Source organism: Plectropomus leopardus, chromosome 10 (assembly GCF_026936395.1).
Source record: "Plectropomus leopardus strain MGB_pleo_1.0 chromosome 10, ASM2693639v1, whole genome shotgun sequence".
Taxonomy (NCBI): Eukaryota; Metazoa; Chordata; class Actinopteri; order Perciformes; family Serranidae; genus Plectropomus; species Plectropomus leopardus.
In genome coordinates, this window is record NC_142185.1 from 23377844 (window position 1) to 23487777 (window position 109934).

Consider the following 109934-nt stretch of genomic DNA (forward strand, 5'->3'; position numbering starts at 1 on the left):
TTTGGGACCTTTTTTGAACCTTTTTTCAACATGCTTTGTTATGGCGCGTCTCTGTGAGCTACAATGAATTTTTTTCAGCCATTTTTAGGACATGTCAAAATTTGACATTTTTCACCATACTATACTATGCGGTTTTTGGCGATTATTTCAACGTGCAATATTTTCACTTTTTGGCACCCTTTTGAACCTTTCTTCAACATGCTGTGCTATGGCGCATCTCTATGAGCTATAATAAGTGGTTTTTAACCATTTTTCATGATATGTCAAAATTTTTGATTTTTCGCCATACTATACTATGCGTTTTTTGGCAATTTTTTCGACGTGCTATATTTTAATTTTTTGGCATTTTTTTTGTCAATTTTTTCAAAATGTTATGCTATGGTGCGTCTATTATACTATAATATAATACTATCTACTATGCTATAATACTATAGCATTGATTGTTTGGCAATTTTTTCATGTTCTAAATTATTACGTTTTGGCAATTTTTGGACCCTTTTTTCAACATGCTATGCTATGCTGGTATCGTCCATTTTTTTTGACTTCTCAAAGTATGGTGTTTTTGCCCTTTTCTGGCATTTCTTTCTACCTGGTATACTATGACACACTTTTACAAGCTACTATATGTCACTTTCAAACATTTTTTTACATGTCAAAATTTGACATTTTTCAACATACTATACTATGTCATGTTTGGCTAGTTTTTGGATATTCTAAATTCTGATGTGTTTGGGTTTTTTTGGCTTTTCTTTCAGATGTTTTATACTATGACGCATCTTTGCAAGCTCAAATATGTTGTTTTCAGATATTTTTCTGACATGTCAAAATTTGACAATTTTCGACATACTATACTTTGTCATTTTTTGCCATTTTTTGCCATGCTAAATTATGATGTTTTTGGCCTTTTTTCGCTTCTTTCCACTTTGTATACTATGACGCATGTTTACAAGCTATCATATGTCATTTTCAGCCTTGTTTTTGATGTGTCAAAATTTGAAAATTTTCAACATACAATACTATGTCATTTTGGCCATTTTTTGACATGCTAAATATGATGTATTTGGTCTTCCCATATTGTATACTATGACGCAGAAAATTTCAAAATTTGATTCTAAATGAAATGTGATATGTCCAAAAAACAGCTGAAAACTAAATAAATAAAAAAACTAACTAAACTAAATAAATAAAATAACATGTCGAGACATGTCATTGTATAGCTTGTCGAAAAAACATCCAAATACATCATAATTTAGCATGTCAAAAAAGGAACTGAAAGTGCTATACTGTAGTATGGCAAAAAATGTCAAAATATGACATGTCCAAAAACAACTGAAAACCACACAAAATAGCATGTCCAAACATGTCATAGTATAGAATGTTGAAAGAAACAGCCAAAACCATTACAATATAGAATTTTGAAAAAGTAGTCGAAAACGTCATACTATAGAGTATGGTGAAAAATGTCAAAATATTACATGTCCAAAAAACAGATGAAAACCACATAAAACAGCATGTCGAGACACATCATAATATAGCATGTTGGCAAAACGATCGAAAACTGCATCATATAGTATGTCGAAAAATGAAAAATGAGAGTTCATACTGGGAGGAAATCAACAATGTGGAGTGGTGTACAGAGAACAACCTACTGCTCAACATCAGTAAAACCAAGATTGTTGATTTTAGAAAAGAGGAGGCAAAAACACACACTCGTGTCTACATCAGCAGAGCTGAGGTGGAGCAGGTGAACAGCTATAGGTTGCTTGGAATTTCTATCACTGAGTAACCTATCTTGGTCATCACCACCCAGGTTTAAAAAGCACAGAAAAGACTCTACTTCCTAAAGAAACCTATGACAGCTAAATTCCAGATCAAGATCCTGGTTAACCATACTGACTAGGAACATCACAAACTGGCATGGTTCGTGCACGGCCCAGGACAGGACGGCTCTACAGCAGGTGAGTAAAACGAACATCACTGGTTCCCATCTACAGAGCATCAGTGACCTCGGTGAAGTGAGGTGTCTGCAGCACCCCAGCCACAGTGCCCCCACCCTGCTGCCGTCTGGAAAAAGATACAGAAGTATCTGCTGCCGAACCACCAGACTACAGAGAAGCTTCTTTCCCCAGGCTGTGAGACTCCTCAACTCCTGCTTCGATGCCACAAAAAAATGTAGCAGGATTAAGGATCAACTTCAATTTCATTTCTTCTTAAGCCACATTTAAGAAAAATGACAATAACCTTCTACCTTGTACATTGTAATTCAACCTTTCTGTTGTTTTCTGTATGCTAAAATACAGCAAATTGCTTGTTGAATTAGAAAAAGGTAAAAAGATTATAGCTTATCAAAGAAACTTTTTCAAATATGATGGAATATGATGTCTCAGAGGTTGTGTTACCACAAACATTTTCCATCTTTGACAGATTTTTTTTTTTTTTAACAATTAAGAAAAACTCTGAAGGCTGTCCTTCGTTGTAACACATAAGGACACTGAAAGCATATACTGTAACCTCAAGTCATTCAGACCTTTCTAGTTGGTGGTGTGTGCATTTTAATTAGCCACTGTCTAGTCTTGTCTTTGGTCTCCTGTGCATGACCTCGTTAGCTGGCTTTAGCCTTCACGTTGGTAAGCGATATCACTACATATCATTGTAAAACGTCAAAGCAGCTGTATCCAAAGTTTCTTTGCATTCAGTGCAATTGTTGGGCAGAGCGCACCCAAATGACACCCCGCCACTTTTTTAAAATCCGGTTGAAAATCATATACATTTTTTAAGCACTCGGAAATCCACTCATTATCCAATCAGTCCATGATCACTGACTCGTGTTTAAACTTGCCACCACAGGAGCAGGGGTAATATAACCATTGAAAGGAGCCACAAATTCACAGAGGCCTTCAAGCATGCACATTTATTATAGATGTTCAATGATACTTAAACAAATAGCACTACACCCCTAAAATGCATAATCAGTGGGCTCGTTCTCTATATTAATCATGACCAAAAAGTATACTTGCAATAAGATCAATATTTCCCTAAAGGTTAGCAAATATTAAAAACTTACATTTTCAGACTGCACAGTAGAAACAGCCAAGTCTACTGCTTTAAACATATGAAACAATGTGTTGGCTTTTGCTTATGTAGGTTTTCCCACCTTGTACAGCGTCAACTATGCAGTACGTAATATGGCTGCAATCTCAGATGCCAGTTTTTGCGTTGAACACCATGGTGAAGCAAATTTGCATAATTTCAAACATGGCTCCTTTCAACAGAGAAATTTGGTGTCCTATGCTTAGAGATCTATAAGAGAAACACACCTCATAGTGAATATGTTTCAGTTGTGGAAGGCATCTGGAATGCATGTTTCAAAAGAAAAAGAAAAAATATATATATACTCTGAGGCACACATTGGTGAGGTCAGCCATGTGTGAAAGAGCAGTGAAAACACTGCCGTTTCTGACCTCTTGGTTCTCTTGTTTTTCACCAGAGAGAGTGGATGAGGAGGGCGAGAGGGAGGTGGAGATGGAGCAGAGGGAGTTTTCACACTGGTTTTACTCACTCGCAAAAGAACGTTTCTCAAGCGTCGTACAGACATGTCAAAACAATGATGAAGACAACGCCTCAAACCTCCTGGCAGTCATTCAAACACCCTATAACCACTAAAGCTATAAAACGCTGAGTCAAAGGAGTTGCGGTGGCCGCAGAGCAGCTCTTGAATGGTTTCCTCTTGTTGGAATGAAAGTTGTACTGGTGTGTAAAGCACCTTCCTCGTCTGGAATCTGATCCTCCTCACCAATACCTCCTCCTCAGACATGACCACTGCAAGGACACGAAGAATGTCTGCGTGTACTGTATGTCATCCATGGAAATTTAAATAATGAGCTCCTCACATAACATACGTGTTACTATTACTTTATGCAAAGATAAACACAAAGGGTGTGTGTTAAAATAATATGGGATCATTTGTTGCATCAGGATATTACTTACTTTCTTGGTGAAGGAGGTTATACATTTTTTATATTTTTTTTCGATTTCGTTATTAATTTGCAAAACGTGGTTATATTTTTTCTCAAATAAGAAACTAAAAATTTCACACAAATAAACAGATGAAAAAAAATAGAAAAAATATCCTGACAAAAGTCTGTTTGTATCCTGAAAAAGTTTGTACCCTGAAAAAGATTACTTTTCCCCAAAAATAATTTTCTTCCTTGCCTCTCAAGGTATGCGTTGAAAATTGACTATATGGGTATAAAATGCATTATCCTGATCTGATGATGGCATCACAGTGGAACCATCTTTTGTTTTAGAAATGTAGGGTCCTGTCCCTACAGCACATCTGAATAAGTGAGTCAATGAGAAATCTGGTGGCAACGCTCATGATTAGTTTGGCAGATGCATGCATGATACAAAGTAATCCAATAAAAACCAAACTGTGTTCCAGAAAATCTTCCTAAGTAACTAATAATCTGTAAATCTACCTTGATTATGAGTGTTAGTAAGTTACTTGATTTAGAGTTGATGTTGTTATATTTACTAAAAGTGAGAAGCATTTTGTCACCTCTCTCTTATATTACAGATGTCCCTGTTTGTTGTTATAAATGTCACAACCTGCAGTAGAAATTACAGACTGTGAGAGAAAAAACGAGTTAAACAACCTCACCTGAGAAGCCCTTGCAGCCTTCACACGTCACGGCATTTAAGTGGTAACCTTTGGCCAGATCTCCATACACACCGCAGGCTCTGGACTCCTCGTTTTCTGTCACCTTCCGTTCCTCATCCTCTTCTTCATCGTGGCTTGCGAGCGCTTGTAGGATGCTCTGCACTCCAGTGTCCTTATTCATTTTCACCTATAAGGGATAATTAGATAAATCAAGTCATTGGTAATTTTCTACTGATTCATTTCACACAGAACATTGATTTTGGAAGAAATGGGGTTGAAGTTACAGTGAGTAACAGCCATGATGTGTTTAAACATTCTTACCATCAAGTATAAGGACAAGACAACTATATATGCCTGAATCATTTTCGTTCATTATAAACTGTTTGAATAAAGGTGCAGTGATGCTTAACTGTGAATAAGGCTCAGTTAAGAAATTGACGTCAATTGAAAGTCATGTATTGTGATTCATTTCCTGTGGATAAACATTCACAGTGGCAAACCATTTCAAACTCCAACAAAGAATTTCAAATAATACTTACAGTGTTCAGAAATCGTCATCGGGGCAGTTCAGTTGAAAGTGTCCAGTTTTCAACAGGGGTACTGAATTGACTCTTATTACTTTCAATAATACTTATTTTTAAAATTACCTGATGCATGACACGACTGTAATTTTTAGTTATGTTTGCACAACACTATAATCAGGTTAAGAGACATGACAAATGGAAACATGCCAATGGGTTTAATATGGGTTTTGATCAGTGGCATTGTTGGGCCTTGGTGTCTGAGGCTTCATCCCTGATTGTTTAATAAATAGTCCAGGATATAAACATGTAGGAACATATGTAGAAACATATATTTCAAAAATGGGAAAAGGCCTAATAACTTAAAAGCCCTGGATGTAATAATCCGTCATTCAGTTCATACTTGTACTTAAATAAATGTACAGTTACTTTTCACCACTGTTACCATAAATCAATACATTTAACTATTTTTCCAAACCCGGTCAATTAATTTTTAATGATAGCAGTTGTTATGCATTCTGTTTTAGAAATTTAGATTTTTTTAAAGTATTTATTATTATTATTTTTATTATTATATTATTATTATTTTATACATTTACACTATTATTATTGCACCATGTAAAAAACATAAAATGACTAATAATAATAACAACACAGCATACAATGGAGGGAGAGGCAAAGAATGAGTGGGCTTATTTGAAGACTCCACCCAAAAAAAGGTTAAAATTTCAGCACATTATAAGAAACACAAACATAAACACACAGACATTGAAATGACAACATGAGATATTATATATTGCTATTAGTTTTATATAGAAACATGGTGTCAGAGTACATAAAACAGGAATAAAAAAAAAGCGTATTCATTTTTTTTTTTATCCTGGGGGATGATCCCCCTACAGAGGCCCAGGCTAAATCCCCAATGTACTCAGTTGGTGTAGTAATTTAGTATTGGTTCCAATCTTCAAGCCAAATAAATGCAACTGAACTGAGACAGACTTCAATAAAGTATTTTTTTAGGTCTATCTCAAAGTGATTTCAGATGTACAAACAGCTGTGTGCAGTACATGAGGTTTCTCCGTAATCCCTGTGGATTTTAAATTCAGTATACAATCAACAGGTGAGAGCGAGTATTGCATCAGCTCCTCCTGTTGGCCGTGTAGTTTGATGTTTTGATACTGGGCTAGTAGTACAAGTATTCCTGGCTGCAGCCCACAGGAATGGCCCGTCGCCAAGGCGGGGGTATCAGGGGTGCAGTGCCCGCCTGCCCACACATTACGCACCTCTCAAAATCTCCAAACTGACTTTCAAAAGAAAGTTGTTACTTTGGATGAACTTCTTGCCATTTTGGAGGGGTCATATCTATGTTTTTAAAAGAAATCAGGCCAATTTGCTCAGGTATCAAAGGGTTAAATATGTCTTTTTTTGGAAAACGTGATAAATGTATATCCCCAAAATAATTCCTCTCACTTTAAGTGAGCTATTGTAGGCTTATAACATAGAAAATTCCTACATTTAAAAAAAAGGTTCCCACGGCAGATATTTGCTTGATTAAATGCCACTGGCAGGAATATGAAACTACAATTTTTAAAGTCATTTTACGGTAAAGCTGTGAAAAAGGGGAAGTCACTTAGAAAGTCAAATGCATGTTAAAACACTGAGGTTTACTTAATATGCGCAAGGAAAAAGAAGCAGTCAGCCGTTTTCCCTTGCAGCTGAGCGATTTTATTTCAAAATCAGGGTATTTAAATGACATGTGATTTTAGCTCTGCAAGGGGAAAACAAACTCATAACAATATAGCATCAATAGTGCAATATGTAAAGCAAAGTGTTAAAGGAAATTACCTCACAGGACGCACACAGCGTGGCTGCTCTACAGAGAAATGAAAAAGGGGAGGAGGCAGCACAGCCTCTCATTAACCACAGTGAACGCATCTGAGGGAGGTGGATCCTTTCCTTCTTTTTCTTCTTCTGCTGGGTTTAACGGCGGTTGGCGTCCGTAAAGTCGCAACCGCCACCTATTGGATTCAACCTAAGGTCTCCACTAACCAAGGATTAACAACAATACCAATAATAATCATAATAATAATAATAATAATGATAATAATCACATTACTCCTTCCTACTTCTCGGCTGATTGAGAGCGCCTAAACGCGTCTCTCCACAGCTGCTGTACATCCTCTCCCGAAACATATCCAACATCCAGAAATCTCCTTGCCGCATTAATAATGACCTCTATTTTTTCCGTCTTTCTCTCAATACCAGCAGTGCAATATATGACCATCGCCTACCTCACTCTCTGCGGACAGGTAGCCTCCCATGCCGCATGATGGCCTTTACAAAGGACACACTCTGGTTCAGTCACACAGTCTCTGTCACAGTCATGTCCTCCACATTTACCACACCATTCAGTGTCACTTCTGCAGACAAATAAACTGTCTCCAAACTTCAAACTCCAAAAAGAAGCAGAAACAGATTTTGTCTCAACTTTTTCCTTAGTCTCCCTATCAGATCTTGTCATCCGGAAACAGTCTGCAACACCTTTGCCACCCTCTAGTGGTCAACAATCACCCAATGACTTGATCTCATCTTAAATGAAATGCAGAGCTTCCTTTACGCTTTAAAGCACATTTCTGTAAATAAGTCACTGAATGACTCAATTTATCAGTCTCTTTTGTAAAATATTTCGCTAAACAATCCTCAAGCCACTTTCTGTCAAATTAAAATGAAAAGTGCTTCAGAGCTGCTCAGAGTGGTAGAGGGAAAGAGTCAACTGGTTATGGTGAAGTGCAGGGCCACCAATAAAAACTGGGCTCCCTGAAACCAGCTGTGACCTAACAAATATTTTAACCCCCCCTCCCCATTCAGCGACCCTCCATACCCCCATTGTTACCCCACTGGCAGAGTCCCCTGATAGAAACAGAACATGTACTTCAACCCTGACAGAAAAGATGGGAATATATTATACAGTCTAGTTAAAAATATGTAAGACGTAATAATCAATAGGCTATAATTAACCCATAAACTCTCAATGATCATTAAGTTCCTAGTGTTAAATTGTAGGCAACTGGACTTGTATGAGTTTCTTAAATATGTGTCACCTCTCATCCAAAACTGAAAAAGCCTCTTGGATGAGAGATGAAATGTCTTCAAGAAACAAATCCAGCTGCCTACAATATAGCACTTGACCTGGATGATTTAGCAGAATGCTGATTGTTAAATATATATTTTAACAATATGACAACATACTGAGACATCGGACTTCATCTCAGAACACTTTTTGTATTTTTAGTCCTCTCTTTACTTATTTTGAATGTGTTGCTGCCTCCTGCTGTCCTTGGCTGATCGTGTCCTTGAGGACTCGGTTGGAGGCTCTCTCGGTGGGACAGGTCAACTGTGCGGCCCCCAGAGGACTAGGAAGGATCTCAGAATGCTCCGCAGTCCCCTGAATGATGCTCCGAGCTGCCTGCAAGTGTCTATGCTGCCTCTGGTGCACTGGGAGAGAGAAATCACAAGGTTACAAACAGGAAGTAAAACATCTGCCCTTTAGCTTTGTCATTGTCAATTGTTATTTTTGTTTGTTTCTATTAAGAAAAATGTATTATATGATAAAAATGTGTTGATGCAGTGCAAGCAGAAAAATCTCCCGTACCTCTTTGTCTGACCGTGATCTTCTCGACCTCTGGGATGAGAAAACTGTACACCAACTCTGACACTATCTCCTCCGACTGAAGATTGTTCCTGCTGCTCACACACACAAATGATTTTTGTTCAATACTGTTTTAATTTCTGAACACCAAACATCAGCAGACACATTGAGGTATCCATTACCTTTCCTCCATGGCATAAGCAATGTCGCTGACCTCCTTTGCTTTCCTGTGAATCTCTTCTCTGGCCTGCTGGTCAGATGTCTGCTCCAAGGTCCCGAGTATGATGTCCTCCAAATATAAATCCACAGTTTCCTGGTGAACCTGCACTACCTGTGACAGAGTGTAGAGGAAACAAACACATGCTAATCGTCTGACCCTTTGAAAACTGAAGTGACATCACTTCTCTTGTGCTACTTTCACCCCTTTCAACAAGTATTTAAACCTTTGAGCCCTGATACCTGTACTTTTTACTACTTTCTTGCTTAGTTTTTATTTCTTTCCCTCTTTATTTTGGAAATAAAACAAGCCAATTTTCTCAGGTTTCAAAGGGTTGAACATGTGCACCACACGCTCTCTCTTTGCACACTCAGATAAAAAAAACATGTCATATATACACGCACCTGTCTGAAGATCTCATCTTCTTCTCTGCGCCTGCGCTCCTCCACCTGTCTCCTCCCGCTCTCCTCAGCCTCTCGCAGGCGGCGGTCTCTCTCAGCCAGTAGTGTAAAGGCGTGGATCCTGCGCTCTTCCTGGAGATGAATAAGCTCCTTGGACAATGTGTCGTACAGGTGTTCAAGCTCTGCGCCGACCACTGCGGCCTGAGACGCCTCATCTTGAATTGTCTGCGAGGGGAGAGAGAAGGTATGACGAGATTGTTTGGAATTTGCAACATTTTGTGTGTCAGTGCGCCTCTGTGTTTCACCTTGTGTCTACATTTGTCTCTCTGTTTTTTAAGGCTCATTACGAGCTCTTTGTCAGATTTCTGCAGCTCTTGCTCCTCACTCTGCAGTGCGTGGACTGTCCTCAGTTCCTGAATGAGCTCCAGGTTGTTCTCTTTTCCTTTAAACATCTGTACAACATAGAAGTGAACACAGATGAAATAACTTAAAACTCATGCAACTATTTCTGTAGGTGCTTAAAAAAAGTCACAGAAATGCAGGTAAACACACACAAACACACGTGTGTGCAGGTATGTTCAGACCTCATGTTGGATACTTCTTCCTCTCAGTAGTTTCTGCAAGTGGATGACTGCGAGCTCCTTCTCCTCATCCCCCTTAATGAGGCACATATATGTTAATCTACATAATCAAAATGAAACATGTAGGATGAACAAGGTCAGTGTCAATTAGAGTCAGAAACATTAGCTGACCTCTGGTGGCTCCTCCACTCTGGGAGTGAAAGGTCGAGGAAGAGGCTTCTCCCTCTTGACAAGAAAACGCAAAGACTTCTTGCTCACTTTCTCTTTCTCCGCCTCCTTCAAAGCCTGTGGAGCCACAATTAACAATCCATGTGTATGCAGATTATAAAGAGATAGTTTGGATTTTTGGGATTTGGGTTGTATGGGGCTCCTATCCATAGTCATTATATTACATACAGTAGATGTCAGCTTTGAGAAGCAGGCTGGAGTCTGCTATGTACTACTGTTAGTAGGGGTCTGCCACAAAACAAAATTTAGCCACCTTCAAAAAGTCCCATCTAAAAAAATCAATACAATGCTTCATTAGGAGTATTTTTTCTTCCTTACCTTCCTTCCTTACGAGGAAGCCATTGATGGTTTCAGATTCCCATCCATGTTTTCCTCAAAGCTACCAGACTCCACTGACAAAAACATGTTTGCTCACTGAACATGGAAGCTGCTGGTCTAAGTGCTTCTTGATCAATTTGTTAGTTTGTGTCATTGTTTGATTTTGTGAAGCCTAACTAACCTTTTTAAATGCCAAAGTCACAGAAAATCACAATAAAAATAGCTTTCTGAGGCAGTGGTAGACCAGCAGCTCCTATGTTCAGAAATGTTAACTCACTGTTTTTCCCAATGTAGTCTTGTTTTGAAGAGAGCAATACACTTTAAAATACACTTTGTTGTTGACACAACACACAACACACAGCAGTACATTGCTTAGCTTCCATGTCAGACACCTGCCTGCTTCCCCAAACTGGGTGCGCACTGACTGGCATCTATTGTATGCAATATACAGTCAATGGACCTCATACAACTCCACTTAAAAAAACTAGAATATGTCTTTAAGTGATGTGCTTGACTGACATGTTTCTTTCTGCTTTACCTTGTATTTCTTCATCAGTTCTACCTCTCTGCTCTCAGGAGGCTTGATCACTGTCTTGATGATGCTGACTTTGGGTTTTTTGTCCCATGGCCTGAAGACTGCCTCTAGTTTCCGTAAGCCTATAATTGACAAAGAATTATCTTAACACAATAACAGACACTGGTGTTTCTGATGCTAGTATTAAAATGATCCACTCGACTCTACTTTTTACAAAAGCAGATTCAGACCTTCACTTGTGTCTAGGTAGTGGTTTTTTAACTTATTGTTGGAGGTGAGGGTTTCCCTGTGGCTCCGAGAATCTGCAAAGTTTTTGACGAGTTTCTCTCGTTTTCCCTCCACATTTCTGTGCTTAACTTCCAGTTTTCTCAGTGCTACAGACAAAAATGTTGAAGAAGAAGAGAGGGATGAGAAGGAATGAAACAAATCATTGAATAATATATTTATGATGAGAACGCTGTGCTAAAGCAGAGGCAGCGGTGGTCTTACACCTGATGTAGTCACTGTGAATCTTCTGCTGCTTGGTCTCTTTCTCTTTTAAGAGCTTAGAATATATCTGGTTCAGTCTCTCGTTTGTGACTTCTTTCTGGGCTTCGTCTCTTTGCCTCAAGAGGTCCTTCAGCACAGCAAGGCGAGCGTCTTGTAACCTGGCCACCACGTACAGAAACAGAGACCTCTGAAGAAGGGCAGGTTTTGCATGGTAAAAACAGCAAAAGGAGGGGTTTAACAAGACTGCTGAATAAGATGAATCAGTATTTGGTTAGACATATAAAGAGTGGTGCAGGAAGGAGTGCTTGAACCCGCAACTGAGTTCGCATCTTTGGACTTCCAGTTCCCTCGTCTTAAAGTCAATGGGTTTTCAAATGGGTTTTTGCTTAGATGCCTGAAATAAGGGCTGCGGTTTACACAAGCTTAAAAGATTTCCACGCTTTGTTCTACAATGTAAAATACATCAGTAAATACCCCACTGTGAACTTTAAAGCTTTTATGTGTCTTCATGCCATGTTGGTAGTGTAGTTTGTTTGTAGCTTAGAGTTAGCCCTTTACCTTGGCGATGCCATTTATGTTTAAATATCATAAAAGCAGTGTTCATTTGTGAAGATTCTATCTCGCTGAAAAAAGGTGCATCATAAACATTTGTTTACCAAAGAGATTATTCTCTGCAATCATCCAAAACCCAGTGGAAAATCCCACAGGCTTTTTGTCAAGGAAACCAGGTCAACATTAGCTTTCAGATTGGCCTACCAAAACACATAATCTGCACACAACTCTATTAGCTCCTGTCGTATGTGCTCATGGAATTTAAAAATGATAAAAAAAGATATGAAGGATAAACTACCTTTACAACGGTCTTCTTTTGAAACTTAGTGGCCTCTGAGTTAGTTGGCATATTTTAAAATTAGTGAACAAAACTATAGTGTTTTATCCTTCCACTATCCCTCCTGGTAAAGTCACTTAAACTGCACATCTAAGAATACACTCTCCAGGATTGTGTCAATGACAAGCAACATATCTGGCAAGCTGCAAAAGCCCTTGATGCAACTCTTCACAGACAGGACAAGATAGAAAGCGAGGGGTATCTTGGCAGATGGCTCCCAACCTCTTTTCAGTCAGTCTGAGGCGCTATAGAGTCTTTCTAGCAACTTAAAATGTGTGGAAGAAGTCCTTCATCCCAAGTGCCACCAATATTCTTAACTCAACAAAGTGACTGATGAGTTTCAAGTAGTACACCTCAGACAGATAATGATATGAACTGATTTCACAGGAATAGTGTAAAGTGTCAGTGTAAGTGTAACTGACCGTGTCTATATGTTTGTAACTGCTCGTCTGTTTTTTATTATGTTGTCTCCTGTGTCTGGTGGGCCAAAGACAAATTTCCAACTTGGTGGACAATAAAGATTCCCCCCACACACTTTTCTTTTCTTTTGTTGTCTTGTCTTTTCTATTCTAGTTTTTGTTCAAACCTGTGTCAGCAATTTCCAACTTTGGCGTCCCCAGTGGTAGAATCTAAAAAAATAGCAATGCACAGCTCTAAACAAGTTTAGGGTTTGTTTTTTTTTTATATGCTGTCTGACATTTATTATAGCAGATGTCTTAAAACATCTGACTACTTGGCAAGAGGTACAAGCTAACAGGTCAAATATTTGCCAATACTGCACAATAACATTTTAGGTCAGTAGTGATTTACTTTTCTATTAATCTCTTTTCCAGTTAGGGATAAAAAAAAAAAAAAATAGGTAAGGTGCATCACAACTTACTTCTGTATTTCTGCTTCTCTGAAAGCCCACTCTTGGGCCTCCATCTCCTCCATCATACGTCTCCTTTTGTCCAGCTGACTAAGGTCATTCAACGGAGGAAGGGAGGCCTCCCAAGCTCGTTTGACACGTGCCCGCTCAATCATTTCCACCTCTGCCAGGCCTGCAGGCAGACCACGACCTGAGGGGTATTGTCATCACAGTGGGTTTAAATGTAATTTTCAGAGGTAGTGAGACCTATTGGTAAGTCATTATAAAACACGATAAGTACAAGCACAATTCAGCTGGTAGATACAGATCGATTATTTAGCTGAAAGCACCAGCAGGAGCGCTGGATAGTTTTACAAATGGACATTATGGTGTATGTAATAACAATCTGAACAGTTGATCGTGTACCCCAAGTCAAAGCTGCCAGCTGCAGGAGCTCTGAGGGAGTCGTCCCAGGTTGCACCACATACTCAGGGCTGTACGGGTCTGTCTGTGTTTCACTTTCCCTGTAGTCGGTCTGGACCCCCACGGTGAAGTGGGTCGGCTGTTGCTCAGCATTCTTTCCTCCAGTGGCTACAAAGTCTCCTCTGCTGAGACGAACAGAGAGGATGTGACCTCTAACAGCAAAAAGGCACAACAGAGATGGCTGGAAAATAATAAAGTGTAAGGAGCTGTTAAACTTACTTCGGCAATGCAAAAATCACATCTGGGGGAGCGTGCCGTCCAGAGGGAATCAGAGGGCTAAAGAAAACAGAAAGGAACACCATGTCAGAAACTACAGTAGTATGTGATGTAGAAACTGCAGGATTATGGCAGTTATCTTTACTAAACTGTCAGGCTGAGATAACTGCTGTAAAATGAAATAATAAAAAAATAAAAAATAAATAAATAAAAAATAAAAATAAATAAAATAAAAGTTACTATGACTGTATTCCACTATATTCAAACCATCAGAGTATAAACACACATATCAAACCATTTAAAGTATTTCCAGCGATCAGCTCCGGTCACATGGTTCTCTTCCTTTTTTAGCCATGACTTAGCATTTGGAATAATCCTGTCAAGACAATAATGCCAAGTGACACAGTTTTTATTTGTAATGTTTAACAGAGTTCTCTGCTCATTTAAATTGTGTTAGCTGTTGTTACCCAGCCATCTGCTGCAGAGCCTCTCTGCGCTGCTCTGTGTGGCCTCGCCAACGACGATCAATAAAGGCTGGTACTGGGTCTGGAGGGTCCAGTTGAACAGTATACCGTGGGTGGTGGGACAGGTTACTGAACATAGACCCAAACTCAGGCATTCTCCTCTGATAAAGGCAGAGAGAAATGCAGTCAGCAAGTGCATGCATTCAGTTTGTTTTTCCCTCGTGTGTCAGGTTACTATTTATTATTAATAAGAGCACAGGAGCTGGTGCAAAATGAGAGAGGCACTCCAAATATTTTTTAAGCACTGGGGAGGGAGTTATGTCTTTGGCTTGGGGGAGGAACATTTAATGTTAAGTGTTCATATTTTGTATTTATTTTGAATACCCTCAGAACCCAACAACTCCAAAAAGATATGTCTGTTCTGTTCTTCAGAACTCTTCAAAATCAAATTTACCATATTATGACACATTTATTTATGCTATATATTTTTTTCAATAAATACTATTATCTTAGGATAACCTTATCCTGTAAACAAGTCAACACGTTATTATTTTTTGACAAATCTGTGCATTCTTAGGAGCAATACAAGCAACACAACATAAACTCACAAAACCGAATAACAAAGCATTGTAACCAAACATATCTTCTGTTTAATATAGTTAATAAGCCAACGTAACTTTTGCCTTTGATTTTGCTGTTGTGGTTATAGTTGTGGCAAAATAATAGGAGAAAAAATGCAAAAATGAAAAAATCTTCCCGAGTCTTAACCTGATTGTTAGTAGACGTTATGTGATGATATCACCCATCCTTATTGTTAGAAACAAAATAAAAACACAACTTACAAGTCTGTCCTGAGAGACGTAGGCCTTGAGGTTGGACCTGGCATGGTCTACCTCCGATGACACTGTGTAGACTGGATCTGCAGCAACAACAGTTCAGCCAAGTGAGTTAGCTAACCTAGCTAGCAGGTTTACAGATAGTATCAGCCAGTTTACTCACCGTATAAGTGGTCATAAAGCCGTTCCCGCAGAACAGCTTTTCTAGCATCATTATTCTTGAGAATAGTGTGAGTGACAGACACGCTCATTTTCTTATCTCCGTTAAATAAGAAAACGCTATTCAGACGGCGACATCAATAAAGTCTGTTGTTTTTAATAATCAGTGTGAAGGTGAGACAGATCATAGTTGCTGCACCTTTTGGTTTTAACAATGTTACCATGGAGACGGTAAACTGAGCGTTCGAAAGTGGGAGGAGTTGTTTAATTTTGTACATAAAACGTCAGGCGACAGTTGGAGCAGAAGACGACATTAGTCTTGAGACTCTACAAATAATGGACGTGTGCAGTCGCAATCGAGCTCACCGGTAACGGCAAGCCGGAGCTCGAAATATCGTTTTGTCGAAACTTAATAACACAATCAGTAGTTGGATTAAATCGGTCCGCGCCAAGCTTCTTTTTAAATGTTTTAAGCAGCAACGACTGAGGTTCTTTGCCCCAGCTGGTGCTGACTTCTTCTACTCCATAGCAACTGTAGCAGAGGCTTATGGGTATTGTAGTAGTGAAAGCCTGTCCTCTCCCTGTCCCTGTTCGATCATGGGAAGTTATGTACCCAAAGAATATGAATGTACCAAATAATTTGTGGCTTGATTTTAACTTTCTGTTTCCATGAACTGAATAAAAGTGAAAAAAAAAAGACGTTCGCCGTTTCAAACTGAAAAAAATAATAAATAAATTATCCAATGACCTTGTAATCATGACATAAAAATGTGTTTTAGATTTAAGGCAAACAAAAACCTAGGCTACAATGGGTAAATATACTTCCGGAACCAGAAAGTCATTACATTCAGTCTCTTTTCTGATTGGTGCATTTTGTTACAAATGTAGCTTTCCTTGAATAAAATGTTTATAAAAAATAATATAAAAATAAAATATGGCTTCAACCTACTCTTTAATGCAAGTTTTTTTTTTTTTTTTAAAGACTGAATTTCAATACTATAATACCATTACAAACCAAAACAATAACTGAAGAATATGTCAATTTTCAGCTGAAAGTTCACAAGAACGTCTGATTGACTGACACTGAAAGTAATGAAAATAATAGTAATAATGATATTAGCAGTAGTAGTATTAGTAGTAGTAGTAATAATAATAATAATAATAATAATGATAAAAATTATAATAGTTATTATTATTATTATTATCATTATTATTACTATTATTATTATTATTAAAAATATGCTTAATAAAATAGATATTTAAAGTGAACGCAAAATACTTGCTTGCAAAAAATACCTTTTTAAGACTTTCCAAAGCCGGACACCATTTTGATAATATTGCATTAACAATTTCCCCAACTGTTGCCTACAAGAAGGCCTACCCTGCTGCCTGGAGACAATGAAGATTGCATTAGACAAATATATATCAAATGTTAGACAACAGAGTGGTCCTTAAAATTAAATAGCTTTAAAATCATAAGCATTAAAGGTTAACACAGTATTAGGAACAGTACATAGTATAATATAGTAAAAGACATTCTTTTTTCTTGGCAGTCAGAGAGGGATCATCACAGACCATGTGCATGATGAGTTTAATGGTTTTGTCCCATTTCTGATTGGTGCAATTTGAGATATTACTGTTGTTTCTTTTTGCAATTGCCCCGGCCTTACTCTGAATCTGTAGCCTGTATGTTTTTGCTCTTAAATCAGGTTTTAAAGTAGTATGTTCTTTTGTTATATATATATATATATATATATATATATATATATATATATATATATATATATATATATATATATATATATATATATATATATATAACACACTCTTATGCAAGCTCCAATAAGGTTTTTGTAAATAATAAAACATTAATTTGAATTAAAGAGTTACTTCTGAGGCAACTTGAGAAAAGCTTAAGCCAATGCACCACTAGCTAAATACATCTGCATTTTGTTTAGCCTGTTATTAATTTTCAGCAGATGTTTCCCTTTTTTACCATTCAGAGCATATTTTGGGTTGGGTTGCCAAAAAGGTTGATTTTGACATCAACAGGAAGTCTGTGTTATCACAGGGAAACAGCGCACGCACGCACGCACACACGCACACACACATACACACACAGACACACACACAAACACATACACCAAATGTGGCACAAATGTTGATCCTTATCTACCAACTTTTAATTTGTTATTTTGTCTTCCTTTTTTCTTCTTTTTTTAATGATGATTTTAATGAGTAATTATTATTACGATTTTTTTAACCCCTGTTGGATTTGAGGAACACAGCTGGCCAAAGCAACATGACTTCACAGCTGGAGGGTTTTGCAATTTTGTGGAAAGGCTAGTTTTAGAGCCAAGTGCCAGCTCACAGTCAGCTGAAATTCTGCTCTTCGTATTAAATGAGCACTATCTAATATTAGATCCTAGAAAAAAGGAGAACAGACTTGGGCCTGTTAAACCATAGATTACTGCAAACATTACTTCCTTGCATTAGTGTCAGTCTACTGTTTTTGAAACCCTGTCAACTGTAGATTTTATGAGGACAAAACAAGTCAGGGTATAAGGGTAAGACAAAATGTTGCTTCTATCTGTGTTTAACCAGAAGATATGTACCCTTCAAAAGATGTGTATTTCCTTTAAATGTTCATTTTGACAGTTTTTAAGGGCAGAGTGAGAATGCACTCAGGAAAAGCTGTTTTCATTATTCAACCACCCTTTCTGGTTGTATATGGGGCAACTAATATCAAGTTGTCTCATTGCAAGATGTACTCACGAACCACAAAGTCCGCATAGAGCTTGCAGATTATAACCACAAACAAGTAATAACAACCAAATACGTTGTTGTCAGTTAACTCTGATCTGCAAACTGGGGATGGAGTCCTTAGAGACGCCTGCACCCACACTGACGCTCCATAAACAGCACATGTAAGCAGCTTTGCATTGTGTAACCTGAATAGAGCAAAATGTTCTGACACCAGCAGATAGGAGACCACAAAAAAATGACACTTACTCAGCATTAACGATTACCTCTCTAGAATAATTCTAAACTTAGTTCCCAGTTTATGATTAAAAAAAGAACAGCTAAAAATAATTCACATGGCAATAACTCTATTTATTTTAGGAAAGTTATAATGTTTGTCTTCTGATTAAACTTTTTTAGAGAAGTGTTGATTCAACTTAACTATGGTCATTTTAGAGGCTGTATAGTTTGTGCTGCTCTTATTGTGTCATCGTCAGAAATATTTCTGATATTTTTGCCCTTACCAGTTACATCAGTAAAAAGAGATACAGTGGAGAAGGACATATTCATATTCTTGTAAAAGTAAAAGTACTAATACCACACTACAAAAATACCCTTGTTCAAGTGAAAGTCCTGCTTTGCAAATGGTACTTAAGTAAAAGTAAGTAAGTATAATCGAAAACAAACATGTACTTAAAGTGACAAAAGAAAGAAAGAAAGAAAGAAAGAAAGAATTTATTCAAGAATTCAAAATAATTTTGAAAACTTATCAAAAATTATTTACCAATTATTATTTTTGTCCATCAGCTGAATGATTAATAAAAAAAAAATTCCCATCAACTAATATAACAATCAAAAATAATTATTTAATTTTTTTTTTATAAATAATTTTTTTTGTCAATATGCTAATTGATTAATCAACTAATTGTTTCAGCAGCACTTTACTCTTTAACTGTAACTGTAGTTAAATTTTTAACAAAACATCACATTTTTAATGCTTTTTGATGTTGTTACTGCAAAAGTTTTAATTCGTACAAGTGACTAATGCTTTCAGATTAGTGTAGAAAAGTAAAATGCACAATACATATATATATATATATATATATATATATATATATATTTATATATATATATATATATATATATATATATATATATAAAGTAAAGTACAAGTACCTAAATTTAGTGCTTAAGTACAGTACTAGGACAAATATAGTTAGTTAAAATGCAATACAACAACAATGTTAAGAATCAACAAATCTATCTTGGTTTGAACAAAACCTGAACATTACAAAATTAAAGAAGGTAAGAATTTAGTGCAGGGCTGCTGTATTACACACATAATTATTTTCAGCTATCATATGATCTGTACCAGACAGCAAGGCATTTATGTATAATACCTCAGTCAAAGCCATGCTGGATTTAATAACTGATTAATTATTGATACAATTACATCCTGTGTCTGCTTTATACTGTTGTTTAGCTTTGAGTGTAAACTGCTTTGAGAGAGGGTGATCATGTGACTTTGCAGGAAAGGAAACTGGTGTCTTGACTTGTCAGTCATCACCCTATGTGGGAGAAAAAGGCAGATGTTTGCGTGGAAAGCGGTTTGGAGAGCAGGGGGGAAAGAAGGAGGGAGGGATTTGTTAGTCACATGTCCTTTGTGTTTCTTTATCATGAAGAGTGTCAAGGATGTTCAGTTTGTCTGGATGCAGTAGAGAAGTTGCTTCACTCAACCCCTGAGCTTCCTAGACTTCAATAGAGAAAGTGAAATTAATTAATTATGGTAAATGGCTTGACAAACAGACAAAACACAGTTTGATGTTTGTGGAGTTTAGGGCTGAGGATTTAAGTGTTGTGGAGTTAAAGAATTGACGTGTTTCTTACTGGTGTAAGAGACGCTGCCAGTTTACAGAGGAACCCGAAGACGACTGGAGATGTGGGACATGATGTGGATTTTTGCAGCTAGTATCCTCTTGTTGTCTGAAGCATGGAGCCATGAGCCAGGTTTGAACATAAACACATTTTACTTGCATTTTGACATTTCTCATCCTTTGTTAGGTACAGCTTTATAAAATAGAGACATATTTTTTTTAGAAGTGCAGAAAACTTACAGAAAGATGACCTTGTAAGAAGTTGTCTTCAGATACTGAGCAACATTTTAAAGCTTTTTTTATACTGTATGAATATGTCATTTGTAGAACTCTTCACCACATGTATACAATATATTGTCTAAATGTATTATACAATATAATGCAACTCAAATGCCATGCAGGCAAAACGATATACAACATTGCTGTATAACCTATGAAATGTTGGTAATACTGTAAAGTAAAGTAAACTGTAAAGTGGTCTGCTGCTGCGAGATTTCTGCTTAATTGTCTGAGGTGTGACTCACAGTGTAGACAGGCAGTGGAAAGAACAGAGGTGGGGTAATGCAAAAGCCTACAAGTGAGGAAACATAACTCATATATGAGATCGTTGCTCCATTTTCTGAATGACACGTTGCCTCTTGCTTCTTCAGTGAAAACCATGATTTCAGATCAGGGTAGCACTATGATGCAGCTTTTCTCCACTCTGTGGTCTCTAAAAAGCGGAGGAGATGCTTCTTTTTCAGACCGTGATTTTGTCACCCCACCTCATGCGTGGCGATGTGCTACTGTCTGTCAGAAGTAAACAACTCTCAGACCCCCCCATGACACTCTGAAGTAAAGTCAGTCAGTGAACCCTGAATTTTGCGATTAATTTCTCTGAAGTGGCAATGCGTATATCATGAGTTTCTCACAACGTAGACAAGCAAACAGGGACGATTATGACAATAATAATTAGACAGTTTTGAGTGTTGAGTTTTTTCCTCCTCCAACTAAGTTTTTGTTTTTGTTTTACCAAAGCCCCATGACAGCAAATTTAATAAAATAAAAATGGTTTAGTGTCTTAACTTTTTGCACAAGAAAGGTAGAAATATGACTTGGTTTGCATGTGAAAAATCTGCTCCGGACAGGACTCATTAAAACACATGTACATTGAAACACAATAAAAGTTAATTAAGTAGATATAAAGTGCATAGACAAATAGTGCCATTTCTGTGTTCATTTCTGATTTAGTTTTGCTGGATGGTCATATCTGCCAGTTTTAATCAAGTCGCTTTACACCTTAACTAACTTAATAACAAATAAAAGCCACCCTGATTGTTGCTCTGCTGATTGAACACTTCATAATGAATCACTAACTCCTGCTTTTTGACTGAAAAGAAAAAGAAACAAATCTGTTTTACTAACTTTTTCCTAACATCCACCTCCACCTCTCTCAGGAACTAACCAAAACTTCAACTCTATGAACGCCAGCACCTCTCCTCCTAAAGTTTCTGGTAAACTCACTCCCCCCTTTCTCTCCAGCAGTTTTATAGAATGAGTAGTTACTTAGTGATAGTGTAGATGCAAGAAGTTGAACAAGACAATATACATTTAAATCTTTTTTTATTAATCCTTATTTCAAAAGAACCTTTTTTGTTAAAACAAATTGAAATAATTGGGGGTTTTTTTAAACAAGGGAAGACAGAAGACAAAAGGTGTAGTCAACCTTTTTTAGTTTAATTTGGAATATAATCATGAAATACTAAGAGGCTATAACAAATGTTTGCACATTTTTTAAAAGTAATCACAAAATTGGAAGAAATATTGAAAAGTTGTAGTTTTATTATTAGAAAATTAATTGAAATTATTATTATTCATTGTAAAGTTTAATAATTGTTAAGTAGGTTTTGTCAGTCAGTCATAAACATAAAGGAACTATATGATTTATTATAATTGCTTTTGTCCCATATAATGCTTAATGCCTACACTATGTGTGTTAAATGTTTATAGTTTTAATTTGATTTTGTTTTCATTTATTTATCATTCATTCATTTATGTTTTTGTCTTTGTACATGAATGTCCACGTAGATTTTTTTTTTATGTATATGAGGTATTTAAATAAATTAGGACATTTCTACTTTGTATGTTGTTTTAAAAAAAAATAAACCTAAATCATTTAATCAGCACAATCATTGCAACACTATTTATAAAAATAATGCAACCATTCTTCCTTCCATCCTTTTTTTTCCAGTGGTCATAAATTCAACTTTCAACATTGGGAGTGAAGTTAACCTGACATGCAGCAATAAGACATGGAATGAGATTATGTTTGTAACCTGGACTTACGTAGTAAATAACCAACATTGTAGAATAGCCTCAAACAGTGAAGGTGGAAGTGTTGACAACTGCAAGGATGGCAAATCACTCCGAAACACATCCACTGCTCAGTCATACCTGCACATCTCAAACTTCTCTAATGATGACGTGGGGGTCTACAAGTGTGAGTCAGTTTTCAGAGGAGGACTCGAATCTTACGATATCCACGTGGCTATCACAGGTAAGTCTTTTCTCCACACAAGGATGATTTTAAGAACCACATAAGCAATCAATTTAACTTCTTAAAGGGCTACATAAATCAAACCCACAATATTTAAAGGGATACTTTGCTGATTTTCGACCATCTTTTGTATCAGAACAATGTAGGCAGTTTGTGTAAATGAACTGCAGTAAACTTCCATCTCTAATCTAATATAATAATCTCTCACCACAAATTCAGATTTTTTTTCACAGGCTCTAGGGCTTTTGCTTGAACTACAGATCGTACTTTCATATTCCTGCCACAGTGGAAAAAACAGTATAGAAGCAAATCAGGAGAGACCTGCCCCTAGCTTTCTCTCAAACTCAGGTCAAACAGTAAAACCAGGCAGTGCTGATCAAATGTAAAACAAGATTATGTTACTGTTTTGCCCATTTCTCATGAAAAATGCCTTCAGAAACATATTTAAGTGCACTGTTTGGCTGTTATATGAGACTTTGTGAACCGTAATTGGGTGCTGCACTGTTTTCTTGTATTGTAAAAACTGAGTCTGAAAATTCTGAGATAAAACAACAAAACTACGCATGACTGATAAAATATAAAAAGTGCAAATATAAATACATTTCTGTGTGTGACTTGATTGAATTTACATCAAGATAAAGTATTCGCTGATTCTTATTTCTCCTATTTTATCTTTCCTGGCCTAGTTCCTCCGAAAATATTAGCCTGGTTAGAGCATAAGGACAACAAGATGGTGGCAGTGTGCAGAGCTGAAAGAGGAAAACCTGCTGCCAACATCAGCTGGAGTCATGGGGGAAACTCATCGTCTAAGACAATTGACTCACATGGATTTTATACAGTAGAAAGTCGCCTGGAGCTCCTCAAGGAAATGGACAGAGAAAACCTGACCTGTGCTATCAGGCACCAGTCCTGGAAAGGGGAAAAGATTTTAATACCAGAACTCCCAAAAGGTCAGAATCTTTGCAGGGTGGATTGATAAGAACAAAAAAAGGGTTTTGTGCAGAGTCATTAAGTTTAAATATTAAAAAAAAGATGCTAATCATTTTATTTGTACATGATAAACATTTAGGTGTTTTACATAATATTATAACTTTGTAAATATATGTAATACGCTGTATTAATGCCCAAAAATGTTAAACTCTTTTTCTTAACTCTCCCACTGCAGGTTATGTTCTCTGGCTGTGCATCCTAGTTGTAGTGGTAATCATTGTGTTTTTGGCAGGATTTTTATTTTTTGCACAAAAGAAACTAACAACATCAAGGTAAGGATTTTCACACATTAATAAGCAAATTACAGTGAATTGCAGCTTTTTTGTTGACCACGAGTTTGCGTATCCACCTTTTTAACAGGCAATGCCAACAGTCCGTAATCTCATCATCTAAATCTCCACCTGTGAGTAATCCTTCTGCATTAAGCAGTTCTGCATGTTTTTCTGCACATTGTTAAGCTCTATTCATGACATCTTTCTGGTTTTTACAGACAGAACACGTGGAGGAAGTGGAGCCCTACGCCAGCTATGTTCAACGCGTGAACTCTATCTATAACTCCTCTGCAGATTTGTTCACATAAGATCCTGCACATGCAACACACTCTAAATGCGCATGGCTCTGTGTGAGGGCTGTGAAAGTGAGAAACGATGAAATAGTAAAGAGAGAAAGGAAAGAGATGAAAGACTTCCGATAAGAAAGAGAAGCCTCTCAGTTTAATTCTGCCTGAACAAAGCTCTTGAGTGATGAAGCAGGGAATGTACCTAATGACACTCACTGGCTCCAGTGCACAGCGCTGCAGCCCACCACTCTGTGTGTGGGTGTCATAAAGAACATTAATAATAACTAAAATGCAGCGATAGATGGATTTTAAAGAACACCGCCTTCAGCTGGACTCAGCACACCAAGACTACAGAACCTTTGACAGGCTACAATTACAGTATATTCCTAAGAGAACACAGGTGCAAAATTGCTTCAAGATAATATGGACAATATTAAACAAAGTTTTCATGCCATGTCTTAATGTACAAGTTATTGAGTGTATTAAACATACATCTGTACATATTGGTTTCCTTGTAGCTAGCTCTACAAAATTAAAAGAACACTAAAAAAAGTACAAAAGAACAAGCAACTGAACTTTCCAATACTGATAACTGTATGACTGTATGACACAAAGTGTAAAAAACAGTCTGTGGTCTAGATCAAATCTTTTTTTCACACTGTGGTTAATATCTAAAAACATTAAATGTCAAGTTGACTTGAAAATCCTGTGTAGATATGCATCAAACTGTTTTTTTTTAATTCTGTCTCATGATTGATCAGAGACTTTCAACTTTGAAGGGGACTCGTATGGAACAGGGTTTTTATGTACTTATTTGTGCCTATTCTGCATTGATTTACTATAAATGTCTTTAATTTTATAAATAAAATAAGTAATAACAAGCAATACTATAAGGTCAATCAAACTAATTTCTGAAGAAACTAAAAGGAAAAGGGCCCTGCGATGGTCTGGCGAACTGTCCAGGGTGTACCCCGCCTTCCGCCCGATGACAGCTGGGATTGGCTCCAGCCCCCCTGCGACCCTTACGAGGACGAGCGGTTACAGAACATGACTGACTGACTGACTAAAAGGAAAAGTAAACTGGGAAAGGGGGGCTGTTCTGCCATCTACTGGTGGAGATCAGCACACAGTCCATCATGATTCTCATGCACAGTGTCAAAGTCTATTTTAAAATGAGTATTTTTTGAGTATTTTTCTATTTTAAAATGAGTAATGAATAATTTTCTACATTCTGGTGAAATTTTAAGGATGAAAGTGTTTTTCTTTTCTTTTCTTTTTTTCTGTACCATTTTACAGTGTAAATGTCTTTAATTTTGTCAAAATAAATATATTTAACATAAATAATATAAGTCTACTATTTTCCCCTGTCACCAAATTCTTGGCCCTATGCATAAGTGGTCCCTGTGGGGTGGCCCCCACCTTTCCTCTCCACCCTCCCATGTCTCTCATGCAGCTTTTGTTGTTGTTGTTGTTGTTGTTGTTGTTGTTGTTGTTGTTGTTGTTGTTGTTGTTGTTTTCAAATTCAGTTTGCTTTCCTTTTTGTTTTCAAACTCTGGCTTCCCTTATTCCTAGGGCAGACATGGACTAAACCATTTTGTGCCTTAAGGGGAGCTTTATTTTTTAATATACAGGCCTCAGCATTTTAACAGATTTATTCAGACAATTTCAACTGAATGAAAACCCTGTGAACCCTCTAAATCTACACCTACGGCTGATAATATGCAGTCTGTCACACTGATACAGCTTTTGGTTACTTGAACAGTTTCAGCTAATCAGTAATAGATGCCCTCCTAATGTTTTTCCAATGTCAGTGATTATAAGAAGAGAATCCACAGTCCCCTAATACACAAATAGGATTAAGACTTTGGCTTTAAATTCTGCTATTAAACCGTAAGGTGAAACAACTATAATTTGTCTCATCTTCACACTGATTATTAAGTTGAACAGAAAAAAAAGGAAACTCACAAACACACTTGAAAGGTTTTGTCACTCGCCCATTTCAGGTAAACACATTAACATGTTTTCCTCTCTGAAATGTAGCAAAGAACCTGACTTAGGGTTTGACCTTAAAAGAGATTAATGCCCTGACTTTTTGCTAATGCTTAGGGTTGTGTGGTTGATAAATACAACGGAATAATTAATAAATGTGGTAACTTTTAATCAATAAAGAGATCAATAAAGACCACAATAAAAGAAAGGTTATTTACAGTAGATTATACCACTCTATCATATGCAGTGAGTCAAACATATAAATAATCCCATAAGTAGACACAGACATAGACAAAATGTGTGCATTTTCTGCATGCAAATACAAAACATGAAAAATATAAATTCTTAAGCCTTAAATATCTATTTGTAGTATATTTTGGTGGTGTACAGTTCTTCATAGGAGCAATATTTTGCAAAATGAACATAAACTCTGGAAAGTAATTACAATAACATTACATTCCTCTGGCATTGATTGGATAACATGACCATAGCACATCGTTGCCATTTTATTATGCAAACAGTGGAGGTGCATTTTAAGTCTGGGCATAAATGTTGTAATGGCTGCTTGAGGCAGATTAGCGTGGGGTTTCTGCAACTGAAACTTTGGTTGAAGGAGGAGCAAAACTTCTCTGTTGCTGCTCTGTTTCAACAAAAACCTAAAGATCAAACGTATCTGCAGGAGGGAACCATAGTGACAGCAGATGTGCTCTAATAAGCCATTCTGACTATAAAGTCAGTGTTTACAGAGTGTCTGAAGGGTTACATTGCTGCTTTTCTCCCACTTTTGCAGCACACACACCACTTAAAAACTGAAAATAACACACTGAAGAAACCAATTTTGACCAAATTTTCTAAAAACAAAAACATATTAAAATAAATCCATATTCAAACAAAGTGACTTTAAGATTCTCAGTCATTCGGGTCATGTGGTAAGTGACGGTCGCTTGTCAGAAGCTACTGGGTTCACAATTTTGAGAATGTTCAAAACTGATTTTGCATGAGTGGAAAAAATGTCCAAGCCCAAACTTTAAAATTATTTTCAAAATTCATACAATATATCAGTTCTATACAGTACGTAGTAATTACCAATCATACTTCACCATTTTAGAACAGGATATTACACAATACAGGCAATGTCAGAAGTCAATCAAATAGTGACTTTGGAAAGATAGTTAGCCAAATTAACCTCACAGAGAGAAAGCAAAAATGTTTTTCTTAATACTTATTTGGAGCTTTTTCACCTCCGCCCACAATTTCCTTTAATCTTTTTTCAGTTGTGCACTGATCCTCTATTTCCTTTGTGCAATGCATTGTGGGAGAATAGGACCCATCAACAGCACATTTAAAAATAGAAAGCATTCACCCTGCTTTGAGTTGGCTAAATTTCTTTTGGGTTTTTTTGGTTTGAACCCAAGACATACTGCTTAGAACCTGTAGTATGAATATGGGAAAGTTCAGTTTTATTTGACTTGCTTCCAGATATGTTGCTGATGTCACAGTGTTTCAGGACTCTCAGGACACACATACACACACACAGCGAGGACACCATTTTTCTGGACTAATTTTTTTGTAAAAAAGTGCATATCCAGTGAAGAAAGTGTCAGCAGCCAGAATCGGGACAGTTTATTGGCCCAATTCTGGGGCATCATTCATCCTGAGTCTCAGCCTATTCTGGCAACCATATGCAGTCTGACTTATTTCAGGGTACCTCTGCATTTTCATAGAAAAAATTTCATGATTTTTCAAGAATCTATAGTTTTTTTTTCTTCCTTTGGCCTGGTGCTTTTCAAACATATCTAATTCAAACTCAACTTTCAAACAGCAGGCAAGGAAGAGTGTAACACGAGCAGAAAATGAAGAAATATACATAATGGTAAACAAAACATTGCACACAGACACATATTAGAGCTACAGTATCTCAACAGCTACAGAAAATAAATTTGCTGCATTTCATGGAAGGTAATCTGAAAAATATCGGTGAAATATCGGCTAATCTTATTCAGGGTATTTCATAGCATCTGAAAGTACTCTGATTGTACCCACGTAGCCAAAATGACCTGGCCCAGCATTGGTCCTGACCTGGCACACCAGAAGAAAAAAACTGGGTTCCCACAATTGTGGAAAAACCTGAAAAAAAATCATAGAATAGGTCATTTTGGCTACGTGGGTACAATCAGAGTACTTTCAGATGCTATGAAATATCCTGAATAAGATTAGCGGTTACAGATAATGGATGGGTAAATAGTGACTATGACACATAATGGCTTGAAGACAAATATCAATTGCAGTTTCTCACTTATTGATTCTGGATAATGTGCTAATGTCATGATGTTTCATATCAGACTGAAGAGCTACAGATCATCCTCCTGAAGTTGAGTCTTTTCTGTAAAGAGGTCAAGTGAGATACAGATTAGTCTTCTTGAGGAAGAAACACCACAGCTGTGATCAGGGTGGAGGTAACCTCAAAAGAGAGTGAAACATCTTTGGGGCTTGTTGTTACCGCAACCAGCTCCTGTTGACTGATGATTTCTTTTTCTTTTCTTTTTTTTCCATTTTGTCACAGTTTCTTCACTGAAGATCAAGAATTGATTGACAGACACTTCCTGTTTGTGATGTTATCTGTGTGCCCAAATGAACGTTCTCATTTCCGTTTACCCCATGAGTACATAATCATCTGCACATTCATCTTTAGATGAGCACTCAGACACAGTCTCGGGTTGAATTGCTGCTGGGACATTTACTGTTGCATAGTCACAATCATCATCAGTAGTAGCTCTGGCTCTAGTTGATCCTTTGGCAGTGCTGAGATCAATAGAGGCATACGTGACATCCTCATTAGGCTGTCAGAAAACAAAAAGAGTGAGATGGAGTTCCTTAACATATGTGACCAAAAAGTTTGTGTTTTTTTGCACTTGTTCATACAGCACTAATGCAACCTGTGTGTTTTTTTAAAAATGTGGTTTATGGTTATGACTTCCCTCAGATAAAACAAACAGCCTCACTGTTTCTTTTATAGTGGAGGCCTCACTCTAATGTTCACCCAGTATGCAAATGTATCAAGGTAGCACCTCTGAGTGGACTATCATTAAAGCACAGGAGCACACCCATGTTCCACGAAAAGCTGGAACTGATAAACATTTATGCTCAACAAAAGTGGACTTGATGTGGGCAGGTTTACCTTATTCTCTGTGCTTCTTTTTCCATCTGTTGAAGAATTCTCTGAAAGAGAAAATGCACATTTATGAAATGTAGCAAAACTGTATAACATAAATATATACCAAACACTATAAATACCATTATAAATGTGGTCTTACCTTTCCTTCTCTTCATTGGCCTGATAGTAGATCCAGTTAATCCAGAGCATTAAACAGAAGAGTAAAACTCATTAGTATATGATACATAAAATGACTGAAAATTTAATTTCTTTAACTTAGCAGGTAACAGTGTTTTTTTTTGTTTTTTTACATCACACAATATCATAAAACAACATATCAAACACCAAAAGATTTCTGCAGCAGCTTTTCAGAGGTGTACGTTTCACCCCACAACCGTGTTTCCTTGACAGCTTAACAGATAACAGCATGTGCTGAAACAGGAAACACTTTACATATGCATGCCACATCTGTCTATGACCAACTGTATATGAAAGTGACTTACAGCACTTGGAAGTCAAGGAACGTTATAAGCTAAAGTCAGCATCACACACTATGTTATATCAAACACAAAGTGTGATGTACGGTACTACACTGTCCATTCTTTAGGTTTGGCTGACACTAAGTCTGTTCCTAACCAGTAACCACTATTTCCTTGCTGAAACAAAAGCAGAAGCTGCTTGACACAGGGCAAAATTGCAATATTTTTCTAAACAGTCTTGCCCATATACTCTTCTATTTAATCCCTCTTGTTTTTCTGTATGCACAGAACTTTTAGGAAAGAGTGTTATTAAAACCTGCTGAACACTTCTGGCATGTGAGCTGTGCCCTCTACTACAGTAAATGTGCATCTAAGGATGGGTACTTACCCTGAAGTGCAGTTTCCCATGATGTGCCCACAGAATGTGGATGTCCACTCTGTAGCTGTCAGCGAGTGTCAGGTACCAGTGGTCACTGTCGCAACTCCAAGCTTGATACTGTAGTGATCTCACTGATCTCTCTGCTGCTAACTGAGTGAGCGAACACACAGGCCAGAGAGAGAGAGAGAGAGAGGCACACAACAGCCTGTTTGTGTGCCATTTTGATTTCCTGTGCATGTTTTTTTTCTGACACCTCACACTCATGCACGTACACACACACACACACACAAGAGCGTGCATTAAAGTTGTAGGAAAGAACCTTAAAATAGGTCAGATCATTAAAAGACACACACACACACACACAATGCACAAGCTGTTTGGTTGATGTCCTGATAAAAACTGTTGATGCCTGTGATGTTGAAAAGTCTTTGAATCTAGAAAGACACATTCATCCATGTGTTAAGTCTTAGTATCAGGTATCTTAAAAAAAACAACAACAAGACGACATGCATGTAAAACAAACTATCTGCATCACTGGATATGGATCTAAGAGAGATGGGGTGACACCTGTATAACTTTTTGCTGTATTGTCTCATTTGCATGATTGTGCAAATATTCTTGATGAAGAATATGAGGAAGTCACTGACCTTTTTTTATATCCGAAAGTCCAGTTTACTTTACATACTGTGTGTTTGTTGAAAGAGACAGACTGTCATGGATGCAATAATCATTCAGAGATATTTTCATAATATGCAAAATGCAGTAAAATCTGTCCCAGAAAGTTTATATAAAGCATTTTGGAAAAAGAAAGATTACCTGTACTCCGCTTTTTTCTATTTTTATCATTTCAGCTGTTTGAATATATTACATGTTTGAGGTTAGGTGAATTTTTATCTAATTTACACTCTATATTCACTAATTCCACACACAATCATGTATTCATATGCAGTAGATAACACTGTTATACACTGGAGGGAGCTGTTGGAGCTCTTCGAGTGATTCACATACCTCTGAGTAAGAATGTCAGTTAAGAGACACATCTTGCACCATTTACTGGTTGCATCTAAACAAACAAGAAATAATCACTTTTGCAAAGTACAGTATCACTCATCAATGATCCACACCTGTGATCAAAACAAGTCATTCACTTACATTTAATTTCTTATTTCATCCAAGGCCCCAGTCTGACTTTGAAGCTAGGATTTCACAACTTCCTGTTGAGCTCCTTAGCCACTTTCTGACGCCACCTCAGTGTTGTTGGTTGAGAAGAATCTGTGCATGTGATGTCCAGCCCCATGACAAGAAAAAACTCAATAACTTTGAAAACATTCTGTCTCAGGTTTTGCATTGAGGATGACATACATCTGTGTAAATAAATGTTTCTGCAATAGCAGAATTTTATGTCAAAGACAAGACACAGTCTGTGATCTTCACATGTGCACATCCTCTATTATGTCATCACATACTGAAGTACACACACATGCAGAGTGGTCTTACAATATATGTGGGAGGACAGGAAGTGGGGAGCTTGTCACAAGAGAAATGAGCCCAAGCAGAAGCTACAGCTTTAGACGATCTGTAAGGTCTCTGGTCATGAACAAATCAAGCCTGATGGATACATTAACATACACCTTTCTGCTCATATTTGGCTGTTTAAAGTTTGTCTGTGTTAATGGAAGAGGTCAAGGTAAGCCTAAACACTCTTATCTTGTAATATGACTTTCAAGAGAGCATGAGGGAACATTTGGCATAAATCATTAAGTGGTCAAGAGAAAACAGTTACACTTACAGTGTAAGTATTTAGTAAATATGAATTATAAATACAAAAGGCTAGGTATTGGATGGGTACCTATATGTAAGTATAACTGAAGAATATACATCAGGGAATAAGGCGGTCAAGTTTAAAAGGGACGTAAATGCATAACAGGAAGAAGACAAGAAAAAATGTGAAAAACAGTAAAGCAGTATTGATATGCAATTAACTTATTAATGTTATATACTGTATTTTTTCAGTTGTACAAAGTGTATAATTTAAAATACTATTAATATATTTTATTTTATATACATATTATTATTTTATTTTATAATGTAACATTTCTTGCATGTAAGGGATAATCAAACATACTGTAGCAGTTAACTTATTAATGTTATATACTGTATTTTTTCAGTTGTACAAAGTGTATAATTTTAAATACTATTAATATATTTTATTTTATATATATACTATTATTTTATTTTATAATGTAACATTTCTTGCATGTAAGGGATAATCAAACATACTGTAGCTAGATGTACATATTTGTCAGAATTTAATGAGGCAGAGGCACTGTTTAGAATCTGTGTGAGACGCACCAATCTTTCCACCAACAACATGTAAAACCATCTGCATAATTATTAGACATATAGAGCAACAGACATAGTTTAAAGAGCATAAAAGTCCACTTAGGGTGGGTGGGAGCGGACACAACGAGCGGACAAACACGACTTTGACCTCAGTGCTTGAAAGCAACAAACAACATTGGCTGCAGAATTTGTGTTGCTGAAGGAGGGTTTTTTTAGCAACATCTGCAATCTTTTTCTAACCAAAACCAAGTAGTTTTGTTGCCTGAATCTAACTGCCTACCCATTATTACTGCCAACCCCATTTGCATCAAGATACAAAGCAAAAGACTGCCCTCGGCATCATTTTAGTAACATCTGGAACTTCTGTCCAAGGGGGATACTGACAAATTTTTCTGTTATCTTGTATTAATTCCAAAAATTATAAACTTACATTTTTATTCCATATGTAGACCGATTTCCTCCATGTGAAGTTGAGGTGATGGTTCCCCAAGGCACGACGTGGAAAGCTGTCCCCCAACAGCGTCTGACAGTCAGCTGTCCCGTCAAACACTGTGGACAATCACAGGATGTTACCTGGTGTAAACTGCTCGACACACACATATGCAAACAGATCAATAATTATACAGAGAATGTTGAAATAGCACAGAGTGACACACACAAGGACGAACTGATCTCATATTTGACTTTCACACGGATTTCCATTCATGACGGCGGCCTGTACACATGTCAGTTTAAAGGATCCAAATATGAGGAGATCAGTCACATGATCAACATCTCAGTTTCAGGTAGGCAGTTTTTTGCTCCCTCAGAGCCAAAATATAGACAGAACTTGTCTAATTTCATTTTTAAAATTTTTTTTTTCTTACAATCGACAGATTTACACAAGGGTGTTGAATACTTTGGGAATAATGCAGGTGAAAACCTTTATTTATAAAATGATATACACACTTTTTAATAGATAAAATTCCAAGTGTTAATTGTATATATTTTCTATTAATCTACAGATTCAAGCTTTTGGATGAAACACTCTGACAGTAATGCAGGTGGGAAACTTTATTGCTAAATCATATACATACATACATGCAGCACAGCCTCTGATTAATGAACTGAGTGCATCTGAGGGAGGTGGAGTCTTTCCAGGCAGGTTTGTTGGGTTTATGCACCTTCCCACAGGTGGGTAAGGTGATCTTTTCTGGAGATCTTTTTGGGGACTTTTGACAGGATTACTGATCTGATTCTTCCTCTTTTGTAGATAAACTACCAGACGTTGCTGTTCAGGACAATGTGTCCTGGCTGCCCTACTTCATCATCTGTATTAGCATTGCTCTTGTGGTCATCATACTGACAGTGTTTACCCTCCTGAGTTTTTATGGCCCCAAACGTAAGGAAATTAATATGTATCCACAGTCTGAAAACTGCAACAAAATTTGTGGTTCGTACCACCTAACAGAGCCTTTGTTTTATGTCTTTGCAGAAATTCTGACCTACAACCATACCAAGGGAAAGGTAACTCCAAAAGATGTAGCAGGATTTAAGGACAAATTTTATTTTAAAAAAATGACCAATAAATCTACCATGTACCTTGTAATGCGATGCAGTTTTGCTCCTTCAAGAAATAGTTAGGTGGGGAAAACATGCCTGCTTTCTTGCTGAGAGTTAGATGTAAAGATTAATGCCACTCTCATGTCTGTACAATAAATATAAAGCTACAAGCAGCAGCGGGTTTGCTCAGCTTAGCATTTCTAAAGCTTTAAACGTGTTTAAAGGTCCAGAATGTAGGAGTTGGGGGGATATATAGGCAGAAATGTATTATAATATAATAAGTATGTTTTCTTAACTGCATCATCACCTGAAATCAAGAAGATCCAGTGGCAACTCCAGGAAGTTACTGCGCATCGTGTAAGCCCCCAGGAACATTTGACATAGTGGATAAACTGTTAAAATACAACTTCAGGGTCCATCATTTGGCCCCATAAGACTTCTTCCCATAAAATGTAAAAGTTAGCTGCCTGGCCAGTGAAGTCTCTAGCTTGACCTTTGGGTCCAAGATCCAAGGTAATTTCATATGTGCAAAGTCAAACTTTTTTGGCTTTGTGTAACCGAACAGCGCTGCTTCCAGTGCTCTTTATATCTTTACATTCATGGCCCAGCAAAGACATAGTCTGGTAGCCTGTAAAACCAAGTGTCATTTTTCTGGTTCTTTTTTTGTATTGACTAAACAAGCAATATATTATGTGTTAACCCTTAAATGCAACAATATTACCTAGTCTAATTTATTTCTTTCACTCAATAAGCGCTCTACTGGTACGCAGTTTTGATGCCTTTGGACAATGTCAGGCTTGCTCATTTCCAATTTTTTTGCTAAGCTAAGCTAACCAGTTGCTGGATTTTAGCTTCATGTTTAGCTTACAGACATGAGAGTGGTATCGATCTCATTGGTCTTAGCAAGAAATAATAATAAATAATTAAATTTCCCTAAATGACAATGTATTCCCTAAACCTAGCTGATACAAGTCATATTGGTCAAACAAAAGTATTTTTGTGGCTAATTTAATCTTGTTTTGGTGTCATAGGAAATGTCCATTCATATGATACCCAACCTCCCCAAGGGGAATCCTCCATCCCCTCATGTGTTGCAAGGCCATTTTTCCATTCTGAATGATGTCTACTCTTCAAGTACTGCAAACAGACCACCATCGCAGCCTCCACTGATGATCAGTGGAAACCAGCCTGCTGTGGAAAACACAGCAGATGAAAGTCAAGGGTCAGACCATGCAGTGTATGCTGTCATTAGCCACCAACGGCCTGGGATACCTGCTAAAGAACAGCATGTTGCAAACAAAAATTCACAATATGCTACCATCAATGTTCCCTGAGCATTTTAGCGTCGCCACAGACACATGCAGATGACAAAATGGATGGAAATATGTATGTGATGGTATCATGGAACAGGCAGAGAAGCTTTGCGATCAACACTTGGTAGGAGGTGAAAGGAGGCTTGTGGTCACGCAGATGCACAGCACAGTTATCTAAAATCAACCAGGCTAGACCAGAAGCAGCACTGACTCAACTCGATCACTTTTGAATTTGACTTTTTTTGACTTTGACTCTTGTACAGACTTACTGAAAATGTATTGTACATGCTGCCTGTTTGAAGACTGACATTTGGGAGACGTCTATATTTTTGTAATAAAGAATTTTAGCATTGCAGTATAATGCTTGGCTCATCTGTAACTGTTGAATTTTCTTTTCTTCAAAACCTCATACATATGTTTAATGCTTATTTTCGCATTCTTCTCAGTTGAGATTAGTATTTGAACATTTTAAACAAGGAACAGTTTGGCCAGCTTACCCTTTTGTTCTTTGCGGAAGAATACAACCTGAGAGATTGAGAGATGACAATTCTTTATGAGCACGCTTATTTACAACTCTGGTATTTTATCTCTCACATTTTATTTCCCACACAAAGCTCTTAATGTTTTTCACTGCCACTGGTGGAGAGAAAGTATCTGGTTCGTCGACCGCACCGCTGTGGTTTAATTTAAATGAGTAGAAAGTCAAACAGGAGGTTGAAATATTTCTTGACATAAATTGTGGTAGTAAGTCCCACCTCTGCTCAACCACATATAATTTACATGCTTAGATAGTTTGAGCAGTGGTCTTAGCATTATGGTGGTAAACTGAACGGGTTGTCAAGGGGATGGCCTGATGACCCACGAGCAGTGCCATTGAACATGAGCACACGGATGGGAACACAGTTGTCAATCATTGTCATCTTTTTATTATTTTTTTTATTAAATAACTCACTAAAACCAAACTTATCAGAAAAACAAACACTTAAACTGTTTGAGGAGTAAACTGGTTTTATGTTTAAAGGTGCAATTCAGTCTTAAACCTGAGAGGCAGTAATATGTTTAGCCTGATTTATGCTTGGTCTAATTATCTTTTAATATCACCTATAAAAATGGTTTTCAGTCTCTTGCTGTCAGCGCTGCGGTAGTCTGGTGACCTGTCTTGGGTGTGTCCCGCCTCGGCACTCGTACTGCATAAGCCAGTGGCACATGGACATGCCACTGGTTTAACTGTGTGATTTTACAACTTTTTTTCTCTTAAATTTACTCATTTAATCTCTTTTTAAAAAAAAAAAATAAAATAAAATATAGCTCTAATCCACCTTTTTACATTTTGGCATAGTTACCTGTGATGGTGTTTTTGTGATTTTTTAAAATATTAATATGTTTTGCTTCTTACGCTACCTAATTTGCAAGGATCAAAATTGTGTAGTTTATCACACACACTCCTGTGTAACATATGTCATCCATTAATTTATCTCAAAACTTCATCTTTATTTAAAACTTCAGGACATTTAATGTTAAATTATGGCTGTAAGGTTATTTGGTAGTTTTTTTTTTCTTTCACTAAAAACACAGGGCTCTCAGATACTTATATGGTCTCTGCTCCTTCTCAGTGCTCCACAGCGGAAATTTGTAAATTTGCAAGATGAACTTTGTGAATTTGGAAGACGAATGCAAATTTGACTCCCACACATTCATCACACGTTCATCACACACACTCCTGTATCGCATACCTCAGGTGGGGCTTAAACCCTCAGCTCTGTTGCCCTCTGCGTTGGTGGACGGCTTCCTTAACCACACGACCATCTTCAGCGCAGATGGAGCTAAAGAGGCACAAAGACAAAGACAAGATTGGAGCTGCAGAAAGTTCAACTTTATCAACCTGCAGAGAAACACAGTTTCCTGCACACTGAAAGCTGTTCTGGTGTTCTTTAAGATGTTCTAAAGATTCTTTAGGTTATTCTCACTCATTCACTCACAGTGGCAAACTTAAAATATATAATTGTTTGAGTAAGACACAGCAGAGCCTACAGAGCTCACAGAGGGACAATGCTTGACTCTCTGAAGGTTAAGGGTTCAAATCCTACCTGAACAGTTGGTGATATATATATATATATATATGTGTGTGTGTGTGTGTGTGTGTGTGTGTGTGTGTGTGTGTATGGTGCCTTAACACTCTTTCCCAGCTAAGTTACAATATGTTGCTCTCAAGTCAATTATTTATGTCAGTGTTCTCATTTTAGTCTGATAAAAGAACAAACTTTGACAAGCAAAATTGTTCTCCTCACCTTATTTAAACCCTAAAACTACAAATCACTCACTCCTGCCCATCATGCTGAATACAAACAGTGTGTCATACTGACAAATTGATAACTCGGTTTTATTTACATGATGTCCAGTGAGGCACAGTGCGCGTTGTGCTGTAATCCATTACCAAATGCTCACAAAAGCTCTTTTCACTAAGAAATGGCATGTGGAAAATGTCATGAAATGCTCCTGAATAATGTGACTTGGCATTTGCTGTAAATTTATTACAGTATTGGAATGTGCACTCAGGAGGGGAAGGTGAAAAGCTGAAATGGAGTCAACATGCTCTACGTGAGTCTTGAACTGCATGTGAACTTATTTTCTGTCTCTGAGTGGATATTATTCAGCCCTGACAACACTGTCTGGTAGATTCAAGCTCACACATAAGTTCTGCTCTTATAGTCTCTTTCTCTCTATGTCACATGCATATACACAAGAAAACAGACTGTATATAAAGATAGACAACATGACAGCTCCCCCAAAGTGCAGTTTTTCAGTCTTGATCGCCCCCTGTTGTCTGTCTGTCTGCAGTGTAGGTCATCATCTCCTCTGTGATGCCCTTCTTGCTGGACTACCAAAAGAAAGTATAGGACAACTCCAGCTCATCCAAAATGCTGCAGCCAGAGTACTTACTGGAACAAGAAAAACTGAACATTTTACTCCCATTCTCAGATCACCTCACTCGCTTCCCCTAAAGTGCAGAACTGACTTCAAATTATTGCTCATTGTTTTCAAATCACTGAATGGTTTAGCCACTAAATACATCTCTGACCTGCTCACTGCTCACAAACCCTCCAGAGCTCTCAGGTCATCAGACACTGGTCTCCTAACTGTACCCACGATAAGTAGCATATCTGGTGAGGGTGCATTAAGTTATTATGGTCCTACTCTCTGGAACAAACTCCCATATGACATAAGATTTAATACTACTGTATTGGCTTTAAAAAGCAAACTTAAGACCTACCTGTTCTGTCCGTCTCTCGTTACCGTCATCTCTCTCTGTATGTATGGGTGGGTACACTATGTTGGCGGATGGGTGGGGACTAAACAATTTGTAATCCTTTATTAATACGACTACTGCTTTTTTCTTTTTCTCTGTATTTGTATGTAAATATACATTTACACCCTTATTTATTTTATGTTGTGCATATATGTTGCGTGTGAAGCACATTGAGCCTACATGTGTGAAATGCACAATATAAATAAAGTTGACTTGACTTAAAGCCCACCACTCCATGTTAGTGAACGGGACATAGGCCAAACTAAAAACTCGTCAAATACATTTTTCTTAAAGATAGTTTCTGTCACTGATGATAGTTCTCACAACTCTGATGTTTGTTCAAGTGTTTGCTTTAATAATGAATTTGGTTTTAATGAGTTATTAAATTATACAAAAAGGGGATTTTCCGCCATGACAGCTGTACATGCCAATCCATGCACTCACATTCGATGAGGCTGCGCGCGATTGGTTGGATGGGTGTTTTGGCCAAGACTCCCCCACAGCGGATATCTCTACTGCACAGACGCCGGCTCTCAATGACATCATCAGTGCAAGATGTCAGCGCCAGTATCTGGGATATTTTAGCCGTCCTTCTTTATCTACAGTCTATGGGCAAAACTTTCAATTTGTTTCTTTCAAGTGCTTTGTTGGTAAGCAATGGCAGCACTTGCCATGGGTGATATAGGTGACGCCATCCTACGGGGGCGCCAAAATTTTGCCCAGAAAGAAAAGTTACTCATTTAGCTACTTGTTGACAACACACACACACACACACACACACACACACACACACACACACACACACACACACACACACACACACACACACACACACACAGTAATTGTGTTTTCTCTGTGGTGGACAAAGCCCTGGTTCAGGCAGCAGAGAGATGAAGAACGTGGAGGCTTGTGCAAAGGCGTCGTTTGAGACAAGCCTGATTAGATCAAGCGTGAGGTCACTCAGAATGAGTGTGGGCTCTGCAGCAGTGTGACTTAATAACCATCTGATAAGGTTTAGAGGAGTGCCAAATGCTTGTGATCCTACCTCAAATCTCCCAGCAGAAATACAAATTCTGCATTTGGAGTGTTATTAAATGAAAGTAAATCTGTCTATCTTAATAAAGTGATTTGAACTGACTGGTAACTAACTTTATATTTTGGGTTTTTAAGGTTTTGTGGTTTTGTTCAAGGACACAATAAGTAGAGCAGCTCCTCTGGTGGTTAAACCTGAAGCCCCGAGTGATATTTTTTTCAAATGTATTACTCACACTTAAGAGGGTTTGTTATTTACTCTCATAAAGCCACTAAGCCACTCCGCCTCAACACCTAACCACAGTTTGACAAGTACACTCACACCCTGTCCTCACTCAAATGAACTGACCTGGTTGTAAAATGCAGGCAAGTGATGAGAATTCAACACCTAACACATATGCAGACACACACATATTATGTAACATATACAAACAGGAAGGTGTGATTCCATTGTGTGTGGCCTCAATCTACAGCCCTATTTACGGTAAAAACATGGTTAGTATGAGTACCAAATACACGTGATGCTAGCCTTGATAGCAGAGTTGGTAATGTTTTCATCTTGTGAGTCTGCGCCTGCATTATCATGGCAAAATGTGTTTCTGGAGACATCTATTCTATTGCAGCAGGAACTACCACAGGGACAATTTTGGGTACTTTTCCATGTTATAGGTGTGAAAATTATAAAGTTTTATTAGATATTAGATATTTCAATGCAATAGTATCAAAACTTTGCAAGATGCACAGGGCACCAAATGTGCTAGGTCCAGCATCAAGTGTATTTAAAAATGACCAATAAATACTGTGTGTTATCCCAGAACTTATGAACACATCAGAACAGAAATGTACAACTGTGCAACACGTGTGTGTTTTTCTTGTTATGTGAGGTCCACAATAATCCGTCTGGCTTGAGATGAAAAGGGCCCTCAAAAAATGAGCATCTGGCAGCAAGATTTGGCACGTCAGAAAGGAATTTTATGTTTTTCTGAGAGGTACAAAGATGAGCTGGAAACGCTGAGAGAGTTACAAGATTTTAAATTGACAAGATTCAAAAACTTACAATTTTTAATATTTTTTATTATTCTGTTTGTTGCATTCATTACATTAACTCTACATAGCTGGTCATAAGGCATCTTTTCTTTTTTTCTTCTTTCATCAGACTGTCTGTACAAGGATGGATATTATGGTACTATTGTTTCAACTTTTTTAAACAAGTTCTGAAACTGAAACATATAGAACTGAACTGAAAAGCCTCTGAGCTCATAGTCAGTGTTGTATGCATATAGTTTAACTATAGAGAGTAATGTTGTCTAAAATCACCCGGTCATATCCTTTGATATAAAAGATTAAAACTTAGGTTTTTAAATGCTCCTGTACACATGCACACGTGATCTATCCCAAAACCCTGATAACATATTTTAGGCATTCAGGTGCCTCTTTGATCTAAATGAGAAGAGTATTAGTTTTTTTTTGTTCATGAACACCCACAGTCTAGCTCTCATGGGCATTTAACTATTATCAAACTACTAATCCAACTCACTACAGCCCAATCTGTACACTCACATCTTCACACACGGACTCTCCTGACTCGACAATGTCGACAGGCAGCAAGACACGCATTCCTGTCAGGGGTACCAAAAAGGTCTCCTCAGGGAATTGATTCAAGCTCTCTGACCATGGAATTTAACCTCTAACAAAAACACATATACACACACATGCATGCACACACGCACGCACGCACACACGCACACACGCACACACGCACACACACACACACACACACACAAACAGACTTTGAACACATGTAGAAAAGTTTGCAATAGATATTACACAAACAAGACATAAGTATGCAGCCGTCTTAGTTAAACGAATCAGGGACGTGCCCATCCCCAACCAGCTTTAACAATACACAGAAGTGATGGAGGCCTGCGTCTGAGGTACAAGAAGTAAATCCTTAAGTTTCAATTAGCTAATGTTATTGAAAGGAAAAGGCTGGCGATGTTTTGTATTTTTCCTATCGTCAAAAAAAATCCCATGCAAATACCAAAAAATATCAAAGTCTACGTCTACAGTACTTGTTTGACTGGGGACTGACAAAAGGTTGAAAAACAAGCCAAAAAAGCCACTCCTCGCCAACCCCAATATTGGCCGTGGTTAAGCGTGCAATACTTCACACCATTGTCCTATTTCCAGGCTCCCGCAGCAGCTCGACATGAGAAAAAGCACAACACAACTCCCTGTGTGGGACGTTGAAATGCAACGTTTATCCTTTTTCCACTTCATTGATACCAGTCAAAAGATGATAAAATGCCATGTGTGATTTGCCTATTGTAGTTGTTTAATTTTGATTGATAACTACCTATTCTGTGTGTGATCTTCTGCTGACACACTGCAAAACTTCCTATTTGTGCCAGGGGCAGTACTTGACATGCATCACGTGACCTGCAGCAGCAGCAGCAGCATTGCAATAGCAGTGTTTTTAACATCAGACATGACTTTAAAAACAGGGCAATAACATATTTCAACATTAAAAAGGCCAATTAAATTCCAGGCACTATAGTTTTTAACAAATTACCTAAAACCAAGGTAAAAAATGCATTTGTTGTGGACTATTCAGATGCAGATTAATATACAATAAACTACAGTTCCGGTCATGGTGCATCATGTGGCTTATAAATGTATTTTTGGACAACTCAGGATTATGTTGTCAGATAATAGTCGTTATTATCAGTTCATTGTTGGTTTTAGACTTTTCATGGGATTTGTTGAATAAGAAAAAGACAATATTACCAGACTTTTCCTTTAAGGAACAGGTAAACAACAAATACAAACAGGAAAGTATTTTCAAGACATGCAATATGCTATAACAGCAAAATAACTGTGCTTTAATTTGCCATACAGTGACTCTGCTGAGTGTGGCCATCGACTCAATCAATTACAGAGCCAAGGAGAAAAATCTGATCCGCTCAACATTTCCTTCATGTGAGGAGAGCCTGCAGATTATATAAGAGTCAGATGGCGAGGCAGAGGAGCAGGGATGAATGTCGTTGTACAGTTGGCATTCATAAATAGGATTGTAATTGACATCCTATAAAAGGTGTGTCAGAACATCTTCCCTTTGTACCAAGATGATGATGATGCAGGAATACAATTCTGCAAAGTTGGCTCTGAGAGGAGCTGCCTCTTGTTTTCAGCCTCTGGTCTCATCCGAGAGATTAATCAGCTGAAAAGAAATGCATAGAGAGTATTGACACAAGATAGAAGGGTGCATTATACATATTTTTTAAAACTTTGAGGTTTTCTCATATTTAAATTTTTTCACTAAAGGACAATGTGATGTCATAGCTTGGTGCAGCTACGGCACCAGATCTTGTCATTGCAAGTTCTGTCTCTGCTGTCTATCAAGGCACCAGTTTGAGCTCTGCATCAGCTGATGTGCAGATATCTTGTCATTCTGTACAATACATATTGCAACGTTAGCAGTGCCCTACAGATCCCTGGTTGATTTTCTTCATGCACAGACAGAAATCATTGATTGGACATGCAAATAAAGTGCAGATGGAGTGCAGGTAGCAAACATCATGTCACTAATCTCCTAAGCCCCTTTCTCAACAGTCTGTTGTGTGACTCCCTTTATATTTGTAGTAAATGAGACCAATCATAGATATTTGTAACCAACTGGATTTGATTGAAATATTAACTTTCTGTTAATATTTAGAACTTGGAGTATATCAAACTCCAACACTACACTTTGTTTGAATGCCTTAAGCAAATGTTTAAACAAAACCGAGACATTTAACATCATAAAAAGCAAGCTCCCTGCAATTTTGTTTTTAGTAGAATTAAGTGAAAATTTAAATAAAAACATTAAAAAAAAAAGCTCCCTGAGGTTTTACAAAGAAACATTTTCTCCCATGCAGATACTTTCTTTGCACTTTTTGAAGAATTAATTTTACCAGCAATCATTAAAATAAAATGCAGATAATCAGCCAAATGCCAAATATCGGCCCCAATAATTGGCAATGCTGTTGACCCCTACTGAAGACGTTTTCAACAACAAAGTTTAAAAAATGAGAGAAAGCATTAGAAAGTTTACTGATTAAGACAAAACCAAGTTGTGATTATGTAAGTCCCCTACTTTTTTAATGGGAGTGGTGGATGCTGACAAAGTAAATGTTTAACTTTGTTAAAACCACAAGAGTTGCACTTTCTTATAGCACCTGCTAAAGTGCTTGGGAATTTATACCGAATATATAACAAGTAAACCCCAGAAGCATGCTTATTTATTTTTTTTTTTTTAGAAAAACAGATGCAAGAATTGCTATAAGCAGCAAGTTACAGAAGAAAGTGGAACAGAGGCGATCCAATCAGTGCTGCAGCACAATCCAAATGCCCACTGTTCCTTTTCATTGTTTCTGCAGACACCTGGGCAGTTTGCCAAAACCCACAACAGGGAGGGAGCCCTAGAAATTAAGTTTTATTGACCTTCAAATGACTTCTGATAGAAATGCCGGTAGCTTGGATGTAAATTTGGAGAAACTTCCCAGATAAGCCAAGAGAGCAACATCAGGAAAGAAACAGTATTAAACTAGAATAACTTCACAGTTGCATTTTTCTGCAGACTGATCAAACTGCAGTTACGGTTTGCATCCATGTGTTTGGATATCAGTTGGCATAGGTGTGATTTGTTAATCGAGCCTTGACATTGGCAAACATGTTCTCACCTTCTTTGCGCAAGAAACACTTCCAAAGGCAGAAGCAGAGGGACATGACCAACAGGGCAGCCACCGTGGTGACTGAGATCAAGATGGTGAGAGCCGTCCCAACTAGGAGGGAGAAAGACAGAGAACTGATCAGCTGTTTAATTATCGTCCATGTTAACTACAGCATGTAAATCCCGGCCAGATTAAATGTCATGATACGTGTCGGTATGTGTGTCTGAGTACTGTGAGGCCTGCACTGGCTGGACACTGCTCCTCTTTTATGGACCATCTCTGATTAGATTTGAGATTTAATCTTTAGCGTTACCTGCTGATCTCTGTAATGTGTGCACTCCTGACTCATGAAGCCAAGGTCAGCTGAAGGTTATCAGCAAACTAAAGCCATGACAATATGAGCATATATGAGACTTGAGCAAATGCGTCCATGCCCAACACAAGCTGTATTAAAACTGATACAGATTCTTGTTTTAAACAAAATATGATTTAGCACTTCTGGCTTTCTTTTAAAGTCTAATACACTTACCTTATAGAAACATGATTTTCACATGATATAAAATTATTATAATTATAAATATAGTTTTCTGGACATTTATCCATTTGGATTATTTTATAATACCCTCTCCTCTATTTTTTTTTTTTTTTTTAATTTTTAGGTAAGAGTTCATGCAATTTTTGAGACATTTTGTGCCAAGTTGGTCAAGTTGGTCCTATGTTTTTAAAAAGTGAGCCCAAGAAAAGCTGTCGATCTAGGTTTTAAAGGGTTAGTATTTTTTACAAGCAGGCTTCTTTTTCCCCTCAAAAGATCTCAAGTGATGACATCAAGCACTTTTGGCAGGAAAAGACATAATGCTTTCACTGAAGCAAAGGTTTAAAGACCCCAACTCACTTTTAGTGTTCATGGATACAGCAATTGGTGACTCAAGCCCTTTGTGGTGCACCAAGCATTTGATGGACACGTCTTTCAGCAGCCCTGATTGGACAGTCAGCGTGCTGATGACCAGAGTGGTCCCGTCGCTCTGCGGGAGCTGCGTTGTCACAGGGGGGCCCATGGTGCGGTTATCCCTCTCCACGTTCCACACTATCTCTGTCGGGGGGCGCGACACTGAGGTGCAGTTGGCTTCGATCACACCTGGAGAGATGGTTTTGTAGCTCACCTGTGGTTTGGGCAGCACTGGGAGAAACAGACAGAAAAGGCATCAAAACACCGGCACACATTTACACACAAGACCCTGGACCCTATTTTCCCTTTTTTGTGAACCAGCATATTTTCACACTAACTGGATGAATTAGGGGTTTATTTCAACCAAACCAGGGCTGGTGATTGTTGAACAGACAGACCAAGCTATTTTTGCGAGTTTCATTTTGTTTCTGTTGATTTGGACACAAGTTTGTTTTACAATAATTAAATTACTGTTTATTTTAGAAAAGTCTGGTGGGTTTGGTAATAGCGTTTTTGGGGCTGAACAAAAATCTTACTCCAACAAAAGTGTCAACCACAACGTTGTGGAAATGAAAAGAACATGGAGTCTGTGAGCGGCAGAAACACACACTTTTGTTGGTCATGCATTGATGGTTAATTATTGCCAAGACCTAAATTGTAGCCTGTTTTGTGGCTGCCAGCTGCAGTCCTTTCGCTCAACAATGGATCAATTTCAAAAACTGTTTATCTCACTGGTCACTTAGACACAAAAACATGGAAAAATATGGCCAGGTTAAAAAAAAACAAAAAAAAAACAAAACATTTCTGTCAGAATTGAGTTACCCATATATTCTTATTCTGTTAAAACATATTTATATTGTGTGTTTGTTTTTTAAGTTACATGCATTTTATGACTTTTTAGAAAACAAAAATATCCATATGATTTTTGTTATTTGGAATACAAAACTTTGAAGCTCAACAACTCAAAACCACTTAAAATGCAGATACAACCTTATAATTTCTAAGGTGGCATTATGTATTATTCTTTACATTTTTTGAGCTGCTTTGTATGAAATATATGAATAAGAATGCTCCAGAAATTATACTACACAACTATCAAACACTTAAGGAGGTCTGGCATATGAAACATATTATTTTAAGGCAGAATTGGCCACAATTCACATCGTAGTTTAGCCTGTATTTGTATATCTTCACAGTGTCTTTGAGTAAATTGCTAAGATGAAACCTGGGAAAAAAACCTTGAAGCCTTTGGATCAGGTAAGGTATGTGAATTCCTGCACGCTTAAGATCCATAAGTAAATCTCTGGCTGTTTTCAATTCTCAGTTCTCGGGGCTGAGTGAGGAATGTGATGCACTGGAACGAGAACATTTGTGTTGGCAAGAGCACGTTCAGCCACAGATATTCAGCCGTCATAGTTTCTGCGTCTTCCCAGAGTTCTTCTGGGTGGTGAACCTCATCCAACATCGGTCTGGATCATATCAGATTTCGGGGTGGGTCAAACCACAACAGTTAAAAATGTCTATAACAATCCAAACCACAATGACCTGTGAGAAAGCACAGAGATTTTCCTCACTATATTTCTAAGCTCTGCAAAGCCAAAGGGAGCCCCAGATTCAGGTGCTCATTTTCTGTGAGATCATCAATGTCACTACTAGTGAGCCCCTTTCGCATTGTCCAACTGTCATTTTATACAGCTATTTATAAAAAAATATTGATTTTAGCTACCTGATGTAAAGGATCTGTATTCTTCTGCAGTCACTGACATCTAATGTGTTGATTTTGTCCCATGTAGTGATGTGATCTCAACCTGATTAGTGATATTTTGCTGCTTGGGCAGAAGCCCAAGGCACTACTATGATGACATTTTTTAAAAGGCACAAACTCTGCATGTGATATTCTTTGTTTGAATACTGACCTCTTGGGTCAAAGTCCGCTGTTTGTTCGACCCATCCACTTCCCCTCCCATCCATCATAAGAAGACCTGAAAACTCTTAAGCTACGTTCGTGACTCTGAGTGTCTAATAATGATGCGGATGAGTTTTCATCGGAATCGTCTTAAACAGACACTAAACAGAGATACAAGTCCAAGCAACATATTCTGGCGCTGCGGGATTGAGCCCAGGCCACACATAAAATTAAACCCACTGGAATTTGTGGCTTCAAAACTTTAACTTAAATTTCAGTATATATGCAATTTAGGGTTGCTGACTTCTTCTCTCTTATTGCTACTGCAATTTATGTATTTTAAGGTGTTGAACCTTTATTACATTTTCACAGTGGTACATCTACTCAAGCACTGTACTAAAGTACAAATTTGAGGTACTACTTTAATCTGAGTATTTTAATATTGTCCCACTTTTTATTTCTGCTTCACTACAATACAGAGGGAAATATTGTACCTCACTATTATTTTATAACTTAAGTTACTAGTTGCTTCACAAATTCAGATTTTTGCACATAAACCGTATGAAATATAAGTCCAGCTGAATCAATTAGTCAATTGATTGACAACAATTTTGATAATCGCAAGTCATTTTTTAATTAAAAAAAATAAATTCATGGTTCTAGCAGCTCAATTATGATAATTTTATGCTTTTCGTTTTATTTATTTATTTATTTTCTATATTAGTACTTACTTTTAAAGTATGAATAATTTACCTAATTGTACTTTTTACGTAAGCAACACTTTAATGCAGAGCTTTAATGTAGTACTTTTACAGTGCCGTATTAGTACTTTTTACTCAGGTAAAAGATCTGAATACTTCCTGCACCACTGCTTTTTATCAGTTAAATGATGTTTTGCAGCTTTCTAAAACAATTAAATTCTGCTGCATTTTAAGGACATACGTGATTGTTATGACTTAAGGTTGGAAATATTTGCACATGTGTGTTTTAGAAATCACAGTTTGTCACATGTCAGAGATGGGGAATAAAGGAGGAGGCATCACATCACCCGCGGTGGGATGATGAGGGTGGAAGACTGATGGCAGCAGTACACAGGAAGAAAAGAAAAACATTAATGCTAATCGTTCTTCACCACCAGAAACACCTACTGTACTGTACAGTTCAATTTCAAACAAAAGCACATCTGTTGGTTGAGATAACAGAGAAAGGGAGCGGGGGAAACTGAGCAAAGAGGGAGAGAGAGACAAAGCACAGAGGGAATCACTGTCTGCTGCAAACACTGACACAGTCATGCATCAGGACCTCACTCCCTGCCTCCATCATTCTTCCCAATGGTCCATTCTTCACATGGACACACTGCTCTGTGTTTGTGTGTTCACAAATCAACCGACAGCTTAGCCTTGCTATATCAGGAAAACATTCAGCAGCTACAATTGGGAAGAAAAGATCAACATTCCTGTCTAAATCCCCGGGGTATCTGTCTTTCCTACAGTCCAAGTCAAGTTTCTTTGCACTCGCACGCATGTCTGAATCCTTGATTTTCCCCTCAAGAACCTGCCTTCCCAGCACCTCCATCTACTGTAGGAAACATGCACTCACTACTACAGGCCAGCTTAAATGTGCATCTGAACAACTCATGCTTATTCCTCATACAGGATTCCTACAACTTAAGGCAAGTAGGAAGTAAGACTTTAGGACCTTTTAATGCCACTTTCAATGAAATTTAGGATCACAGTTACAGTAGCCAATATTGCAGGGGAAAAAAACATGTAGCTACTGACAATCACTCAAGGTAAGCAGATTTTATTTTATTTTTAATTTATTATCAGAATCAGAAATACTTTATTGATCCCAGAGGGGAAATTGTTTTATAACATAAAACATGAATATTTTGTCACTAATGTAAGATCATTTTTTCTTAAGTTGGCCATTATTTTGAGCTTTTCCAATGAAATGTCAAATTTTTTTTAAAAAAAATCCCACCTCCCATGTCTGTGCATTTATAAGACCTTCGAAATATTGATTTCAGACATTTTGATGCCCATTCATTGATTCAGTGCCTTTTAAGACTCTAAGGATCCTCAAAAACCCCACTCTTAAAAAAGGAATAATCTGTCAGTGGGGCTAAAACAAAAGTGACACTATGATGAAGCAAAGCAACAAAAGACTTATGATTGTCTGATGGAACAACAGTAACACTGGCAACAAATAAAGTAAAATTGTAGCCATTTTTTAAGCATTGCTCTAGCGATGAAAAAATGGGTCCGTATTTTTTGGGTCCAGAGTAACACATGTTATTTTGATGGAATCTGGTGTATAATTTCATACAGATTTCCATGGCCCCCACACTAAGACTTATAAAATCCCTGTATATTTCAAGTAGTGCTACTAACAAGTCACGATTTCCAATCACAGGACATCTCACAAACTAACAAATTAACTCCTATAAGCCTAAATTATATTTGTGATTAGAGGATGGGTTGCAGTCTTTTAAGAACAAAATTTCCTCTTCGTGTTTTCACAGACATTTCATTACACTGTATCCTTGCTGAGCCAAGGCAGAGGAATGCGTCGTAGAAGTCACATGCAGAGAATTTGAGGACAACTTGATTTGGAGAAATACAAATATTCCCTTTAACTGAACTTAAAGGATTAGTTTGACATCTTGGGATTTTTTTTTTCTCTAACTCTAAGCGAAATTTAGTCAGAAAGACTTTTGCATGCTTAGGTCAGTAATTTATTTCTAATACCATCTGCTATTCACTCTTTGCATTCATGGTCAGTCATCATTTTTTGATGTGTTAGTTGAAAGTTTTCAGACATCAGCTGCTCTATCAGCTGATCACAGTGACACACCTGCTCTGTTAGCCCTCCATCTCACTGCTCCGTGCTTTAAATATGATTACGCTCTCCACCTCCTCATCACTGCCTAGTCTTCGCAGATTCATCAGCATCATCGGCCATCAGTCTCAGAGTCATCAGCCACCACCACCAGTGTCTGGACTCCATCTTGCTGCTGCTCAGATACACCTCAATAACAAATCTCCCTCAGGAGTCCAAGAGCCAGCGATTTTCAGTCAAATCTTAATCATCACATCTGTTAATCAATAAACTTGTAATATGTATTAAACAGTTATCAGCGCTTCATTCACTTGTCTCTCTGGATTGTAATTTGTGCAAGATGGCTTTTCCTCTTTTATCCAGTCATTATGCTAAGACAAGATAACCAGCTGCAGGTGGTGCGCTCATATTTAATGCATGAACATGTGAGTGGTATTGATCGTCTTCTTTAACTCTCAACAAGAAAGCACATTTCCCCGCAAAAGTTCGGGCCTACTTTTTTAAGCGCTTTTGCACCAGACAAGGATGGTTCTCTTACACTGGAGTTACACTAGTGAAGGGATCATTTCACACTTTAATCCAGCCCTGCGGCATTATTCCTACACTAAACACAAATGTCACTCCTTATAACAACCAAAGCACTGACTGATAAATAGCTTTTCCACCAAATTAAAAATAACCTGCTCTTCCTAGATGAACACATTTGTTCTGTGTGGGCCATACTTCAATGAAGTGTAATCTAAAATAATCCACCACAACAGAGTCTGGGAAAAAGAAATTTACCATATGTGGCGAGGCAAACTGTGGAGCTCTTCTGTCCTTCGGGATGCATGTTGAACAGGCAGGTGTAGCAACCCTCATCCTGGATAGCGACAGGCTGGATGGTGAGCCGACTGTCGGACAGGGAGGCACTCAGCCAGACTCTCCCCTGGAACTGTGGCTCTATCATGGGGTCGCTCCGCTTTGCAAAGGAGGCCACCTCTGTGTGGTCTCCTTGTGCAGAAGTGTGTGTCCACGTGATTTGCTGCACCTTTTCGGGCAAACCATAGGAGCACGAGAGGGACGCCTTCTTGCCGCTCACTGCTGTCTTGTTTCTATCAACGGTGATATGCGCTGTGGGTAAAAAGAGCCCAATATCCAGACAGAGTGAAAGATGAGGAGAAAAGATATGAAAAAGAACAGGGAGACAGAAGAAATGGGACATTGTTAATTTTCAGAAATATGAAGCACCCAAACAGAAACCAGTCACTGGAATCTGCAACAGCTGTTTCTGCTTAGAAACTGAGCCCTCCTTCTCTCACTGCTCCACAGCTCTTTATTAACATGACTAGCTGAGCCTCAGCAGGCTCATCAACTTGTGTTTGGAGGTTAGGGACATCTATATTCACATATTTTCTCAGTAAATCCCCGTAGCAGATTGATATTGAGGTTGTTGGGAGGACTAACTGTCCTTGGAGTCTGCTGGAGAATTGTTTTTGTTTTACTTTAAAGGGCGGGCGCAAAGGGCAGGCATCCAAAATCAGTTATACCACGTTCATGTAACGTCCTTTGAAATTGAATTACGAGCAGCAGAGAGGGATGCTCTGTGTCAGCCTCCAACTTGTAATTAACACCGATAATATCCTTCACTGCAGAGATGTCAACAAACTGTTGGCTGCAAATCTAACGTGACAGATTCAGCTAATTTAATAGAAATGTAATTCTTCACTTAAATTGGTAGCAACTTTATATCACACAATTACTTTAAAAAAAATCTCACATTCAAACAGAAAACCCTATTAATGTCAGAACATCAGATTCAGTGTCTGATATCTGAGCTTCTCAGTTTATCTCTTCCTTTTAATGTGTCAACAAGTTGGATGTTTCTCCCACCTGGTTCACGACCTCCATTACTGTGTTACAATTGCAGAGTCACTTCCTGGCTTGTCAAATGAGTTAAAAAATGTTTAATCTGAATCTCTCCTGTCAGGGTTCAATGTCTGCCTGAGTAAACTGTCCCAACAAACTCACAACTGCAAAATTGTTCCATTCCTGCAATCTGTCTCCTTGAGGCAAACATATTGGTGCGTGTATGTGTGCATAGCTCGACTACCCTACCGCCAGCTAAACACACATTTGGTCTTTGCAAACAGAAAAGATGTCCGCATTTATGTGCATATAAAGGGGGGAAGTGTGATCCGACCACAAGTGGTCGCTCAACACATGTGGAGATGCATTCTTATACTGATCAGACGGATTTAAAGCTGTCCACTTGTGAATGGTAACACCAGGTATAAACAGGCTCTCAGAGACCAACATCTTGTTCTTTTTGCTTCATCATTGCATTTCTGGCACTCAAGCACACCTTGGCTTCTTAATTTTGCTTACATGCTGCAGTGGAGACACAAGAACCAAAGTTTATTTTCTTGATAATAGCAGCGAGATGACAGGAAATGAGGGGTCACTGTCTGTTGAAACTGTGTCTGTACATCACACTGCATTAGGCTGAAATCACAGTGATCTTATGAACTCTCAGGGTTTGAGATACAGTTTGTCTAAACTGTAACAAATTCTTATGTTACCAGACACTGCTTTCTCATTCGTAAAACCAAAGCTGTTTTCATTTACTCACAGGTAACAGTGAGGCAGGTCTGTCCCTGCTTCGAACCGGATGGATGCATGTCAAAGATGCAGGTGTAACAGCCTTCGTCACGGAAGCCCACCCTGCGGATGGTGATAGCCGAGGTGTCTTTTGGGGAGGGAGCGAGCTCCACGTACTGCTGTCCGCTCACACTGTCTCTGTTGCCGGGCTGGTAGCTCAGCAGGGTCTGGTTCTGGCCGTCCAGCCATCGCACCTGCCTCACAGTCTCACCTCGGTCCCTTGAAACACTGCAAGTCAGAGTGAAGGGCTTCTCCACAGGAGCTTCCAGACGCTCTGGTGCCGTTACCCTGCCTGAAACATCCACCGATATTTAAAAAATAAACATTATAATTTGATGTGACATGAGTTCTCTTCTCTTTTTTTCAGCATGGCAGACTCACCCTGTAGTCTTCCCACCATCAGTAAGAGAAAACACAGCTGCAGACCTTTCATGCAGGAGTTCTGGCTCATCATCATCTTCATCGCTCATTTAACAGGGAGGAGGAAGAGCAGTTCTGAGGTGAGGGGAAATTTCACAAGTTATCACAGTTAGCCCAACATAAACCCATACCCTCATAAAACTTGGACCATCCAACAGTAATACAAGGATTTTTCAGAATTGAGCAGAATTGTACATTAACTCTTTTTTCCACCTGCTAATGTAGCTGGTGAATTCCAAAATCTACTCAATAGAGCATCATTGTTATTTTTTTGGCTGGTAAATCAAGCAAATCTAGTATCCATTTGCATATTTTACCAGCATTTGCATGGTGGCTGGTGCTAATTTCCGACCTGCCCCAGAGTCAGTTCAACCCCTGTGGTCACAACATGCTGTCTAACATATTTAATTGCCGAGAAACGTTCAGAAAAAAAACAATTCAGTGGGATGAAATCCAAAAATGCCATGTTATAATATGAAATATTTAAAGATTTTAATAAGAGAAACAGACCAGTTATCCAGCGGTAGTATGGAAGTTATCAGAGCTGTTTAAACATTTGAATAGTTTTTTTTCCTCCATATTACTGACTAAACCGATTCTAGGAGGGTTTTAAGTCATACACTTGCAACTCACTTAAATCAGAAATACAAACCCATTCTAGCTAAATACATAAGAAAGATACATAGCAGTTATATCACAGTACCACTTTGTTTTTTAATTAAATCATCTGTTCAATCAAGAAAACTGAGAATTGAACAATCTGACACATTTTGCATTATCTTTAATATATAAATTGAGACTCTCACCTCTACTTCTCCTTATCCAGAAGCCAACCGTTTAAGATGTTCTACCTCTGCAACATCTCGCCCGTCCTTATGACCCAGCAGACTTTGGAAACATCACATCCAAACCGAGCGAGGAACTATTTTTACTCCTCCGTGTGTTTTCTATTCCGCGCAGCAGCAGCTGCACAATGAACACCAGCCGGCGGCAGCTCCGCACTTCAGCTCAGAGGACGCGCAGGAGCACCTCAGCGCCGGCGAGGAGGCGAAGTTTTCGGCTCAAGACGCCCTCGAGTGTCAATTCGTGTGTATTGCGTTGAGGGACGGTGGTGGAGATTTCGGAAAGAATGTTTGATTCATGTTTCTAAGCTTTAAAATGTGATGTAGAGTAATTGTCCCGTTTATTCTGCTGTTATTCTGTTTGCCATGTGGATGAATGGCTTCAGGAATTCAAATGCAGAATCATGTTGCAGTGAGAGATAAAATCAATAAAACAGGAGTTTAGTAGAAGTACTACTGCCCTGCAACTTTAGCGTTCAGAAGAAGAAATCTGTCATAGAAAAGAACATCAAATCTCCGAAAATAAATACAGGTAAGCACTGCAAAAAATTAGTTTTAAGTAAAATGAATGAACTAAAAATGTAAGTGAAATATTATTTCAGCAGGTATCTAAAATCAAACAAGTGGAGAAGAGCTCCCACTTGTCTAGTAGTGTAGTCTACAGATTTAAAAAAAAAAAAAAAAAAGTGAAATAACCAAAAGCTCTATTTGGTAGAAAATATCCATGACAGACTCCTGTGGTCATAAGTTTGTTATGTAAGTTTGTAGTTTATTATTAGTGTAACTACTGCTGCTGCTGCTGCTGCTGCTACTACTACTACTACTACTACTACTACTACTAATAATAATAATAATAATAATAACAATAATACATTTATTAGTTTCTTTTGACCTTATGACATGGCCCTATGACATTATGAATACAGACAGGAAATACATACAAGACAGAAATAAATAATAATGAGAGACAAAAAAAAAAGAAAAAAGAAAACATAGGTGCCCATTTAGGAATTAAGGTTTACAGATATTCATGAAGACAGGTCCTTTCCAATGTTTGAGCATTATAGTTATTTTGTTATTGTTTTTTTTTACTTATAAATGCAGTAAATATAGGTCTAGTTTTCATTAAACGACATCTGGGAATAAAGTAGATTTCAAAAATAATTATTGATCCCCAATTCTTCTTTTTTGTCCTCCAATTAGACACCAAACTTTATATTTTCATAATTTATTATTAGTCCTCGTTGTAGGAGAGCTGTTTTGGTGGTTTTGTCGTCCTCTGCAGGTACACATGGAAATTACAACCCCGCCAAAAATCTCACAACGTTAAATAAAAGCAACAAATTTCATGTTATATTTTTAAAAAATCGAATATACCGTTTCAAAAAGTTTCAAAGCATTATAAAATTTTATAAGTCTTGTTATTTCAGATTCAGTTTTGTATGACGTCATAGCTTTGCGACGGAAGTATGTTTGAAAGACTCATCCCTGTGATGTACCTACATGGCCAACCGTTGACAGCTGAACCACAAATGCTCCTAAAATGAGCTTTTTAGCAACATAACAAACATTGTAAACATTTCAAGACTGGTTGTTTTTTTTTTGCATCAGCATGAACTGAAACGGTCATCGACCCCGCGACACCTGCACGACCGGTTTACTCTGCGGACTAAAGGCTGTTTTATAGACATCATCATGTCGTTTCTGGTGGACTCTGTCATCATGTTCACCTCACAGGTAATCCAGAGTTGGTAAAGTCGACTAATCATAACGTTTATTTCATTAATTGCACAAAAATAACAGCGCAGTTTGTAAGCTGACGTGTTATTACAGGTTATCTTCGTAACAGTAACTGTTTGACTCCAGCGCATTTGTTATTGTGGATCCTGTAGAAGTTTTAATGTGCCCCTGTCCTAATTTTCAGAATTAAAAATGTCTTGAAAACAATCAACATGTCTTGTTTATACTGTTGATTACACCAAAAGTCTTCACACGTCAGCACAGCAGCAGTTTATGTGGATTAAACAATAACTTTGTGTCTTTATTTATTGGCCACACCTTTCTGTTGTTTTCCTACCAAAAAAAAAAAATCAACCACCAGCAACACTCTGTAATAACAGTTATTTTTGCACGTTTAATGCGATTTTAGAAGTTATGGCATTAACCTTTTAAAACCTGCTTGATTTCATTCAAATTATGGAAAGAAGGCAAATAGCAACTTCAGAAGAAATGACCCAAAAATTACTTTTAATTAAAAAAATTAAATAAGGAAATGAAAATGATAATTAGCATAGAGATACAAACTAAAAAAAAATAATTAAAATATGCTTTAAAAAAAATAGTTTTCTAAATATACTAATTTCTTACAATTTGCAGGACATGTCTAACCAAGTACTCTTTGCTTTTTTTCTGTATGTTTTCAAAAGAAAATCAAACCTACTAGCTTAAGTTAGTCAGAGGTTTAAATACTTGCGGAAGGTGTCTGAACACAACACAAGAAAAGTGATGTTGATGCAGGTTTTCAAAGGGTTAAGTTTAAAACCTAACATAACTTAATTAGGTTGGATATTTTCTTTTATGTTTTGCTCTACATGTAAACAAATAGATAAAGATAATTAAAACAGACCAACCAGACTGATTCTCAGTGTATCTTAAGGATGGACATGGAGGTGTGATATGGATGAGGCCAAATGCAGTTGAGAGGGCTCACTAGCATCACTATTCATTCGTAGTACTTGTTAGCCATCGTATACACATACAGTATCAGAATCAGAAATACTATTTTGATTCCCAGGAGGGAAATTATACAACGGCCCTGATGTAAAGCAAAGAAAAGTAGATTTAAGAAGCACAAGTACAAAATATATAAAAATATAAAAATATGTGCAATATGCAACAATGTTAACACTAGTATGTAAAATATTTAAAAATATAAACACGTATAATGCACTAGTATGTAAAGTGAGTAAAAAATGTGTTGTATGAACAGGTTTTGTTGCACTGGATGTTTACTTACTGCGTATGAAGCAAAGGAGATGCAGCCAGCAGGTGTTGAGTCAGAAGCAGAGCAGATTTATTCCAAAGTGGATTTCTGTCAGTATTATGAGCATAGGGGTGTGGTTTAAACTCTGCAATGAAAAAAACAAACATTAAAAAAAAATCAAATATTAAATGCAGCCACAAGGTTAATCAAATGGGGAAGAATCAGACTTACATGACACATGCATCATTTCTGCCATGCAACATGACAAACAAAGGAGGGAAGCGATGGCCTCTCATCAGAGGAAAGTTGTTGCACCTGAGGGAGGTGGCGCCTTCCCTGGCAGGAGCGCTTGATTCATCCACCTCGCCTCATGTGGGTCATGTAATGTCAGGGAGACTTTTAACAGGTTTGCTGTTATTTTCTTTTCATTATGAAAATATTCAGTGCAAAACAAGCAAGAATACAGTCAAATATAATCCAAAATTATAAATTTGTGGTCAATTTCTGTCGTTCCATACAGTTTAAAAGTGCCCTTCCTGTTTTGTAATGTGATGCTGAATTTTGTAAGAACATATTAAAGACTTTGATGATACTTATTGTACTGTTACCTGCTGTCAGTGCTTTAGCCCTTTGAAACCTGGCCAAAAAAGCAATGAGCGATGAAAGAACAAGTACAAGAAAATTAACCTTAAAAAAAAAAGTAAAAGAAAGTTTTAGGAAAAGTGCTTAAAAATATAATATTTTGTGACAAAATTTTAAATTTCCAATTATAATAATCATAAATATAGTTTTCATGATAGTTGACAGTGGGCCAGCATGCTCAATACTAGGAACCTGAAACTGAAGCAGCTAAATAGAATTAGGATTTTTTGAACCTGTGCTTTTCCTGCTGTGTTAAAATGTCTTCTGTGAAAAATGTCTGTTACTAAAACCTCGTAAGTCTTAATTCACTTTAGATTTAGATTTGAGATAAGATCCAGTTCAGATGTGGCTTCCCATATTTGCTCAAAATTGTCAGCATGATAAAAATGAGACAAGACAAATATAAAAATGTAATTTTCTCCTTCCACCAAATAATCCCCCTTTTAATCCAACACAGGTGCTGTTCTTTGGATTTGGCTGGTTATTCTTTATGCGGCAGCTGTTCAAAGATTATGAGGTACAGAAACACTGCAGAGCATAATGATTTGAATGAGAAAATCACAAAAGTGGATTTTCACTTGCTCTTTACCAACAGAGCTGTAGGCCTCATCAACCACCGGAGTTCCTCTGTGTGAACACTCTTGACTGTTTTTCGTGTTTGTCGACAGGTGCGCCAGTATGTCGTCCAGGTGGTTTTCTCCGTCACTTTTGCTTTTTCATGTACAATGTTTGAGCTCATCATCTTTGAGATTCTGGGTGCCTTAAGTAGCAGGTGAGTACATTTTCTCTGTAATACATCTGTGTTCTTATTGCAGATAAGGAATCTTAAATCACCTGTCTTCGCCACAGCTCTAGGTATTTTCACTGGAAGCTGAATCTGTATGTGATACTGCTGGTCCTAATCTTCGTGGTGCCTTTCTACATCGGTTACTTTGTTGTCAGCAACATACGCTTGTGTAAGTATAGTTGCTTAACTGGGTGTTAAAAATAAACCGCGTTAACTAACCACAAATGGAAGATGCTGTTTGATGGATGTTATTTATGGCATTGCGTCACAGCGAGCTGTTTTCTGTGTGTTTGTGTAGTGCAGAGACAGAGGCTTCTGTTTGCTTGTATGGTGTGGTTTACCTTCATGTATTTCTTCTGGAAGTTGGGAGACCCATTCCCCATCCTGAGTCCAAAACACGGTGAGTGTGCAGCCATCTCCTCTCTGGTCACCTCTGTGCCTCATTTATGCCTTTGTATCATAACAGGTGAGTTTCCTTCGTCTGTAAATGGAAGTGATACACAGTTTTCAGTCTGTTGCTGTCTTTTTTTTTTTAGGCATCCTGTCCATCGAGCAGCTAATCAGTCGTGTTGGTGTGATCGGAGTCACCCTCATGGCTCTGTTGTCTGGCTTTGGTGCGGTTAACTGTCCCTACACGTACATGTCCTATTTCCTCAGGTAAGCTCAGCTGTGGGTTTTCTCCGATGTTACCTTAAGTAGACGTATCACATGAACCGTGCAGCAGACGTTACTATCCTGAATTGCCTTTATGACACATTCTGCCGTTGCCTTAATGCGTCCTGCTTTGTTATTTTCACAGAAATGTAACCGACAGTGACATCCTGGCTCTGGAGAGGCGGCTGCTGCAGACTATGGACATGATTGTCAGCAAAAAGAAACGGTAAGTTAAAAGAAAATCAAATAAAATTAATAAAACAAATTATGTTGTCGCTACATTTGTTCTTTCTGTGTAGAATTGCCATGACCCGGAGGCAGATGTACCAACGCGGGGAAGACCAGAACAAACAGACAGGATTCTGGGGCATGATCAAGAGTGTTACCTCCACACAAACAGGCAGCGAAAGTATCCTTGATGCTTGTACTGAGTATGATTGCAAAAAGTCTTCATTGTTAGCTGTTACTAGATAATTATGCAGTAATATTCTGCAGTATTTGTAGTAGATACCAGCCTTGACACCTCCCCTCCAGACCTTTCTCTGATCCAGCAGGAGGTCGATGCTCTTGAGGAGCTGAGCCGGCAACTCTTTCTTGAGACTGTGGACCTGCAAGCCACCAAGGTGACACATGTGCATGTGCATATGAATACAGGCTTGTATCTTCATTTAAGTTTTGCAGGTAGAAATATGATAAAACCCATGGCTAACTTTCTGCAAGTTAAGATTGGAATAAGTACACATTTATGCCATATAATGCGCACTGCTTCAGATTCAAAAGACATGACTGACTGGCAGGTTTGCAACACCCCTTGTTGTTATGGAGAGTTGGTAAGTTTTAGCTCATCATCCAGCTGCCCAGCCTGCAGCTTTAAGCTCAAAAAAATGCATTGTATGCTACCTGCTCAGCACCAAACAGCAGACAGACACAGATACTGATTTGTTGGTAACATTCAGCAGCTGCAGAGCCAGATATTTCCATCAGGAGTTGGCAGAAACCAAAAACAGAGTGATCAGACATGATGTTTCCTGCCTCAATGACAGTTTACACATTTTCGCACTGCTAAATTTATTACATTGAAGAAATGCTGAGTGAAGCATGACACAGAATTAATCAGAAACCAGTAATATAACATCACATAATACAAATAACCTTAGGCATTTATTCCTATATAATATCAAAGAAGTAGCATAAGTCAGTGACACATTCTCCTTTTTGATGGCTAAACACAAATTTGAAGGTCTGCTCACTTCTTCACGGAATTTCAACAGGCAGGAGAAATATAATTTAGCTAAATCCATTGCAGTATCATAAAACTGTCTGTGACTAAAATTAAAAGTGATTTAAAGTCAAATCTTTAATAAAACAAAACAAAAAATTAAAATATGACTGAGGTGGATACAAACACGACTCCAAATGAATGATAATGTTGCTCTTTAACTGCTGGATGTGTAAAGAAATTTTATGACTCATGCAAACGCTTAGTTAAAGTATAATCTGTGGGGCAGTTTGTTTGACTACAGAGGATCGTCTGTCCTTGCTAAGAAACTGTCAACAAAGGCACATCTCTAAAAACAAAATCCTAGTGGCTGGATGTTATCAGTTGGGAGCTTTATCAGCTGTTATTTTGGGTAGAAAGTGTGGATGCTTGCTTGTGTTTTCCCTCAGTTGTCATGTACTTGAGTTCGTGTTTGTAGTTTGTCCCTCCTCCACCCACTTAGTTGATTATTACAGCTGAGGCCTTGTGGCCGGCGCTTCTCAGGGAGGCATGGGCCAGTCAAAGATTACAGAGCTAGTTAGCATACTTGAAGATAAAGACGTCATAACTGAAACACATCCTTTAAGTCCTTTTATCCCTGACAGAAGTGGGCGATGTCTCGCAATTTCTCCAGATCTTTATCCCAACCTTACAGCTGCCTTAAGACACACCTGAGTATAAAGTTGTTACGGTTCAAGTGTTGACACACACCTGAGTATGATCACACCTATAACACACAAATCAATAATAATGTGTCGTTGGAGTAGTCTTTCTGTGCACCTGATGGATGTAAGCCCAGTATTAACTGGACTTCTAGTTCTGGTTTTGTCTCCCCAAAGATCAGGGTAGCATACAGTCGGCCAATCAGCGCTTGTTTGTTGAAAGTGATCTGCTACAGTGGTTAACGAGAGCCACTAAGACTCAAACATACTGGGAAAGTGCTGTAAAACAATTAGTTAAGAGAGGCTATAAGGCTTTGTAGAGCTGTGGTTGTAATTCTCTGTTATTCGGGTCATTTTGGCTAATCTCTATAAGCAGATATCTGTGTGTGAATGCAGATAAGAACTTAGAAAAAGCTTTTCCTCTCCGGACGATCGTTGATGGGTTCAGAGATTGTATTTTGGCCGGTGCGCTCCACTTCTCCATGTGATATGTTTACCCGCCGCTCAAACATGATTAGCCAATAATACTTTGTCTCCAAATGAAAACCAGAATGCTTCTGATACCAAAATCTTGCACTGTTGCCCACAGATTCTGCATTCATATCCAGATATCTGTTTACAGAGATTACAGAGTAATGTGGTTAAATAGAAATATCTGTAGTATTGAATAATGCTGGTTCAACCACAACAAACCTAAGCTTTGCAATCTCATATCTAAACACAGCATTTTCCTTGCATATGCCTAAACACAAGCATATATAATACGATACCTGTCAGTTTCTATAAAAATGTCCTGACTTTCCCCTTCTGTAATGTGAACCAGGTTTATTGCCGCTATTGCCACATCACATGCAGTATAACATCACTGATCCTGATAAAATAAAAAGTATAATAGCATGCTGTCAGGTCTGCTCTTTACCAATCACGTTTCATACAGATCAGGTAAAAAAAGACCTCTGCTGCTGCTTTTATCATTTATATCAACTGTTTTCACTCAAATCAGCCTGGACTGATACCACTGACTGCCATTACAGACACACACCTGTGCCTATACAAACTACACCCAGTTTAATTACCCTTTTCTGCCAACATGCAATAAGTGATTTGCTCATTCTTCACCACTACCTTTCCTTAATTTTAGGAGCGAATTGAGTACTCAAAGACATTCCAGGGAAAATACTTCAACTTCCTCGGCTACTTCTTTTCCATCTATTGTGTTTGGAAAATCTTCATGGTGAGAACATTCACATTTCTGACATTGTGTCTTTCCCCCACACTCACGGTTACATAATCACATTCTGCTCTGTGTTTTTATTATTCAAGATGTATTGAAATGTATTCAGAATCCTTCCTCTGTCCATCACAGGCTACTATAAACATTGTGTTTGATCGAGTTGGAAAGACAGATCCAGTGACGAGGGGTATTGAGATTACAGTGAACTACTTGGGCATCCAGTTTGATGTAAGACACACACACACCTGCATAAATAGTCACATGTCACACAGCATGACCTCCTGTAAAGATAATTTTCGGCCCATTATCATCTCTCTGCCTGCTTTCTCTGCAGTGAAGGTCGTCATGGTGTCATTCAGTCTTTTCCCACATTGACATTTATGTGATTGTATTATAGCTCACTCACAGAGCATTAAAATGAAAACATGATTCAAGCAAACTGAAAGTCTCTTTTTCATATTCTCTTATTCTCTTTCTCCTTCTCTTAGGTAAAATTCTGGTCCCAACACATCTCTTTCATCTTGGTGGGAATAATAATAGTTACATCCATTCGTGGCTTATTAATCACTCTCACCAAGGTAAAACTATCACATGTTGAAATTGCTACAAATCTTAAGGCTAATAAAACTGTGGGATTGTTTTCGAATGATGCGTCTGTCTAACCAAAGATTTGATGCTTCTTGGGTTTTAGTTCTTCTATGCAATATCAAGCAGCAAGTCCTCCAATGTCATCGTGCTTGTCCTCGCTCAGATCATGGTGAGTGTCTTATAACACAGTGAGAGCACAGCCTACAAACAACAGTAGAGTAGTCACACTACTACAGTTTTGACTTTCATACCAGTACCATGTTTAGTATCAACACCTAATACCGAATACAAAATACATTTAGAATGAAATCCATTTTAATTCCATATATTCAGAGCAAATTGCTCATCTATAGTTATATAGTTATATATAGTTCACATTTTTTTTCCTTTTAAATGCATGTGTGTGTGTGTGTGTCCATGAACGCAGTGTAGGGGAAGCTCTCCATGAGCTCTTGTTTCCTCAGCAGCGGTTTGTCACTTGGGGGGTGAATAATTGATCAGACAGTCTGTTGAGAGCTGATCAAATCAATGGATGAGAGAATGACAACTACTAGACCGAGCTGAATGAACAGTTCAGTTACACTTTCAATATGCCTGGTATTCTACTGCTCCATCTGTGCCGAAAGTAAGCTCTACGCTCCGAGAGTAACGTGTAACAAATAACTGAACGGAAGAAATATGAACAGCGCCACAAATAAATTCACGTGTGAGGAAACTCTGTCACATTAAGCAAAGCACTGTTTTGTCAACCAGAAATGGTACATGGCATGATGTTATTATTTCTGAAGACGAAACACTATAGCTAAGGCAGAGGCATTTCTTCTGTCTCTCAATCAAAGCTGAGCTCACGCTTTATCAATGGGAATAAATGCACAGCCGCGTGTCCCCTGACTGTAGATCCTACAAGCGTCTGACTTGGCTATCTTGCTAGAACTGCTATCTACATTTAATCCTCTCAATCCCTAACACGGTAGACTCATTTGACCCACAGTAAGTGCGAACATTGGGAAATTCAAATACGGAACAGTTTTTAACAAAAAAAAAAGAGTTACATTTCATCATACTGTACAACACTAAATAACAGATAAACCAACGTGTTCTCTCTCCGTGTTTCACTCCACCAGGGGATGTATTTTGTGTCATCTGTGTTGCTGATGCGAATGAGCATGCCTCTGGAGTATCGCTCCATCGTGACAGAGGTTCTGGGAGAGCTGCAGTTCAACTTCTACCATCGTTGGTTTGACGTCATCTTCCTGGTCAGCGCCCTATCCAGCATCCTCTTCCTTTACCTCGCCCACAAGCAGGCACCAGAGAAGCACATGGCCCTCTGATCTCCTGCAACGCCTCTCACCTGCATGTGACTCCTGAGCACTGGGTGACTTTAAATCTGGATTTTAGGGATATCCAGAAATCAGGTATTTTTTTATATATGGGACATAATTGTTTGGACTGCCTGTTCCTGAATCAGGAATGGCTGCTGGACTCGGGTGGGAGACTAATGGAGCACATTGGAGAGGAAACGACTCTGAAAGTGGACTTTGTTGAATCTAAGTATTTAGAGAACAAATACTACTATTAGGAATTTGATTTCACTTGCAAATGCAAACACTTCATTCTTTGTGCTCTTTAATTTTTATTGTCTTTTTTTGGCCCAAATGATCTTTTCCTGTTTTTTGTTTGAGGACACTGGAGCTGTTCTGTTCACAGCGCACCCCCGCGTCACTCCTACTGAGGTGTAAATGGAATATATATGAGGGAAAGATCGATATGTCAAGATCACGCTGAAGCAAAATATGTCACTTGAATTGGAGCAAAACAAATAACCATAAAGGAAACTTAATTCAGATGGTATGTGTTCATTTATTTATGTTCATGGATTTTTTTTAGAACTGGGAACAACAAAGTTTAATTTTCAGAGCATTAAATAAAGGCAGCTGTCTTTTGCATTGAGCAAAATACATGAAAGTCCACAGTATTTACTGCAAACAATAGTGTTAGCTTAAGCACTGAAGACTGTAGGTATCTGGGTATAACATTGCTAATTTTAAATTTTGGAGACATGACACAATCGTCAGATTGTTGCAAAAGCTCATCTACAAGAAGGTCTACTTGTCTGCATCAAAGACAAAAGTATTCAGGAACATTTTTTATTCTCAGCCCTTAAATACATGCAACTCTCCTGCAGTGGTTGAGATATTGACAGTGAATTTCAAAAGTCTTTACTGACCTTTTTTTGTTTTGTTTTTCCTGCATCTCTTTGTCTCATGATATAATTGGATATGTGGAGCCCTTAGAGGTGATTGTTTAAAAAACAATGGATCAACATTAGATTTAAAACAGTTAAATCAGGGAGTGTATCCATTTGGCAGCTTCTCAGAATCTCTCATCCACACTGTCCTGAGATAAAGCTGATGTGGTCTAGAGGAGAGAGGCACAATAAAATCACAATTATTTCGTCAGACATTGAACATTTTATCTCTGTTGGATTTTGGTTGGATGATGATGCATGCAGTGATTTTGGCTCTTTGTAAAGATGCAGCAAGAACAAAGAGACCTATAAACAAGACAAAGAGTTCACAGCCGTGCAGGCGGCTCTGAGGCTGTACTTGTGACACACAGCAGTGCTTGAAGCTGACGTTCTCAGAGCGTACAAGAGCCGTATGATTAAATGATTTTATCCGCATTCTAGTTAGCAAAAGGCTAAACCCAAAGTTAGCTGTTTAGCTGACGGGAATCACTCGTGCACCTGCTCAATTGGACCCGATGATAGAAGAGCAGAACAGAGGATCTGGGTATTTTTACACAAATTAGGTTTTAAATGTTTTATTTAATGCTATAAAAGAGGCGTGGCATCATAATTGACAGCTATGTGTGCCAATCAGTGTGCTGGCAATGTGGTCAGCCTAATGGCACTGATGCATTATTATGAATACGGACTTCAGGAAGTCAAGCGTTATGACCTGATAATGGTGCTAAAGAAACATTTAGGGATCACCAAAGTTGTTCCAACTTATCCTGAAGGGGGGCATAAATGTCTATACATATATTTATATATTTCATGGCAATTTATCCAATGATTGGCAAGATGTTAAGCCCATGCCATGTCAGAGAATCACCAAAATCATCAGTATTCATTGTTTGAGGAAGATGAAATGTCATGCCATGCATTTATAGTTGTTGATTTATTTCCGTTAGTACCAAAGCCGTAGCCACACAGCTGGTGAAAACATTACTGTGATCATTTAAAAAAGCACCACTCACCCTCTCTCTTGCTGGTTCAGTCGGCGTCTCAGGTCTGGCCACCAGATCATATCTGTCTTCTTCTTCTGGAGTGGCTGCAGTGTGGACTTGAGCATAAGACGTTTCCCTGAGGAGCAGCCGTGTGATGGTCACTCCTTTAGCTTTGAGTTGGTCGTAGACTCTCTTTTCAGCCACCAGCATCTCCAGAGAGCTGCCACTGCTGCGGATCATGGCCACCACCTCCTCATGGCTGCTGTGCTCCACATTAACTCCGTTAACCTCCACCACAATATCGTCATCCTCCAGACCCGCACTGTCAGCCGCTCCACCCATCACCACCTGACACAAAGCCGTCTGTCACTGCTTTGTTTTGGAGATGTTAAATATTAAATGGCAGGTGTTCCCTGTCATACTAACCTCCTTGATATATTGTCCAGACACCCCCTGGATGCCGTTCAGGTGAAAGCCATAGCCAGCTGAGGTCCTCTCCATCTTACACAGTTTGGGCTTTAGGTCCTCCTTCCTCGCATGACCAGGTGCAGGTAAATTGATGGCCTCTGTGTAACTGGGTGGTGAGTTGGAATCCTTTATCTCCTCCAAGAAGAGCATAGGAGACACTCCCCCCTTCAAGAAACACAACAATGACATTATAAAGATTGTCTGTGGTTTAAATTAAAGTTTGGCTGTGGCAGTCCTAACTCACCTGCTTATACATTTGGTCGGTGTCTCTGTCCACCACTAGGAGGCAGCATTTGTTGCCACTCAGCCTGATCTTTTCCACCACCTGCTCGTGGGTGCAGTAGTCCACCTCCTGACCATCCACAGCTACGAGTCTGTCCATATCCTTTAGACCAGCTTTTTCTGCAGGGCTGCCTCGGTCTATGTCCTTAATGAAGTGGCCTAAATGGAGCGAATGAGCACAATATTAAAACACAGCAGTCTCACTGAGTTAAAATACCAAGTTATTTGTAATATTAAAGGGACAGTTTACTCCCAAATCAGAAATACATTCTGATTTACATTCTGATTCTGATCTGATTTTTTCTACATCTGGTGCTATTTTAGTGCTATTTTTCAATCTAGATTGTTTTAGTGAAAGTTGAAGAATATTGGAGATATCAGCCAAGGAGATGTTTGCCTTCTGTCTAATATACAGGGTTCCCACACATTTTATGGACAAAATTTCAGAACTTCTCTATGACTTTTTAAGGACTTTACTCTTTTGCCCAGCATTTTTCAAACAAATCAGATTTAAACTCTATTAAAACATAATTTTAGCTAAGTGCTATACATGATATAGGGAAAAAAAATTAAATGTACATTATGGCAAATTAAAGGTCACAAACAACAATATTACGTCAGCAGCTACAGAAAATACATTTGCAGTAGACATTATGCATGGAAAACTACTATAAACATTTCATAACACAACAAAATTCCATGACTTTTCCAGGTCTGGAACTGTGTTTGTGAAATTCCTTGACTTTTGACCAGGTTTTCCATGACTGTTGGGACCCCAAATGACACGTGGCTTGTGCCAAAAGTGACAAAGATATACTTTGGAAAAACTCAAGAGCAAGGTCTTTTTCCAGGAATCATGACCTGCTTATTCAAGATAATCCACAGACTTTGCTGTGAGCAGTTTCATGTTGCAACTTTTTTTTTCTACTGAATATACACCTGCCAACCGTATCACCTCGCAGGAAAAACCATGCATCTACTCAGAGGTTCACACTAGTTCCAGCGCAAGATTTCAACTTCTCCTCGGCTGAGCTGTAACATCAGTGGTGCAGGTTGAACTAGCATTAAATATGCACTTCCTTCTGCGAGGTAAAGCAGTTGGCAGGTGAAGTTCAGTAGAAAGTAAGTAGTTCACAACAAGGTTTGTGGATTATCTGGAATAACCAGGTCATGATTTCTGGAAAGAGACATTTTTGTTTAGTTTTTCCTTTTCTTGTTATTATTTTATTTTTTTAAATTTAATTTTGTTTTCAGCACCTTGAGCCACACAAGCTATGTGCCATGTAGTTCCATTATACTGGAAAGAAGTCAGACATCTCTGTGGCTGATATGTCCAACACTCACATCACAACAATCTAGCCTGTTGAGTTGCACTACAGATAAAAGAAAAAAATATGCATTTTTGATCTGGGGGTGAACAGTCCCTTTAACATATTGGTTATAGCCTTGCCTGTTTGGTTCTTCAGCTCCTTGAGTATGAAGCCATAGCCATCAGAGCCTTTGGTTATGTCGGCGATGAGAGGCTTGTGTGGGAGATGTTTGGTTGTGGCTAACCATGCTCCAATCTTCATATGCTTGCTCTTGTAGTGCCTGTCTGTTTCTTCGTCAACCAGCAGGAACATGATGCTGCTGCCAGCCTGCTTGATCTTCACCACTACCTGATCGTGTGTGGAATTTTCGACGTTTTCCCCGTTGATCTCCAGCAAACGGTCTTTGGCATTGACCCCCGCCCTGCTAGCCACACTTCCCTGGATTACCTCTGTCATAAACAAACCCTGCTCACCTAGAAAAGTCATTACAGAAGATATGAATAATAGGAAAAAATAGTAAATCTAAAAAACTTTTTTTTTTAATCAGCCTCATCCCACATGGATTGATTTATTAAGGTTTTGTGTTTTCTCAATTGTCCTAAATTGCCTGATCAGCTCACCTTTGACTGAGCGGAGAGAAAACCCATAGCCAGAGCTGGACTTCACCAGGTAGCACAGTTTGGGTTTTAGAGCCTGTCCAACCACACAATTGGCAACTGGTGTGCTCTGAGGGTCGGACAGGTTCACTCCCTGTGCTTTGACCTGCACATAGGAAGCTTCATCCAGGATGTGGAACGTGACTGACGGTCCACTGTTCCTCACCATGTCCACCACCTGTCCTCAGAGAATACATACACAACCGAAGGGTTTTAAGAAAGAAGCCCGTAGCTGCTTAATGCCATCCATGTAAGGAGCAACAAAACTGGGGAAAAAAGTAGTACAAGGTTCCCTTGTCACAAAGCCAATGGGTTTTTTGAATAGGTTTTTGGTGAGAAGGCTGAAAAAAGGTCTGTGGTTAACACAAGCTTTAAAGACTTTTACGTTTTGTTCCATAACATAAGATGCGTCAGTAAACACCCCACTCACTCGCGAACTTTGTAGTGTTTATGTGTCTTAATGCACTGTGGTAATTCCACATCACATATTTACCTCTGAATGCGAGAGTCCATCAACAAATGTTCCATTGACCCGCAGGATGCGGTCTCCATCTTTCATACCAGCCAGTTCAGCTGGACCTCCCATTTCCAGGCAGCGGATCAGGTGACCCTCCTCCGCATGCTCCGCCCTCAAGTAGAAGCCGAATGTATGACCCGGCCTCTTGGTTAGAGACATCACCCTCGGCTTGTACCCGGCCATGTCCTAACGTGGAGGAGGGGGTTAATAACAAACACATACAACAACAAATTATATGTTGCAATTGTCCTAATACAGTTTAGTATCTGTAGGCATTTTATTTATCTCCAAATGTTACAAAAGTTGTTTATGGGTCATTTTTCAGTTTTGGTCCATTTTGGTCTGGAAACTTTTAGAAAATCTGATGTGTATTTAAGGAAATATATTGATATAAATTGTTTGTAGTTTCAGTTCTGCAACCTCACAACAAGATGCCACTAAATCCTACATACTAGACCTTTAAAGGTCCCATATCATGTTTTTTTTTCAGGTTCATACATGTATTTAGTTTTGCTACTACAGCATGTTAACATGCTTTAATGTTCAAAAAACACATTATTTTTTCATACAGTCTTCTTGAAAGTGCCTTGATTCACTCTCTGTCTAAAACACTCTGGTTAAGTGGTGTCTGTCTCTTTAAATCCTGTTTCCCAAAAGCGCCCAGTCTGCTCTGATTGGTCAGCGTTTCTGAGTCTTCTGCATCTATGTTGTCCGTGTCTTTACAGCTCATTGCAGCCAGTGAACTGGACGACCAAAAGTTGGGAGAAATTGACAACTTCTGCATAAAAATGACATGTTTCCTTGATGTTTTGTTGTGGTAAATACTGCTACTTAAATGTCTCTTACATTTGTCTTTACAGGTGCATTTGCGAGGAATGACCTGCAGAGCCTGGTGAAGAAGAACGCACTAGTCGTGAGTCATAATTAAAATGCAGTAGTATATAAATGTGGCCTAAATGTGGGCCTGTTTTGCAACACTCGGGTTTAAGGTGTAGCTCTCAGTACATTATGTTACGCTCATATAGACCGTGGATTGTTTGAGGCTGTGATATAAAAAGATAAACAAGAGACAGACACACAGTAACATGCTATGTTCAATATGTTAATCCAGTCTTCCAGTGAAGGAGTAGCTGCAGTTATTGGATTTCTTTATAACCTTCAAAAATCCTTTTCCTGTCATGGCTGTCACTATTTAAATATCCTCATTTAATAGCAGATAACCCTGCACTTAAAGAAGCCATAGAAGTGCTGATAGCTTGAGATGAAAAGTTAATCTTCCATGTCAGCACTCTGGTGGCAGTTAATGGTTAATAGCAGGCACAGCTGACTGCGGTGACGACTCTCCTTTAAAAGACAGTCTGGACTTTGAATGCACCGTGAAGAATGTCACTGTAATCCTCTTATTAGACTGTTATTTCCATACAAGAAGGTCATGAAGGATTTGTATGTTGGTATGTGGACAGGTGTGTGTCCCCACTGACTGACATCGTTATTGTAGGATACTGTTTAGTGCTATACAGCTCTTCCTGTGTTGCTATCACCAGGAGTCCTGCAGGTCAAAATGACTCAGCAAATATAACATCCAAACAGTTTAGAGTCTTCTTTTTTTTTAACACCATTTTTCATCAACCTTGCAACTTCATGTCAAATGTGCATAATGGCACGACAGTCTGTGCCATACAAACCATGAAACCTTCAATCCTTGATTTCCTCAAAGACATGCTTCTCCTTAAATTAGTTTAGGATATTAAATGAGTACAGTAACGTAACACATACAGTAAAAATGTATGTCTACGTTCCCAACACTGAACTAAAACTAATAGATGCTTACATTGACTACAATAGTCAAACTCAAGACGGTTTTTATGACAGAAATGTAGATTCTATATGTAATCTTACACAAATTTTCCTGAAATTCGGCCATATTGGGTATTGGCATGTTTGGAAACTTTAGAATTTCTGCTAGAATTTGAAATAAAGTTTTGTGGGTTTAAACAGTGCTTAGCTGCACAATGTAAATCTGTAAAGACGCACCTACAAAAGGGCAAAGGAGGCAGATTATATGGTTAATAGAGACATTATCAGAATTACAAGATACTTGAGGTAATATGAACACACTTCAAATTGTCTGTATTGCCTTCATAAAACTTATCTACTATGTGCTTACTAGTTCCCAACCCTTTTTGGTTTGTGTTACACCTTAAAATGAAGCAATGTCTACTTGTGAAACTTTATCGCTGGTGGTGACCGTACCAACTAAAAACTTTTGCTTTACTTACAGAGGCCTAAAGTGATAAAATTGCTCAGTAATTTAAAAGAAAAAAACAAAAATTAGAAAATTCTGGAAAAATTATATATTTTACACAATATATTTTTTCTGGTCGCTTGTTTCATCATCATTTAGAGGTAACTAGAATTTTTTTAGCAATTTTAAATTTACTGGGATTATCTAATATGTGATCATACATCTCAAGAGAAAACTATATCCAGTATAGTTTTTTTCAAAATAAACTCACCAGCTCGTCTCTGCTCAGTGTCCCAGTCCAAAGGAGGAGCTACCTGTCACTGCTTGGCTGTTATCTAACGTGTCTTACAACCTGTCCTCGTCCTCCTCCCCCTTCTCCCTCTCTCTGCCGGGACTTTGACGGGCCAAAGGTGAACGTAAAGGCTGAGTTATTTAACAGTGTCTCGTGTCATGAATGTCTCAGGAGGCGATGGTCCTGTCTTCATGAAGTAAGATGGGACCATGAAGCAGTCATCTGTCTGGTGGTCAAAGGTACATGACGGAGGTGGCAGAATCAGTGTTTTGAATTATTACGGTATATACATCACAGTCAGCACCAAGTCATAAATACTATTTTAGTGGAACAAAAATGATTATGCTATTATATATTGACAGTTTTGCATTACTATTAACAACTTGAAAACAGAAAAATAATGAAGATTTGAGCATTAATTACAGACTCCTTAGTTGACCGTGATTCTTAAATTCAAGTGTTTTTTGACACTTGGTGTGCAACGGACTTCTGGGGACTTTTTTGGTCTGCAGAGTCAGCTTTCCTTGCTTTCATGTGGCTCCCTTGGGTAAAATAATTACACTATATCAAGTTTTCCCCTCTGCTATGTGGAGATGTCTGCGGCGGGTACAGGAAGCTGCGGACTCAGACCCAGATTGAGACAGCGTGAGATGGAGGAAGCTGCCGGGAAAAGTCAGGCTGTGCCCATTTACGTTTGTAGATAACGTTATCTTTAACTTTTTTATCAGTAGTGGCGAATTTACAGCTCACAGCAATTTAGGCCTAATCCACACATACACGGGTATTTTTAGAAATGTAGCTTTTTCTTTGCGTTTTGGCCTTTCGTACACACACAAACTGAGTTTTCGGTCGCTGAAAACAGACAATTTGGAAAACTACTGCCAGAGTGAAGATATTCAGAAGATCTCCGCCTGCAATACACTACATGCCTGAGCAGCACGATGGCAACCTCGCCGAACTGCAGCATGTTGCACGCTTGCAGCATTCACACTGGCAACGTTGTTGCTGCGACACTTCTGCAGGGCTGCCTGCTGCTACGAGTGCTGTATTTGCACATTTATGAGCACATATTCCACTCATGCATAGAGTCGTGTAAGCTCCTGCATTGTTAAAACTATACATTTCTTGTTTTTGTTGAAATATCTAGCGTAGGCAAAAAATGTTTCATTTTCGATCGGTCATTAGGGAATAACATGCCTTGTTTATTATATTATGTAAACACTGCAGTCAACATCGTGTGGAAACCTAGTTAAAAAATCTAGCAGTTCAATTACGTGTTCTTTGATAGTCTATATGACAAAAAGAACGTGCAGCCGAATCAAATCTGACAAACAAAATTCTGAGTTTTTACCACACTATGTGAAATAAAACCTACATTTTTAAACTGGAAATACGGTATATCACCTGTCTGTGATCTTTTTTACATTCATATACCTTGGAAAAATATTTCTATTCGTTCCAAATGTAATATTTTGCCATCTATACTCTCAGCTGCCAGTTTTTTAGCTACACCTAAAAAACGAATACAGTCTAAATCCACAGCCCTGCAGTAAACTCCCTTCATGAAGGTTATGATGTCCCAGTTTTGTTTAACCATTTTTAAATGAGGTATGATTCAGTTTTATAGTCACTTAGAAAGCTGTTGTTTGTGGTGATGTTGAATGTTATTGCATTATATTGCATGTTACAATTCTTTATTGTCTCCCGGCGGCAATATACAGTATTTGCAGCAAAGTATAGACAAAAACAGCTTAAATACAACTCAAAAGCCACAACAACATGCAGAAAAACAGAGGCTTTTACTCTGTTCTGTATAACAGTGTTTCTCTGAAACCAAAGACCTGAAGACATCTTGTAGAAACAAAACATCAGTGACACTCCACTGATACAAAACACAGCTAAACAGTATAAAAGTTATTGAGTTTGTTTACAGAGCTTTTAACTAATTTTCTAGTGAGCAGTTAGATTTCCACCCTATGATATCATCACAGGTTAAAGTTTAACCTTACAGTCGTTGTGTGTCTCTTGCAAAATGTTTTACACGTTAATACAACACAACAGTAAGAACATGAATCTACTTGAGCAACTTTTTACTTGAGGTGACTGAACGGACATTTATTTTCAGAGCAACATCCACAAAATTCACAAAGTCCAGGGTAAAGTTTAGTTTATGGTTGCCGCGGCCGGTAACTATGGGAGAGTCCTGTGGTTATAAAAAGTTTATTACAATCCTGCTGTCCTTGGGATGGGACAAAGGTGACAAAAACTCAACCAAAGCCAAGCAAAAACAAATCTGCAAACTGTAAAAGTTAATTCTTTACTGTGCAAACCCTTGTTGCATGCCTCTGTTTAATAATTGTACTCTGAATTCAATGAGCAGAATTCTGGTATTTCTCACAACCTCTATGAAGACTGTAATTCTCTGTTAAGACAAAGAGATTATTAATTTACACAGTGATAACAACACTTTATGGTCTACTCAGTCATCAGCAGTTCTTTTCCTTCCCTTTCTAAAACAAAAATAATTGTGCAGCATGAAGTTGTCAAAACAAAGATGTAACTGCTGTAGACTGAGGAGACATAACCAAGCAACATCATTTAAAATCCCACAACGACAATCTGTTACAGTGAGAATCAGGCTTCTTTGCAAAAATATGTTGCTGCCATCTACTGTTGTCATGGAGAGTATCTCTGGACATTTTCAATGTAGAAAATACAGTATATTATTATGTTGGATAGATGCAATTAATTTGTTTTGTATGCACTTGCGCAACACATACATTTTATTTTGTGTGTGGTGTAGATTTATGTGTCCATGTGTGTTAAAGGGTATTTGTTGACTGGTGTGTGTGTGTATGTGTGTGTAACTGGATGTTAGTGCACTGCTGAAGTGAAAGAAGCTTAAGTATATCATAAAAGAAAAATACTCCATTACAAGTAAGCCCTGCTTTAGAATTGCAAATATTAATGGTAAGTAGATACAGGCAGTGTGTAAGGGTACTCCCCATGCCTTAATCCCCAACAGCAGTCACTGGCTTCAGGCTTGATTAGGACACCTGTGTCCTGTTGGTCAGACTGAAGCGGCCAAATAAGTGTTCTGACTTTATTGTTCCCAAAATGACTCAAAATTGGGTTTTTATAAACCAGGTTTTGTGTTTGTTTTTGCATTTTTTCTTGTCACCTGGTTTATATATAATAAGTATGTTCAGACTGTTTCTCACAGCTTTGAAATGTTGCATGTTTCAAAGATACAAATGACAATGATTTTCTTTGTATGTAGCAACAATACCAATGTCATTTTGAGTGTAAAATCTTAGTTTAACTAGAGCTGCTGAATAAATGTAATAAAGTGGGGAGACCACTTCTCTTTGAAATGTCTAGTGTCACAGTTAACAAATGAAAAAAAACAAACCCATGATATAGGGAGCAGATGAACAAATCAAAGAGTCTTTAGGGGCAGAAAATGATTCAGCCAAACAACAGAGTGACAAGTGGTCAGATTGAAACAGAAGCTAAAAATGCAGGCAGGGTTGAAATCTAGATCAAAAATCACAGGAAAGACATGAAAAGCTGGAAAGCTAAGGCACTGGGTACAAAGACAATCTGACAGAGAGCAAGTGGAACTGGACTAGCATATATACTGGGAGCTAATGGGGGAATGAGGAGCAGGTGAGTGATGATCAGCAGGTGGAGTAAATCTACTGATGAGGGCAGGTAGTCAGAGTGGCAGAGTCTGAAGAGTCAGAACACAAACAAACCAAGTGAATAAATGAATGATAAATAAACAAAGTGTAATTAGAAACCACGACAAAAAGAGTAAAAGTATCAGCTTTCTTGAAACAGATCCCAAACTATTCTAGACTAAATTGGACACTAAAGTAACCAAGTCTCAAAGCACACTTATTCAACAACTTCATCCAAGTACAGCTTTTAGTATGTTACTTAAGTATATCCAAATATGACTTTTTATATTCCACTACATTTAATTGACGGTCATAGTTACATTTACTTCACAGATAAACATTAAAATACGGTAAAAACATGATAAATGTGTAGATATGAGCCCCCATTGGGCACAAAGTAGTCAGACTTCACAAATCCTCTGTCCCCGTCAACATTTTAATGTTAACAGATTAATGCATCAATATTTTCACACTAGGGGTCAATTCTCTATGGATACTTTTATTACTGATACTTTTGCTGACTGCAAATAAAATCATAAATCCAGAATTTGTACTAATATTTGAGTATTATTCCATGGTGTTGCTATTTTCACACAAGCAAAAGATCCAAGTTTATAGAAATTGTACTTAAAGCACCTTGTTGGTTAAAAAACATGGCTTCAGTTACATTTTGCAAACCGCATAAACTATATTCTAAATATCTGTGAGACCAAACAAACATCTCCTTTCTCATTAAGCACTTGCAAAGCTTTTTAGTCAATGCTTTGAAACCTGCTTTAGTTGCACTTTTATTTCATCCTCCTCTTTTTTGGCACACTGTTGCCTTTCATAGTGAATTAGCGCCACCAGCGGTAATGTATATCGACAGATATGCATAACTGTAGATGGAAAGATCGGCGGATATCCATTACCGTCCTCTGTGAGCTGTGTATCAAGTTACCCCATGCTCCTGCTGTACAGTGCATATAGAATTGGTAAACAATACACCCTCTCACTCTGCAGCACTCCCCCTTTCATGCTGCAGTTGCAGATTTTTTTTGGCCACTCGGGGGCAGAGAAAACAAACTCTGTACACCCCTCTACTAAACTGCATCCAAAGTTTGCATTTAATCAAAACAATACCTTTGCCTTTGTTCAATGTCTGAGCCCCATTTTAACATCACAGTTCACCACCCCATCCCTTTAGGCAATGAAAGGCATTAAGCTAGCAGAGCATCAACTTACTATGTTAAATAACACAGCACCACAGCTGGAAATAAAAACATATAATTGAAAAAAAAGTGTAGTGTGACACAACCGTCTACTGCGATTAGTTTTGGGCATGAGTTTATAGCTTCTCATCATGTTTGTGCCAAATTTGAAGAAAGTCCTTAAAGGTGTTATTGAGATATTGTGTTTACAGAATGAGACCGAAGAGGTCACATTGACCTTGACTTTTGACCTTTAACTACCAAAATCTAAAAAGTTAATCATTAAGTCCAAGTGGACGTTTGTGCCAAATTTGAAGAAATTCTCTCAAGCCTTTCTTGAGATATTGCATTTACTAGAACGGGACGAATGGTCAACCCAAAAACCTGTGACCACAGCTATTGCTGGCCTGGAGGCATAAAAAGAGTAAATACAAAATTGTTTTCTTCTAGTTCAGTGAATATCCATGTTTTCACAAGCAGCACTCGGGTGAAAAACATGAGGGCGCAGGACCGTCTGCCACAGCCTGAAAACAACAGCAGGAACTGGCAGAATCTGTGCAGCATCGAGGGCGTCAGTCTCCCCGCCTGTGCACACAGGCGCTCAGATACAGGTGGATGCACCTCGATACCGGGCACTTAAGACCGCTGACGGTTGGGTGCTCTGACCTCCCCCATGATAACACACACACACACACAAACCTCCAAAAGTGCAGCCACACTCTCACTACCAGCCTGAAGCCATGTTTGAACAATCGATCGCAGGGGTCCAGGAGCCACAACCAGAGGAGAGATGAAGTGAGGGGAAGGAGACAGAAATTGTCTTCAGCTCGGTTTAGCACTGATGCATTCACTATCCATTACCCTCTGTCATCACTTTGTGTTTGCTGGAAAAAAAAGGGGAGTTTAATATATTTCTGTGACACCGACTGCCTGCATTGATGAATCCTCCAGTGCTGCGGGAAACTTAATCTTTGTGGTGTTTACAGTAACGTCAGAGAAGTATGCATATACTGTAACACCAGAGGATACAGACATAAGCTGTAAAGTGCCAGCCCAGCAGTGATTATCTCCAACCTGTCTTCATCAGCAGTGGAGCATCAGTAATCAACACGCCATGCCGGTTTGTGATTACCGCTCTCAACTGGGAGCACTAGTCTCTCTCTTCATCTTGATTGGCATCCTCACATGGCTTGTTTATCTGGGGTAAGTGGCCCCGCACATGACCTGCCGGAGCCGACTAATTAGACCAGGAGAAAGATTAGAGCTGGGGCGCTTCAAATAATGGCCCCTTATTTTTTTCTCTCCGGGAGTCATTTGAGCATTGAGAGGCCAAGCAGCCGGTCCCCGATCTCCACAGCAATAACACGCCTCACAAGGCAGCGACATTTCAACCTCCCCAATGTACAGGTGGAATGGAAGAGACCGTCTCCGCTCCTTTCTCCATCTCAGTCCAGTGCAATGGTGCACTTTATACCTTGATATAGTGATGATGGTGATGGTTTTACAAAAGGATTTTGCTAATCATGACAATAAACTACACTCACCGGTCTTTAACCAAAACCATGAGTTGTGCACAGACCTGTAGAGACACACTGTCATTGCACATCAATAAGAATTTTAAACATTTAAAGACACAACTGAGTCAAAATAAAAATGCCAAAAGTCAGAAATTATTAGTTAGAAATAATCAGATTATGGCAAAAGTATTATAACAACTACTAGAATAATCAAATAAACCCTTTATTAATAAAAAGAAATGGCACATATTTAAGAACATGACGGTGTGTTCCTGCCTACTCTTAATATTTATAGAATATTTTTTGTGGGTTTTTTTTCTTATTTCCAAAACAAAAGTGACGTATATGAGCTGGCTTTTTCATCGGGAGGTGGAGAGGATGGTGGATGGCATGGCAGCATAAGCGAGACGCCTTCAGAGCTGCAGACCCTTGCAGGCCACCACAGATCACTGTTAAAACCAACAAACTGCAAAACCGCTCTTGTTTTAGCAACCGGTTGCTGTTTTTTCTGGTGGCACTGTTTTTCAGTGACCTGTTGCTGTTATTCCAGCCGCTTTTTAGCCACCGAACGTGGGCGTTTTTCACGTCTCTGTAATGTTTTTCAAGTAACTGTTAAGCCACCAAAACTTTTTTTCATGCCCTGTCAATGTTTTTTCTGCCACTTTTTAGACACCAAATGTGGGTGTGTTTTTTTGTAGTGCCCCATCACTGTTCTTCCGACAACATTAGTCATTTCTTTCTAAACATAGTTTAGAAAGTAGAAAACAATAAAACAGCATAATAATGTAAAAATGTGCAGTATCCATGGTTTGCAGAATGATACAATGCTTACATTTTTTATGGCAATATGACTGTACAGAAATTAGTTGAGGAACCAGCTTTGACTGTTGGTAAGAAAATAGATCTCACACAGAGCATCATGAAATGTTTCCGAGTTGCAAGTGATGCATGCTAAGGGCACAGAACAAGGATGTGTTAGAACCATTACAGACATTTTAATATCATAGGATGTAATTAGTTTCTTCTGGAAGACAGGTTAATGGTGTAACAATGATGATTTTGATTGTGATAAGCAAGCTGTGATATGAAGGACGACCTTCTAAGACTGTGACTTAAAACAGCATTGATTCCCACTTTAACTCCTTCAAACGACTGAGACAAAAATATAACATCTATTTATAAATTAGGCATAACCTTTGTCATCAGCACAGAGCTCTGTAACAGCATGATCCCTCATCCAAAAGACAGGAAGTGCACTCACACGCCACGTGAGGGCGGTGGTGCGCATGTTAAATCACTAGATCCGCTTCCAGTCACAGGTCCACTTAAAGAGCATGAGGTCATCCATCTATACGTTATTGTCGCTTATCCTTGAGGGTCGCGGGGAGGCTGCAGCCAAACCCAGCTGACACTGAGAGGCCGTTTACACCCTGGACAGGTCGCCAGGCAGACAGACAACTATTCACACCTAATTTAGAGTCGCCAAATAACCTGACCTGCGCAGACACGTGCGTCATGTTGCATTTATTCTCTCTCCGAATACACTTCATTGTTTGTTTTAAATTGCCCTGCAGTTTTACCACAGATCCAAGGCTATTTTTGTCGATCTAAAATTGCAGAGATAAATCTTAAGGCCTGTCACTATTTAGGTACGACAAAATATCTTATCTGGGCTAAGATATGGAAGACGGTGATGGGCCTTTCACTCAAATAATAAATATATAATAATTTTAAAAAAACCATCATGCTATTAACTTACTCGCTAACGAAGTGGGGCTGCACTCACTGCCTCCAGCTGAGCTCACTAAACTCCTTAATTAATTTTAACCCCCACGATGCCATCACTTCTTTTATACCGTCAGAAATTAATTAACTCTCCGCGTGAATGGTTTAATAATATTATTCCAGCCAGTAATTCCTACTATGATTAAAAAGGTGTATGATTCGCACGTGGAAAAATGATAAATGTTTTCCATTTTGTGTTTATTATCGAACTTTTTAAAAATGAGAAAATAAAACGAAAAGAATATTTCTCTATCAACATCTGCATCTGCGTAGACTTGATTTGAGCTGAAATATATATATTTTTTAAATGAATGATTTAAGCAATAATGTGCAGCACTGGTGACGTGTGGCCACAAACTGACCAATGGCCTTTTCATTCTTCTTTTTTTATTGCTGTCCACCCCTCACACACGCGCGCACGCATACACATCACCCACCCTATATGACATTATTCTCCCACTCCACTCTGCGCTCACTTGCTCTCTCCATGCGGTTCAATTGGCAAAGGCGCAGCAGTGCGCCGCGCTCCTCCTCTATCCTGGTACGCACCGATCCTTGATTAACGCGTGTGATGCCAAGTGAGACACATCTACAGCAAAGGTGGAAACATAAACGAAAATATAGTCAGTTGCAGTTTTTTTGTGTTTGTTTTAGAGAGGTTGGAAAGCGTCAACTTGTCGCGGTCTCAAGTGTGAGGAACCATGGATGCAGAGTTATTTTTACCACTTTAGAGTTTCGGACAAAAATTGATAAAAGGTCTGAATCGATGGTTTTGTGACTCTAGAGACCGCTATAAATCAAAAACATGGATCTTTATGCGCGAAATGAGACTTTCACGTCCCCCGAGTGCGTCGGAGCGCAGACTGGTGCGCTGCAGAACGGAGCCGGTAATGGGAGCTTGGAGACATCAAACATCACCTGCGGCAACGCTTCCACACTCATACCTCAGCGCGCGAGGCACAAAGGTGAGCGGACATACAGATTACGCAACATTTCTCACCTGGAGGTTAACTAAAAAGTGTAAATATGATCCTCTTTTGTATTGAATGTCTTTGGAAAGGTGTCCAGACTTACTTCCCTCCAAACAAAACTCAACTATGCTGCAAGGACAGCCATTGCAGATCTTCTTTAAAATAACCCTAGTTTAACGTTTTGTTCTTCAGAAAGGTTTATAAGCTCAAAGGGCAGATGATCCCTGAACGGAGCTGATTTCAGTTAATTACAGATAAAAGAAGAATGTGTAATGTTTGGCTCATTATTTAAAAGCATACTTTAAAAAGCAAAGGTGCATTTAAAATGTTTAGTCATTAATCAAACTGTGGCCATAACAGCAAAAAAAGCTTCATCAATTCACTGAGATATGATATCTTGATGTGTCAGACTCTAATTTTTAAAGTAAATCAGGGTTGTTTGGTTCTATTTGCTTTACTTGAAGATAAAAAAAAATTGGAAATAAGATTAAAAATAAGCTTTGACTGATACCCAGAGTTAATATTACGGTGTATACAGTGAAATGGGGATATGAGAGCAGAGAGACAGTCACAGTCAGAAATCAAATCCTGGCAGCACAGGGGATTTATTCTTTAAAAAAAAAAAAAGTCAGATGGCTTCATATTTGGATGGTGGTGCTGCAGTTTTCTGCTGTTTTTTATTTCTATTTTATGTATAATATGAACATTTCCAAGCAAAGTGAGGTATAAAGATGTCTGCAAGTTTGTAGGTTTGGCAGATTGAGGCAAATGTGTGATCTGAGACTATATTAATATAAATGACTTTACATGAGCTTGTGAACAAGAAAGAACATTAAAGTGCGTCATCACTCTTGCAATTTCCCCTCTCCACCTGCAAATACAGTTTTATCAATCAGCATGTGCTATTTTCATCCCTTTAACAGCTGTCAGTGTTTCCATGCCTTGCTGAAGTGTGTGTGTGCGCGTATGTGTGTGGGAGGGGCTACATGTGTGTGTGTAAAAGACCCTGCAGAGATTGAGTGTTGACAGCTCAACATCATAAATGAGAGACACAAGTTTCCTAACTGAATCATTTCACATCATTCCTGTGTTTACCTCACTGTCTGCCAGTGATGAGTAATTTTGAGCACCCAGCGGTGACCTGTCACACTGAGCTAAATCAGTACACTGAAATCCCACTGGGGACACCTGTGACAAGTAGAGATCAAGTGTCTGGTGAGGACTGCAGCAGGTAGTTAAGTTGGGAGCTTAATCCATTTTTATGCTGCGCTATGATGTTATTTCGCCCACAAACTGTTACCTACAGAGTTTCACTTCTCAGTTTGGCTGCCTTGTTTCTCTCTGTTTAGCATTCACACTGTATCTTCCAGCAGGACCACACACTCATCTTCTAGAGAGAAAAATGAGGATTTCTGACCCCGTACAGCTGCTGTCACCATCATTACTCACTCCTTCACCCCCGAGTTTGATTATTTCTCTCATCTCCTCCTACCTCCTCCCTCTGTCCATCACCCTGACACACTGTCTTTATGGAGCAGTTTGAATTCTGTTACTGTCAGATTCCCACATTTTTCTGCAGACCAGAGATGGGAAAGCACGTGCCATGGATTACTTACAGTCACGCCTCATATAGTCTGCAGGTAGTCTTTTTTACCCAAAGGATCTCAAAACTTAATTTTCCCTCTCTGGAAGAGTCTTTTCTAATCAGTCAAATCAGCGGGGTTTGTTCAGACTTGTCAAATCCAACAGGTACACAACACTATACCATAAATTATTTGTAATTAGCATCTTAAGGTATCCTTATACAACGTTTGTATGATATCTAACAAAAATGCATATTTCATGGTTCATATAAAGTTATGTCAGTTAGGTTTAAAAGGAAGAAACATGATGAAAATGACCTTAAAATCAGTCAGAGTTCATGTAGCTTTAGACAGGACACAAACACCCATCTCCTGGGGGAAGTCCTGTGTTTTCCTCACTGTGCAGACTTTTGCTCTTTATACTTCTGCCTTATTTACTTTCATCAGTCACATTATTGCAAACTTCATGATTATGTGGAGTAGATACCAATTCTGGTGCATTAATTTTGAAGGTATATGTTAGATCAGTGTATGAGAACAGCCGTCACACCGACATACATTTTGTCATCTGACGCCCCTTGCAGTAGACTACATAATTTGTCTGTTCTTTCCAAAACTCTTGCAAAAATAAATCAGTTTAATGATCTCACAATGCTGTGGCACATGGTTATGGAACATTGTGACCATGCTATTTTCCAGGATCTGCACACCAGGAAGCTCCCATTAAAGGATTTTTACGCCGCAAAACAAGTGACTTGCAAGTCGGAAGAAGAGCATACCGGCTCGAAACGTCACTGCATTAAAAACTGGTGACAAGGAGTTTGAGAGACATTTACCAGACAGAGATGGTCGAACATTTTTTTATAATCTGTCTGGAGTACATTCCACATTTTTATGGAAGCGCTGCACCATTTAATTGCTGGAGTACCCTTTTAATAGAGCAAAAAGTAACCCATGGGTCACTGATATCTCTGTGAAACATTTCAGTGTTTTAATACGTCACTACTTTGTGGGATTTTTGCCATGAATACATCCACCCCCGACACAGCCACCAAACAGGAGTAAACACACACTGCCCACTGTTAAGGGGATATATTGCTCAACCACAAACAGCTTCAAATGGTTTCACATTGGATGCAGCTCAGGGCTCAAGGGCTTCATGGTTTGATGCCCCTGCTGCATACTTGATATTACTTATTATGGCTTTAAAGGAAGACTGTCGTGTCTTGATTACTGCACAAGATGCAGTTGAATGACTGTATATTTATAGGGTCAATAAACATGTTGATAAGTTGTCAAGGATACTGGCTGATTGCAATGCAATTCATCATGCAACAGTCGGAGGTCTGTTCACTTTGGTGGTGATGGTGACGGCAGCAGGGGGGTTATCAGTCACTGCCAGAAATGAACCACCATTTTCATTTCAAACACAGAGCAATTTATCCCTCACAAAAGGCATTTAGACAAAAAATGAAACCCTCAACTGCTTTTCATTTCCCTCTTCACTCCCACCAGTTCTCTCAGCGCTCCATTCCTCCTGTGTCTGTCTGTGTGTGTGTGTGTGTATGTCACTATCTCCATCGCTCACACCCTCTCATCTCCCTGCCTGTTGAGAGCTGAGGTGTTTAATACATGCCTGCACTGTGAGCCAAGCAACCAACATGTTGTTTTGTAGTCTGACCATGGTGACCGGGGGACTCTGTGGCTTGTGTGTTGTAGTCTGTCAGTCAACAGGAAGCGGTTTGGTTCAGTGCCTCCGTCAACTGTTCTGGGGTGCGGTTGGCTTAGTGACAAGGCTTAGATGACATTTACCATGCTGGATTAGCTACTAGCTGTGACATTTACCAATACTTCGGTCTTACAGGGGCAGAGCCAGTTTTCCCTGATAGGTGCTGCGACACGAGAGCCAAATGGGATAGAAAGTGACACAAGCTGAATATGTATTAGACAGGGAGGGGGGTAAAATTCACAGTCAATAAGAACCAGAGGAAACCTTCAATATTCATGGATGAACCCCATTATTAATTCATCCACTATTTCACTGCATATTTAATAGCCTATACTACTGCAGTTACCTTTACGCTTAAATAATTTTAATGTATTTGTTTGCAGGGAATCTGTTCACCAGCCTCCCATACCCAACATTTAAAATAATGGCAATGATGATTGAATTAATGTCACACAGGAAGCGGAAAAGTTTTAATAGAGTTTGCATTTGTACAACAGCATGATTATTTTAGAAAAATGCACGTAGGAAACCTCTGGAATTTGCGAGATTTTTTCCGCATCCTGCTCACAGTGCCTTTAGTATGTAAACGGAGAGCGGACTGTGTGCCAGAGCCAATGGTCAGACACGGCTGATGGGCGCTGCATACACACACCAGCACACGCACACGCACACGCACGCACGCACGCACACACACACACACACACACACACACACACACACACACACACACACACACACACACACACACACACACACACACACACACGTGAAAGCAGCTCCCCACACCTCCAGTGCTACAGACTTCCCTTTTGTCTTTTGGCTCTATAAACTGAAAATAGTTCTCTAAATAATTGGTGTTGTTGAATGCCAAACTAAACACTGCCAAATGTGCAGTGTTGGTTTCTATACGACTTGTTTTTGTCCCATGAAGTTGTGGTAAAGTAGCTTCAGTATTAAACAGATTGTGCCTATGTGGTATTTTGCTGTAACAATGACCCCATGATAGGGGTGGGGGGAAAAAAATCAATTCAGTATTGTATTTCAATATTTTGCATGACAATGCTGTAACAATAAACAGACATCAAGTATAAATTATTAATCTTGCAAATGCAAATGTAACTTTTGATACCAGAATAATAAATCAAATGCCTTTCAGTCCACCACGAACAAATTGCAAAAAAAAAATTGAGTTATGCAGACTAAAAACTATCCTTTTAGATCAAACACAGGTTGACAGAGGTTGACATAATTTGCTATTTAAAAAATAAATAACAATATATGTTACTGCAATGCTCTGCATATTGCACACTGTTTAAAATTGCAGTTACATTGTTACATCATAACGTCAGGATAATATTTTGTTGTGGGAGGTCTGGTGATTCCCCCTACTCCGTGATGTTTTTTAAAGGGACCGTCTACCAAAATCAAAACTGCATATTCTGAGAGATCAAATGGTGGACTAACAGACCAACATTGCAGTCCAGATATCAGGGATTTTTCTGCCAGTTGTCTGTCACAGGTGGTGAAATACTAAAAGCTAAACACTGTTGATTATTCCTTATGTGCCCACTTCAGGAACACCACGTGCAGCACAGCTGTGTAGACCAGCGCAAACAGGGGATTCCATTAGAGCCATCCATTATATCTAACTCTTTAGCTGCTTAATGCTCCACTATGTTCGACAGCTAGTCACTGAATTTGTGTGGCTGCTGATTCAGTGGTGTACAGTGTGTTCTTTAGAGCTTTCTCACTCTAAACTGCTGTCTTATCTATATACCTTTTGGTAACGACAGCCGTGTGATGTTAACTGTTATTCCTGTCTCTGTATGTGGTGCAGAGCTCACACTCCAGCAGTAGTCTCATTGTTAAGCTTGAGAGAGAGAGACAGAGGAGGGCAAGGAGGCATTGAACGAGTCATTGCATTGTGCGCAACTCAATAAATTTGTGCTAAAGTTGCACTGAAGTTTTGGTTAACGTAGAATGTACTAGGATTGGCTGAATTTGCATTTATTGTTATGATCGCAACAATGCTACATCCTGGAGGGAATGACTAGTAACAAAATGGTCAAATAAATTTAAAGGAGACCAAAATTTAACCGGAATTCCAGTGAAGTAGAAGCAGAAAGTGGCAAAATAGAAATGGATAAAGTATAAGTGCCTCAAAACTGTGCATTTCTTGAGTAAATATACTGAGTTACTCTCCACCACTGACTGATAATAGCTTTGCTTCATGCTCCTAATGTTAATTGTTGCTAAAGATGTCCAAAACCCAGATAAGTTTGTTTCTTTAAGAAACATTAACAAATTCATCCACAGCTTCTACATGATCAATGCCATCATGCTTTGTGATGCCAGCAGAGAAACTGCATGCTTGTCTGTGTGTATCATCACTGTAATGCTTTTTTGAAAACATCTATAAGCCAAGAATATTAATTTCAGAATTTAACAGCATTGTTGAACACTATTTCATGCAACCGTGTGAATCTGTCCAGTGAAGCTGTAAAACTGGAAGCAACAGAAAAAGAGTGCTCAACTTAATATAGCAGAAATATTTATCCGTGCGGCACATTGGCCGGTGACTGCAGGTAAAGCATTAGTGAGCAAAGTGATTAATATAAATGCTTCTGCTCGCAACACACAGGAGCAGGAGCAGCTATTGGAAAGGCTGGCCCAGAGGAACTGGTAAATGTGCCGAGGGAGTTATCAGTGTTCCCCGCACAGCCAACGAGCACACAGGAAAGCTAATTGGCTTCGATTAGGCGGAGGCCAGTGTGACATATTTTATTAGGTGACAGAGAGAGAGAGAGAAAGAGAGAGAGAGAACCAGTCATCTGCACATTTTCATTATGCTCACACAGACGAATGAGCACAAACAAACACAAAATTATACACTTTTAGTTGCTTCCATTTGCAAGCATGTTGCGGTGATGTTCTGTCAGCAGAACAGTATCCACCATATCAGAGGAAACTGCTTTTTATTTGCATAGAGTGCTGGATAGTGATGGGGAACTTTTGATGATCAAGCTGGGCCTGAATCTATGGCTAGCCTGCAAGTTAAACAAAAACATTTCAGAGTGGATGTGTAGAAGAAAGAGTATTCAATCAAATAAGACATGCCATCATACTATAAACCACACATCTGCCCATGTGGATTTATTTTTGATGGACATTTTGTGTTGGGATTTTTGCAGCAGACCTCATCTATGCTGCTTTTTAATAAACACAGAATATAAGGCCCTATGAGCTGTGTACAATTCATATATTTCCATCCCCGGGGGATAACTGTAAGTCATTATGAGACAAGTTCAGGATGACGTCAAACAGATGAGACACAGACCAAGGGGAATGTGTTATTATGTTCAGTGTCGGTGAGGTGTGATCGCATATCATCCACAATGAATAACTTTAATGGGGATCAGTTGGCAGACCTCTGTGAAGGCCAGTAGTCTAGTCTTGCATATCTGCAAGCGTTAACACTTTTTATGTCAAGATATATTTTCAAACTATTAGATTATATTAGAATATTGCTGTGCCTACACCTGAAGCATCGTCATCTCAGCAGTGCATTTATTGCCTTTTATTGCCATTCAATGCCTGGAAACAAAAATAATTTGTGTATCCCCCCTGGTGATTTGGTGACTCTAAAATGTTTTTTTTTTCCTTGGCCGATGCTACATCCTTCCACCAAGTGCCATGAAAATCGGTCCAGTAGTTTGTTTTTTTTTTCTGCTGACAAACAGACCAAATTGAACTGATGACGTAACCTCCTTGGCAGAAGTAGTGAGGGTGTAATGACACTCTGATTCTTAACAAGTAAGACATTCAGATGGCCAGCTGTTACACAAGCAGCTGTTTTTTTTCAGGCACTTTGACAAAAATATCAGTGTTTCCCACACTGGTTTATTAGTGGTGGTTCACGCAGCATCAAGATTGCATGCCAGAAATTGATTATTTTTTTTGTTGTTGTTGTTGGTATTTATTATAAATAAAACCTTTTTAGAGCTGCATGCAGGGCATTTTTTTCGCTCAGCCTCTCTTTGCCCTGCTCTCTCTCTCTCTCTCTCTGTTCATCAGACAAGCTATGAGACAAGCTAAATAAGATAAGTTAGCAAGCCAGCACACTCAGTGGCACCTCTGTCTCACTCCCCACCCAGGGGTCTACTTCACCAGGGGAACAGTGAGGCTTTAGCTCACTCGAATTCAGCCAGTGCAAACCCCAGGGCCGGGAGTCACAGCGGGCTGGCAGCCAGCAGCAGTGCTGGGATCTAGCCTCTAGCAGCAGAAAGTTTGCTTACGGCAGGAAGTCAGGGCTATACGAAGTCAATCCCCTGTTAGCTTAAGTGTATGTCCGTTTCTGCCCCAGCCAGCTATCAACACCAACAGAATCTAATTTTTTGGGAAACACTAAATACCATCAGATATGAGTCATGTAACTGTGTGGCTGGCTTTGCTGCGGTGTTTGTCTTTTTTTAAATGAGGTTTATACTTTTAATTGAGAGTGGAAGGAGAGGAAATAGACCAAGAAATAAAGCAAAGAAAGCGAGCCGCAGAGGGATGGAAAAAGGTTAAAGATTCAGAAACGGGAATGCAGTGAGTGAAAGGAAAAGATGTGGATAGCATTACATTTGGTTGGTGTTTTGCAGGGAACAGACTCTCTTTAGATATGTGCAGATCTGTGTAATTTACACGTCCCTTCCAGGAACTGTTGTTGTATTTTCAGGGGATTAAGGAGTGTTTTTGGTTACATATGCTTCTACAACTGTGTCAATGAAGTTTGGGCCTGTGCATCTGATGTGATTTATTTCCTGTGGGTGTGGTGCAAATGGATGCCTCTAATCCCCAGGATACAGATGCAGTAGGTAGCCTGTTAAAAGTGTTGTGTCTAAGCAGCAGGTGAGGCGACGATAACAGAGAAAGCAGACAACATGAACTGTGCAGGATCTGATCCAGTGAAGCTCTGAACGGCTGAGGGCACAGACAGGCTTTATGCTGCCTGCTATGATGTTTTCTACTTTATATATATTTTTTTTCAAAGTGAAAAAAGTTGATGTTGGTACCCAAAGTGATAAACGGCAGCTAATTAATCATAATTGGCTGCTCAGAGAGTTTAAAATGACATGTGCACATACAAAATGATTGAGTTTCCCTAATTATACTGTTTAGACAATTTGTACTTTTATGATGATTGGGCAGGTTCTGGGCTTGGATATATTTTGTCTGTCAAACCTGGCAACGCTGGTAGCAGCTAATTGGTGGCTTGCCCTGCCAGCAGAAACATTTATGCAACTACAAAAACAAAACAAGATTACAAGGCTCGTATTGTTCCAGACTGCTAACAGCAGAGACCCAGAGAGACAAAAATGAGCTGCAGATAGAGGCATATCAATTATAGATGTAAATCTGTTCACCAGTGTGTCTTATTTTGAAATGTCATAATAATGCAGCACCTGTGCCATTCTCCATCCCACTCCAACTGCATGCAATTTCACTTTATGCTGTAACACTTGAGCTAGTGAGAGTCTCGCTGGACTCATCACAGCCATTTTTTAAAAACTGTATTTATCAAGGAGGAGAACACAAGTGTGATATAATAAAGAAGTGACCAGGACCTTATCTTTCCCATGTTTTAGTTATTAAAAGTGGTGAGTTTGCACCAGTTACATTTTAGGCATGACACTCCAGTGAGAACATTGAAAACATCAAGTTTGTGCTATCTGGTTTCCAAATATTTTGCCAGACTAAAAAATGTCCAAAATACACAGTGGGGTGTTTATTCTAGTTCAGATTTCTATTCTCGAAATCTGTGGAAATTTTTAGTAGCACTTAAAAACACCAAACTTTCCACTTTAATACAGAGGGGTTTGTTCAGATACATTGCATAGCCTGATTTAAATACGATTTTATTCCTGTTGATCTTTTTATGGTTTTTGACAGTACTTTCTGATGTATGGAGTGATAAAAAGTGATATCCAAAATATCCTCTGTAAAACCTCTAATCTGTCAGCATGATGAAACAAGTATTTTGAACCTGACTTTATCCAATGTTCAGATTTTTGTTCTGGAAATGTATGCACATCAACGCATTTAATTAGATAACACACTATTTGCATTACAAATAAAATGGCAGAATACTTGGTATACAAAAATAAATGTCTTGATGTAAGTGATCATTGTGGAGGTTTCATGGTGATATCTAGTTAAAAAAATACCCAATTAACCTGTAGTGTCTTCCCTTTAGAAGGATTCAAAGGTAACACTACTGGCTCGAGGCTGTCAGGATCAATACAGACAGTGTGATGGTATTGAGCATCATGTAAAACAGTCCTGATATTCTAGATGAGCAAACACACTAACATGCTTTAAATCTGTCTTTCTCTGTACCAGATGACGACCACACGCTGCGGATCCTGCTCTACTCGCTCATCTTTTTCCTGAGCGTGTTTGGCAACCTGCTGATCATCGTGGTGCTGACGGTCAATAAGCGCATGCGCACCGTGACCAACACCTTTCTGCTGTCGCTCGCTGTCAGCGACCTGATGATGGCCGTCTTTTGCATGCCCTTCACCCTCATCCCCAGCATCCTCAAGGACTTCATCTTTGGAGCCGCCATGTGCAAGATAGTGTCCTACCTCATGGGTAAGAAGAGACACTCCATCGCTTATGTGAGCAGAGAATTCAGATTTCAGGTTCATGGACACTTTTAGTTCCATTGTCGGAGTTTTTGACGTGAATATAAATAGGGGGAGGGTAGTAATTTGATGCGACATCAGTAGAGACAACCCCCCGCCTCCCGAATCAGTTGGGCCGCCCACCCCAAAAAAGACAACTGGGAAAAAGGGGCACTCATATTACTGCATTTTTCTATGACAACTACAAAATCCCTTAAACCTACCATAAAAGCAGTATACAGTGCACCACTGCTACCACAAAAAATAGGAGTGATGCTCCTTATTGCTATGACAGCTGGATAATGTTAGGACAGTCAGCTAGCTACCTGTAACTGTCATATATATATTATATAATATTAAATATAACCATCAGCACACTGGGGAGCGAGCTAAATAACAATCAAAATTTAGGCTAAATTTTGGCAATAGAAAAATGGACTGGTCTTTTACACTGTCCCGTTGACCTATGATGTTCAGATATCTGAATGAAGATGGGCTCTCTGGGTACCCACGAGTCTCAACTTTATAGACATGCTAATGTTAGTCCAATGCAGTGTTTTGCTTACATCTGATTCCTAATCAAGACAATCAAGTAAGAATTGCTTGACCTTGTCAATATGGACTTGTTTTGAAATGCAAAATAATAAAATTGAAAACAATTTGTAATTTAAAAAATGTGATTGTTCTTATTATTGAAATTCTTGAATTTAAAAATAAATCGTCTGAGCAGTAACAGAACAAAGGTTTGCAGGTAATACATGTAATCCAGAATTTTGCTGCTACTTTTTACTTCCATCGTGTTCTGTGAACACATTTGGTTAATGAATCACCTTTGATCACAATGGCTCTACGCAAAACTAGTGGAAACACGAACTGAAAGGTTTGGAGAATTCTGAAAGAAACCAATTCAAGGACTAGAACAAATTTTATGGAAAAGCAGTGCTAGTTATCTGTACCATGACATGTATAAAGGGTTGTATGGCTTGATAAGAATAATTTTCTCAAATTATTTTCATGAATCTGTTCTAAGCAGCAACATATTTTAGTCTGTCTCTGTAATTGTTGGGAACAAGGTTGATGCAACAAAAGAAACTGCAATCTTCTTATCCACAGTTAGCTGAGAAAGACAAAACTTCCTGCCACACAAAGACATCACATATCTTTCACAGTTTGTGGTGAATCAGTGTGGGACTTCCATGTGAAATTGCTCAAAAAGGCAGTAAATGTTTCTTTTTTTAACATCTTTCAAAACAAAAAAAATTCCATTATAGCCTCACTGCAAATCTGACAAAACTGAATCACCGGTGACATATTGAATTTTTCTTGTGTGGGATTTAAATAGAAAATTAGATTTCAGTCTGATTATTTGGATAATCCCATGTTGTATTAAAAGCGCCTGACAGGCATCGTATAGAGAATTAAAAGGGAGCTACACAGCAGCCCCATTGTTTTCCTACTGAAATAAAACTCCATTCAGATGCTTCGGTATTGATTATTTCACATGTGAACCTAAATTGCAACAGCTGCGGAAAACAGCAGCACTCAAGAAGTTAACGCGTTCTCTGACCTTTGACCACCAATTTACCTCACCTCACCCTCCCAATTTGTGGGAGGCTCATTGGTCAGTTTAAGTGAGTAAAGGAAATGCCTCAATGACTTCTCTTCTTACACTATCTGTCATTGAAAAGCTTAAGATTCTTCCTTGTCTTGCCAGTAATAGTTTTTTATTTCTCCTTGTTTCCAGTCTTGTGAATGGAAGGCGGAAAAAAAATTGCACATGATGATGTATTTAAGAGACCTATAAGGTTAAGGAGCACATTTAGGCAACACATGAAAGTGCATTAACACATCAGTGTAGCCTAAATACATCACACCACAGAACCATGAGCCAAAACCAACAATATATTCATTTTCTATAGACAATACTTCGCAACATGTGCATAAAACCACCAATAATACAACAGCCTCTTCATCTGTGTCTTTAAAGAATTAACAAGAAAACAGAAAGACTGTGGAGACAATTAAACAAAAAAAAGTCAAAGTCAGTTTTGTCAATTCTGCCGTGTGTGTTTGACATACATTCGGACACTGGAATGTGCAACAAGCTTTACCTAGCAAGACAAATTAATAGGCTGACACGTCAAAATGAACAGCAGAATAAAACAACACCATGGCAGACATATATATTATATTATTGTATATATAAATCTAAACCTCACAGCAGCTAACATACATACAGGGATGGGTGTCGTGCTAATGTAGTTTCACTCAGATCGGTTGTGTGCCCCTGGCCACAAACGGGTGCATGCATTCAGTAAAGGTGGACCTACATTACTGTGTCACCTCAGTAAATGAAAAATAGCAACATGCTACATACAACAAATTCTTTTAGACTGCATTTTTTCAATCTGACTTCAAATGTGTCCCCTTTCTATAATGCACACTCTCTGTCCGACATTACATTACTCCAGATCAGACCTTACGATTGCTTTGGATTTTCAGATGATGTTCTCAATTCAATGCACTTTTCCAAAGTATTATAGCACGTACAAAAGAATAAAAGCATTTGTTTTAATGAATGAGTCATATGCACTTTGCAGAACCTCACTGATAAAAACAACACTTGTACAAAAGGTCCAGCTCTGCCTCTGCTGTCTGCTACAATGCTTATCTATGAAATAAAGGTAATATGAAAATGGAGAGTGCATAAAATAAAAGCAAAGTAAATAAAAAAGAGAATCGATTAAGTTAAAGAGAGAGAAGTTAGAGAAAAATGAAAGTACCAAGAACAGGAGCACTGTGTTGACCCTGAAAGAAAGGCCATGTGAAATTTGAATAGAAAACTTGGATTAAATAATGCACATGCCCTTTGAGTGAAGGAGAGCCATCATCTTGACAAACCCAGGACTGATTGTTCTTTGCTGCAGAGGGATCTGCTCTAAAGCTAACCTTACTTACACATTATAGTGCTCCCCTGGGCCCCCTCTCTCTCTCTCTCTCTCTCTCTCTCTCTCTCTCTCACACACACACACACACACACACACACACAGTCTGTGTTCTTGCTGAGGACTGGGATAACAGAGGTAAAGAGTAATTTCCCGTCTTGCCCTGTCAGGAGGGAGGTGGCAGATAACATCAATGGCTGAGGCCAACATGATTTCTTCTACCAAGACTCAGATAACCGTCCCCACCTCTCGTCGCATGCAACATTCATTTGCAGGCGCATCTTCACAGAGCACCACATTTGTTCTCAGTTATGATTGCAGATATAACGTGCACATCAACAAACGTGTTTTTTATTACCTGTCCAAGCTCTATTCTGAGCGCTGCGCTGTAATAACTTTTCATTCATCATAAGAACTGATAGCCTGTATGTTTACTTACTTTTTACATCATCTGTTTTGTTTTCCTACAGGAATATCAGTGAGCATCTCCACATTTAGCCTGGTTGCCATAGCGATTGAGCGCTACAGCGCCATCTGTAACCCCCTGAAGTCACGGGTGTGGCAGACCCGCTCCCATGCCTATCGGGTGATTGCTGCGACATGGGTGCTAGCCTTCATCATCATGATCCCCTATCCAATCATCAGTCACTTGGAGTCTTTTCAGCGTCCCGACAACACCACTGCTCACCAGTGTCGCCACAAGTGGCCCCTTGCAACAGCGGAGCAAGCCTGGTGAGTGTTTTGGGTTTTTATATAGAGAGAGAATTCTCTTCATGCAATTGGTTATGAACTTTAAAAGTGGAGAAATATTGCTCAGTGCTAACATCAACATGCTGAACAGTCACTGGTGTACTGCGCATCTCACTTTGGTGTTATGAAACCACGCTCAGCACATCTCATTAACAGATTAAAATCACAAAATCAATACATGAAAAAATTGAGATTAGTGAGAGCTTCTACATGCAGTCTCCTCCACAATGTCTTGTTTTTAGGCTTCTGCTGGGTCTATTTCTTGTTGTAACATCTTTGATTCCTTTTACGGTGACATACCAAGCCTAACAAGAAAAAGATCAATTTGAACTAATTTAATTACAAGTTGGCCACTTATTTTCTTTATGGAGAAAATACACTTTGGCCTGTTGTAACTTTGATTAGAGATATTCTCCAGCTGTTTTTCTTTTTCCTTAAGCATCACTAGTTACATTCCCCGAGCAACACAAAAGCACATAAAATGCAACTTTAAAACTTAGGCCCGTTCTACATAAAGATATTTTTAATGATGGATATGTCCTCACGGCCCTGCGATAGTCTAGCAACCTGTCCAGGGTGTATCCCACCTTCCGCCCGATGACAGCTGGGTCCCAGAGGACAAGCAGTTACGGACAATGAATGACTGAATGAATGATTATGATTGTGATTATGTCCTCACTTCATAAAAAAAGGATCTGTCCACCAGACCATCAAAATATTATGTGCACACTAAAATGCAAAAACGACTTTAAACGTTCACCAGTGTGTCGTTGCAAAGATAATAAAGTGCACAGCCTAATGTGTTTACTTTATCACTGTCGATTCCCCTTCAATATCAGGACTAAAGAACTCTCAACAATACAAGTGACACTCTGGATCTGCAAAAGTTTTCCTTCTACTCCTCATCAACAACAATCCCTCTCTCAAAATTTTTCTACTATCTGCTGGTTCAGCCAGGCCTGATCCATTCATTTCTGGCAGACCAAATAACAGCAGGTGCCACGGGTGGCTCCCTTTAGACCGTGAAATGGTGCAGCAAGTGCTAAATTTATAGATGTCATTAGACCAAGGAGTGTTGACAAAATGTAAAGAAACTGGTAGTCCACCAATGCTGTTACTGTTTCTGTCACATGGTCATCACATGAATCAACAACTGAAATGCACAAACTGAGGAGATTATGTCATTGTGTCCAAATCATTCCATTTTAAACATCCAAACATACACAGTAACCAGAGATTTGTAAAATCTGCACCTTAGAAAGCATTGCAGTGAACAAAAACTGTTCGCCTGTGGACAAGAGGCCCAAACACAGAGGGAGAAATACATTTTCATAAACATCTGTATGCATGTAGACAGACTCAGATCATCCGTCCTGCTTGCCATCTGGACAATGTGCTGTTTTGTATCAAATAAACTTTAGATGACCTTAGTGTGTATGTGTGTGTACTTTTAGCAAGGCACGCTACACTGAAAAATCTCATTTACTTCCATGTTTGAACCAGGAGCCTGTTTGTAGCAGCTCTCGCTATTTGTCTTTTGGGTGTTTTTTGTGGAAACATTAGGACAGATGAAGAGAACAGACGGATGTTTCACTGTGTTTTTGTTTTGGACTGAGAAAAGAACAGGCTTTGGGGTAATTTCAGAAAACTCTGTGAAGATCTGTGTTCATTTGTGTACAGTTAAAAATACTGTTTTTGTATGTGTGTGTATTTGAGTGTTTTTGTATTTAATTCTGTATCTTTGTTTGACTGCAGGCTTGCTTGTAGGCATGTAAATCTGTACATTAGTGCTAGACCCAGTTTGTGTCTCCAGTGTATATACGTATGCATATTATGATTAACATAAAAGATGGATTTACAGAGAAGATCATCTTTGAAAAACACAAAGTATTTCCAGAATATGTGAGGATTTACTGAGGATAACAGAATAGTTTGTCAACTGCGCACACACGCACGCACGCACGCACGCACGCACGCACGCACGCACGCACGCACGCACACACATATACTTTTGTATAATGATTTTGGGGAGATATTTAAATGCAATTGTGAAGGGAGAGAGAGATAGAGATGTCTCTATTCAGGTTGTGGTTTTTGGCATCTCAGCAAAAGTAAAATAATTTTATACAATGCAATACAAATGCAATGCCATTTTTGTATTAAAATCACAAAACTAAATATACACTTAAAACGCTGGTTAACATAAACTGAGCAAGGACATATCATTCCTTGCGACCATTTTCGTTATGAATAGGAACAAATTTCAACTTGAGAAACCCTTTAACCTCTTTTTATCATGCAAGAGATTGTATTTTTTTCATCAAGATAGTTTAAAGAGACTCTGAGGATTCTGGAAATGTCAACACTCTGCCAGGTTTGTTATTCTTAAGAAGAAAAAAAAGAGCTTAGCTCTGTGATTCAAATGTACAGGTAATGGTAATACATTATGAGAGATACAAACTCGGGCTATATAGGTGCCTTAAAGCATGGACATTAGGAGTTTTACCTCTCTCATGTGTCTCCTTTAGGTACATCCTGCTGCTGCTTGTGCTGTTCGCCATCCCGGGGTTGGTGATGATTGTGGCCTATGGATTGATCTCCAGGGAACTTTATAGAGGCATCCAGTTTGAGATGGGCCACAAAAAAGACTCAACTGGTGAGTCCATATGCACTATATGAGGGAAAACATAAATAAAACATTAGGATAAAGCTTTAATTAATGTCCCAGAGGACAATTTGGTTTATAGACAGCACTAAATGTATGATAAAATATGCAAAAGAAAAGTAATGAGTAAATGACTCTAGAAATATCACCTTAGACAGACACGCCCAAATCCAAATTTACAGTGAATTTACATGCATACATTCACATTTTTGTTTTTCAAACAGATTACCAAACAAACAGATCCTAGCAGGGGTGGGTTGCAACTCCTAACTTACAAAATGGCATTTTTGTCATGTTTTAAGGTTAACAACACTCTGAAAATCATTATTGTCACTTCTTTATTTATCTTCATAAAAAATAAAACGTATTACTTAAACTTAAAATGAAAAGAAGTCCTAACATAAATTGTCATTGGATTTGTTTGCTCTGTGGGCAGAGCAACAGAAAGTTATGCTGGCCAAGCTCGCTAATATCCAGTTTTGCCCAAAATTGGAATAGATAATTCAACCACGTGGCTCCTCTAGACTTTTCAAATGTTATCTGAGTCATTTTTGTGGGAGTTGTGATGCTCAAAACAATGTATGTACCATTTTATAGCCACAACAGTAGCGACTGAGTAGTTGAAAGCAGAGCATATGACTGTTTGCCCCCACTCTCCTCCCAGAGGGCTGTAGCAACTCGATTTCATCCAGCACTCATCACGAAACGATTCTCTGCTAAATCAGCAAACATTCTGAAAATTACAAAGATTTCATTTGGATTTGATGTACCTTGAGGGGGTGCAAATGGAGCCTATGTGTGTGAGATGATTCCCAGACAGCCCAGCCCAAGTGTTTGATTGTGTTTGGGGTAATTCGAGCACCCAAAAACAATATTAGCACCAGGGCCAATCACAATTATGGTGCATTGAAAGAGACATCTGTAAATCAGTGGATAACTTTTTTTTAAAGGTCTATCAACTGCCTAGTACAAACACTTAAATAGTCTTTATTACACTCATTATGTCCTCAAAATTGTAAAATTCACTAATTGCTGAATCTAGATTTATTTTCTTTCGGTCATTCATGTGATCGAGTCCAAGACCAAGCAGCTGGACGCAGGGTAAAGGAAACACTACCGTGCTTGCTCTATGGGCCCCGCAATACAGTAGATCTGGGTAATTTTATACAGAAGTTGAACTTTCTTTGCTTCATGTGCCACTGAGCAACTTTCATAGGAATGACCTGGGCATCCATGTGTCATGCGCATGTGAAGTTTTTTGGCCCATAGCACCACATGACAGACCTATAGCCACTATTGGCTTCAAAGTCCAGTGCTGTTTCTGGAGGATTGATCTTTAATGACTGGCACAGAGAGAGTCAGAAGAGAGACAGACACGGCTGGACAGCCTCTAAAAACTTAAAAGATTTTTTTGACAGTCCATCAGTTGACCAAAGTGGTGGCTCTCTTTCATTTATCCTGGTATGCCAAATGGCCAGTACACCACTGGATCCTAGTTCATGTTAGAGATGACTCAGTAAAGGAAGTGTATAACACTTTCAACAGAGACTACCAACATTTACACTTCTGAGCACAGAAAATAAGACCTGAAGTTCCTAAAAGTTAGAGACTGGGACATGCAGGTACTGTAGACATGATTACTGTGATAAAAATATAAGATTAGATTATTCAAGAACTTGCAAAAGAGCAACAAATCAGACATTTTTCAGTGTATTAAAGATACTGCTACAGCAAAAGTGGTACCAAAAACACAAACTAACATGTTCCAAGAGGAATTTAATGCTGTCACACCCTATCACCAGTTAAAACAAGTCATTCGATTATTGAGTGAAACTGTGTCTCTTGATAAAAGATATCACTCTATCGAACACCTACAAACCAGACTTTTATGTGAGCATTCGCATTTTTTAAATTTATGTAAATATTGAGAATTTTCATTTTTAATCACCACAGTTTTATTAGCGCCACAATCATTGTAATGTGTGCAGGTTAAGTGGAACATAACCTTTTGTGGGCATGTGAGAGTGTATCTGGGATGATAGCAGCATGGAGTGTATTTGCAGGAGCTCCATTAGAGGATGGAATTGGCTGGCAGCTGCGAGCCTGGACATCACCATCTGTTTGGTCTCAGAGAGAAAGAGGTTGTCTAAAACTAAAAAAAAAGCTTGAGAGACAAAGAGCATGCAATTAAAAAAATAAAAATGAAAAAGACAAAGGATAACGGATAAAAAACTTTTAAAATAACCTCTTGGAAAATGTGTTTGATTTAATAATCCAGGAGTGGTTTACTACTTTACCAGTCCCTGTTTGTATTTGCTTGCCTTCAGGCTCTTAATATTGTCTCAGTCTACTTAGTCCTTTGTAGAAGGAAGCCGGACTATTAAATTTTATTAGTAGATTGCAATATTCCCCTGATAGACGATTACTGCAGCTCACTAAGAATGGCTCGTCACTCTTCTTTCCATTAAGATGAGCCACGCTCTTTAAAGAGTTATGATTCACTCCAGAGAAACCTTACCGATGGGAGCACGTGTTACCACAGAGCTGTGGTGCTTTGGCTTATTTATTAAATTTTTTTTTTTTTTTTTTTTAGTTAACTGGCTGTAGGAAACTGCATAATGTACCTGATTTTTTTGTTTGTTTGTTGTTGTTTTTTAAGCCAGTGGCATAAACATTAGTCCAAAAGATTAAAAAAAAAAGCACTGTAAGTGAATTTTATAACATAAAAATCAGGATCTCGTGAGTCAGGCAGGCACTGAAGTAATTTCACATGATCCATATACAGTAAAAAACCATACAGTTACACATGCACAGCCCTGTCTCTAACACTAAGCTCTTCATGTAAACATTTAGCATTCAGTCTATCTGCATGCAGGAACACAGACCTCTAGATTCTTGTTGCTACAAAACCGCCTGCTCTCTGCACCACCAGCCTCCTCTCAGTTGTATGAGAATGTTTCTGTCAGGCAGGTTGGAGTAAGGCAGCAGGGAAATTAACCAAATGCAGAAATTCAAGTCGACAACAACAGTTCAGTAATTTATAGAAAAAGGGAAGATTCACAAGCTCACAGGCAGGCAGGCACGAGGGTTCGAGGGTTCAGGCAGGAAGGAACAATCTGGCATGGAATAAGTAGAAAAAGGCCAGTTATATGCTGCTGACTAGGGAAATGGAAAGCAGGTGAGTATGTGGGCAGGGAGGGTCTGGTGATGGGAAAACAGTACTGGAGTTACTGCAGGGCAGGTGACTGGGGGCAGGTGGAAAAGTCTGAGGATGTCTGATTGACTGGTAAAGAATGGCAAATGGTCCAAAGAGTTTCAATGAGATACATGGGCCTGACTTTAGATCAAAAGTATTTACACTTTTGGTATCGGGTAAGGAGAGTATCTGGTCCATACATCTGGGTTAGGCAGTTCTCAGGTAAAGGCAATAAAAATAGCAGAATTTGAAAATACAGCCTTCTTCTGCAGCTCCTCCACTCCCCCTAGATGGGCATATGTGCACACTACATACAGTAAGCCCAGCACGTTTTCACTCCGAACTTGTCACATGGTGCCGCTCTGTCAGCACCTTCAGCGTAAATCTATGACATTTTAGGTATCTTTGTGCATCAGCTGTTTGCGCTCTGGGATGCTGTTACAGTGATGTCAACACAAGCACAAACACATCCACACATTCAAGTTGCTACTTTGTACACCTGCAGACTGAAGGTCCATGACTGAAAAGCCCTTTGAGATGATATACTAAATAATTTGGGTTATTTTAGTACATAAAAATGAGCTGGAAGTCACAGCCGTGAACATTTTCTCTCCATCTCTAAAACGCTCCCCTGATATTATTTCTGTTTCATTACATTTATTGTCAGACTCTCCATCTTCCTTTTTTGGGTTGCTTTGCAGTTTAGGCTGTTGCTGTCAATGCTGGTATAGAAACTTTTTCTACAGGATTTCCCACCATTAAATTAGAATTTCTACAAAGACGAACAACCAATACGAATGCCCTCTCCCAGAAATGACCTGCGATTGTCTTTAGAGAACTAGAATGACGATATATGTTGCAATGGAATCTTTTTCCAATGATAACAGCAAAATACTGCCTACCCCTGCTTCAACAATGTTTATTAAATACAGTAAAAGCATAAACGGTCACAAGATGAAAAGATCAACTTTTTAAAAAAATTACCTAAGTATGTACTTTTGCTACATTTGATTGACAGAAATCCTCCTCGCTTTTACCCATACAGATGTGAAGAATGGACTGACCTCCACTGTGTCTACTGGCAGTGATGATGGAGACGGTTGCTATGTGAATGTTGTCCAGCGGCCGCACTCGATGGAGATGTCCGCCATGTCTGCATCAAGCAGAGCAGTCAAGGCAGAAAGACCACGCAGCAACACATCTGAGGCCAAGCTGGAGGCAAAGAAGCGAGTTATCCGCATGCTGGTGGTCATTGTTGTGCTATTCTTTCTCTGCTGGATGCCACTGTACTGTGCCAACACCTGGCGGGCTTTCGATGACATCTCTGCCAAACAAGCCCTCTCGGGGGCACCCATCGCTTTTATCCATTTGTTGTGCTACACCTCCGCCTGCGTCAACCCTATTATTTACTGCTTCATGAACACGCGCTTCCGCAAAGCTCTGCTAGCCACGTTCTCATGCTGCGCTGCACCTTGTCAACGTCGCCACCGTCGCCGTGGGCTACGGGACAACGAGGAGGATGTTATGGCAACTGGAGCGTCCATGTCTAAGTTCAGTTACACTACAGTCAGCACCATGGGAACCTGCTGAGGCAGATGGACGCAGGCACAATCCAGAAGAGACAGTTACTACAGCAACACAGCACCCCACATCCTTTGTCTTTAGGCCAACTCTGTACTCACAGGGACAATAATGTGGAGTGGAGAAAACAGGCCATGTAAAGAAGAAGTGTAGAAGCTTCACCCATGACTGTGAGTGAAGTTATGTAGGGATTATCCAATGAAATCCAGTCTTACAATGTAAATACCTCCATACATTAGCTATAGTGAAAAAAAGCACAAGAAAGTATACCGTTATCTCGAGTCACAGTGGACCAAGGCAAATTGTTTGCTTAGATGTTTACTGCAGGGTGTATGTGTGCGTGCGTGTGTGTGGTGAGCTGTATGATATGTGAGGGAGGAGGTTTGATAACTTCAGTAGTCATCATGTAGCTATAAAAGGAAGGCTGTTTGCTATGTAATTTTAAAATTGTGTTTTATATTTTGCTGTCAGTTGCTTCTGTGTTAATGATGGTAAAGCAGTTGCCTTGTGGACTAAGTGCCTGGTTCTTAATATTAGTATGTTATATTTGTCTACTGTTGATTTGCCCCATTCATCAAAGGCACCATAATTACAGGAAAATTGAGACCTGAAGGGTTTTTGAAAGTGTAATTCATAGACTCAAAAGATCTTCTACTCAAATTTAAAATCCTCCTCAGAAGACAGGAACTTCCTTCAGATGGGACCAGATAAATCTGGGCTGTTTTGAGGTGTGTCTCCATGGTTCACTAAGCACAGCTTAGATGGGCAGTGTTGATGCCTTGTGTTGTGGTTGTAAAGTATAATACCACATTTGTGTTTTTTGAGTTTTAAGAGGCTGATTTTTCGGTGTTTGCTGCAGTGTTTGTTTGTATTGCATCCTTTCAGGAGATCACAATAGCAAATGTCAGAAGGGCCACTTCATATGTTGAATTGTGTTTCTTTATCGTATCCGGACTCTAGTTTTAGGGCAGTAAAAAATTGGCTGACGTCACTTAACGGAGAATATCTGGATAGGAATCTGGGTAGATCTCATTATGTTGGTTTACAAGTAGTTTCATCTGGGATGAGGAAAGGATTAGGAAAAGTGGTTAGGGTCAAGTTTGATGGAATGATGGGGGTCCAGCGGAGGGATAAAGGGGGATGAACAGATCCCAGAGGTTTGTCAGGGGTGTGTATGATGGGATGGTTGGGGTCGAACAGAGTCGTAATGAGGCTGGAGCATTAATGAACCCAGGGGACGAGACTCAGGGCGGGGACATGTCTCTATGAGCTGTGTGCTTCGTCATTGTGGTGTCAGTGGGTCAAGCAAGAAAACAGATGTACTCTTTATACTCTATTTTCAATCACCGCTAAACACTTGTGGTATACATCTCCATATCGGCACTTCTTCTCTTCTTGTTTATCCTCCCGCCACACCTCTCCTTCACAGCTGCGTCTCTCTACTGCACACGCTCTCACAGTGGCACATACCCATCAGGAAGTGTCACAACAATTAAAAAATGTTTCCATTGGATTTCGAATCATTGCAGAAAATAAGCTCTGTGGTAAACAAATGTTTACGATAATCTTCACAAATAAACACCACTTTTGGGATTTTTGAAGCTTAAATGTAATAGGCAGAAGTAAAAAGATATTTCGAGGCTAAAATAAACTAGACTGGTCACGTCGCCAATGCTACGAAGCTGTAGAGTGTCGGTGACGTTAGTCTTATTTAGCCATTTCTTAGCAACTGACTCTTTTCAGACACATTAATGCTTCAGAGTTCATGAGTGGGGTGTTTACTGACGTATTTTATGTCATTGAACAAATCGTGAAAGTCTCTTATTTAAGGTCTCTAACCAAAAACCTATTCAAAAAACCCACTGACTTAGAGACAAGGGAACCAGAGGTGCTGAAACGCTTGTCCATTTCTAGTTTTAGGACTCATCACTGGGGTTCTCCCTGAGGCACAGCAGGTTGAATTAGGGGTTGAGAGAAGTGTGGTCTTGTTCCCGAATTTTAAATTGATTTAACAGTTCCTACATTATTATTTCCCTAATAATGTATTAGAGAACCTCCCATGAGTAAATCAAAAAGTAGCTATAAGTTGCTATAGATAAAAAGACAGAAACTTTAAACTCCACCAAGTGATGGCAGTGTTGGCAGCTGGAATCAGACCAATTTATTTTGCTCGATTCTGGGTCGTCATTCATCTGAGTCTCAGTGGAGTTTGGCAAAAGGACACAGCCCAACTTTTTTCTTCGGGCATTCCAGTCATTTTTGATCAGTACCTAGTGATGGCAGTGTCAGCAGCAAGATTTGGATGAGGTTATTTTGTTCAATTCTGGAGCATCATTCATTCAGATTGTCTGCAAAGTCTGACAAAAAGACACAGCCTAATTTATTTCTTCTGGCATGCCGAGTTTGGGCCAATGCTGGGCCATAACATTCTTAATTACAGCCCAGTGATGGTAGTATCTGCAGCTGGAATTGGGTCTGTTTATTTGGCCTTATTCTGGGTGTCATACATCCGGAGTCTCAGCTGAGTCCGTCAGGTGCAGTCCGTCTTATTTCTTCCGGCGTGCCAAGGTTCGGGATGATGCTGGGCCAGGTCATTTGGCTACCTGGGTGATGAGGTCACCAAGAGTAAGCTTATATCGTATACATTATATTGAAAAAGAACCTCACTGCAGCCTAACAGTAAAAGGGATAGCAAGATGATAAAATAACTCCAACACATACAAAAAAGTTCAGCGATCGTTCAGTGACTTGCAGTTCCTGTTGAGCTCACCTGCAGGCTATAAAATGGCAGCAAGGTTTCCAAGGTCTCTGTTTGTCAGGCGCTGTCTAGCGTGCCCGACTCTGGCTCCCCTGCTCACCTCGCACTAATTGCGTTACAACCTCAAACCTGCCAGGCTGAACGGATGAGCATATTTCACTGAGTGCACCAAAGCACAATGCTGTCAGCCTCTCAACTAATAGATGTATGGACTTGCCTTTGTGAGCATTTTTTTCTTTTTATTTTGGAAAAATTCTAGATTGGCCTGCAGCTTTTGTGGTTTATTGTGTGCACTGTTCCCTTTGTGTTTAAAATATAAATCACAGTGAAACCTTATTATGAGGCCAAACTACAGTAAGACATATAATCTTATCAGTCAAAAACTTCAATCTGTTACACAAAACACAGTAAATACAATTTTTTTTTCGACACGCCTATAAAATCATACACGTGCTAATCAAATCATATCTGCAGCTTTTGCTACTATTTCTCTACACAGGGATAACCTTACATTCATGTGCAGGAAGGAGGACAAAGTGAGAGCATCGCCTTGACCTTCCCCTTGGCTCACTGTGTAAATTCAGCCCCCATCATCTCTGAAACACAAGTGGCACGCATTCATCTAACTGATGGCTATCTCTGAGCCCCTGTGCTGATTAACACAGCGGCATTAGGCCTTTGTATATATGGCTCTGGTCTTAAACCTACACACACACAACGAAACAAAAGTGAGATCACGTGTGTTCTCAAAAGCCCGTCTGATCTCAAAATCCTGTTGTCAACCCTCAGAAAAGCAGGCAGTTCTTAGAGTGAATGAAGTTTCCTGCGGTAAATAGCAGACACGAGGGATTTATGCGTCTGCTAGTAGAGTTTTCCCACATAGAGAAATACTGTAATACTGCCATCTGTGTTGTGTTTATGAGTGAAAAGTTTTTTTTTCCCAGAGAGCTGTGAAAGGCTGATTTCCCTGCGGTGTCATAGAGGCCGTTTGACGTTATTACTTGCTCCCCAGTATACTCCACCTCATCCAGCCGCCAGAAACACACACGCATACACTGACTACTCCAGTTTAAACTGGTTATTATACACTTGCACATAAAACAATTACAGACGAATGCCAGTAATAAGTTATTTTCCTCCTTCAATAAATTAAAACTAGACTTGAAAATTAAAGCTTAGTGTAAAAATAACTGTGATGACTAACACACAGTGGGTAGTGGTGGTATCACTAATTAGCATATTCCAATTATGTATGAATAAATGTCAATGTGAACAGAAGTACAGGAGGTTACTGTAAATGCCGCCTTCAGTCTTCTGTATTAAAATGTCACGTTGGATATTATATTTACAAGCTTCATATTATCTGTAACATACATTCTTCTCAAACAGAAATGATGCAGAAATCTGTCACGCACTATATCTACAGATGGTGTTGCCCAGGGGGTCATGACTTTAAAGCTGCATTAATGTGTAATTTTTCACATTACAATAGATCAAATGACTATATATAATGTGAAAAGGGTCAGTCAAAATGATGAAGCCACTGAGTATTATCATACAGCTGAGGGTTTTTTTTACCTGCTTTTATCAATGAGCTGCAGCTGTTAATAATGTGATGCTACCTACTCAGCAAAGTTACAGTTGGTTTATCCAGTTTATAAATATTATCCATATCAAGCGTGCCAATCTAGCAGTAGGTTAAGGATCTATGTGCAGAAAGCATTTTTTTTGTTGTTGTTGTTTTTTCTGAGTAGAAACATATTTTCCAACATGCTCTAATCCCAACTCCTCTCAAACTGCAGCTTTGTCAGTGGCCTTCCATGTCTACACATAATGTTTTAGGTATTGTGTTTTTTCAAAGTATCCATTTTTACAATAAAAGTACAGTTTCTGCTCATTACATGCATACAGTCTTTTTTAAGATAAACTTATGACGTAGGTGAAACTCTTGGTTTTCACTTTTATTGCCTTATGTTTAGGCAACAAAAGCACATGGTTAGAGTTAGGAAAAAGATCACGGTTTGGCTTAAAATTCACATGGGAAGCTAACAGCGGCTCCTGGGTGAAAGTCCAGAGTTCTTCTCCTGTTTCTTGCTCTATGTGATTACAGTAGTTACCGGCAGCCACCTGGTGCGCATCATACCACCACAAAAGCTGCGCCCTCATCCGACCTGGACATCCACTTCACATGGTAATTGATGAGTTGGGTGTTTACCCGCTGCCTCTAAAACCACTGCGTAACGTGTCTCTGTGCATAGGTGTCTTTCTTAGGAGTGAGAACTAGCTGTCTTTTCTCAATTGTTCCCTGTGAGGTGATGGCGTATACGGCCGTATGCAGCCGCCTCAAGAAAAAGTGCCTCACCCAGCAGTTTTATTCAGAGCACTCAGGCTTTTTTTTGTATACCTGCTTTGAGTGCTTACAGTTGAAAAATCATTACTTTAGCTATTACATATCCTGAATTGTATGATGTGTAAGTAGAAAACTATCACAACCAAGATAGAAAAGCCCATCTATGGGAGCAGGTCAGCCAGACACTGAATGTTGCTGGTGAGTCTTGTGCTTTTATCGCTGTAAATATTGCAAGCTTGTTGTTAATTGCATAGTCAACCCTTTCTTAACCAAGCCCAAAAGAAGTGCACCAGGCCTTGAATCAAACTTTACATAGTGGCCAAAAGTGAAATTACACTATCTGGGGCCATCACGTTATGTCATGGGCCCCAGAGAGACTTTTTCCCATTGACTTACTTTGGGAAAGAGATGTTTTTAAATCAATGGGTACATTTTTGTGAGTGTCAAAACCTCTGCAAAATAACGTATTTCACTATTTGTGAATAGTTTGATAACATTTGGAAAGTCTAAAAGAGCCACAAGAACAAATTATTTGAACCCCATTCAAGCTAGCTAAGCACCGAATGGGAAGTCAGTCACTCCGCCAGCAGAAGTTACCCACTTGACAACAGTGCACATGCTCTATGGGCTCCATATTGCGGAGGACTTTCATACACTCAAAAAGAGCATTTTTTGCCTCATGTGCTACTGAGCAGCTCTCACGGGAATGAGCCGGGCCCCAACCTCCCTGCTGTATCCAGGTCTTCTTAATACATCCATGCTCTTAACGTGACATTACATTTGCTACCAAGCTAACATTAATGTCAAGATATTGTTGTCACGGAAACAAAACCTCTACTGGGATGAAGTGCTCCCCAGCCCCCTGCCAACAATTTTCCTGCCAAACAGAAAATTCTGTGTGCAAACAGACCCTTGAGATAAATGAGACCCTTTTAAGATTCGTTAAGACTACAAACACATCTGTTATTGTAATTAATACCATGGAGTGTAAATGGGCCTGTGTAAAACATTGTGAGAGGGGTAAAAGTGTTCCCTGCTTACTATCAGGGATCCCTATCACATTCCCAGAAGCAATCAATCAAGTTCAGTCAAGACAATGAGGTGGCCTTTATGAAGTGACAAGCTCTCACTCATTCTTGTGATTATTATGCCCCGGCTGTTGGTTATACTACCTTCTCCTCTCAAAGACTACACAAAGCTGTTACCGGCTGCGTTGATTGATTTCTCCCTCCACCACCTTGGTCCCCCCTCCTGTTCCAGCCTCTTATTACTAGGCTTGACGATGGCATCTCATACCTGGTATTGTGTGTGCCCATATCTCAGTAATATGTCTGTTTGGGGCTTTATTGGATTCCCTGCTGAAGCTCTCACCATTGCTTTGAATACAGAGCACCCTCATGAGCAGAGCGTGGTCCTCTGAATAGAAGTGTAACCATTTGTAACAATATATGGTCCTATATTCTTTGAATCAAGTGTCACTGACGAATGGTGCCACTGTGCTCAGGGAGGGCTGCTAGTGAATGATAGGGACATTGTCCACAGGTGTTGCAGAGGGAACCTCTCGGGGTACAGGTGTTGGCAGGGTCACAATTGTTTAATGTGAGCAAAGCTGATGTTTGAGGAGCAAAATTGCCTGACGGAGCTGCACAACCGGGTGCATTCATGGCAAATCCGCTCAGCGGAGATAAAATGGTTTCTGAATCACAAATAAAAGCTCTTTGACTGTTGGGGCTAGATTTGCAACTAAACATTGGTATTGTGATGGTTAGTTTTACTTTCAGCTTGTCATTTTGATTTTTAAAGAACTTACCAGATAATTACTTTAAAAAAAAAACCACTTGTCCTGCGTGTTTAATGCACGGTATACACTGTGCGATTTTGGGCTGTCTCAGCCGAAAGACCATCATGAAAGAAAAATGGCGATATCTTTGATTACTGCTCTAAAATAATGGTCTTGCGTCGGAGAGTTAGAGAGATTCAAGGATGATCAAAGACAGCCTGGCAAAAAATTCTGACTGTGAGAAATTTGTGATGACTGTCTCACTGTGTGACTGCTGTTACGACCTACGTCTACTGACCAACCAACAAAAATGCAGCATGAAATGGTGCACGGATCAGGGTGTGATCTCAAACATACAGGACAGGACAGTGGTGCTCAAGGAGAAGTTTGAGAAATGCTGCACTAGGATTTGCAGAAATGTTTAAAACCACTTTTTTTTCTGGCAAATTGATAGATTAAAGAGATATTAATTCTTATTGTAGTTTGTCGATTGGCCTGTTAGGAGTCTCCTACAAATCTTCTCAGTTAAATGGCAAGGCGTAATATACTGTTGTCTTCCTTTGTCCCCATCAAAGGGACTACAGCAGCAAGAGGACTTCAGAACATAATTGTTAATTAGAGATATCTGATGAAGTGAATGGTGCTATTGTTCTTCTTGGGAGGACAGTTTTTAAGGTCTGGGGCAAAACAATTTCTGTTGGACGTCTACTGCGTAACTTGTCTTAAAATTCCAGTGCAACAGGTCGCCTTGAATCAATCGTTAAAATAGAGTTTGACTCAAAACAACTTTATTAGAAATATACATAATTTGACCACAGAGTAAAGTTAAATCACATAAGAAAGCACCACAATGATTATTATTTAATTTTTTATTTTTTTGCTCTGTGGTCAGGTCAGACTTGAAAATTAGACCTCAATCTCAATGTGACTTCCTG

The 109934-nt window shown here is 38.8% G+C and overlaps 8 protein-coding genes across 12 annotated transcripts; 4 read left to right on the top strand and 4 right to left on the bottom strand.

Moving 5' to 3' along the window:
* Positions 1 to 4707: 4707 nt before the first annotated feature.
* cfap91 (cilia and flagella associated protein 91) lies at positions 4708 to 16134 on the bottom strand. 2 transcript variants are annotated; one of them, XM_042495191.2, is made up of 18 exons: positions 15498 to 16134; positions 15341 to 15417; positions 14502 to 14659; positions 14330 to 14410; positions 14038 to 14094; positions 13762 to 13940; positions 13369 to 13546; positions 11600 to 11757; positions 11341 to 11484; positions 11114 to 11232; positions 10201 to 10314; positions 10033 to 10104; positions 9754 to 9900; positions 9452 to 9673; positions 9013 to 9161; positions 8834 to 8925; positions 7027 to 8676; positions 4708 to 4847 (listed from the first exon to the last, which is right to left on the bottom strand). In XM_042495191.2, exons 1-17 carry the CDS (start codon positions 15583 to 15585, stop codon positions 8486 to 8488), a joined length of 2226 nt encoding a protein of 741 aa, XP_042351125.2. In that variant the 5' UTR covers positions 15586 to 16134; the 3' UTR covers positions 4708 to 4847; positions 7027 to 8485. The 2 variants fall into 2 exon arrangements, with proteins under 2 accessions (XP_042351125.2, XP_087939452.1); XM_088083326.1 differs by having other exon boundaries at positions 13762 to 13943.
* Positions 16135 to 19908: 3774 nt separating this feature from the next.
* LOC121964514 (cell surface glycoprotein CD200 receptor 1-B) lies at positions 19909 to 25543 on the top strand. Of its 2 annotated transcripts, XM_042514718.2 has the most exons (7): positions 19909 to 20242; positions 21546 to 21602; positions 22340 to 22645; positions 23332 to 23595; positions 23811 to 23907; positions 23996 to 24038; positions 24126 to 25543. In XM_042514718.2, exons 1-7 carry the CDS (start codon positions 20173 to 20175, stop codon positions 24213 to 24215), a joined length of 927 nt encoding a protein of 308 aa, XP_042370652.1. In that variant the 5' UTR covers positions 19909 to 20172; the 3' UTR covers positions 24216 to 25543. The 2 variants fall into 2 exon arrangements, with proteins under 2 accessions (XP_042370652.1, XP_042370653.1); XM_042514719.2 differs by lacking the exon at positions 21546 to 21602 and having other exon boundaries at positions 19916 to 20242.
* Positions 25544 to 26328: 785 nt separating this feature from the next.
* Positions 26329 to 58058, bottom strand: LOC121965812 (uncharacterized). Of its 3 annotated transcripts, XM_088083330.1 has the most exons (10): positions 57254 to 58058; positions 57056 to 57167; positions 37127 to 37216; positions 32969 to 33087; positions 31348 to 31467; positions 31204 to 31258; positions 30205 to 30345; positions 29498 to 29517; positions 29362 to 29402; positions 26329 to 29023 (listed from the first exon to the last, which is right to left on the bottom strand). In XM_088083330.1, the coding sequence occupies exons 7-10, from the start codon at positions 30222 to 30224 to the stop codon at positions 28835 to 28837; spliced, it is 270 nt and encodes an 89-aa protein (XP_087939456.1). In that variant the 5' UTR covers positions 30225 to 30345; positions 31204 to 31258; positions 31348 to 31467; positions 32969 to 33087; positions 37127 to 37216; positions 57056 to 57167; positions 57254 to 58058; the 3' UTR covers positions 26329 to 28834. The 3 variants fall into 3 exon arrangements, with proteins under 3 accessions (XP_087939456.1, XP_087939455.1, XP_087939457.1); XM_088083329.1 differs by having other exon boundaries at positions 57056 to 58058; XM_088083331.1 differs by lacking the exon at positions 31204 to 31258 and having other exon boundaries at positions 57056 to 58058.
* Positions 31717 to 35748, top strand: LOC121966820 (uncharacterized). Its single transcript, XM_088083327.1, has 7 exons — positions 31717 to 31882; positions 32988 to 33323; positions 33414 to 33452; positions 33543 to 33581; positions 33791 to 33919; positions 34013 to 34044; positions 35112 to 35748. The coding sequence occupies exons 1-7, from the start codon at positions 31738 to 31740 to the stop codon at positions 35412 to 35414; spliced, it is 1023 nt and encodes a 340-aa protein (XP_087939453.1). The 5' UTR covers positions 31717 to 31737; the 3' UTR covers positions 35415 to 35748.
* Positions 40786 to 54637, bottom strand: LOC121949149 (OX-2 membrane glycoprotein). Its single transcript, XM_088083328.1, has 7 exons — positions 54004 to 54637; positions 53159 to 53272; positions 52749 to 53069; positions 50921 to 51250; positions 45337 to 45621; positions 44454 to 44555; positions 40786 to 42952 (listed from the first exon to the last, which is right to left on the bottom strand). Exons 2-7 carry the CDS (start codon positions 53238 to 53240, stop codon positions 42945 to 42947), a joined length of 1128 nt encoding a protein of 375 aa, XP_087939454.1. The 5' UTR covers positions 53241 to 53272; positions 54004 to 54637; the 3' UTR covers positions 40786 to 42944.
* Positions 55521 to 64693, top strand: gphra (golgi pH regulator A). Its single transcript, XM_042494967.2, has 14 exons — positions 55521 to 55776; positions 58122 to 58181; positions 58333 to 58436; positions 58514 to 58620; positions 58750 to 58851; positions 58988 to 59108; positions 59251 to 59331; positions 59405 to 59514; positions 59640 to 59728; positions 62167 to 62259; positions 62392 to 62487; positions 62748 to 62837; positions 62951 to 63016; positions 63972 to 64693. The coding sequence occupies exons 1-14, from the start codon at positions 55735 to 55737 to the stop codon at positions 64176 to 64178; spliced, it is 1368 nt and encodes a 455-aa protein (XP_042350901.1). The 5' UTR covers positions 55521 to 55734; the 3' UTR covers positions 64179 to 64693.
* pdzk1 (PDZ domain containing 1) lies at positions 64688 to 71975 on the bottom strand. The gene is made up of 8 exons (XM_042494966.2): positions 71828 to 71975; positions 69288 to 69497; positions 68759 to 68972; positions 68279 to 68611; positions 66791 to 66987; positions 66505 to 66711; positions 66109 to 66426; positions 64688 to 65265 (listed from the first exon to the last, which is right to left on the bottom strand). Exons 2-8 carry the CDS (start codon positions 69492 to 69494, stop codon positions 65221 to 65223), a joined length of 1521 nt encoding a protein of 506 aa, XP_042350900.2. The 5' UTR covers positions 69495 to 69497; positions 71828 to 71975; the 3' UTR covers positions 64688 to 65220.
* Positions 71976 to 80504: 8529 nt separating this feature from the next.
* On the top strand, positions 80505 to 106769 carry cckbrb (cholecystokinin B receptor b). Its single transcript, XM_042495192.2, has 5 exons — positions 80505 to 80988; positions 90691 to 90942; positions 94390 to 94651; positions 97198 to 97325; positions 101576 to 106769. Exons 1-5 carry the CDS (start codon positions 80829 to 80831, stop codon positions 102118 to 102120), a joined length of 1347 nt encoding a protein of 448 aa, XP_042351126.2. The 5' UTR covers positions 80505 to 80828; the 3' UTR covers positions 102121 to 106769.
* Positions 106770 to 109934: the final 3165 nt, after the last annotated feature.

Coding starts and splice junctions, on each gene's coding strand:
- LOC121966820 (XM_088083327.1), top strand. CDS start 31,738: ATGAGCCCAAGCAGAAGCTACAGCTTTAGACGATCTGTAAGGTCTCTG. Junction 31,883..32,987: donor TGTTAATGGAAGAGGTCAAG/GTAAGCCTAAAC, acceptor TTCCATATGTAG/ACCGATTTCCTCCATGTGAA. Junction 33,453..33,542: donor ATACTTTGGGAATAATGCAG/GTGAAAACCTTT, acceptor ATTAATCTACAG/ATTCAAGCTTTTGGATGAAA.
- gphra (XM_042494967.2), top strand. CDS start 55,735: ATGTCGTTTCTGGTGGACTCTGTCATCATGTTCACCTCACAG. Junction 62,260..62,391: donor GTGTTTGGAAAATCTTCATG/GTGAGAACATTC, acceptor TGTCCATCACAG/GCTACTATAAACATTGTGTT. Junction 63,017..63,971: donor TTGTCCTCGCTCAGATCATG/GTGAGTGTCTTA, acceptor TCACTCCACCAG/GGGATGTATTTTGTGTCATC.
- cfap91 (XM_088083326.1), bottom strand. CDS start 15,585: ATGAGCGTGTCTGTCACTCACACTATTCTCAAGAATAATGATGCTAGA. Junction 11,485..11,599: donor TCACAGTGACTACATCAGGT/GTAAGACCACCG, acceptor TTTTGTCTGTAG/CACTGAGAAAACTGGAAGTT. Junction 8,926..9,012: donor GCTTATGCCATGGAGGAAAG/GTAATGGATACC, acceptor GTGTGTGAGCAG/CAGGAACAATCTTCAGTCGG.
- LOC121964514 (XM_042514718.2), top strand. CDS start 20,173: ATGTGGGACATGATGTGGATTTTTGCAGCTAGTATCCTCTTGTTGTCT. Junction 22,646..23,331: donor TATCCACGTGGCTATCACAG/GTAAGTCTTTTC, acceptor TTCCTGGCCTAG/TTCCTCCGAAAATATTAGCC. Junction 23,908..23,995: donor AAGAAACTAACAACATCAAG/GTAAGGATTTTC, acceptor CCTTTTTAACAG/GCAATGCCAACAGTCCGTAA.
- LOC121965812 (XM_088083330.1), bottom strand. CDS start 30,224: ATGGGAAACTGCACTTCAGG. Junction 29,518..30,204: donor ATGGGAAACTGCACTTCAGG/GTAAGTACCCAT, acceptor ATCTACTATCAG/GCCAATGAAGAGAAGGAAAG. Junction 29,024..29,361: donor AAAGAAGCACAGAGAATAAG/GTAAACCTGCCC, acceptor GTTTTCTGACAG/CCTAATGAGGATGTCACGTA.
- LOC121949149 (XM_088083328.1), bottom strand. CDS start 53,240: ATGAAGATGATGATGAGCCAGAACTCCTGCATGAAAGGTCTGCAGCTG. Junction 51,251..52,748: donor GACCTGCCTCACTGTTACCT/GTGAGTAAATGA, acceptor TTTTACCCACAG/CGCATATCACCGTTGATAGA. Junction 45,622..50,920: donor AGTTTGCCTCGCCACATATG/GTAAATTTCTTT, acceptor TGTTTCTCCCAG/TGCTGCCCAAACCACAGGTG.
- pdzk1 (XM_042494966.2), bottom strand. CDS start 69,494: ATGGCCGGGTACAAGCCGAGGGTGATGTCTCTAACCAAGAGGCCGGGT. Junction 68,973..69,287: donor ATGGACTCTCGCATTCAGAG/GTAAATATGTGA, acceptor CTCTGAGGACAG/GTGGTGGACATGGTGAGGAA. Junction 65,266..66,108: donor CTGAACCAGCAAGAGAGAGG/GTGAGTGGTGCT, acceptor TCTCTCCTCTAG/ACCACATCAGCTTTATCTCA.
- cckbrb (XM_042495192.2), top strand. CDS start 80,829: ATGGATCTTTATGCGCGAAATGAGACTTTCACGTCCCCCGAGTGCGTC. Junction 80,989..90,690: donor TCAGCGCGCGAGGCACAAAG/GTGAGCGGACAT, acceptor TCTCTGTACCAG/ATGACGACCACACGCTGCGG. Junction 94,652..97,197: donor GCAACAGCGGAGCAAGCCTG/GTGAGTGTTTTG, acceptor TGTCTCCTTTAG/GTACATCCTGCTGCTGCTTG.